Source organism: Lonchura striata, chromosome 6 (assembly GCF_046129695.1).
Source record: "Lonchura striata isolate bLonStr1 chromosome 6, bLonStr1.mat, whole genome shotgun sequence".
Taxonomy (NCBI): domain Eukaryota; kingdom Metazoa; phylum Chordata; class Aves; order Passeriformes; family Estrildidae; genus Lonchura; species Lonchura striata.
In genome coordinates this window covers 58342682-58451137 of record NC_134608.1, presented here as the reverse complement: position 1 = coordinate 58451137, position 108456 = coordinate 58342682, and the positions used below count along the sequence as shown (strand labels likewise).

Genomic DNA, 108456 nt, shown 5'->3' with positions numbered 1-108456 from the left:
CATTAAAGGGTGGCAAATGGACGACATGTGCTGTGCTCTTCTGTGGCACCGCCTCTAACAACTGCTGGCTGATGTTATTGGTGAGGAGGAGAGCTGAGCTATTAAAAACCTAATTTATGTCTCTTTCTTCAGCGTGTGACTCAAACCAGTTTTGCAATCAGTTACAGGTTAACTAGCCAGGGTTAGGCAGGGTGGGGCCTGCAGCAGATTGCAAAACTGGTTTATTCAATCCACAGGGTGAGAAAACATCCTTAAAAATAGGCATTCTAGGAGAAGACCAGATACCTTGCTGTCACTTATGTCCCATGTCACAGGCAGAAAGGCAGAGGGGCAGAGCTGCAGGCTGGTTCTACCTGTACAGCTTCACGTGGATGTGGGATGTGCCACAGGGTTGGTGCATCCAAAACCTTTCCTTCGGTGTTAAACGAGGAAGGTGCAATACAGAAACACGGGTGGAAAAACATAAATTGCACCAAAAGTCTCTTGCATATGTGTTAAAATATGTGACAGGTAGTTTCAGAATCTTGCACCCTCTCTTGCTATCAAGGCAGCTCTTTTTATTATTTCCAGACAATACAACTGTAGGCATTGTACAACACTCTCAGAGAAAAGATGAAGTATATGATTTACTTTTCTTTATGCAGCCAATAACATCATTGTCCTTGGGAGTTTTTCCAGCCCATGACCTTAGAAAAGTCCTCAGAAACTGAGAACCCTGCTTTCATTTACATTAGTGGGCCTTTTGTGTTGCTCCAGCAATGTAAAAACGTCCTAAATTTTAAGTTAAAAATGTACTTTAGCCAATTTCACAGGTATCACGGCGTATTCGGAGTTGGATAGGACTCACAAGGATCATTGAGTCCGAGTTTTAAGTGTAATATTGTCACAGCACTGAACATTTGTGGTGGTGAGACACCAGAACAGGCTGGTGGCTCAGAGGGGCTTCCTTCACAGGAAGTTTTTGGGAAGTTGGGTGTGTGTGTGCCAGGATGGTCTGGGAGCATTTGATCCCATTCCAGTGCAGGGCTAGACTGAGTGATTTTCTGAAATCCCTCATAGCTGTGCAGTTCTAAACATTTCTGGTTTCCTAAGAGAAGATTTCTTTGTGTGTCACTCAATGTGGTCTGGTTCTATCACCAGAACATTGCTCTGTATTTTTGTAAAGGCTATCAGCTTACCCACTGTAGTAGTGACAATTAAAAACTGCATTCCTGAAATTGGCCCATTTCCTAACAACATACCAAAGAAAATACACAGAAAAGGTATCACACTTCATTTAATTAAGATTGTTTTTTATGTGTTTGCTACAGTGTAAACATATTTTCACTTCTTGCTCCCCAAAACTGTCCAGCCCAGCTGAGTTGTGAGTTGTGATCCTAAGGACATCCCACTATTGTGCTTTTTAAAAATGTAATTAAAGATTCCTCCTTTCATCTATGGATTCCCCAAAACTGTTTGAAGTCCTGCTCTGTCTGCAGAGATCTTTTACCCTGAAGATGTCACTTTTAAAATGACATCTTTGGTTCTGAGCACAAAAGCCCCCGTTTGTTCCACAGTAATATCTGTGGGAAGGCACCTTCACAATGCTGCTTAGTGAGACTCCAGATATAAGTGCTTTAACATCCAGAATGAAATCAGTGCTCAGGCTGAGTGATAATCCACTGCTCTCCTGTCCCTTGCCCATGGAAGTGAGCAGTTTTAAACCAAAGTGTCCTCATGCTGCCCCACAGACGAGGCAGGAGAATATCCTCACTGGAACCTACAGAGCAGGGGAGAGCCAGGGGAGTAATCTGGCTTGGGAACTCCTTCACTGTCATCCCACAGAGCTGTTCTGCAGGGTAACCAACCCATGCTGTGCTCTGGGTTGCAATATCTCTTCAGAGCCAGTGCAGCCCAGCTCCCAAATTTCCACAATGAAAAAGAAACTTCAGCTTGTGTAGACATTACTGTCAGCATTTGGAAGTCTCTTATTCCAGCTGGAGGCATCAGTTCCAGGGGAATCAGACTAGAGCTGGCATTTCCCTGCCCTGGAAGGGAAGTGGAGCAGCCCTTGGTCAGAGCTGCACTCTGGGTGACTGCAGTCATGAGGTTCTGCAGTCCATAACTTTGCACTGTGCATTTCCTCCCTAAGGAGGCACAGGCTGGTTTGTTGAAATCACACACAAATAGCTCTCAGTGCATTTCTTGGCGGCAGGTATTGGGAAAAAAAAACCTCAGATCATTGTGAAACGCTCTGGTGGAACCTGCAGAAATGTGGGCTTTATTCCTGGCTGTGGGACCAGCTGAAGGGTTGACTTCAAAGGAATATTTTAACCTGTTTGTGTTCCAATTCCCCTCGGCTGTGGAAGAGGCACACCCACCTGCTCTGTGCTCCTTCTGGGAGCAAGTTTGGCCAAGGCTAGTGTGACCTCCCACCCTGTCCCCTGGGCAGCTTCAGCTCCAGTGGCAGCCAGGACAAGACCTTTACTAGCACCCTTATCCACAAAACAAACACACATTTTTATTGTTGTTACCACTGCAGCAGGTTGACAGAAATCCCATAAAGCCTGAGGTTGTAAAAAAATAATAAAAACATTTAAGGTTACAAAAAAGTTACTTTGGTGCCAAGTGCCAGGTTGGCACAGCCTGAAGTGACCCATCACAAACACTGACACTGCTCCTGCTCCCTCCACTCCTGGAGAGGCTTGGGCCACTCTGCACAGACCCCTTGGTCCTGACACCACCTCAGCTCACCCTTTCCCAGGGAAATCCCCAGCCAAACCTTCCTCCACTCAAATCAGGCTAATTCAGTAGCTCTACACGTGGCTCTGGGCTGTGCTGCCCAATTGCAATTCAGAAATTGCACTCGATGAGGCAGAAGATACTTGGCCAACACCTCATCCTCTGTGCCCTCTGCACCCTCTGCACATCAATGGAGGTATTTGATCATGCAATGGAAGCCAAGCTTCTAATTTTTAAACTGTTGTTCTGCAAGTCATCATTAACTGTGATCTGCAGTTATGTCTCATCTTGGAATGTTCTATCACAGCATGAGAAGTATTATGAAAGTTAGCATTTTTCTAGGGCAGTAAAATCTGCCTTTTAGAAAATCTATGATGAATATTTATGAAAAAAATAGATAAAGTTTAGTTTATTTTACTTTTTACGACTCCTCTGGATGGCAGGACAGCTGTATTGGCTGCATAACATATTTTTTTAGAGTTAGAAATATATAGCCATCTGTTCAGCTCGTAACATTGTGTTAATAGGTATCTCAAATTTCAACTCAAGAAATAAACATTTTAATAAATAACGTAACAGCAAGAAACTTGGGTTAACTGATGGAGACCTAGCTGTAGTAGTAGTGCATCTGTTTGAAATATTCAGGAACAAAGTACTTGGCTAAATGGGATCTTTAGCTAAAAAACATTTAAAAAACTGCATTTTCTTGAAGCTTGTGACTGAAATTTTAAAAAAGACCTGGCAAAAAGATTTCCAGGTTTGTATTGGATACATTTTAGAGAGATGAGAGACCTTTAGTAACCACTTACTCACCCAAGCTTCATAAACTTCTCCTATGGTCTTGGTGGGCCAGGGATGAGCCTTTAGGAAACTTCAGACCCGGATTTGGATTTCAGGGCCCTAACTTCAGAGGAAGAAAAAAGCCCTTGCAAAATACATGAGTTGAGAGCAGCATTAAATCAGTCCCAAAATTGTGCAGCCCCTGTAGGACAAAATCCTGCTGAGGCTGTCTCAGTGAGGGCAGCAGTCAGCTCTGAGTTTGTTCTGAGAGGTGAATTAGCACTGGTGACTGCACTGGGAAATCTTGCACAGGCAAGCATGAAACAACAAAGTAAAGGTGTGTTTGGGGCTTTTTCTCTTTCAAAAGGCTCCTTTTGCTGCGTGGCAAAACGAAGTGCAAAGGAGCTGTAACTCCAGGTCTTTGGTTGCCAAGATGAAGAAAATGTCATTCTCAAGCAGATGGTGCTGCTGATGCAGAAGGTCAGAGACTTGGAAATTCATTTAAACAACCCAAACCAAAAGCAAGGGAACGGTAGAGACGGCCCATTATTATCTTTGAATATTAAAAAGAGGGTTGAGGAAGCACAGCAGAAAATGGAAGCCAGTTTATCCTTAGATTAGCTGCAGAAAATGCATTTGACTTCCTTAATAAGAACTCGAGGGAATCGTAAGCCACCAAAATAAATCCTGGTCAGATCCTTGGACTGACAGGCACAGATCTCACCTGAGTATGGGGAACCACAGAGGACACAGCATCACCATAATGAATGGTCTTCACACCATGTTTCATTGCAGGGATGCATTCCACTTCCCCACCAACCACCTGGCTGCTGGAGGGGGCTGAGTGCCCTGGCTGATGCTCTTCCTGGCCCAACCTTTAATTTTAGGACTGGAAAGAATACAGAACAGTTGACTTCTTCTTCTGCCATCCCCAGACAGCTTCCAACTCCAGCTCAGCAGACTGGTGAATTCCAGTCCTTTGTGGCTAGCCCAGGTCAGATGTGACACTGGAGAAGTTACAAGAATATGGCTTTATGATTTCATAAAGTACCTTCACAGGAACTAATTAGGGGGTAAGTTTTTAACGGAGAAACCACCAAGTTATGAATGAACTGTCAGTTGCTGTGCCAAGTAGCTTGCATCAGCAATTACAGTCCTAAATGTTCTGGGTAAAAGCACACTTAATGGGACCCTTTCACAGGCTGTGCAGTCTCTGTCACAGGAACAATTTAGCAGTTCCTTTGTCTGTGCCAGCCACAGAAGGGCCTGGAAGATCTGTGATCTCTATTCAACTTCTGTGACATAAATTTGCACCCATCTTTGCTATTCATTAACCACTTCCCTCCCCTCCCCCAGCTTCTTAGCTCTTATGCCTGGGGAGAAAATGTGATTCAAACATATTTTGGAACAGCAAGATCTCCCTGGGTTTGCAGAGAGCCTAATAAGATCCTTGTGAATATAAACTGCCCTATTCACATTGATTAGTACCTTCACGGGTCTCACAACCACAGAACTGCTAATTTTTCAGCAATATATCAAAATTGATTGAATTTTTCATGTGGGCTTTCCCAGAGACACAGGACTTTACGCTTTGTTTCTCTACTCTGCTGCAATCTCCCAGCAGCAGCTTCCATTTCAGTGGTTCTCCTGGAAGCAGGGATCTGTGGGATCGTGGTCCATCACTCCCACTCCCTCCATTCAGTCAGGGAAAAAAAAAATTATCTTCCATTTTTATCTGTTCCTTATGAAGAATCACATTAAAAAAAAAAAAAATTCATCTTAAGGTTTCCCAAGTAAGGAACTGGCTGTTGGTACAGTACTTCTTATGTGTTAGTATACAAGTACTTCCAGATTATGATTAAAATATTATGAGCTGCTTTTATGAGAGCTGAAGTCATGTAAGGAGAATTATATAGGCTATTGCAACCTTCCTATCAACTGCAACTTTGCTTCAGGCTACTGTTTATGCTTTCAGAAAATACTGGAGATATCCAAGGTCTAAGGCAGCAGAAAAAAGGAAAAAGAGACAAGCATCTGTCATGCTACATGGAAAATGAATCCTTCTGGCAACTGCTGCCCAGCCCTAGATTAATATGGATTTACAATTAACATCATCAGTGAATCAAGCAGCGTTGTAATTGTTTTTGCAGCTATTCCAAAACTTTCTTCTGCACAGACATAACCTAATTCTAACTTAGTGAGACAGAACAGCTTGACACATTTGTTATCTAAAGACCACTTCAGCCAAAGAACATAATGAAAAAGCATGGGAACTTGACTCAGAAGCAAAGGCTCTTCTTTAATATTGGTTCTAAAAATAAAAAAGCCTCTCCCCCTTACAACTCTCATTATTTTTGATTCTTGAAGGTCTAATTTTGCCCCAAGGACTGCTTCAAAAAATACATTCTCTTTGATAGGATTGCTTAATACTGCTCAGTCAAGTGGGATTAGAGCCTTCTGAGGAAGAGAACATATTTCTTATTCATTTTCTTGACTAATTAGTAAAGATTACTTTGGGAAACCTTAGCTGTAGATATATCACTCACCTCTTCTTCACAGCAGGGATTAACAAGCAGTGGGCTCTTGCCCAGGAGCAGTGCCAGGCAGATCTGTGACACCAGAGCCTCGTGGAGCTGGGGCTGGGGCTGCAATCCTCCTGTAGCAGCCACAAAGGGTGAATAACCAAGCACAGCCCCTCTGGAGTCCTGCCTCCAACCAGTCTGCAGGGAGAGCTGTGTGGATTCTCATCTTATGCACCAGCTCAGGGTAAGAAATATCCCTGTGACCACTGTTCTGGAAGTAAATCGACACAAAGATGAGCTGGAAAGAGCAGACACGATGGCAGAATCAGTTTAATGTCCTTTCTTCTCCGTGCCATGGCTGGACACACCTCCTTTGTGAGAATTAATCATATTCCTCCAAATTTCTTCCCTTGACTAAAAGCTTCTTTCCCTAAACTCAGTGAATTTGTGCAGTCACACAAAGTAAATAAAAAGAATGTGCCTGAGTTTGTTCAGCCATGAAGTCTAAGAAGCAAACAAGGATCTTTGTGTGGTGCTGGGTTTTCACTGTGTATTACACCATCAATACAGTCAGGTACTGACACTTGGAATCATTTCTGATAAGGCTGAGACAAGACAAAATCAGACCCAGGGGTCTGAGGCTACAGTTCTCATTAAATCAAAAGCAGGATTGTTGTCAACATTTATGCTAAATCATGATTCAGACCTTAAAAATCCTTGATGATCCTTACATTTGTGATATTTTATTTTATTTTATATACCCGATGGTGGTTTAGAGTTCTATACATGGGTCCAAGAATAAGACCTGGCCATTGCATTTCCTAAAGTTGATTTGCTGGAGTGTTTTTGTAATCCAGTAGGTAAGACTGTCATGGTGTGAAGCAGAAAAACAGGCTTTAGGAAAAAGCATGAGACAAAGCTGAAATGAATTTCCCAGCATGAGGAGAAAGGGGTTTTTCCTGTTCCTCAGCACCACTGCCCACCAGCTGGGCTGGGACAGCAAACAGCCACCTCAGATGTTTGGTTGAGCCACAGGGCTACACAAGGTCTCCTGACTTCTTTGGAAGGCTGGAGCTCCAAAATTTATTCTCTGGCTTTCTGGTCTAACTGTGGATGTCAGGCAGATGCTCAGAATTAAGAATACAACACAGATCCTGCAAGAGGCATTAATATTTTTTTTTTTTTCTGAGAGAGGAAAACATTCTAGAACAAAATTCCCACGCTTTGTGGTACAGTTTCACTCTGAATTTCAGAAGAAAGAAGGATTTCTTCCTTTGCCTAAGTGTCTGGTCATTAGAAACACACTGATAAGTGTTGGGGTTTTTTTGTTTGTTTGTTTTTGGTTTTTTTTTTTTTTTTTTTTTTTTTTTTTGTGTAGAGCCATATGCACCCATCTAGGTAATGACAGGATAACATGCTGGGAATTGCCACTTCCTCATGCCCAAAGAGCATTTTTCACTTGCTGGCAGAGGTCAATAGATGCCAAAAAAAAAAAAAAAAAAAAAAAAATCCATTCTTAAAGCACTGCCACACTGCCAGAGCTTCTACTTTGACAAGAGGGGTTGGGTCTATTACAGCAGGTGATGAAATCCATTTCTCTTCACTTGACAAAATGGGATCTGATGATAGGATTTAACTGCTTGTTTCTCTTTCTTGAACTTACATCCTAAAAAAAATGGTTTCTCAGTTTGACAGCATTAGTGATATTAATTCTGCCTGACAGTATTTTGGGACTTTTGGAAAGACCCCTCAACTAGAACTGAGCTGTAACAAATCCTCTTTTTCCCTAAATGCAGCAGAATGTGTTGTGTTGCTCTGTCCACCAACTGCAGACATGATTTTTCAACAGCTCCAGGGATTGATGTAACACAGCTGTGAGCATGAAGCTTCTGGGAAGCACAAAAGGACCTCTGGGACTCTGCAAGCCTCCCTGACACTTCCAGAGAGGGCTTGGATATCCAGATTTCTCTCTCAGGATGAAAAGCCACCACATCACGCAGCAAGGAATCTGTGAAGTGCTTCCAAGCCTGCAAGATTGCAGTGCAGCATTTTACCTTCCCCAGAAAATCAGAGGGAGTCTGAAGAGGCTGTGACGTTCCCCACCTCGCACAGCCCCCTGAATATCAGGCTGGCCCAGAGGTCCAAGGCTGTGAAGGGAGGAATATCAGGAGATGGCAAAGATTTCCAAAAGAGGCTCTTACCTCAAAATACGTTTGTTATAAATGAGAATTTATTCAGCCAGATTAAAAATAAAAAATAATTTTATTAGCGGTTAAATTTATCTAGCCAGCCACAAGGAAAGAACAGAGTCAGGAGTCAGCCTCAGCAGAGGTTTTCCTCTATGCCCACAAAACTCCATCCTGGCCCAAGCAGTTTTTATAGGGAAAATTCCACTTGAGGCCAAGATTTCAGCAATCAGTCTTTTCTTCTATTCAGAGTCCATAGGTTAATAAGATTTTCTTTTTTGATGATGAGGAGGAATAATTCAGTGTCTGGAGTAGGTGAATCCCTGATGAGATTTACGGGAAGGCTGCATTCACATGGATCTGTCTGAGGATTTCCATGATATCCATCTTGGGCTGTTTATGTGATGATCAACACCTGGAGTCCCATGGCCAGCACCTGGAGTCCAGCCACGGCCCAACTCCTGGCCAAGCCACATCCTTTTACTTGTAAATCAGTTTTCAATATACACCCAGTCTCCCCTGCAAAGGTGGGAGGGAACTAATACAACGGGCATAATCTAACAAGTATCCAATATTACATATTTCATACAAGGAATGGTGCGAATTATATTTACTACACATAACATGTTGGTTCAGCTCTCTTTATCCTGTGATGTCCAAGGGGAGAGCAGGGCAAAAGAGGATGAACAGGAAATGTCAGGGGTCTATACAGACTTTGGACAGGGTGGGCTTCCCTGGCTCTCCACCAACCCCATTGGGGCAGGAAGGAGGGGTCCAGGGTTATCTTGATCAGAGTCACAGGGTCCCGGGGAAGGTGAAATAGAGTGCCCATTGAAATGAACAGGGTCTGTACCTTTATTAATGTTCAGCTCTTTATTAAAAAGTCAGCTTGGCAGAGGGCTCATCATGGAGCTCGCCCCCACTGTTGTAGCTTTCCTGGTAGCCAAAGGGTGAGAAGGCTGCAGGGTCTGTCCCTGGAGTCTGTGCAGGGTCTGTCCCTGGAGTCTCCGTGCAGGGTTTGTCCCTGGAGTTTCTGTGCAGGGTCTGTCCCTGGAGTCTCTTTGCAGGGTCTGTCCCTGGAGTCTCCGTGGCACACTGGTAGCCAGAGGTGAAGAGGTGTCCACTCTGTATCTGAAGTCCCGATCAGCAGAGCGTCCTCTCTCCTTTCCTCCTGGCACACTGGTAGCCGCAGGGTGGGGGGATGTGCAGAGCCTGCTGCCAAGGTCCAGCAGCAGCTATCCCTCTCCTTCCCTCCTGGTAACAGCAGGAAGAGTGTCTGTTTTCCTTGTGCCTGCTTCCCACAGCCCAGTCCAGTCTGGTCCTCTGCAGGTTATGGTGACAGGTCAAACACAGACTAGGGATGGGGTTCCCTTTTCCCCAACCAGCACACCCATCCAGCCCCCTCCACTGTGCCCATCTTTTCCATTTAGGGGTGTTTTCATCCCCAAAACCCCCTCCCATGATTCCACTGGATTATTTTGCATCCCGGTCCTAGTGTGGGTGGGGGTGTAGGTGATTCCCAGGAGCAATTAGCTGATTAACATTTCAATGTCAGTACTTAGTTTGAGCCAAGTGTCCCAGCCAGGCTGTTTTGTTCATAACACCCATGAGCTCACTGTAACAAGGCTGCTGTGCAAAGCCTTCACTGACACATCTGCACAGAGCAAAAGAGCATCCAGCAGGGCGGATGCAGGAGATGCCAGAGCTCAGGGTGTGTGCTGCCCCTGCAGGAGCCAGCAGCAGTCGGAACAGGCACCTCTGGCTCTGCTTGGTTACACACTCCCCGTGGATGCTGTGAGTGGCTCCAGGTTTGCTGCTGGGGAGCACAAGTGGCATCTCTGGAGCTACTCCTGAGCTCTGCACCAAAGAGGGGCAGCCTCTCCTCCTGACAAGCACCTCCTTGTCACTGTGAGGCTGCTGGTCCCTGTTTGGATGAACCAGGCTGGCAGGAGCGAGGCTGGAGCAGGAGGAAAGGGCAAGGTTTTTGCTGAATATCCTGTGCAACTCACAAGGAGCCAAATGCTAGATGTGGCTGTTCAAAGGGGGCTGTGAACAAACCAAAGCCTAGTTCTTCAGTGATATTTGGGCAGCCAATTCCTACCTGTACTGGCAGGATTCAGATTTAATTACACCAGTGACCACCACAGTCCTACTGCTTCAAGCTCCTGCTTGACTCCACCTTGAAGGCAGACATGAGGGAATGCTTGACACTGCATATCTGAAAAGTCCAAGTAAATTAGCCATGGTCTGGATGGAAACATGGTGGCAGAATAATGAAAGGAAATTATTTTATTGCTAGAGACATGGGTCAATACCTAAATTTCAGTATGTACTTCATTTCAGAAGTCATAAGCAGCCATAGAACAACTAAACCAATCAAAACCTTTTCAAAATGTTTCACTGATAATAATGTACCTGTCTGGTTCTTTGCTACAACCAGAAACAGATGTAAATAAGAATAGTAGTATGATGAATTGTTAATACAAAATGAAGTTAAAACAGTAATTAAACCCAAATCTCTATATAGCCATGTACATTTGGTTATTAATCTTGCTGGGACAACATTCTGGCTAGGAGTCAGTTAAACTTTCGTATTTTGAATCTGATCTTGTCTTGTCATGAAACGAATTTGAAAATTCTGTAGGTGGTATCTATTTAAAAACTTCCAGTCTGAAGCACATGGTTAGCACAGGACAAATGTTCCACACTGATATGCGTGAAAGATTTTGCCTCAAAAGATTTTCTTTAAATCAGAACACTTTAATAAGCACAGGTTCTCTATCCCCACATTGGTAAGCAGGTCCTGTGGTCAGGTATAGCCCTCTGGGCAGTTTCATAGGAAAATGGTTCATGTGCATCACAACAAATTGGAAATTTGTCACGCCTTTGGAAAAAGCAGCTCTGCCATGGTGTGCTCTGAACCACAGGCAGGCCTCAAATGGTCTCCAGATGCCAAGTCACCAGTTCAGATACCCCATCTGTCCCAATGGCTACTGCATGTCTTCAGAAATTTGGGCACGTTAAAAAAAAAGGATTTTTTTGGTGCCTCTCTTTTCCCTCTCACCCTCCTCCACCAACATCACCTCCTTTAAGATGTTATGCTTCCAAATGGCTTTGGGGGCAGCTTTTGCAAAGAAGTCCCACTTTGGATGCTGTTCTGACTCACCACAGTAATAGTTTTTTCTTGTCCTCACCCTGTAGTGTGCACTTCTAATTTTGCAATATAAAATCCATATAAATCCGTAATACAACTCTTCTGCAGTGAATAAAATTACTTCACAAACTGTTTTGGCTGTTGATTTTAATACCAAAAAAAAAGGTGCCTCATCTAGAGAGGAAGCAGAAACTTGCCACAAAGCTTGGTGTGTTCGACAGCCTCGTCACCACAGCTCTATGCTTGCTTTTGAATAGGTTTATTATCCACATCCTTCCTTCTAAATCTGGATATTGCATTTGTTACGCAAAAAAAGAGAATGAGTTTAACTGCTCGAGACAGGGAGTGCTGAGACAGCTGAGTCCCAGCATATGTTAACAGTCCAACTGCCCTCATTTAAAGAGATATTCAGACCTCTAATAAAATGTGAGTTTTTAAAGGTTTCTTCGCCTAAAGCACACGTAACTACCATGTACCATTGCCATCTAGTGGAAAGGTAAGTAAGGACACAGGTTTTCTTCATTTATAGCTACCCGTGATGATCTCTGAGGATTATTTTAGTTAATTTGGAAAACCTCTAGGAAGTGTATTGTTGGAGTCCACACGTCTCAGTGCCTGCCCAGCTCCCAGGGAAATCAATGCCTTACCATTTTTCGTATTTTTTTGGTATGATAAAGAGAAGTGTTTGAAAGAGGGTTTTTTTTCTGAAACATGGAAAACTTCCTTTGTTTTCTTATCTTTGATTAAAAGTAACATGAAATACCTTAACAGAAATACATCATGTTAGTGGATACCCAGGGTCGATGAGGATGTATTTCAGAGACAATTGCTATGACAGGGGAGGTGGTGGAACAGCAGAAATAGAAATAACACTGCAGTAATGCAGCTTCACCTTGCCTTGTCTAAAAGAATGAAATTAATGCTGCTTTTTGCCATTCAAAGCGTATGGAAGTTTGGGGAAGGCTGGCAGATTATGCAGTAAATTGAGGAGCTTTTATAGAAAAACTCTAGTCAGGCTGGAAGACTTATTTCTTGTAGCCATTTGTTTAATGACTTTACATCTGCTGTAACATTCAGAGAAGTCAGCAGAGCTCAAGTGTTTGACAGCTGCTCTTAGAGAACCCAAGGAGGGTTCTTTGCTCCTCTTCCTCACAGTCTTTAGATAAGGATGAGAAATGTTACACAGACACACTGGAAAGCCTCAAAGGCAAAATACACGATATCTAGTTTTACTAGATCCTTATCATTTACAGTTCACCCTAAAACTCCCACACATTTGTTTCTTAATGTCCCTCATGCTCCGTTAAACCTCACTACAGCAATGTTCCCATAGGAATGTGGCCACTTGCCAGACTCTCTCATGAACATTTCATTAATCTTCTTGGCTCTCATACAAACTACAAAACATTATTTGTTAGTAATTTAACTGTTTTGCTCCCAAATGTGCCAGAAATGTGATCTTTGCTATGCTTTCATTCAAGAATACACAAGGATAATTATAGAGTAAATGAAAAGAGGTTTTTTTACATTGAGCAAGACACAGCGCCAAGAAAGGTGAACTGAGATTACATCTCGTTTCTGGAATTAATTCTCATGCTATCCTAGGTGCCAAATCACTCTCCAATGTTAAGATCTAACTGAAACTTAGCAAAGTCTATGTTTAGATACAGTTTTATTTCATTACATTACACAAATATCTCTGACTTCTTTGAATAATTCAGATCACACCATATAATCTCCTTATTTCAGAGGATAATTTAACAGAAAATATAATTTCTGTTTTCCATAAGTCTGGCCTGACCCATGCCCAGTGGTGTTGAGAAAAGACAATTGCTGGCTTTGCAGTAAGGAGGAAGAGTCTTGGAAAGCCTGCAAAGCTTTCAAAGCACACATGACTTGCTAAAGAGATGGAAAGCCATTTAAAGGAGCTTCATCTTCTGCAGAGTGGGGGAATCTATTCTAGAAATGAAAATATGCAACTTTTATTTCATAAAATGTGAAACTTCAGAATGGGATCTGTGGATAAAGCCTCAGGTGCATATGACACGGTTAGGAAAGAAGTTAAGTTTTATCACTCAGTTCTTGTGGGCTTAAAACCCAACAGTATCACACAGACACAAATGCAACTCAGCTTCAAGTGAGAAGTGTAACATCTGAATTTCCTAAGTTCCATTACCTTCACATGTGTAGAATCCATAGAGTTTGAGGGGTTTTTTTGTTTTGGTTTTTTTTTTAACTAACTTATAAGAAATACAGTTAGTGCCTCAAATCTCATGTTTACTTTTTAACAAGGGGACTGTTTTCAACAATGTGAATCCATGGCAGTGAACACAAAGAAATGTGCATCAGCAATAGAGAGGTGAAGAGTAAAGACTGAATTAAAGCTACAGCCATTCAAATGGACAAGAACAGAGAATTAAAGGGATAGGGATGAACAACAGCACTTTTATAGATCTGTTTTCTCTTCTGCATTCTGTAAGTGCACACAGGACACCAAAACATTTGGGAGGTATCCAAGCTCAGGCTCTTTTGAGGTTTTCCCAGCACATTTTGGATTTAATATTGCTCTGGAGTGTAATGGGCAGAGACATAGAGCCACACTCTTTATGGTGAGCGGGCACTAAACTTCAGTCTGTGAGAGCAGACACGTATTTGACCAATGTCCACATCCTGTCTGCTGGCTCAGAATTTGGGTATTTTTCTTAAAACAATCCTTAGGAGAAAAGAAGAAGGTACTACAAATTATGTTGCAGGATGTGCTGGGTTGTGGCAAGACGGGATTGACACAGTTCTTTCAATCCTACTTTTAAAATTATGGCAGGAGAATGAGTGAGAGATTGTCCTGAGTGTGTCCATAGAACATGAGAGGCTGATGTTAGAAATAAGAAGCTCTATCAGCTGTTACATGCAGCCAGATGAGCCTTTCATGTGGCCTGGAGAAAAGAAAGAGGAATGGCATGGTGTTTAAGAAGAGTTTGGAAAGAATGGGGGTTTGGTGAAACACGGGCATGATCAGCTGCATGGTTTTGATTGTTTGGCTGTTGAGTTCAGTAGCTGCCTCACCAGGAAGAAGGGACAGCTAGAAAATGAGGTAGGTGGTAAGGAACCAACAGATGAAGGGGGGCTGGGGAGCTGAGAATTTTTGAAGGGTTACAGAGAGTCAGTCAATCAGGAAATAACCAGTGGCACCCAGGAAATAACCTGTGGCTCTTAGATGGTGATGGGATAGCTGCTGCAGCTCTCCTAGCACGGGGCTGAGAGCACTCATCTGCAGCACTGCAAGGGTTAAAAGAGACAAGTCCATGTGGTTTCTGCCTGTGGGACAAGCCCACTTGTAACCTGCCACTTGGAATGAGCATTCCCAGTTTAGCTTTCAAGCAGTGGCAAAGCCCAGCCAGAGCAGGGAGATGCCCAACACAATTTAGGCAAAGCTGTGCTGCTGTACACTCTGAAAGCTGCAGGACTAGGAGTCAATGGAGTATAACTGACCTTATTTCTTAGTTTGATTTCATAACTAAAAACAACTCCAGGGAGCCCTGAGCACAGAGTCTTGCTCAACCCACACCATAATTGGACAAGCTGATTGAACTAGCTGGTTGGCTAAAATTGTGTTCTGATTAAATTGTAAGACCTTTTCTCCAAATGGCAAAGCTCTCCTCCCTGTAATTCCTGAGAGATCTATCCGAGAATTACAATCTAAAGAAGAGGGTGCACAGTGTCAGGCAGCCTCTGATGTTCCCCTCAGCAAGTTATAAATAAATATAGAATACTTACAGTGCTCTGTACTAGAGGAAGCCAAGATCAAGGCCAAGTGTCACAGTCCTCCCTGAAAATAATTGCAGCATGCAATATAATCCCACATGCTCTAGCAATATGTAGTCTAAATAGAAATGAACAGCATAGAAGTGGATTGTGGGTGGTGGAATTGTACCAAACCTTGGGAATTTTATGTTAATTAAAAAATGCTGATTAATATAGAATGGTGAGTTTTAATAAGTCAGTAATAAAAGAGAAATTGTGTTTAAATAACAGGTGTGTCTTGATTCCTTGAAACAAATCTTGTGATTTTTAATTGGGGGAATTCACTTATTAGAAAATTTTGTCTGGCTTAAGAGAACAGTTTTCTGTTGGTGTTTCATTCTCCGTGCCAGAGGTCTGCCTGGGTAACTGAGCCATTGGGAAAGAAGTGTAAGAAGCAGTAGAAGTTTATGGTCTTGACACCAAAATTACTGGGTGGGGTTGTGTCACACTAGAGGATGGAACAGAAGGTCGCAAGACTTCTGGGGTTACAGTGTTGAAGACCCAGCAGCACAAGATAGCTCAGCTTAAATTCCTGTAAGTGCTCAGAAACCAAATTACAGGTTTGCTGAGAAATATTTTAATGAAGGTGCTGGGGCTGTTGTGCCCAGCAAGATCCATCCTTTCTCACATCAGGGTACAAATGCTTTTTCCCCTTCTGGTGGCACAACTAAACATTCCTTAAGTACAAAGTGAAGGAGAGCCCTGGAGCTTTTCCATTTCTGAGCACACATAGCAACAGGGACATCCTGAGGTTTGATGCAGATTTTCTTGTACAGATATCCCCAGAGGAGGGAGATGTGACTCTGGGAAATTTGCCCATTACTGTCAAACCATTACATCATTCTCTGCACCCTAGTGTAGATCTACAATGATTTATAGATTATATAAAGAAGCTCTGTCCAACAGAGGGACATTACTACAAGCATAAAAAAGGAACCTAGACAGGTGGTTTGGTATATCCAACTTCAACCAATGATGGCATAAGAAATCCACTGTAGCAAAGGAAAAATGAAAAGCAATGGATAGTAACAGAGATGGAATTTCAGAAGGTAATGCTCAAAACTTCCAGCTGAGGAATACACACATCCCTGAAATGCAGCACAAGTGTTTAAAGTATCTGGATAAATCTGTGCCCTAAATCTGCCTCCTATCACCTGGGTAACTTTCTACTGGGACTGGGAAGTGCAGAAGCTAACAATTCACTGCCACACTACCTTGTCTGGCATGGGAGGACAGTGTTCCCTCCAAGACAGAAAAATCTCTGGGTCTGGACATGGAGCTCTGGCTAAATGAAGCCCAGTCTGCTACGTGCCTTTAATTTCCTTGCCTTGATGAAAGCCTTAATGTCACCACTTAGGCAAGGAGAGGGTGAGTTAGGGCTTTATCAGGACTAACTGGCAGCAGGCAGAGCTGAGGGCAGATCCCCATTAAGTGCTCTAAGACACTGGAATTAAACTGTGGGACTGCAAAATCTGGGAAGTAGTGGTCCACACGCAAGTTTTCATTTCAGAGCTCCTCAAACTAAGCCTCTTTTAAAACCTGACCTTTTTTTTTAAAAAACCTTAAAAAAACCTTGCAAAAACATGGGAGTTTTCATTTCAGAGCTCCTCAAACTAAGCCTCTTTTAAAACCTGACCTTTTCCCTCCAGCTCTCCTCTTCATCCTCCAGGTAACCTGGGCCCTGCCAGAGCAGAAACCTAACTTATTACTCAGCAGACAGCTGGTGGCACACAGAGCCCACTCCTGATTAATTTATCAGTCTGGGTTAGTTTATGCCCAGCTGGCCCATCCTTCTCGTGTTATATGAGCTGCAAACTCTAAAGTGATCACAGAACACACATTCCTTTCTCTTTTCCCTTCAGCCTCTTTGCATTTATTCTGTGCTTGTTTCTTTAGATGCTCAGTAGAGCCATCCCACCCCACCACAATCTCTGAGTGCCTGCTTCCCATTTGCATTCAGAATCCCTGAAGTGCCACGAGGAAAGTTTAGTGATAAGTAAGATTCACGCTTTGATTAGAGAGGGGTGTTTTTATTTCTCTGGTTTTGTTTTGATTCTTTTGAACTTGTGCAAAAATTATTAGTATAACTTCTGTTTTGATATTACGCTAAGTAGTGGCTCAGATTAACCTCCCTGCAATTTAAATTTCAGCAGTTTATTAGATTTTAATATTGATTTATAAAGAGAAGGCACAATGACCCAATTAAGAAATACTGATAAGGATACTGACCAAATCTTTACATTTTATCTTAAAAAAGAAAGAAAGGAAAAAATCTCAGGCAGCAAAATTTTGAAAATCCCAACAGGAAGTGCCACCTAAAGACTGTACTTCTACTGAAATTCTAACCACCATAATCTGAATCAAGACTGGCAATATTTTCCCAGTGTACTAAAATTCTGAATTTTTTTTTTTTGTTTCTTACAGTTTGCAAGGCAAACAATCCAAGCAGATTAATTACAATACCATAACAGTCTGTCAAATACAGCAGTCCTGTCACTTACCTTTCAGGCTAATGCAGGAATAATTAGGAATACAGGAATAATTTTTTTTTGTAGCATTATCTTATAAAAATTCACATGTAAGTTTAGCACAATCCATAAAAATGTGTTGTACACTTCAGCTAATCTAGTATCTTTCATTTCTAAGGAGGATTTGGGTGGAGGCCAAGTTAATTAAAACCAGAATAGAAATGGGTTCTATTCACATGAGTCACATACCTCTGACTCACAATAGAGTCTGTGCAGCTAATGGGTTAATTTGTCCTGATAACAGAAAAAAATAAGCTGGAGGTTATGACTGTTTGGAGTGAGTGCTGGTTTCAGACAGTAGATGTACAAGGTTTTTATGCCATTGAGAACACAGACCTGCTCTAATGATGTCCTTTCCGTCTATTCAAGTGCTGTAACAAACAGCTCAGAAAGATCTGAAGCTACAGAAGGCTCAGAAATGCAGGACTGACGCCTTCAAAGCTCTATTATTGTAACAACATGCACATGGAAGTGTTTAAGTTACTGTCACAGAAAGTCTCATGCAAGCAGCTTGTACTGCTGGCAACAGGCCCTGAAGAACTTCAAGGGGAAGGATTCCTCCTCCAGACACCTGGGAAATCCACAAATTTACTTACCTCAGTGGTCCAGTGCTGAGCACCCACATCTCCACCACAGAAACGTGGAAATCTTCTAAGCTAACATCCTAGCTCCTCTGGTCCCTTGCCCTGGGGACTGGCAGCCACACCAGCCTCACTGGTCACTTTTTAGCTCCTGGTTTTACACCACAACTTAAAGGCAGAAAGGGGCACTCAGTCCCTAATCCACACCTATCATTCCTGTCATGTGCACAGCCCTTCTCCTCCTGCACTCCTGCAGGACTGTGAGCCTTTCAAGACAAGTACTTTATCCTAGCATCACCATTCATGTATTCAGTGTATTATTATATATTATGCATTCCTGGCAGAGGAGAGAAAGTAGAAGCTCAGCAGGAACCTCACAGTGAAACAGAGGCAGGACAGAGGTCAGCCTGTTTTCTCTTCAAAATGTGTTTGGGAATTTTAACACCTTTTGATTGACTGAAATACAGGAGCAGGCCTTAGAGGAGGCCCAGAAGGCAGGTTCTTCCCCCAAATCCTTTTTCACCTTTTCAACAGCTTAATCACCAGCTAGGCTCCCTCTTGTCTCCTTCTGTCTCAGTTGATGTGGAGTTACTCTACACACCGAGTTCAGCTTAGGCATCAACAGTGCCCCTGCAACAATAGTAAAAACACTATTTCCAAGTATTTCACCTTCATTTCATACTGCAGGATTCTAAAAAGGAGGAGGAATAACTTCCATGGCTGCAGAAGGGTATTAAAGCCACATCTTTTGCTTTCTGCATGAACAGCAATGAAAAGCTTGAGGTAGCCAGACCATGACCTTTGTGTTGTACTGCAATGTTTGCAGAAGAGCAAGTCTACTTGTTCTTCGGGACAAAAACCACAAAATTCAGGACAAAAGCTCCAGGTGCCTATGGTGGGGGTTAAGAATGTGGATCCTAAGCAAGCAGAATTGCTTCTATCCAGCCCTGAGTAACAGACTGGGATTGAAGAACTGGCATTAAAACTCACCCTCTCTTTAGTGTTCCCTGTTGATTAGGCAGCTCTGCTTGGTGGTTTCAGCTTTACAAGGAGACCTAAAGATCAAACACCTGCTTCTGGATCCCAGCCAGTAATTCAGTGGCTATAAATGTCGATCTGGAGCACTTTAGATGCCTATATTTTGGACTGGTTCCAAGCTCGGGAAGCTCCTGCATTGAAGGGTCGCAACAAAAACAAGTTTATAAAAAAAAAAAGATCTCAAAAATCTTCCTAAAAGCAATTATTTTCTGACACGGACAATACAATTTCAATGTTCTGCTAACATTTTGTTAGATTCAAAATTAACAAAATTGCTCTGAAGAAAATTACATTATATCCATCTGGGATATCCCCACTGAAGTGCTCAGCACCACGAAGTTAAAAGTAAAGGTGTTCTTTGCTATTTTGAGTCAAAGACAGCATTTCCCTGACCTGCTGCTGTTAATCATTTCAAACATATGTTTACATGATTGCTTTTGCCAACCCCCGTTCAGCTGTCACCAGCCCCCACAGAATATAATAATAAACACCTTGCACACCCACAAAGGGGTTACTGGAAAAGAGTTGGGTGCATGGAGAGGTCTGGAAGTTTCAAGAACACAAAACACGCAGTTTCCCTAATTTTTTGTCAGAAACTCATCCCTTGACCCAACAACAACATGCACTGTTGATTTTCAGGTGCAAATTTTATTGTGGATCATAACAAAAGGTTTCAGGAAAAGCACAGAAAAAAACAATCAGCAAAAGTGTGTCTTTTACTTACAGAGTACATATATTCTGTGAAAACTACTAACTCTGCAGTTTAAGGCAATGCAGTTAACTTAAACGAATAATTATTTTTTAATACCTGTTTAGCAAATATTGAAAATCTTATTTTTTCTCAGTTAGTTGGATATTGAAATTGAGGACCAAATGTTTCAATGACTCTATTACTGTTGTAGAGTGCATGGCATTATTCTTAGACAGAAAAGAAAATCTTGTTCTTGCATAAACAAAGTCACACAAAATATTTTCAGAATACTTAAAATTAGCCCTCGTCAATGTTGCATGACTCAAAACCTCTTTGAAAAATCTGTGGATACTGAGGTACGCCGAATTTTAAAATTTTGGTGATGCTATCTCAAGTTTTCACGTGGCAAATCAAAATAAAGTATCTTCATGCAAGCTATTTGTAACTTTATACAAAGGATTTCTTCAGTCTGTAATTGTACTTTGACTGTAAAGAGAAAGCTCACACTAATTCCTACAATAAAATGACAGAAGTCTACTATAGGTAACAGTGTAAAAATCTTGCAAGAGGTCTTCAAGGCACTGTTTTCTCTTTGGATGTTTGGCCATTAATGAAGGTTGTTTGAGAGGAAGACAAGAATAACAAAAACTAGACCTAAGGCTGGCATCTAGTACACTAAATATCACATATATCTTTATCTAATGAAATAAACTTCTAAAAGCCATTCTGCTTTACAACACTATGGCTTGCAGTAAGGTGTCTGCTAAAATAACCTGAAAGATTAATTTAAAACAGAATAAAAAGTATGAACAAAAGCCAACCAAGTACCTCAATCATCATGGTCATGGTCATGATGCTTGAATGCAACCTTTTCCCAGCACTGCAACACTCTGTAAGACAGAGGCTCAGGTGATTTCCTGCCACTTGCTCCTCAATTCACTGCAGTAGACTGGGACCTTATCCAGCTCCTGCTGGTCCACTTGAATTCCTGAGCTATGGAGCAGCAAGGGCTGCTGGCCCCTGTAACATGGAGCTACTCCTGACCAGGAAATGTAAAAAACTGCATATTCTGCAGTCAGAACATTTAATTGGAAACTTGGTTCGTTTGGATGCCATCAGAAATACAGAGCAATCCAATTCTGGACTTTATGTGTCTTGGGTAAAATTATGCAAAGGCTCCTTTTCACAGGACTCATTCTTTATGGCACATAACAGCCAGTCAGCTGAGAAAGAAATTGAAAGGAGCTGACCTCAAGATACTAGGATTTTAGGTAAGTATTTTGACAACACCTTGTTGACACACTATGAAAAATCTGTACCTCCTCTTAAAAAAAAAACAAAACCCAAACAATAAGTTTTGTGTCATTGAAAAAGCATGCCAGGATCCATCAAGAGGGAAAGGATGCCCATCTCCAGCCACAGAAGAAACCCAGATACCATATTGCTGGATGCAATGGGTGAATCAGAAGTCACAAGAGGGCTGTGGTGGATCCACAATGCCCCAGTAGCAAGCAAACCTGCTTGTTTGCTACTCAAGGCAGGCCAAGAATTGGCCACTTTTTGGTGGGCTCAGCTGCCTGTGGGCCTTCGTGTGCCATAGCACAACAGACAGGCACACTGGTCTGGTGGGTGGGATCCCAGCAGCACCACGAGATCCTAGGCAGGGCCTTGGATTTCCTCTGCTGGCCTTTAGGATCCAAAGTCTCAGCCTCGAGACCCCAGGATCCCTCTGGGACCACCAGAGGAACTGGCCTCTCCAGGTGGCTGCTCATGTCTTACACGAGCTAAATCCATCCATTCAGGTCTACTTAATTATGTTAAGTAATTATAAACAAACCTGGGATTGACTAAAATTTAAACAACTTCTAGCTTGATATAAACAGAAAAGAGAATTCCTCTTCCAGCATTAGGTCAGGGTGCACTGCAATGTATCAAGAATAAAAGAAACATAGGTGGGGCAAAATTTGGCCCAATAACTTTTCCCTTCCCTTCCCTACACCAACTGCTGAAAAGCAAGCTGTCTGCAGTAGCATTCTATATTTCTCTTATGCTCAGAAACAAAGCAATAAATATTAGATATAATCTCTATATTAGATTTTGTATTTATCTGATAGCTATTTAAATCTACACTGTCAAAAATATAAGCAGTGATCACTCCTACATGGCAGCATATACTATTTGTATGTAAGTATTAAAACTATCACATGGATCTATATTTACACAGGACACTTCTGTTTATATAGCAGATTTTAGTTCACATAAATTCTTACCATAGGATAGATAATTGTGGAAAGGTTGGATATTGTTTAAATACTTCTAGGGTTCTGCATAATTGCATTTCAGCATGAGGATTTAATAATTCTGTGTCAGTTTCATGTTTTATAAGGATGGAAATGGAGTCCGACAGATAAATTTCCAATAATGTTATACCAATATAGCACAAGAAGTACATGTCCAGGCAAATAAAGCAGTTTCACTGTTCACTTTACCCATATAAATCTCCTCTTTAAAGAAAGTGCACTCCTGAAAAAAAAGGCTGTCAAAATCTTTCAGCACTGTTGAAATGTAAAAGTGTTGCAGCTGAGCATGGTCTGAAGAAAAAACATCATTCATTTTTTAATTAGCTGTTACAATTACCACTAGGTGTGCAAATGAAAAACTTGCATATTAAACATTAAAATAAGCTGAAATTGTTGCTAATGTATACATGAGAAGTTCTGTCTCAGTTTGCTCAAAAAATGTTTGGTTATTTCCTATTGTTTAGCTTCTCAGATACTAAAGATATAATGAAAATGCTTATTTTCATTGAGGTCAAAATGTCCAGCTATTTCTCCCTGTAAAGGGGAAATAACTGCTGTTTTCTGTACCTCTAATTTCAGAAACTCAGTTAAAAACACACAGGTAAAAAAATATTTTAATAAAGATATTTAGAGTGCTTATTACAATCAGGTAATTTCTGAGATCAGAGAACATCCAGGTATTGTCCTTTGAATTGAATACTGACTTTCCCTTGAAAAAGTTCATATTATTTCTCAGAAAAATACTTTCATAGCCCCCCAGCAGAAGTCAGTATCACCTTATTGCTAAACATCAGCTGGTGTTTAGCAAAGACAGGAAATAATTGCTGGAGTTCCCTCTGTACTAATGTTATACTGGAAAGCTCTACATAAAAAAAAACCCAAAAAAATGAACAAACAAAAAAAACAACAACAACAAAAAGAAATGGAAAATGGAAAACTATGTAATGCCTTACATCATGAGCAACATCCAGCTGTTACTGAGTGTCCTTGCCAGCTCTGCCTTTCTCCTGATGATGATTCAAGAACTGACAGATCGCTTTTCCTTCCTCTGACCTCAGCCAGTTCTGCTGCAATTGATGGCTGTTAACAAGGCTCCTTCCTGCACTAAGCACTCCCAACATTTCTGAAGAGTTATCAAGGAATTTCAGTCTGAGGAATTCTCTTCCTGACTGTGCAAACCAGGATCTCAAGAATTTACGGTTGCAATGGAACATTTTGTTTTAGAAGTGCTCTGGGCAGCCTCTACCAGCTTCCTCTGGAAGCACAACTGGTTCTTGGTACCAGTCTAAGGGAAGAATCAACTCCCACTTCCCTTTGGTGTCTTTGTTAAAGCCAAAACCAAACAGATAACATCTCAACTGGTGGTCATTAAATTAAAAAAAATTTTGTAGCCATGTAAAATCACCAAGGAACTTTACACTCTAATGGAATCTTTGCAGATGGAAGTAGTTTTGGCCATTTCTAGAAAATGAATCTTATTTTTTGTGTTGAACATTATGCAGCAACATACATTCATCATAAAATCAACCAAAGGGACAATTCTAAATTCTATTTAGCAATCAATCTAAACTTGCAATCTGATAATCCTCTGATTAAACTGCCAAAATAAAAACAAGCCGTTCTTCTACTTTCTAAAATTATATAATAATACAAATATTATCAAAAAGTTGTATTACACAGGTGTGTCTTCCTGAAAACTGTTCTTTGCAAAAAAGATCTCTTGAACAGAAACAAGTGACAAGCTGCAAAGTGTGGCTCTGTGGAATGCTGAAAATTGTTATTTGCAAAAAAGATCTCTTTCTTGAACAAAAACAAGTGACAAGCTGCAAAGTGTGGGTCTGTGGAGTGCTCAGTAGCACATACTGAAGCAGAGTATCACAGCATAGTAAATCTGAAGGAATGAGTAGCCACTTCAGCTTGTACACATAAAATTAAAGCCTAATAATAGCACTGGAACTACATATTCAGAGGTTATGTTTCTCCTTCTTAGCTGTCATGTGAACAAGTGTATTTAACTGCACATTCCTCACTATTAGAATGGAACTGTCTTATCATGGATAGAAAATACTCTTCCCTTTCCCAGATTAAAAAAAAAGAAATATATAAAAATAATTAAGTACTCAGTACAGAATATTACTGTGATTGTCTCCAAAGGCTGATTTGAATTAAACTTTCTAAATTTTTTTTTTCATTGTTGCTTCACCTATTAAAAACAATGAGAAGACAACCAAGACATGAATTTTCCCAAAATATACCCAGATACTATCCCCTAAACCCATTTTTCTCTATAAGTTATATTAGTTTTAAATCTACTGTGAAAATAGTAGTGTCAGAATAATCAACAAATAACCAAAAATTCTCCAGATAAATGGTTTTGTTCCTTTTAGGATAGAGATGCAGAGGAACACCAATGAAAGATATGCTAGTTATGATGTTTTCTTTGTTAACACTCCTTTGTGACCCAAATCAATTCTTCACTCCACATTCCTGTATTTGGAAAACAGATTGTACAGTACTCTCAGTGTAGACTTCAAGTCACAATTTACAATATCTAGAAAAAAGACAGGAAAGACAAATTAGTAACTACATTAGCTCCAAATGTTTTCCCACTCTCTACTCCTTTCCCTTGCTCGCATTAATAACCATGAACATTAGGTCACAAGGATAGCAAAAAAGAGTAAAAATATCAATAATACAGAGTTTTCAAACTGGCAACTCAAAACTTGGTGTTTTAGCCACTTCTAGTTAGGGTTACAAATAGCTACTGCTGCTGCTGCTGAAATGTAGCCAAGCTCAGATGCTCCTCAGTCTAAGTGTGCCCAGGATTATACATACTTATGACTTCATCTTCAGACAGATGTGGCTGAAAAGTAATGATTTTGAAAGAAAGTCATCAGGCAGTAACCAATGGAACCTTCCTCTTTTGTAAGAATGGTAGGACTTGGCACATTCTGGGTTGCAACATCCTTCACGAGGCCTAATTTCAGCAACATAGCCAGAGGCAAGTCTAAATTTCCCAGAGAATCTAAGGAAGCTAGGTGTACAAGTGCCCCTTGAACAAACATCTGAAAATTCTTTGAGTTAGCTGACATCCATGGCTGAATCAGTCCTCAGAAACTCAACAACTAAAGTAAAGGATTTATATGAAACAAAAAACTAATGAATACCTTATGTTTCAAAGAGCAGTTCTTGAGAAAGTCAATGTTATTTCACAAGAAATCTATAAAACAAACTGACAAGTACTACTGCAGCAGTAGTGCTTTAGTCAATCTCAAAGAGAGATTCAGAATTGCCCTCAGCAAGAGCAGAGTGGAATTAGAATTGTCCTATCTCTTTCTGCTGAGTGCATAGGAACTCAAATTTCTCCTACCTGTGGCTCTTGGAATTGGCCAAAACCTCCAAGTAAGCCCAGTAAATAGTGTATTGTAGTCATCAGAGTTTGAAGTTTCTCATGGATTGTGAAGGGGTCACACTTTAAATAATTAATCCAATCAAACCTATGCATGGTGTCCTAAAGTGTGCCAACTAAAGATGTTGAATTTTCATCCATGGACAAAGAGTGGAAACACTCAAGGCCAGATTTTATGCCAGGCCTGTGCACGGTCATATAACCAGAGCCAGCATGGGTTTGTGCCTCTTCATAAATCAGATGAAAAATGCTTGGTATAAAATGAAGAGGAAATGCCACAAGCTGCAGGAAGGGTGCATTGCTCCCACAACATCCCACTGCAATCTGTAATACTGTTTGCAAGCAACATTGGAAGTTTCCTCTTTCAGGCCAGCAGCAAGGTGCAGGATTATTTTCTTTCCAAATATAGAACTTCTGTTATTAAAGAAGTAACTTTGCTAGGTCTTTACAAACACACCACCACAAAAAGATACCACCACCAGCACAAAAGAATTCCACAGAAGGGCTCAAAGTAAAAGAAGCACGCTGCCAGATAAAGATGGGTTATTTCCATTGCTCCATGGGTTTGATTAACACATGTAACATTTTACTGGTTGCAAGTTTCTAAAAGAGAAACTTGAGTTTGGTTTTGATGTACACATTGCAAGGAGCTCTGAAAAAGCTCAAACTATAAATGAATTTGTTATAGATTCAGCAAATTAATGTTCCAGCTATTTTTAAAGTAAAAGGTCACAGAAAGCTTTTTAAGACCTTTTCGATTATATTGCAAATAACCCAAATAAACTGTTGACCCCATAAAAATCATTGTTTTTTATACTCATTTATTTAACTGCATTCTTTTTTTTTTCCACTAAATATGTTTTTCATATTCTAAAGCACTTTTCAGCATATTTTTTCCTCAAGAACCTCAAAGAAACAGTGTAGGAATTCAAAGAGTATTTAGTGTACACATTTAGGGTAAGATCCCTTTCAATACCCTTTTGCTCACTGGAAATTTTAAGTACAGGCATTGTGCCCAATGTAACAACACATAAAACAGATGTGTTTTTCCATTCACTTTGGGCAGGAAGTTTCATATTAAGCATTTCAATAATTGCACAAGAAATGTCTTATATATGCTGAAATATCCTTATGGCTTGATTTATACTGGAAAAATTAGCTGTCCCCTAGAGCAATAAATACCTGAAAAATTAAATGCCATAAGAATTTTAAACCATCCATGGGGAGTAAGGGATCACAGATACTCTGTGTTTTACTTGGATCCCTCGATTTCACTGTTTCCCCAGTCTCCCTTTGACTATTTCAGACATAAAGGCTTGTGATACACTCACCAGTGGTACAGTGCGCATGACTGTGGATGAGAGTTCCAGCAATCAAAAGAAGTAAGAAAACCAAGCTGGGTAGGTCCAGATTTAATGCACAGGCTCAATCCTGAGATGCATTGTTTTGTGTGTCTGTGTGTGTGTGTGTCTCTGTGGCTGCTATAACCTGGGAGTTGGGAGGGATGGAAAAATCCCTGAATAGAGCAGAACCTGATTCAGCAACGAGTGCCTGAATCTCCTGGGAGTCTGGCTGTTAGAAGCAACACTTCTGACATGAGCTTTTGTCAACTCCTCAGGGAATGACAATCCAATATTGTGGCAGGAAAAGACTGCGAGCACCATGGAATATAAATCTGAAATTGGTCTTGAAAAGACACAGCTATGTTGATTATTGTGGCAGGTAACCAGCAGGAGACCAGATATCATTCCTGGTGGGAAGAGGGGAGGAGAAGCTGTATGCCCAGCTCCTGCATGGTAAGAAGTGGCAACTTCTCACAGGAGGAGCTCCAAAAACACCCATTTACCTGGTGAATCAAGAGCTCTGTCTCCAGCCTGAAAAGCTGCATTTAAACACTGTATGTGTATGAATGGAGTGGAAATCCCAATGCTCCTGAAGTCAGCAGCAAAACGTTTATCTTCCCTGAAGCATATTCTACTGCCAGTCCCCAGCTCTACATCTAATTTAAATATGCATGATTAGGTCCTGCATTCAAAGGCATGTACGTGAACATTTGAAATTCTTCTTCCACAACATCTCCTTCTTTTGTGAAAATCTTATTAATTACTGGAATACTCAAGGTTAATGTGAACATGTTAGATGGAGGAAAATGGAGCAATTGGAACTATTCACATCTGCCAGTAACACCAATCACAACTGTGTGCTCTTTCTTTCAGGAAATACTGGAGTATTACTGCATATGTTTGGCCAATGAAGAAAGGAAGCATTGCAACCTTTGAAAAAGTGCATTTAAAATACAGAGTTCCTTGAGCACTACAAAATGTACCTTGCCTTTTGCTGCTGGATTAACTTAACCTTCATTTAGCCACACCATAACCTTGTAAGATCTGGAGCCAACACAAATTTTTAAGGAGATACAAGAAAGGTAGAATAGGTACCTTCTGGTCTTGGCTTTGGCTTTTCCAATCCACCATCCTGCATTAGCTCAAATGCAAAGGATACATTGACAACCTGGCAATACAACAGAGGCAGTCACTCTTGTGAACTCTGAGCAGTGCAAATGGTCAAGGCAAGATATATTTAAAGCTGCAGACCCAGATATTCAGAAGGAAAAAACAGTTAGGGCTCTGTATCTGGTCTTTGGAATCCAGATAATCTGTTGCTTTGTTGTTTCTGGGTGATGATGGTTGCAGAAAGATAAAGGTAATTGAAACTTAACATGAACTAGCACAACGTTCACTAAAATTATTTACAAGTAAGCACAGACCACCTCCTACCAGTTCAAAAATTGGAACATGATGGCCCCTGAAGTGCTCTTGTCTTGAACAGACAGATGAATTGCCTGGATAGCTACAGACACTAATGTAATGTTGGTCTTAAATTGACACATTGCACATATATGCCTTTGTGTTTCCAAAACCCATTAAACCTTTCCAATGTTAAATTCTTGGATTTTGGACACACAGAAAAAATCAATTCTATCATCAGTGTAATTCTATATATGTTAATGAACAGTAGGTCTCGTTCAATGACAGCACCACACAATGGCTGCCAAAATCTGTTAATATTTGCTAACCACGTCATCATTAATATAATTTTCCCTTTTATTCCAGCTAAGTATTAATACTGATTTTTTTTAATACTTGGAAATGGTTAGCAGTACGGTCCTTTCTTGATTTCAGCTATTAGCATCAAACTTCTGCAGAAAAGTTTGTGTTATCCTTCTACAACTAGACATGTTTGTTTTCAACAGGAAAATGAAATCTAGTTACCTTTTGTTCAAAACTATCAGGAGTCAAGAAAAAGCTGTGCAGGGGAACAAAATAGCCTTCCAGGAGACCCATTAGCAGGACTAAGTACACTCCATCTGCAAACTGTGAAAAAAAAAAAAAAAAAACGTTTCTCAGCACATTTTCTGAAAAACAGCTCACTGCTTCTCTTTTTGAACAATGGAACAGGATTGCCCAGAGAAGTGGGCACCCACCCTGGAACTGACCAAGGCTGGATGGGGCTCTGAGCAACCTGGTCTGGTGGAGGTGTCTCTGCAGGAGGGATGGAACTGGATGATCCTGAAGGTCCCTTCTAACCCAAACTATTCCATGTTTCTGTGGTTTTATCACAGGCCTATGGGTCTATCAACCCATCACCTTCCTGAGGCAGGTGATTATCTTTCAACTGATGGAAACACAACCTCTCATTTCAGGGAATGCTGTTTCAGATAAATGCTTAAGGAGTTTCTAGGTACTTTTGCCCCAAGGTAAACAATGCAATGAGCAGAAATAAGGAATGCCCTTTTGAAAGCCTTTACACACAATTTCCATCTAAATCTTAATTTTACCCTTAATAAATCTCTATCTGCTTGGTAGGTGTGCAAATAAAGCAGAGATTCTTAATAACATGAATCAAGACATAAAATAAAGCCTGACCTGAAGACCCCTGGGGTTTTTCGATAGTGCAGATCCCATCCCTTCCTGCCTGACCCTGTAATTTTCTTATGATAACTGCTGCAATTGTTCACATGGGGAGGTATTAATACAGCAGGATTAAGCTTTTCTTTTACCTTCTTTTCAGCCAATTTAGCAGCTGAGAACAAGACAGAAGAGCATGCAGCACATTATTTCTGTGGTGCAATCAAGCCTGCAGCCCAGCTGTACAGCTGCCTGCACACTTGAGTAGCTTTGCTCTTGAGAATCCCCGAATTTCCCCCTGAATAGAAGCATTGTGATCCCATGTGGCTGCGTGCTTTTGCAAAGGTAGGCAGGAAATCACTGCTCAGCCTGGCACCGGAGCAAACCAAGGGCACACAATTCCTTCCTGGCCAAAACAAGCAGGTCCTCCTTACAGGACTTGGCAGCACCCAGAAGGTAGCATTTGGTAATTAATTTTTATGCTAATGGAAGTACAAAATTGTTTTAGATGCTTAATTGGTGAGGGTCTTCTCTGTACAAAACGTATTTAGAAATGAAGGGTTTCCTGCTGAAATAACATCTTAGAGCTCATTCAATAATAATTTAGTGAAATTTCTGGATAAAGCTGAGGGTACAGTGCATAACATAGTGCAACTACTTCTCCCCTTTAAGGCTGTAAAATCCTACCTGCGTGTCCAGTTCAGTCACCTCCAAATTCAGTTTATTCAGATGCTTGTTCACAAAGGTTATGAGAGTCTGAAATACAAGAACAGTGCAATGAAGGTCTATTCAGAAGGGCAGCAGTTTAACACCAGCAGTATGAACTCCACTCAGAAGAGAATCTGCATGAGTGAAGAGATTGCAGAACAATCTCCACATTTTGAAATTGAAATGTGACATTAAAAATTGTTTTAAAAATATTTTTTTACAAGAAAGAAAAACAGAAATAAAATGAATGAAATATATATATAAGAAATACACTGTTAAAACACAGAAAACCCCCAAATTTTTAGCACACTATGGGGAAGTCAGTAATTGGACTCCACTCAAATCTGACAGCAGCCAAAATACTGCAGGGTCAGACCTCTGGCATCTGTAAACTGGATATCTTGTTGGCATCAGTACAGTCAATGTACCAGTTGGGTTCTACTCAACACACACTTTGTGAGAACTTTTCTGATGGAAACTTTGATAAGTATATGTTGTTCCATGTTCCAAAGTTAAGTTCATGCTGCTAAACATTAAATAAAAAGTAACCTTATAATCATGTCTTTGTGTAACTAAGCATAAAGCTTAATTGTATTTAATGTATGCAAAGCATGCCAGTTATACATTATATCCACACACACCACATCCACACCATCTAATACATGCAAGCATGCACATGAACACATTAGGTATCTTAAAAATAAAAACCTTCCAACCTTTTTCACTACATTGAGCTTGTCTGGGGCATGGTCAAATAAAGTATCGAATGCATCTCTTTCTGAAAAACATTCAGTGCCGTTAATATACTGAGCAGCAGTTGTTCCAGTGCAGAATAAACACTTACTGAGACACACATTCATTTGAGACAACACAGTCAACAAAATGGTTCAATATAGTCTCTATATTCCAAGTACCAAATAGTTTGCATACTTCTCTCTTGCTGCAAGCTGCTATTAACTTATTCTCTATTAGTCACAAAAAAGCATCATTTTCAGGTAAGATTTGGATCACCTGAAGATCCTGTTTCTCAAAAATAAGCAAAGAATAGCATCTTTATGCATGAGATCTTAAACAGCCACATAGAGACAGCCAAGTAACCAAATCATTTTTCTGCAGAAGAACATGAGTTTACATTTGTCTCTACATCTACAGAGGAAGGTTTTCCCCAAAGGCCACTGACTGCACTATTAAACATCTCAAGCAGGTTTATGATTATACATCTGCAATACAGTCCTCTGTATAGATGTTTTGGGCCATTCTCAGATACAATTTAGGGCACTTCCAGCAGGACAGCCAACCTAAGGTAGCATGACTGGAGTGCTACTGCAGTCACCTTCTTGAAGAAAAATATGTAAAAAGGCACCAGAGCCTTTTAAAAAAAAATTAAAAAAAAAACAACAACAACAACAAAAAAAAACCCACCAAAAACAAAAACCCAAAACCAAAAGCTAGAGTAGATCCAAAGGCATTTGTAGAAGGCAGACTTTGCACCAGGACTCAGGTGAGTGTTCTCTACTGACCAGCCTCAGTCCTGGCAGTGAGACACATGAGGCACAGGACCTTGCATGGCATGCAGGTCTGCTGAAGAATGACTCAACATTTTTAAAGTAGCTAGTGGATCTAGAATATCAGCATTCACCAGCTGGCTCATGATAGGACACCGTTTGACATTATGCTGGGAACTCAGGATCATTAATACCACTGCAGTAATGTTCTGGAGGTTAAACCACAAAGCATTATGCAAATTAACATGTGCTGAAAAGCAATGAAATGTGTTTTAAAAGATGGTCAGAGTTATTTCAATGTGTTTTTTTTCCCTTTTGTTAACTGCCACAATAGCCTGTGGCGCATATTTGCCAGAATAACTTGAAATCCTCTCCTTTCTTGCCACTTGATCAAAGTGACCATGCACTGGGAACTCATGTACCTTCTGGCTGCCTCAAGAAAAGAGACAATAATCAAATGAACTTACCATGCCTTCCTGATAATGCCCTGTGGGGAAAAAAAAAAAAAAGGAAAAGAACAAAACAGTTACATATAATTCACTTGCAAATATTGTGCTGCAACAAAACCCAGCATACATGGTAAGGTCTTCAGCTTGGTGAATTATGGAGTAGATCCATGGAATTAGGAGAATTTTGTGAATAACTTCACCAAGTTACTCCAGGGTTAGTTTGGAGTCTATCAGTATAATATCTCTTGTCTTCACCAAGTCTCACAGGAGGCCAGATCTCATATTCCCTACTTTGAACCAAATCAGCACACCTTGCCTGAGTAAAGAAGGCTTTTCCATGTTGATTTTGTGAAAACTTTTCCCTCTTCTTTGAAGATGTGTCTACCACATCAACCACAATAGAAATCCAGCCCAATCAAGGCTTGGGATGGGTTCTTAATGACTACAGGATTTTGCTCCAATTGATCCTTCATATTAACTATCACACATAAATCCATACATATTAATAATAAATCAGCAGTGCATTCTCTCCATTCAATTAGAAATCTGGATATTCTACTACTGTTCCGTTTTGGTTTGGAATAGCTTTTTTGTTACGAAATGTTCAGTGAGATGGCACATGCAAGGCTTACTACCATCATTTTACACACCTAAAGTCCTGCTTCTAGTTCCCTACCTCTCTATTTCCTCTCTCTTTTGTATTTTTGGATGCTTGTTTGCAGCTCTTGAAAAGTCTAAAATACAGTCACTGGCTGATGCATCATCTTCCCTGGAACCCCAATACTGAAAGCTAAATATCAGCAAATGTTTGAATTTCTGAGACACATCTGTGTTCAATTACTGAACTGCTGGCAAATGTAGTGTTGACATACTCAGTGTTACCAGTTATTTCCTCTTGGATTTGTCGAGACTGGAGGATTCCTTCTCGTTTCTGAAAAAAGGAAAAAAGCGACATTTCTCTCAGTAAACTTTAATGCACAGGGTACAGTAAAAACTTGTGATCCACAAACGTAATTAGATAAGAAACCTGCAGAATAAGAACTTTTCTTATACAAAATTTCAGTAATGTGTTAGTTTACCTTGCAAGTATTTCAGAGAACTCTTTTATACATTAACAAGAAACCTGAAACTCCACCTGTAGAAGGAAGTATTTATTTTCCTTTCTCCATTGTTCTTAATTCACTTTTCTTTTAAAGGCCTCAATTCAGCGAGACATTTGAAACACCCAAACACATATGTAAGTATTTTAGTGGAGATATGTCTAGGTGAGCTGACTTAAGCCCTGTATTTCAATAAACAGCTTGGCAGATAGTGCCCATGCTTCTCTTTTGCAAAAATCTTACTCCCAGGCTATTTGTTCTTTTTTTCCCCTGATCAAGCTCTGGTTTTTTTGTTTTGTTTTTGCCTCAGTGTTTCCTTTCTCTGCAGAAAAAGAGCTCTATTGCCTTCTGACAGAAACCAAAATGGAGCTTCCATTCACACTCCTGTCCTGGTCCAGCAGTGACTCTGATGTTTCTCAGATGGGAGCAGTCTTTGTGATGTCTGTCAATTATTGATTATTCTTGGTATTACCAAAAATTTGCAGTACACAGAGAAAAGTCGGGCAAATGCTTACAATTCCATTTCAAGTCTAGACATTAGGCAATTACTCATGATTCTTCACTCCCTGTCATACAAGGAAATGAGAAAAATAGATTTATGCTGGTCCTAGACTCATCTGCTATGTGGAAAAGAGAAAAGGAGAAAAACCTTTTAGAAAATCCTTCATGGCATGTGAATTGGGGCTGCTGCTTTTCCCTTCCTTGGAGAAGACAACACATCCCTACCTGAGGCAGTCCTCAGTGTGTGATGTGCTGAGGACTGATCCAGCCTTGCCTATTCCTTCCATACTGCATTACTAAATACAATTATTGATACATTTTTCCTTCTACACTGTATTACTAAAATATATAAAGAAATATATTTATTTCTGCAAGAAAAGTTGCACATGGCCCTCTAGGTCACTCCAGACTGGCACTTGGAGTAATGTGAACTGATGACAGTTTCAGGGGGTTTCTGTGATATTTTTCAAAGTCCAGTTTCCAAATATCTTGCACACAGTGAAAAATGCATTCAGGCAGGACCTTGGAGTACTTAAAAGACAGAGGGGAGTCCAGGGTGTTAGATACTGGAAGAGAGGGCACAGACCAGCTGCAGAGGCATTGCCTATCACACGCCTTCAAAGTCTGAAGAAGAATGACATAATTTAGGGCTACCTCCACTTCCAGCTTGTGCAGACTGCACTCAGTGCTGTCTCCAGTACTAACTGAAGTAACTCCCAGTTACAATCTAGCTCATGCTAGCACAACTTGGAATTCCATCTGTTTGGTATTTTTGTTTATTTTTTCCCTTTGCTGCAGGGTGAAAGGAAACTTTTATTTCCTCCTCACGATGACTCTGACATGCCACTGATGCCTTATGCAGCAAGAACCCTGCTGCTCTCATCTCCCACAGGGGCTGAGCACCAAAGCAATACCATCTGTATTTTTCAGTGATCAGACTGGGAATATGGAAGCAGAAAAAGGTTTCTAATGCTGTACACCTTCTCTCTGCAAGAACACAAAAACTGCCTGAAATATATTCCAGCACTGATAGTAAAAATATTTCATTTTTTGATAAACTGCAGCAAATATATTACAATCAAAAAATCTGCACCCTAATCTTGTTGTTGATAATAACAACAAAAACCCCAAACCAAAATGATCCCAAGCCCTTGTTTTGTGTCTGGCACCTGACCACTAACACTGATGGGATTTCCACATTGCCCAAATACAACGTGCATCCCCTGGACACTTATTTGATCAGCACATGTCAAGACAGATTTTCCTATACTTCTGATTTGTAAAAAGACTGGTGAATTCCCAATGGAATTAATTTTAAAACACTTGTTTAAGCACCTTCTCTAAAGGCTGCTTCTCATAATCTCCTGCTCTTTAAAAACTCTTCATCTCAAAATTGACCCTAACACTGATGACACCTATTGTGAGGTTTGTCTTATACTAGACAATGAATGACACAATATTCCTGAAAATACAGAGAGGTGCTACTGAGAGACAATCCAGCACGTCCCTTAAAGGCAACAGTGGGTAAAATTGAAACAACAAACTATAAAAATCAACATCAACCATTTGAAAGTCCCTTTAGAAAAGAGGCATGAATTAAGATTCTCCACTAAAAAGAAAAGCTGGACATGCATTCCAGTGATGAGAGAAGACCTTAATGAACAGGCTTGGCATTTTCTCCCCTCACAGCTGAAAAGACTTCACAGAAGTCCCTGAAGATATTCCTAATCACTTCCCATTTAAAATTGGCAACTCCCTAGAACAGAAAAAAAAAAAAAAATCTGAAACTGGGGTAGTACCTCTGTAAATAGAAAAGATCTCTTCTTATCTCCTTTTGTGTCAGCATTTTTATGTAACTGAGGGCCAACTGCTTCATTTCCCCTGCAAAGTCCCAGTCTGAAAATCTTACCATTATTTGGATGGCTTTTTGCCTGTCTTGTTACAACTCATTTCACCTGGAGGACCATGTTTTATAATTGCCCCACCAAAGTAGGTGGGAATTATTCTGGAGGTGCAGAATTATTCTGGAGCTTGAAAGAACAAATACATTTGTCAGAGATCCAGAGAAGACTTCATTGGAACCTGGAGACAGTGCTGCTCTAAACTATTTCAGACTTTCCCAGGTAGTGGAACCAATGATCTCTGATGAGGGTTGTGATTTACACACTCATCTAGTTTCAATAATTTCCTAGCTTTGCCTAAGTGTAGTTTATACACCCCAGAACATGCTGAAGCCATTCTGGCTGCTCTGCCAATGCATTCTTACACTCTCCGATTTCCATCTCTTGGACACAAACAATCTGTCATCTAACCATTTGTGGATGGTAAAAATACATAATTTTTAAGAAGAGGCAAAATGATGACAAGACCCAGCTCTCCAAAAAAGCTCTCCCTCATTTCAGTAGATACAATCAAACAAAGCCCGGGCTTTGTTCAAAGTTATTTATTCTACTGTTATGGCAGGAAAAGAAAATAATAGAGTAGCTACAAAAGGTCCAACTATCACATTTTTTCCTAAATCAGCTTAAACCCAGATTTCATATCACTCTCATTGCTAACAGCTTTTGTACAAAACAGCCAAAGGAAACAAGCTTTCATAAGAAATAGGCTGATTACCTTTGGACATGAGCACATTTTTTGTTTCACAAATATGTTTTTTTTCTATTTCAATAAACTACATCCAGCCAACACAGCAACCCTTGCATTTTATGTTGCTTCTATGCCTAACAAAATCATGAAATGAATTAAGGAAGTACTTCATAAAAGTACTTTGCTCTTTTATTTCTGTCTCTCCTGTTCTCTTTATCAAACCACACACAGCAGAATTTTAAAACAGCTACTGCATGGTCTGTTCAGCTTCTCTAGGCTTGATCTTTCTTTACAGAATGCATGAGCATTTATAACATGAGGTGTGCAAGTTGACCACTAAATTAGGCATTGGGATCTGCTGATGGTTGAGTAAAACCATAGTGAGTTCAAAGGGTACATGATGCATGACAGAGAATCAGTCCCACAGGATATCAAAGATTTAAAAAATAAAACTCTCACCCACCATAAAATAAAAATGAGAAATGTCTCAAACAATTACTGGAAATATATGGTCCTCACCCTCTGTTAATAGGAATCAGCACAGCTCTGGAGGTTCACTGACTGGCTTTCACCAAGGTCAGGGTCTGAAGGACAAAATCTCCTTCAACATTACTTGGGTATTCTTCTGGTGCAACTGCTTCCACTGCAAACCACTGACGCCTGAGCTGCAGCTGTGTAACTAAGAGTGAGCCAGATTCTCCCACTACTTATTGTTTTAAATTGGCTTATCTGTACTGACTTCAGTGGATTTGCTGTTGAACTACATTAGCCTGTTTAACAAGAGGACAATTATGCCAACTGATTTCAACTGGAATTTTATCTGGAGGTATGGAATGACAGCAGAGGTTATGGTTCTTTCTTAAAGGATTGTAATATTGTTCTCATTTAGCTTTTCATCATAAAGATGCCCTGCTCACTGTACCCCAGATTTCTTACACTGGTTTTGGTGTAACTTTGAGATAAACCAGTATAAATAATACATTTATAATAGCCAAAGGAACTAGGTTTCTTTGAAGTCTTAGACACCTAAGTGCAGATTCCCAGGGATTCTCCTTCATCATCTGTAGAGAAACCCATGAAGCAGAATCTGAGTCAATGAGTCACTACCAGACATTGGTGACATATTTACCAGAGACTCTCCTTCAGATTTCTCCCTAAGTTACAAAACTTGTCCTATTTGAATTCTAGAAGAGAGAATGTTTACTTTCTCAGATCTGTCTTGTAGGTTTTCAGCCACACAAAACTTGAGCAATAATTCTTTCAACCAGTTACTTCAGGGTAACATCAGTTAAAAGACATAAATAAAGACAGTTGCAGGGTGAAAAATAAAGGCAAAGTTAATTGGAGACAAAGAAAAGCAGATTAAATGGGAAGAAGACAAACAAGATAGAGAAAGCACAAGTTCAGCTGAAAGAAAAATGATGAACAGAAAAACGTGAAGAGTTTGAATGGATGAGTCTCTAATAAGGAGACTGACAAAAGATTTAGTTGATGGGGATTTTTTTGCATGCTTTTGAGAAAACCAACACTGTAATCAGACTCAATTAGCATGCACAGAGCTGAAAAAGAAGTTAGTCACCTAACATAAATGTGAATGTAATAAACAGTGACAATTCATCATTCAGTGCCAAGAATGATCTGAATCTCTACACAAGTGAGAAGAGTGTCAAAAAATGGGGAAAATAATAATTTTAGCAATCACTCTGCGTGATGAACACATTCCAACAATAATAATGTTTCATATATTTTTTTACTGTCACAGTCTGGCCACTTCACAGTCAAAGTAAGAGATTGTGAGGCACAGCTCAATCTGGGAAGGCACTCGTGCCTTTTTTGGTTGCAGCAGGGAAGATGCACATGTATTCCATGTCAGCCAGAGACACACGTGTGCCTGCCCAGGCAGAAACTCCAGATGCATTTTTCAAGAAACCCCTCAATCAACTTCCAAGAGCTGTTTAAGGCCCCTCTTACCTGCACAACAACCACCTGAATGGACACGTGGTCAGGGAGTCGGATTGGTGCTCGAAAATACTGAGATAATGCAACCAGAAGGTGAAGTATCGCTACGAGACTTTTAGCATGAACAGCTGAAAAAGATATTAAAAGCACAAGTTACAAACTGCAAAGTAACTAGGGCACAGGTTTTTACTTCTGCTTAGGATGTAGGGATTATGGGATACTTTCCTCTTGCCACCTGGAGCCAGGGGCTCTGTCACTGGCTGTAGTGGTCTCCTGCAAGATGCGTCAGCACCAACGCACTACTCTTTACAACATCTGAGTGCCATAGGCTCATGGAGATGGAAATCTAAAGTTAATCCAAAAGCCAGATTTTATGTACAACAGTTTAAGTGCTGTCTCTGCATTCTCCTTGCCTCTCTTTTATTCCTTTTATTTCAATAAGGATTTATGGACTATCAGAAAGATATTTTTGTACTCATAACATGCACTTTTTCATTTTTAAGTGTCACAATGTCTGCAGGATGATAAATGAGCCTGTTTTGGCACAAGCCTTAAGCAATAACTTATTAAACTCAATGACTCAAACATTCCTCATGAAGCTGTTCTAGTTCTGCTATTGAAGCTTTTTTGCAGCGGGTTTCATATATGGGTAGTTAACACTAACACAACTTACAAGATATCAAAAGCCAAACTGTAGGAAATCCTTGATCAAGTATCAAACCATTGGCATGCATGTGGATAATTTCCAATCCTTATTATTGCCTTTCTTCTTCTTCTAATTTGTTTTTGCATTCATCAAAGTAGTCTTCCTAAAAGATCTTTGACACTGCCATGCACTTAGGTTTTTTGTACTTGAACTAATCATTAAGTGCTACCTTACTGCACTGCTGAAACACAACCAGATTCACTAAAATATCCTTCTTCATAATCTTACAGTGCAAGTCTCAGCTATGCCATGGAGATAAACATTCATATAAAATGTGGCATTGCTGGCAAATGCTGCTGGAGTGCCCATGGTCAGGGATGAGGTGCTTTAGCAGAACACTACAAAGATGTCTGTCTGCCTACCACTGGTGTGTACTACAGCTGGACACAGCTGCTGCTCTCTATTTCTACTCCAGCTCTAAAACACATATAAAACATTAAATTTAAACTAGGAGTTAAATTGTCAGGCCACTCCAAACACCCCACCTCCAGCTGCATAACAGAGAATGAAAGAAAACTCAGGGCAGGTTGAAAAAAGAAAGGGGATAAAAAATTCAGCAGGACCACAGAAAGGGGAAAGTCAAATTGCCAAATGTTCACTCTTCCTCCCTTGAGAAATTTCTCTCCTTCTAACTAACTTGTTGTGAATGGAACAGGATACAAAACTGCTCAGCACAAGACAGGTACAGGAGACAGGGAAAATGTGACATACTGGTGAAAGTATTCACCAGCATGAAATTATTCTGAAAACCAAACTTAAAACAGATTAACAGGCCTAATTTTCTAAAACTGATAACCCACTTTCTGCAACATATATCCACTGAAGTGTCTTGTGTTGGGCCACTGAAGACATTTCTATTAGATACTGCTATGTTCACTCTTAATACAATAGACCAGGAAGGACGCAGAATTAGTCTTGATTAGAGTTTTGTAACCAAAACTAGTGGTTCAGACTTTGCCTGAAATGATCAGAAATATTATTCATATCTGTGTTGCAAATTTCACACAGAGTTCTAGGACCTAAATCTCCTTATGTCCATCTACTGCATTTCTGCAGGTACTTGCCTGTTTCAACAAACCAATTTAGCAACACAAAACTTAAGCTGGCATGCACATGGACTTCAGAGCAAAGCCACCACACTTGGACAGACTCTGAGAAGACACCTAACTGAAACAGAAAAGCACCAGCAAAGAGGACAGAGTGGCACATCTGGAAGTGCCCTTCAGAGCAGTTCCTACCATAAATCCCAGGTTTCAGCCATCCATTACCATTGGATATTTCAGAACCCCAGATGACACCTACGACCTCCCAGCTGTCAACACATGAGAACAGTATAGCAAACACGAAACTTACAGTCAACATTCCACTTAATGCTTCTTGGAGGGAGTTTAAGGGTTTCATTGATCTTTTCAAGCACTGTCTGTAGCTTCTGTTTCTGAGCAATTTCGGACTGAGTAACTTCTGCAACATTAAGCTTCTCACTTTCAAGCTTCTCTGAAGTGATAGAAGAAAAAATGGAGGAAAAAAAATTGTCAGCTCCATGAAGAACACAAAGACATTCCATACACCCAGAGGTACATTCAGGAGACATCAGACTTCCTAATTTTATATCTAAGTTTTTTTCCAGAGCCACTTTCCCTCCACACTTCTGAGCTCTTAAAGTTCACATTCTGCCTTTAGTTACACACTGACAAGGAGAAGGCCAAGTATTGCTCTATGCCACACCACTGGCTAACAAATGTTTCCTGCAAGTCCCTTTAGGAAGCACCAGACTTGGAGATAAGGCCCATTATTTCTATTGCTTCTGGATGAAGTTTATTCTGCATGCAAGTGGCTTGTACAGCAGACCATCAAACCTAGGAAACAGACACCAACTTCATTTCATCAGTCTCAGCCTCCCAGCTTCTACCTCAGAGGCAGGAGATAAAAATTTTACTTGGCCTAGTAGTGATAAAACCAAAGTGATTCTGTATTCATAGAGGCAGAGGATGCATCAAAGAAAGGCAAACAAGTTTTCATGAAAACAACTAAAACCTCTGGCAATTTCCCTCCATGAAACCACAGCCATTTTCTGCACTGAAAATTTGCAGTAGATGTTAAAATACTTTGTGAATTGGTTTGTTACAATTAGTACAGTTGCTATGTATACACGTTTTATTGTTTACCCTTAAAGAGTAAGCAAAGAAAATATAGCAACTCCCTGGTGACAACACCAGAAACAAAATGCTTGGTCACTTACCAATTTAGTTCTACAAAAGAGTATCTTGTTAAGATTTATCTTATTTGGTAAGAGCTGATCTTGTTCCCATCAAAGCCAACTGAGTATCTTCCCAAAGTGGGTGAGCCTAAACTACCAGCCTAAAATAGCACTATTTATTAATCCTGCCTAAGAGACTGCTAACTCCTAATCCTGCCTAAGAGACCACTACCTCCTAATCCAGCTGCCTCCCAATCCTGAGAGCTGCTATCTCCATAAGATTCTTGCACCTCCTCAGAAATTAGTTTGTGCAAAGTCTCACCACAAGACTGAAGATCTAGTAAGCAGAGACCTGATCCACAAGGTATTAAGTGTAGTAGAAAAGATTCCTCTGCAGTCAATAAATGCTAGATCATTGTATGCATGTTTAGAGTCAGGCTGTGCCCAATACACATTTTTTGAATTATGGGTGAAGTCACTGGAGGACTGCCCATGACAATCCAATTGCTCAGTCTGGGCATATCCAGTCCATCACAATATATTCAACAGCTTAACCATTCATAGAAGGGAATAGTCTGTGAAGTCTTTATTAGAAATGCTCACATGATGTTTCAAGATTCATTTAGGATACTGGAAAGAAATTTACTGGAGACTTTATGAGCTGTAATAACTAAGAAAATGGCTTTCAAGCCAACAGTGTAAAAAGCACATGCCAACTTTGCATTAGCAGCTTCTTTTCTCTATCTGTTTCTCAGCTGAAGTTCAGATTGCAATCCACTGGGCACCATTACCTCAGTCATGTTAAAAGCCAGACATCAAACCAGAAAGAAATTCCAACTTTCCAGAGGAACCTTGCGATGAAGAAACTGCAGCATGGAACGAGCAGAGATTAAAAACATCCACCATGGTACTGAGAATGCCCTTGCCTTCAAACTTACTTTCCACTTGTAACATGGTGAAGTTTGTGCAGCCCATATGCAGATAATAAATTTAATTGGAGTGAATACTGTTGCCAAGACAAGAGCCCTTCCTCTGCAGCACTCCAGGCAGGCTTTGTGCTGTTCTCATCAGCTGCAGAGCACCACACGTTGCACTGCAGCCACAAGGGCTGTGCATACAGCCCAATGCTCAGGGGTCTCATAACACAATGCTATTTTTATATCACTTAGTGGCATAAATGTAAGATGATACTGAGGCTCCTGAGCAGGAACAAGAGATCTACTTCTTGACAAAGTGCCTCAACACTGTGCACGTGTGTTTTTTCTTACCAAATAATTTCTGCAATACTTGTCCATCATACAGGTCTTCAGCCAAGTCTTTCACAATAATCCTCTCTCCTACCAACACATCATTAATCCAGTCAATTAATACCTATGTGGGAAACACAAATTTGGCAGTATTATACACTATTCATTTCCAATTTAAACCACATGTCATTTTTCTTAGCAGAAATACCAAAGCTGCAGTGGCTCAAAATACATACCTTCAGGAGCAAACAGGAAAGACTCAGGAAGGAGTCATCTGAGGTGGCTGTGCCAATGCACCACAAGGTCTAGACAAACACTAATTAATGCAGTATCTTCTAGATTGAAATTTTTCCCTTGCTTTCAGTAGCATTTTAACATCTTATTGTGAAGCAAAAGGTGCTGAAGTTGATTTTAATGAAGCATCCTGCTAAATTTCTAGCCCCAAGAATCACAAAGACAAGGGAAAATCAGTGTGATCTTTGACTGGGGGTGGGATGGGACAGAGACTCTGGACTCAGGATTTTAATAGAAACTTTTAAGTCTCCCTGTGCCACAACTAGAGAAAGATACTGTTACAAATGACCTCCCCATTTCACTGGGATGTACACATGTGGTTCCAACTAATTAATATCTAACTAGTGCTTTCAAGTGTTCAAGTGAAAGAGGCAGGGCTGGCATTAAAAATCAGTTCCACTTTCCTGACAGGGTTTACATGCTTTAATTACCTTCATTAGCTCTTGTAATTTTGGGTCATTTCTTGAATTTGGATCCACCATTGTTCGGACTTCATTTTCCTCTGGAAGGTTTAAGAGAAAAACATTAGAAACTATCCAAGGCACAACACTTCATTTTACATCAAGTTTTCACACTGAGATGTAAAATTTTTGTCTATTACCTAGCATAGTGTCCTCGGGGTCTAGTTCAAATGGAATGGGACTGAGAGGTAAGTTAATGGCATTTATTCCTTCTTCCTGTAATTCAGACACTAGGAAATAGAAAAAGAAAAGGTTGGTCAAATTTCAACTTAATTTTACTTACTATTTCACTCTTACTAAAAGTAGCATTAATTGTCTTAATTTCTCTATAAGAACATGACTCTACTGCATGTAATTACAGCAATAAAGTAAAGCTAACAAAAATGGGAGGCCCAGCCAACAAACCTTTATTTGTATGAGTACATTTTTCATAGATAATGGTGCTGGAACCAACACAATTACCTCAAATCTTTTCCAGGATGAGGCCTCTTGGCCTCAAATTTTTAAAAGGCTCACTTGCATGTTAATGGTCCTGACATTTTAACACTAATGAACCATTTCAGCTGAGGGAGATGGTTACTGCTCTCAGTATGTCACCATGGCTCTGGAGATGCTTCAAGTTTAGCTCCTCTAGCTGGTCTGGCTGTGTAGCCACCCGCCCAGGAGTCACCAGCTGAGGAACTATTCCAGACTCAAGGAGCAGCTGCAGCACACAGCACATTCTGCTGTCCAGGATGCTGATGGGGCAGACCTGCACTGGAGCAGGCTGCGGGATGCTTCTGGCCTGTGTTCTTGGCCTTTCTTCAGCAGATATCACAGCAGCAAGACACGGTGTAGGATGACGAACCCTCAGAAGGGTTGCCTTAGTGCGGAGTCGAGGTTGAAAAACAACTTCCCCAGGAATGGGGAAGTAATCCAAGACCCCACAGTTTGGAGATGCCAGCAGTTGTCAGGAAATATGGACAAGGTCTTATTCAGACAGCCAAAGTCCCCAAATTCTGCAAAAATCTATGTTCTTGAGAAGAAAAGACCAGAAAGATCCAGAGAAGTGGTGCAAAGGGAAGCCTGTCACTTGTTCTGTGCCCAGTACAAGCCAGAGCAACTTCGCTCATTCCTCTGGGTGACCCAAACTTTAATAGGTTGCAAAGACAAAACCCTTCCAAAACTGCCCAAATATGCCTCCCTAACAGAGGGCAAGAAATACCAACAAGCCAGCTCACAATCCTGTGCTGTACAAGAACTCCCAGCACTGAGCAGGGAGGGAACCAGAGCGGGGATCACACAAATTTGCTTTGTGAACAAGAAATCAGTGCAAAGCTGATTTACCAAACCAGGAGAGGGGCTCACTGTCATATCCATGATCAGGAAGTAATGCTGCATCGACCACTTAATTTCCAGTGCACACACCTTCAACAGAACTGGTCCTTATCTCATTGTGCCAGTCAGAGTTTAAACTTAAATAACTTAATCCAACAATCCTACATATGGCCTAAAGATTCAGGCATTATCCACAGCTTCTGACATTGTACTGAAATTTCTGACTTATGTGCAAGATTCACCATCCAACAATTCAAATGCACTAGCTGATGCTTTCCTCAGTTTATTCTGAAAATTATAGAGACAATTTGGCTTTTAAGCAAACAGAGAACTACTCTAAAGATCTTTTGCCTCTGCCCTCATGGCTGCCTCATAAGCTAGCTTTACTTCCCTGGTGCAGTAAGTATAGCTAAATTCTCATGAACATTGTGATCATCAGTCAGTTGGTGCAATAATAGGACTTAGAAATTTCCAAATATTTTCTATGCTTCATGAAATGTTTTGTGGTCTGCCAGATGAAATGTTTCTGTGCATGCTTCAAGCATCTCTGTAGCTGTATTCAAACATCTATGTAAGACTCACAGCAATAATGGCTGCTAGAATGTTTATAACTTCTAAGGGTACAAAAATAACTGAAAAATTCACTACCTTCAACACTGAACCCATAACTTCACTCCACACACTCATCCTGCTTATGTATCTGTAACATACAAATAGTGAGCAGCTCTAAAGAGTTATAAACTGATGCTGACAATAATAGTTCCCTTGATTGCTGCATATTCTCATAGTCTCTAAAACTGATGGCTGAAAGCAATGGACCAAATTAATCCCTCATGTAACTCCACTGAGTTCTGAGGAGTTACAGCAAGGATGAAGTTGGTCTAGTATGTACAATCTCAGGAACTGCTTGCACATTAAATAATGGCAATTGTTGAAACTGCTAGCACTCCTTAGAGAAAATCACTCTTGGTTTCTTGGTTTCATTAACCTCTTTGATTTTTGGGGGTTTTTTTTGGTTCAAAATGGTTATGGGCAAATGTCAGTGGGTAGAAAACTTCCCTGTGGAGGTCCTTCTGCTCTGAAATGTTTAGCTCATGGAGGACTTCACACCAAGCTTCCTAGGCAGAAAATGTGGGATTTTGTCACATCAGTCCCAAGGAGGAGCATAGTAAATAAAATCTAATCAAGCCAAGTGCCTCCACTGAACTCTCCTGGCCCAAAGGGCTGGATGCTCTGCTTGAGTGAGACACACTGGAGAAAGCAGTCAGCTCATTTTCCAAGTGAAGGACAGTAGTGAAAGCTTTTGGTTCCTCTCTCCAGGGAGCAGCTCGCTGGCAGAGCTTGTTGACAATTCTCTAGGGAGACTGAGTGGACCTTTCAAGGTTGAAGGTTATGTAAGGAATTTTTACAAGGCCCTGTACTGAACTTTGCCATACCTGTCCTCTAACGTGCACAACATTCTACCTTTAATAAAGTGACCTCCATCATTTTCTCAGAGAAAATAAGAGAAAGCAAACAAACCCCTGCCACATCTTTGCATGAAAAGTGAACATAAAATACAAATAAGACAATAATAAATATACAAGGGGAACTAAAACATTAACGTGTTCTAGAATGCAAGTGTTATATTTACTGCACAGCAGGGGCTAAGCTCTGCCTTCTGTACACAGCTGTAAGCACAGACAATTTGCACACCTGCCAGAACCATTTGCAGAACCTACCCACCACACCTCCAGATGATCCACAGATCCCAGATGGACCCAGTTTTTAGAGAGGACAGCTCCACCTCAGCCATGCTTACTGCAGTGGACAACCCATGCCCCGGGCTGGTATTAGTCTCATAACAAAGGCTCCTCCTGCCCTCCTGTCCCCCACAAGCAAAAAACATGATGGAGAAACCCTGAGACTGACAGCATCTTTTACATTTTTTTTCCCCCCAATACTGAAGAGCAAAGATTTAACTGCAGATTACTAATATTACTAAATGGAGCAGGTAAGCACATGCATTATATCAAGCTGTATGTAAACTGAGAGAAAATGTCTTATGTAGTATAGCCTCACTTTCTAAGACTTTCTATCAAAAAAATACCATGACAAATCACTGCTATACACTTAGGTGTTTATAGAGCAACCACAAATATGTGATTGAGGCTAAGAGTTTGCATACCACAGTTTCAGTAGAGGAGTCCATTTTTCAGCTGCTTTTCATTAATTTGTTTTAATTAATTTTCATGGAAATCACTTCAACAACTTAGTATTTTAATAAAAAGAAAGAACACAGTATTGGGGCAATTTTTGCAGCAGCAGAAATTAACATAACATAATCCAATTTCTTTAAATACTTTGAGGAGTGGCTTTGGAGCATCATTAAGAGCTGCACTCCAAGCCTTACAGTGCAAGGCAGCAGGAAGGGAGGAGGGGATGGGATGTACCTGCAGCAGCTCATCTCTGCACTGGGAGCTGTGGCAGTTCCTGTGAAGGACAGCATCCAGGGCTGTGTGCTGGGCACAGGGCATGCTTGGCCACTGGACAAGGGCAGCAATTAGAGCTGAGACCCCTTTGTGTTCTCACCCTCTGCTGTGACCCAGATCCAGCCCAGTTCATCAGCTACCACGGGGCTTATGCTCATCGTGCTGGCATTGGGAAGATTAGGGACTACATCTCTTTGGGCATGGCAGCAAAATCCAGTCCTTCAGGGATTTTTTTTTTCAGTCACCATGCTGAGTGGAACTGGGGGAATGCGCTTTTAAAGCAAGACCCTGAAAAGCAACAGCTACATCCAGGCCAGACAAATCTCTGTGCGTTGGCAATGTGAAAGTCCCAGTTTTAACTCTGCATGAGGGAATGGACATTTCTGCTCAGACTTCTGATTCAGCTCCACGTGCCAAATTTCTTATGATGTAATCAAGTGCAACTCCACTGCTATCAGCTGTCAACAGACTTCCTCCCACCATGCCAGCACCAAATTTGGCCCCAGAGCCGGGGAGCCCCTGTATCAACAGCAACTACAGCAGCTATTTTAAGCTGGATGGAATTCTTACTGTTTTAGATGCTCTAGGATTACGAGGTCATAAACCTATGCTATCAAACCCAGGCGTGTGCTCCGAGGCAGAGCCTGCCCTGGATGTGTGCATCCAGCTGCCATTGGAGCTGCACATCTGAGAGCGCAGCGCTGCCCATACGGTTCACATTGCCTTAATCCCTTCAGTACATGCAGCCTGTTGCTCCACATTGTATTTATTAGACAGTTTCATTTGGGTTTTTTACTCATTTATTTTGTGTGCTTGAAGGCTTTTTGCTGCCCTATTTAGTATTCAGGGCTTGGAGTTATTCTGATTTGAATGAAACACATCTCATTATTTAACTGAGCTCAGCAATGCCACATCACCCAGTGTGGTTTAGATGTATTTTATATCCATCAGAAGAATCATGAAACAAATACAACAAGATGCAGAGTAAAACAGCCTCTCCTCTGAGTGCTGCAGCCATGTCTTCCCCATGTAACTGTTCCATACTTACAAAATTAAAACTAGTGAAGTGCTATGACAGGAATGGATGAATCCTGAAACTGTGCAATTAACTAGAACCAAACCATTTTAGAGGAGCCCAATGCCACACTGCTTCTAACCCCAATCTTTCAAATCCAAGAAGTTTAGATAGATCCATATACACCTACAGACATATATACACACATAACATTTCTGCAGGTCCTCAATTTTCTTTCTTTCTCTAGCATAAGAGTTTTACATTCAAGCTCCTCAGCATTTTTAAGGTTTCACATACATTGAGTTGGGGTTTTTTTGGTTTTTTTTGGGTTTTTTTTGTTTTTTTTTTTTTTGGTTTTTTTTTTTTTTTTTTTTTGTTTTTTTTTTTTTTTGCTTTGTTTTGGTTTGGTTATTGTTTTGGGGGTTTCTTTGTGGGTTTTTTTTGGTTTGGTTTTGGGTTTTTTTTGTGGAAGCTGAGATTTGCGGACATTCATATGACTCCAAGAGTTGAAGCTTTCTATAAGAAAATAAAAATCTCTCTGATATTTTAAACTGCTACAGTAGGCAGCAGCTTTACATGTCATGTCTCTATCTTAAGCTATTTTTTCCTGGAACAAGCACCATTTGGAAGGCTAGCTGCAGACATCATATTGTCAGAATAACCCTAGATATTTGCATGTATGCCCACATTCAAATATGCTATGCTACATACATTTAGACATGTAGCCAGAAATTACAGCCAGTTTAGAAAAATGCTGATTTTCAGCACGATATGCCTTCACTGTTCTTCTATAAGACAAACACTCAATTATAGCTGAGCCAAATTTAGATGAATCAGGTTTTGGTTTCACATTCCCTTTATTGGGTGTAAATTTCTGGTAAAGGCCCATGACCTCGATGGTTTGCTTTTGTAACCATTCGTGCACAACAGCAGCTTTAATTTTTCTACTGCCTGGATAGCCTGAATGCAGACTTGAGTGTAAATGACTGTATCCACACAGATCTCAGTGGATTTGTGCTGATTTATACCAGCTCACTGGCTCAGCATGACTCCTGTTCCCTCTCACATACTCCAGTTCTATAAACTGATATAATTCCAGGGGGGTAATTCTGGATGTATAATGGTAAACGAGTAAACTGACCAAAATTACTTAAGACAGCTATAAAATGGGAGAAAAAAAGAAAACAAAAACATGTTCAGAAAGTCATAATTCAGGCTTCTACAGAATTATACTATTTAGTCAAGCAAACTTACATAATTATTTTCTGGGCCATCTATCCACAATGTTAATTTCTAGTACCTGTGCATGTGCATCCAATACATCCACAAAGGGAAAAGAAAGTATTAATCTAAAATAGTACTGCCTAATTTTCTGGAATACATAATTCATTAAACATGGATTCTGGCAGCTCAACTTTAACTCTGAAACAAAAGAAATCCACACAAAAGACAATAAATCTGCATTACACATGGTATTAAAATGATCCAATGGATTTATAGATGTTTACAAGTTTGCAGAGTGTGACACAGCGTCCACCAGAAATTTGATATTCACAGCACAAAACATCATAAACATATGTCTGCAACTACAAAAGGGCCTTTTTATGTGGGGATCATTGTTAAAATTGTCTTCAGAACATAAACCTTAAGTTGTAAATGCTACTCCCCATTTATTCTCCAAGACATAACAAATGAGGGAAGAAAAGCAGAGATATGTTTGTAATTGAAAATGTTTCTCAGGAAATGATCTGTACAGGAACATCATTCTCATTCCATTAACTGCTGACTCCAAGCCAACCATTTGTAGAAGTAAATAAATATGCAAACTGGCTGACAACAATGTGCCTGCCTTTAATGTTTCTGCATTAGTACTCAGCCTCCAAAAAAGAATCTATTTTCTTTTCTCATTTCTCCATTAAACCAAACATGGCATGCACACAAAAGGAATAGGAGTAATGCTGTTCACAATAAAAGATGGGAGAAATGCAATGATTTGATTTTCATGTATGCAAAACAAATTAAATGCCTTTTGCCTTGAACTTTCTCTGAAGTCCAAAACCACAGTTCAAGTACTTTGGCGATTAGTTTGCTGTTCCTTTCTTTTTTTTGCAATTGGCAGGGAAAATACCTCTCCACAGACAGACAGATGTCTGGTTTGGGTAGGTAAAAAACAACAAATCAGGAAGCAAACTCAGCCCTTTTTCAAAAGAGTACATGTGATTCTCTTTTGCCAGCTTCATTAAGCCTTCCATGCTTTCTCATTTCATTTGGGATGAAGGTTCTTTCTCAGAATTTCCTTCTAGTTTCTAAGAGGTAACAAGCAGTGAAGTGCCAAGCTAACACAGATGCCAATCATTCCATTCATTCCTTCTGCACATCCTCTCAATACAGTCTTTTAAAATACCTAAGCAGTCTCTGCAGACATTTTGAAAATCCTGTCACCCTACAGGAGGTGTTTAAAACCCTTCTGAAAAATCCCAAAAGGCAATTTGGGGAACAAATAGAGACAAGAGTTCAGTTGATGCTGGTTCCTATTCCCACTGAAGAACAAACCATGCATATGAGAAATGAGGAGACCATTCCAAGTTCTTATCAAAATGTGCTGTGTGGGATCTGATCCCAAAACAAACTCCAAGGAGCCTCAGATACTTTGGTAGGGTGTTTGTGCAACAGGCACATACAGGTTGTTAGCTGGTCTGCATGTAGTGTCCCTACATGCAAAATACTTTATTGAAACAAATCCTTTGACAGCAAAGTACTTTATAGAAACAAATCCTCTGACAGCTGAGATTTCCTATTTACTGAGGTATGTACTGAGAGATCTCTGAACCAATTTACTGAGGGATCTCAGCAAACACAGAGTACTCGGGGCCATACAGGGAAGAAGGGAAAGCATTTGTATCCTCCTCACTGACATTTTGATATTTATCAAGTCACAACAAATCTACAGGTAGCAATACCCAGAAGAGAGGCAGACAGAACTCTTGGTGCAAGCAGAGGCAATTGTCTTCTTACATGCTCACCAGCTTGCTGCAACAATTTTTTCCAAACATTGTGGAGTGGAGAAGCAGATTTTACAGGGCTGACTCGCCTCATTTTGTGAATCACTAACCAACCAAGAGCAGCTATTCCAACATCAACAAGAAGCACTCATGCAGAGAAGACAAAACCAAGGATCTGTTCCAAGAAGTCTTTCCCAGCTCAACAAGTTCTAGCTATTCCTAAGAGAAAACCCAAAAATAACTCTCAGGAATGTGAGGGCACATTAGTAGCAAGCTGAGGATTTCCTGAATTTCTTGCTCTTTTCTTCTTGTGTATATAAGCCTTGTTTCTGAAGGAGAAAAAGTTAGGAGAGACCCACTGCATCTCAGTAATCTAGATGAGTGCTTTTTCTTGAAAGAAATAGAAAAATGACTACTTTTACTGGAAAGTTACAGCTCCTTCTCAGAGACTACAAATTGGTTTATGTGTCACACATTGGCCCCATTTTTAAACTGCAGTTACTAGAACTACTTGTGTTTTGAGATAAGCATCTCATAATCTTCAAAGAAAGACGCTGTGACTAAGGATTAAAAGATTTTTAATAAGTGGCCAAGCATTTCTACATCCCAGAAGGAAAAAAACCCCAAAAACAAACAAACAAACAAACAAAAAATGTTAGTATCTTATGAGAGCTTCTCATGCTTCAAGATTTCTTTACTATCAAAATCAACCAGGATGAGGTTTGGGGTCTACACCAAGGCTGGAGAAACAGCAAACACAACAAAGATGGGATAAGAGTCACCTCAAGAAATTAAAATAATAATGAATACAAATATGTAGATATATTACTTATTTGCATAACTGGCAGTTTGCAGTCCATTTTTTGCTGCCTTCTGTGTCAATCCTGAGTATCTAACCATGGTTCTCAGATTCAGGAGCAGAACCGACTTGCAACATCTAATTCTGTTTTTCCCCTTGACTTAAAATTGATTTTCAATTTCTTGCCATGTTTAATATTTGTGCCTAACACACAGAGATGGTTTCTTAAAATACCTGCAGTATGTCCTAGGGAATTGGAGTTTGTAGTCAAGGATAGAATCAGGATCTAATTTGGAATTGGGATCTAAAGACAGGCCTTCAACATGGTAAAAAGAGGCTGTGGCTTTGGCTGGATCAACAGAAACCCAGCTACATTCTGAAAGAAAAAGGGGTGGATTTGGTAAAAGGCTGCAAATAAAACTTTAAAATGGAAGAAATATATTTTCGAGCATCCTAAAAACTAAACTGCCCTTCAGGGTTCTCTTGGCCAATGTTGAGGTTAACGTGCATTTGACAGCAGAAAAGCTTCAGGTTTTGATGCTACAGCAAGGCCCTGAGAAAAGGGAAAATTCCTTATTTCATATGAGTGTGCATTATCAAGCTGCACACTCATACGTATGGAGCCCCTCTGCTTTTGCCAGCCATACAGTACTAAGGGCTAGCTCAGAGATGAGAAAAGATGTATCAGGGCTGTCTGTAGAAATCCCTGGCTGCAGGGAGGACTTTGGTCAGCTGGCATAAATCACAGTGTGGTGTGATCAATAGTGTAGCTGTGCTATCCTCCTAAAACACACTTACACAAACGTGCAAGACGATGATGATGCAAGACAGGACTTTGGTAGCACAAACTAGAAATTGTGTTTGGCTTAGGAAAGCAGACTTTGTTCTCAATTTGCACAGGAAATAAATCAACACTTCCCAGCCTAGGTTTTCAAATCCCTTAATCAGAATTAATTCATTTAACAGAAGAAAACAGCAGTATCCTCATTCTGCAGCATAGAAAAAAAACCACAATTCTAGTTTAAAGAATACATCTACATGTTTCCTTTCTGGAGACAAATTGCACTTGTAAAATGGACACCTGGCACTTAAAATACAGCTTTAAAAGCTCATCTGTAATGTACATTAGCCTGACAGAGCAGCCAGAATACCTGTACCTTTTGTTTTCCAAACCCCTGTCATGGCAAAGAAAACACCCTTTTTTCCACATAAACCAGTAATGATTTTCATCCAGCCCTATGGCTTGCCCTTCCTGGGCCCTGCCTGGTACCCTCTGTGCATTCCTAATTTTGCTTATTTCCTTACAAAATCAAACAGCTGCTCCATCTTGCACATGCCCTGTCTAAAACAAATCACCTGACTGAGCTGTTCATCTGATTGAGGTGTTTCTCTGAAGACCAGCATGGTAAGGGTAAAGCCCCAGCTCTGAACTGCACATGCCCTGCCACTGTCTCTTCCAAGAGATCTCAAACACGCTGGAATTTTGGAGCAGCACTTGCTGGCACCTGTCAAGAGCTGTCAGACAAGAGAAACATCCCTGTGTGAACTTCTACCTGCTAAATGCATTTCCTGAGTTGCTGTCATTGCCAATGTATCAATTTCATCATGAGGAACAATAACATCAACAGTACCTGTGGATGTATTTCCCATCTTACTAAACCTGCAACTCAATCATCAACATAAATAACCTGAAATGGGTTTTACTCTATGGCACTAACTCATTTAGAGTTTCCCCAAATAATCTGCAGCCTTTGGCTTTGATGTTGTGAGTTTGTGTTATTATTCCTCTTAGAAAGTGCAGAAAGCACCATGAAGTTTTCATTTTAATAATCATGAATATTAAAACTTACTGATTGCATAACACATTTGAAAATTGCTATCCCAAGCATGCTTTTGACTACAAATGACAACTTGCCCTGAGTGGGAATTCAGCTGATAAAAATCACTATTTTCACACTAGAGCCAGTGTTACCCAAAGACTGCAGTTGTACCAAAATGAAGCTAATAGAAACATATAATCTTATGAAACATCACAGGACAAAACAGCTAATTCTATTTAATACTGCAGAAATACTTCCATGGAATAACATTAACTATTAAAACACTGCTGTATTTTCTTCTTCTTGTACCCATTAAGAACAAAGTCTGACAGGAGTAAGAAGAAAATAAACTCTCATTCTTACCTTCAAAATATTACAAACCAAAAATAACTACCATTGCAAAAATACAGGGTCAGAAAGCAATAACCAGAAAAGCAAAATGAGTCAGTCTGGGCTCTTACCTTTAGGGCAAAATGCTCCACAGCCCATGGTAGGGTCGCTGGGCCACCCTCATAGTGCATCCCAGGGGAATTGCAGCCCTTGAGGTGTTTGAAGCCCCTGGCAGGGCCCTGCACTGCTGCTCTTCAGAGGAGCTGGTTTAGCTTTCCAGCCTGTTTTCCACCAGAATGGTCCAAGCACATCCCAACTCCTGGCTCAGAGCATCGCTTCAGAGCAAGCGACTGACTGCCTATATAATTTAATATGATGCCACATGAGACTCATAGACCATCTGCAAAAGAAACTAAATCTGCTTTTTGCAGCTTGGTGAGTTGTGCTCTGAAGGCTGGGATGCAGTTTTGGTTGTGTGCTTTTGTTATCAGTCATACAACTAAACAAAGTGCTCAAAGGGCAAGTGCAAAACACATGTTTTTAGCAATCCCAGTCTGTTTCTGTTCTGGGTAACTTGTACCTTTTCCTCTTGTAACTGAATAAAGTCACAGGTCCCCTCAAAGCACAGGAAGTCTATGCATAAATACTGCAACATCGGATGGGAAATTTATTTTTCTTTTTTTTTTCTTTTTTTTTTTTTTGTTGTTGTTTTGGTTTGTTTTTTTGTTTGTTTTTGTTGTTGTGAAAGGAAGTCTGATCAACAGGAGTTACTTGAATCCTGTTGTCTGAATTGAGATGCAGCTATGATATTACCAAATATTACCAAATTCAGATCCTGATCACAGCATTCTTTTCTCTACAAATACTTCCCTACTGAAATAATTAGCAACACTCACATGGAACAAGGACTAAGCCCTGAAACAGGCAAAAGCATATAAAAAGCTAAAAAGCAGAGGAAAGGAGAGGTATGAGCCATCAAAAAAAAAATAAACTACTGGTAAGAAATAAACCAGTTTTATGGTCTATCAGCTCTTCCAAAGGGGGACAGTAATGAAAACGTCATCTAAAGCAATTACTTACTTGGGCTAAAAATGAAATTCCTATGAAATTTTCTACAGACTAAAACTTTTCAGAAGCTATAAAATGTCTAAGTGCTTGTTTCAACTCCGAGTAGGAGGAGGGAAGTGACACATCCCTGGCTCATTTCTAAGTCAGGGAAAGTAGTTACCTTTCTAATTTCCAATGGAACTCCATTTAAAATACCTGTGCCAAAAGACAAGTATGGAGAATGGAGTGGTATTTACTGTTTAGGGTTATTCAGCTGTGCTACACAACATTCATCCCCCAGGTTTCATATCAGATGTGACTCCTTGCAGGAAAAGTCTCAGAGCTCTCATCAGTGTTCTGACATCACATTCTTTGCCAGTTCTTCTAAGGAGTCACACAGATAACACACTGGTCTGCAGCTTTTGGGTGACTCCTAAAAGCAGCTTTTCCCTGCCAACATTTCTATTTCATGCTGCACTCACAAGTAGTAATGGGGGTCCCCATTCTGACTCCTGGAGTCCCACTGCCTTCCGGCACTGAAAATCTGCATTGCTGGACTGCTGAATAACAGCATTCAATTACAGACTACACTGAGATGGCAGTTCTCTACCAAGCTTTCCTTTTCTTAATTTCTGAATAGAATCGTAAGTGTCCCACATACTTTATTATGGCAATCCTGTTTGGGACACAAGTACAGCTAAAGGAAAACAATGCTTCACTTGAAATATCAAGAAGGATGCTGAAAATTATTATATATTAAGAAAATTCATTAAGTCTGAAGTCACAGCTACCTGCATCATCAATTCAATCTATTTTATAAATGATTATTTACATCTGTTCATAAAGTGGTATTTTTTTGGCATGCACAAAAGTAGCTATTTTACAAGAAATAGTAAATTAAATTTGTTTCTTTTACACTGAGTTTTTATACCTATAGAAGCAAACAAAAGATCATGCCTAGGTAATAGGTGAGGTTAGAGCAGAGTAAGAAAGCTGCAAATTACCTAAAGCAGCGCTCTTTTCTCAGACGGTGTAACAGGGCAAGAAATTGAAAACTTCAGCAGGTCTGAAGTGCACAGCCTGGGGACCCCGTAGAGGAATTTCTACTCCTTCTCTCTGCAATTCATTTTCACTTGCCACAAAGATAAACTCAAGCAGGACTTGATTTCTAATTCATGTAATATGACAACAACAACACCACCTTTCAAAAAGCCTGCGCATTTCTCCCTTCCCTTAGCAGAGATCACTGCAGGGAGAAAATCCAGCACATTGCTAACATGCTTGGGGTCTAGAGTTTCCCAAACTCTTCCTAAGGGCTCATTTTCAACCGTGCAATTTTCAGCTTTGTAAAAACAGAAATATAGCTAGGGAGGACTAAAGTCTTATTCAAGCCGTTTTGGCCATCAATACAGGAAACAATTCAAAGGCAACATGACACTGATAGCTTAATTTGTGAAAATGGATAAATACTGGATCTGCCACATAGCACATTAACCCATGTAACAAATAAATACAGAAATAGCACTGCAATACTTGGTTAAAAGGTTTTGGTTCACAGAGGAGGAAATTCAATTAAAGCATGTAATGTCAATTACTGTCATTTGTAATTTTATTTTGCTTCCCTAGAAACAGTACAGATGCAGGATTCTAAAGTTACCTGCATGTTTGATGCAAATAGGATAAAATTATCTAGGTTCTGAGAAAATCCAGATAGTAGTAGGGAAAAAGCCCACAGTTTTACCTAACCTCACTTGTAGATCTTCTTCAGAGTGCTGGCCACATGAGAACTGACAAGCCTTCAATTTAAACACGTAAGCCAACAACCCAGACCTGAAACAGGACTTTTATGTTTCAAAAACGATGTTAAGTCATCAGAAGGGCTGGGAGGAGAGCAACTGCTTAATTCTCAGCTACTGCAAATGGGCACAGCCTTACTAAAGCCAACAGAAGATAGCAGAAGAGAATTTGCCTTACTGTTTATATTGATTGATTCCAATTGGAAAATTACAGGGTCAGGTCCTTAATGCTTCTGTCTCCCTCACTCTGCTCTGTGTAAAAGTGACAGAGACTAAAACCCACGTGGAATACTCCAAGCATCCCACCAGCACAGAAACAAACATTGCCAAATCTCATCAGTCCCTTTTCCCTCCTGCCACGGGAAATGCGCTGCAGCACCAGCACCCAGGTCTGCTTTCACTTCAACAGCTTTGCAGCAGCAGAGCTCAGTGCTGCACAGAAGCATCCTACCCACAGCATATTCTGCTGAAGTCAGGAAATAATAAAAAAAAAAAAATAATTAAAGTTACTGTTGGTGAAATAAATGCCAAACATCTTTCTACCTTGCAAACTACAATATGAGGTACACCAGAACTAGCAGAAAATCTGATGTAAAGACCTCCAAGCCATTTTCCTTTAGGCATCACCACTTCTAAATATGGAAGCATCTTGCCTTTGAAAACCCATACTTTCCTCAACAGTGTAATGCTACAGTAAAAGGATGACTAGAATTATAGGAAAGAGCTAACAAAAGAAATACTAAATCAATCAGATGCTTTCTTATGCCTCTAAATGATACACATAAATCGTGTCTATCAGGTTCCCCCAGGCTATTTCAGGAGCAAGCAGAACACAAAATGATGCAGATTCATTACAAAAAGTCTAAATCTAATCTACCTGAATTTAAAATGCCAGGAATAATGTAAATGGAAGAAAAGATGACAGACCTTGCATGTTATACATAAGCAGAAACGAGAGTCATATAAACTGCGAGTCACACAAAGTGCTCATTTACCAAGAAATTACAGGTGAAATCCCTGGCAGTACCAACATCTATTGGTGTAACTGCAGTGAGGAAAGAAGTGTCCCCAAACTGCCTTTGTGCCTTCCTTGCCCTCCAGAGGACGACATGAGCCTGGCATGTGAAGCTTCAGGGGTGGCACTGAGGGTATGGGTGACATTTAACCTCCCCTCTCCACTCTCCAGGGCTAAAATCCAAAGGTGAAGAATTCCAGCACAGGCTGTATGATGCAAAGGGAGAAGGTAGATACCAGAGTTATATTTTTAGAAATAAATTAAAATTGTGTCCTTCCCAAATAATACATGAATGCTGACAAAAGTCATTTAAAAGGGTCAATCCCAGCTAGATCTAGGCTGCAAATGCAAGAAAATTAGACTCTTGAAAAATAAAATACTACTGATGTGACACAGTTCACCTATAATATAACTGACATGGCAAAAAATACATTGACAAGAACCTGAGGAACTCCAGCTCTTACTCTTACTTGCAATGCACCTTGCAAGGTCCAAATGTTACTCAACACAGGCAGGCCCATTGCCTTTTTCCCTTAACTCACAGGAGAAAGAAAAGGATGTTATACCTACAAATACACACACTTTTTTATGCCTCATATCATAAACAACATCTTTACTACAATACATGCACATGAAATTGGATAATTTGGAACACTCAATAATACAGCCTCTCTCTCTTAACAGGCCAGGATCATTCCCTGCCATTCAGTTAAGACACATTCAGGTCTAAAACCTTCACCTGGTGCCAGACTTCTTGACTGCCCATGTGCTGACATTTTAAACTGAATGCAGGAATAACTCTCCTCTCATTTTCTTAGCTATGCTGGATCAAAATCTAAACATCAGCAACGCTACTGAAAATACAAAACCAACCTCAGAGTCAACAGAATCTCAGCAGCATAAATGCAGTATTGCAGATCAGACCTAAATCATAACTCCTGCTGATTTCTCTTGTGACACAAAATAAATAGGCAACACAATTGATGACCCAACAGTTTACTCAGTTCTATGACATTATTTCTCAAGTGGAAAAAGTACTGACTTTCAGGGATGCACTAAGCTGGCTCAAAGTTTGTGCCAGAGCAAGAGGAAAAAACCCTCGATTTATAGACCTGCACATTAACAAGTGCCTCTTTCTTGTTACTCTCTCTCTGCCTTCCATTTAGAGTTCATGTTACTGGAGTTGGATTTCCTCTAGGCCTGGGCGCTAATGTTCAGTGCCTGCATTACAACCCCAGTTCCACTGGAGATTCCATTTCCAGAGTCCTGCCAAGCTGGCAATACGGTTCCTGAGAGACTCCTTTGCCTGACATGCAGTAAGCTATTTATTGACACACCACTGTTCCCATTCAGTTCTGCACCTAAGCACTGAACTGGATAGCAGTTCCATATGTTGGATCCGTTACACTTAGCTGGAAAATTATATTACTTTGGGTAAATAAAAAGCTAAGAGCAGCAGGGAAAATATCATAAAAATGCAGCCGAATTTGTTTCATCCTGCCTCCATCAGCAAATTTGGTCTATGACCTCTGCGTATGAGTCATGCAAGTGCTTTAAAACTTGCAGTGATTTATATTTTCAGGATAGGAAGTTCAAGGCTTATATTTCTACTCCCCTACCATACATTATTATTCGTTATACACGATTTCTTGATAATTATCTATCTAAAATATACAGGCATCTTTTTTTCCTACTTCGTGGTGCACATTAACCAAAACCATTCATCTCAATAACCAGTCTCTGGGTTCTTGGCAGAGTAGAGCTGAATGTGTAGGTTATTCCTGGAACCATACTAGGCTGATGTTCTCATCATAGTTTTAGTCATGGAAACAGGCTTCCACCAAGACAGGCATTGTTTGTTAAAAAGGAAATTCCCAGCTTATCTGTGAGAAACGAGGAGTAATAGGGTACACCAGTTTAAAATGTAATATTTGCATAGGGCTGTTCATTGGAAGGCTTTAGTCTAATCTACAAATTCTTTGCAGCTCTGTCTCTTCAGCACTTGCCTCTGTAGGATATTTCAAGACAGCAAATGCAAAGTGTCTCACTCATCAGAGTCTGGGGAGTTTGTGTGACACCAGTGTTTATCCTCTTTGCTCTCTTGGGCTGGTCCTGCCCAGACAATGAAAACCTTTTCATCTCATCTCTCTAGAGTACTAACAGAGATCAATAATTCTGCTTTATCAAATGGAAAATCTCTGGGGTCTTGTGAATCATGTGCTGGCAGCTTTATTTAGATGGAAATCTGTGTTCATCCCTGGGAAGCCTTGTTTTATAAAACGATTTTCTGTAACATTTGGACTTCAGTTATCTTTCAAATAATTTCTAGGCTGAATGAGTTAAAACACAGGTGAAGTTTCCCTGCTGAATGATCAGCTCAAGCACAAAACCTGACCTGACAGATCTGGATCAGTTTTAGAAGTCGGCTGCAAAATGTTACATCAGTGAGCAAGTTAATCCTAACGCAGGACCTGAAAGCTTCTGTTTTTCTTCAAATGTTTCCATTTTCATTAGTACTTCAGGGCATGTCAGGCGAATCCTGTCCTTTGTTACTTGTGCAGCCCGCTTGCAATTAAGCTAACAAGTCTGCTGTAGTACAGGATGGTGTCCAAACCCTTTTCATAGCTGTGGTAGCTCAGGAAGAAGAAAGCAAACCCTTAATTTGTCACTGAGGTAAGCATTTATCGACTGTGGGCACAAAGGAAGGTCAACACATCTCTGCTGTTTCAGAACTACAATGGCACTTTAAGCCTCCTGATACCACTTTGATGCAGACAATGGCCATTATCACTATTTCATGAATATGAGAACAGACACAAAGGAAAAAAAAAATATAATTTGCATGCAGCCTCAGAGAAGAAAAGGATTAGTGCTCAGAGGCTGCTGGCTCCCAGACACAGGCTCAGACCCCTTCAGCTCAGTTCCCCACATCCATCACTCTCACCCACTGTCCTGATTCACGCTGGTCACCTCCTCTGCGCTGCTCTCACCTTGTCCATCTCCCCTTCCAAGGTTTGTTATCCCCTTTCCAACCTCCCATTCTGCTGCTGCCCCTGCTCCCCACGGCTTCCCCCTTCTGCACCTACAGCTGCAGGCATGGAGCCAGAGCTGTCACGTCCAAGTGATCTTGTTCTCCAGATCCCATCAGGAGCAGCATCAGATAGGTCAATGATGAAAAGCAGTGTCCCATGTTGTCAATCTAATTTATCAAATTTTGAATGCAGGTATTAAAAATATGAAAATTGACTGTCTCTCATCCCACTTAGCGGCACCTTAGACTGATCATTTGAACTTTGCCTTAGAAATCTGTTCCCAGAGTTAACTGCTCATTTTACATTACATCCTAGAATGAGTATTTTTCACCATCATCTCCAGCCCTCTCTGCTCCCTGTAAAACATTTCTTCCTGTCAATTTCTGAAAAGTCTTTTAACAATATTAGGAAGAGAATCTGGTAGTCTGTGCTTCTAGAAACCAGTGTAGGCAGAACCAAATTTACGCTGGTCACCTCCTCTGCACTGCTCTCACCTTGTCCATCTCCCCTTCCAAGGTTTGTTATCCTAAGCACTGCATAGGCAAAAAAAAAAAAAAAAAACTTCCTGGCTCAATCAAAGCTTAGTTCAAGAAAGGGAAGATGCCTTTAATAGTCAGAGGAATCTAACACCTTGTGAAAGAGGCAGCCAAGCTGTGCTGAAGAGCAAAGAGGAGACTGTCAGTGGCTGGCCCCTCGCACAGCAGACCTGTGGGTTTATGGGTTTATAGGATTACAGCTCTCTCTGCACCAGCAGGGCAGGGAGAGGCCAGGCCAGAGCTGTGCCCCGCCACAGCAGCACCTGCATGCAAATGCAGCAGCATCAGCCCAGGGGCTCCAAAGGGAGCCACTTGCCATAAGTAAATGCACTTTGACAGCAGCTCCTAATAAGAGGAAGGAAATGAGGGAGAGAAAGAAAAGTGATAGGAGACAAAAGGACTTTATAAAACAGGACTTTATTGCTTTCATTTGCAGCATTTTCCCTTTGTTCTGTCGAGCCTTCCAATTCCAGATATTGCACAAAAAAGATACCTGTCTAAAAAAGTTTATTTCAATCTCAAACTGACTTGTAAGATGCTTCACTAATTCAACAGCCCATTATCAGGAGTAACAATGAGCTACCTCTAATTAATTTGGTGCAGCCTTTGCTTCTGATACCAATCAAATCAATATTAATGGGGAGTCTGTGCTCTCTCATTACAGCACAAAAAGGGTACCAATCTTCTCATGAAGATTTTTGGACCATAAACTGTGTTTGAGGTCAGCGTAGCTGGCTTCTTCCCACACCCTTTTTTTCAACCAGGATGGAAAAAAATATATAATGATGTGCTATTTAGTACCTGGATAAAAATCTACACTCGGGCTGCCTACACCAAAAGACTGAAACCAGTTCAATATGAAGAAATCTCAGTCTAAGAAAATAAAGATTTTAGTAGCTCGCACAGCTCAAATTAAACACTTAAATAGGTAACACTAGATATTTCTCATGCTGCCTCACATTTCTCTATTTATTTTTATCTGCAGGATCAGGCGTGTTAGAGAGGGAGGCCTGGTAAGAATTGCCTCAGCCATCATTCTTGGTTACTTACATCTGTGGTCAATTTTCCACACTTTCTTCCATAAAAGGTAAACGAGGCACTGTACTTGCAACAGGATAATCTAAACAATATGAACAATGTTACTGTTGAAGACCATCTGGCTCATCAAGCACAGCTCCAGACTTTTAACTCCTTGAATAAAGTGTGGAACCCCGCAGTGGCTTTTTTTCTATCCAAAATTCATTTTTAAAATGGTAAATGTTGAGGTCCTGGAGGCACCAGGGATTCAGACAGGGAGAAAATTCAGTTTCTGGTTTACATCCTTTTTGTATCTTATGTATGTTGCAATCCAGACTACATACAAACACTCAGACATCAAATTTTTCTATAAAAAAAGCCCTCCACGGGCTTCTGGAACTGGTATGTGTGGGGTTGGCGTTTCAGAGGGGAGACAAGAGGGTTAAGTATTTCATAATTCACTTCAACTTAATGGCCTGATTCTGCCACTTCTTTAAAGGTAATAAAAGTCAAAGAAGGGTCACCAGGAATTAGAGGAAAACAGCAGGGAGGGATAAGGGCGAATTCGACCAAAGAGGACTTTTGCTAATTGTACACACAATTCCTTATCTGTAGATAAATTACCAAGTGGCTGCTCTCTGGGAGAAGAATGTGAAAGCAGCGTAGGAACAAAATAACCTGGAAGAGGGCGAGCCAGCAGGGAGAACACAGCGATCCCCAAAGTCCAAAGAGCAGAGGAAGCACTGGAGCTAGTCCTCCGGAGGCCAGCCCATGGCTCTGTGCCTCAGTTTCCCCAGCCAGCCACTCCCAGGGGAGCAGTGCCAGGGCTCACCTCGGCTCTGGAATACAGAACGGCTTACAGCACAGCAGACACACAGGAGTTAAATATTCTTACGCTTCCAAAAGGCCACGGGCTCCAAGACATGCTTGTTTTTAAACTGAGCAACAGAAAGAATTAGATTTTGTCGTGGGTCTCTGTTGGGTTTTTGCTCAGCTCCCTGATTTCTCAATTCTGTGATTTCCCCATGCACGGAGCGGGTTAAAAAAGCCCCTAAGCGTTGGCTGTAACAGGGCAGGGCTTTGGTCCTCAGGAGGGTTGTTATCCTCCAAAAAAGTTTTAATGGCATTATAAAAACCAAACCAAAACAAAACAATAAAAACATCCAAGACAAAACCAAAAACCCACAGCCAACTGGTTGTTGAAATACTTCAATGCCTTTTATTTAATTTCTAAACATATTTTTGGAAAGGAAAGCACAGAAAATGAATTAGACCATAGCTGGATTTTTTCTGTAAACACAAAAAATAATTTTCATATTCCGTGGTTGCTTGCTTTAAATTCTGCATCTTGCTTTAACTAGAAACATCAGCCTATCTGGTTTCTAGGTAGAGCACACTCGGGGCTGAACCTTTCCCTACAGTAAGTTCTTCCAGCCACTCCCAAAAACATGTGCCCACAAACCTTTTTCAAAGTCTACTCTAATTTAGATCTAATTTTCATTGAAGCTAATATAGCATAAGCCCACTGCAATATGTACTGACATACATATGCTGAATTCTTGGCTTACTAAATTATTTTAAGATGCAAGTAGGACTTTTAAAAATTATTTTTAAAGAACTTGTATTTAATATATGCTCATGACTCATCAATTGAAAAGAAAAAGCAATGTTACAGTAAGCAAGATCAGGCAGTTTTATGATTAATGGGGTCAAAAAGTTAGAATTCATGTTCAAAACTTTGGTTACTCACACTGAAACAATTAACTCTATCTGTCGAGCATCAGGCCCCAAAAAACAATGCAAAATTTCATAAAGAAGCAAAACTATGTTACCAAACACTTCTTTTGGTGTGTGCTTCTTCCCTTCAAAAACAGAGCAACAGATTTCACCCGTTTATCAAGAAATTCTTTGGGTGTAACTCATCCAAAACAAATCTGGTTTTGAAGCATGAGATGTTAGAGTTAGATGTTAGACTTGCCCTAATGGCTGTTTTTTTACTGAAAAAGCATCCTGGTTTCTGCTGCCCCAACTGAAAGTCCCTTTCCTCCTACTTGAGCTAATATTAGGATTTGAAAAATGAAAACAGAAGTCCTTTAGTTAACAAGGAATCTGCTGCTGAAACCTCCCATGCATTCATGACAACACCGGTTACAAAAGCTCCTGCCACTCGTATCGTAGCTCAGAGAAAAATTATTCCTTTAAATTTCTTTTGCTGCTAACTCGACTGAGTGCTCATGATAGTGAGCATCAAATGCACTGTAAGCAGCTCCTGGATTTTAATTAAGAGCATTCCACAGGAATAATGCTAACACGTGCTGAGTGATAAACATATAAGCACTAATACTGTTCTGTAAAGCCTTAAATTACACGCTCCACTGCGCTGGATTTCAATCCTAGAAGACACTGGCACCAATTGCTGGGATTACAACTTTCAATTAAACCTAGAACTAAATTACTGGATTTCAAACCATTTCTTTAATCCACACCTGTCTGCTAAGCCTTTTACCACATTCACACTTAATAACCCTTAAAATTTTTCATCGAAAAAGCTCAAAGGTTCTTCCAAATTAAATCCCTGTCACTGCTCCACTTCACACATCTAGAAACTGAAGCACACAATAATTAAATATCCCAAACTAATGCAGGAACCTGTGCCATGGCCACTGCTTTTGAAAGAGGCACCTTGCTCCAAACTTGTTGATCAATCTCACTCCCACATGATCATCATCTTTTCTGCAAGTATTCACGTGGCCTTATGGTAAATTATGCCAGGAAAGAGCTTCAGATTAAAACTGAGGGGTAAAAGGAATTATATGCATGTAAAAGAACACAGATAACTCTGTAGTCATTATTTATGAGGCACCTCTAGGTGGGCACCTTTCTAGACTTGGCAACAGAATGCTATATTGACTCAGCACAATGAAAGTCTACAGTTGCCTTTGAAAACCTCAGTCATGTTCCCATCTAATTGAAAAGAGATAAAAGAAGAAAACAAAACCAAATTTTTTTTTTCCTCCTGATTCAGGAGACTGTTCTCTATTTGAAAAAGTAGTTAATTGCTTTTCAAAATAATGCTAAGGTTACTCAGACTAAATCTCATCAAGAAGCATTTAGCCAACATATGAATTTCATGTAACAAAATACTCAGATTTTCTTAAAACCTCATGCCTGTACTCTTGTCCACACCACGGCTGAAGAGCTGCATGGATGCTGTTCATGGTGAAAAACTATGACACTGGGAGAACTTTGCACCTGCATTTCCACACCTGGAGTGTTGTACCCAGCTCTGGGCCACAAAGGTGCTTAGTGATCTGGAGCATCTCTCATGAGGGTAAGACCCAAAGTCCCAAAGCTCTGGTGCACTCAGAGATTCTCCAAATCAGAAATGTTGAGAATAATTTAAGAACTAGAGAACAGAAGCACAGAACAGGACAAAGAATCTGCTCAGCCATGCATACCCTCTATTACTCTCTATATGCACAGACATCAAATAACTAATTCAAATTAAAGAAATCTAAGCCACATGCATATGCACAAACACCTCATTCCTTTCCTTAACTCCTACTAGATTCATTTAGTAGCCTGGTAAAAAGTAGTCTGTTGAACAAATATGCTCTGGGCATAAGATCTGTCACAAGTCAAAATTATTGAGAATGATTCTGTCTTTCACCTAATGTTCGATATATTTCTTTAGGTATACTGAAATCCTTTGTACACACCAGGAAGGAAATGGCCTGAATATTTTGAGGAGTGTGAAGCTAACATGTATCTATACTTCTGAGGAAAAAAAATGAGCCTCTCCTTTTTTGGTTGTCATTACGAAGTAGGTAGTTGTTTCCTGCAGACGAAATCCCTGAAACTGCACATTCTAGTCTGTACTCTGTAGTAACTGCTTTGAAACAAAAATGAAAATTCTTGGGTTGCAGCTTCTTGTGCAAAGGTTTCTGTGTCAGTAACAACAATGTAGGTAGCACTTTTAAAGCCTGATGAACTAGAAGACAAGGAGGACTCTGGTAAACACAAAATCCCTTACAGTGCCTGGGTAAAACAACTGAAGAAAGCTGCTGCAGCTGCTTGTACTGTCTCTAGGTTTTGGCATTCATTATTTAAGTTCAGTGGAAACTGTTCAGCCTTGAAGTAGACTGACTCATGCACTTTAACTTCCAATTTCCTGCAAACAATCCATTAGTTTTTGGCAAGTTTCATACTGCACAGTACTTCCCTGAAAAGGGCAGCTCCAAAACTCTTCTGATTTCAGCAGCATTTTTTTCAGTTTAATGAAAGTAGAATTTGAACTTGTGCCCTTACAATACTGAGTGTGATCCTCACCTGAACACAGGTTAAGTCTGACACACTTATCAGAGGTAGATGAATGACTTTGCTCAGAAAGGTTCTCTTCAAATGTACTTGTTGGGACCAATCCTACAGGGCTGTACTATATGGGTATTTCTCAGAGTTTAGATATGTACTGTTAAGTTTTACCTGACAAGGAAAGCAAAAGAAATATTTTAAAACTACCCACACCTCTCCCAGAAGTGCACTACCTACTCTTACACTTCTCCGCTTTTCTAACAGCTGAAATGAGCTACTTGATAAGTAAATGCTAATTCTGTCATTTGCAGCAACAATGGTTTTAGAATTTACCATTCCTTTTGTCCCCAAGTAATATCTGAAATATGTCAGTAACTCAGAATGGAAAATAACTGGTATCTCCATCACCATCAGTTGGTAACTGTATATAGATGTGGTCTAGTAAGCAGGGACTAGTAAAATAATTCTTCCATCCCTAGGATGCAAATTTAAAAATGAGAAGAGAGATGAAAGCATCAACATAAATACGTGTGCATACAGCTTTCAAAGTACTCAGTGGGACTTCAAATCTCCAGTTTAGCTGACACAGTAGAAGAGCTTTCCACATTAATTTTTTTTTTTTTTTTTTTTTTTTTTTTTTTTTTTTTTTTTTTTGTTCTGTGCACCTTGCAGAGTGTGGTGCTGGAATCTTACATTTATCCACATCCTAAAAAAGCTACAGTAAACAACACAAATTTTCTCACCTCAGCATATCAAATCTCCATCTACACAAGGCAATCATAAATAGGTTGCACAGTTCCATAGTTTTAATGTTAATTCAGATCCTTAGCCTTCTCTCTTGGGACTGTCAGCAAGCATAATTTAATAACTGAGATGTGAAAATTCTCCACTCTTTTTAAGAACTGACCCCATCTCATCCAAGGGATTTCACTTCAGTGATACAACCATCAAATGGGCAGTGGCCATTATGGGAAAATCCATATGCAACAATCCAGGCAAGGTGGTCTAGTAGCAAAAAAGTTTACCAAATGTAGAAGCAAGCTCTAGAATGTTTTGAAAGGTTTGTTTTTATGTATTTAAAAATACATTGTGACTACTAGTGGATTGTACATATTGTGGGAACTTAATTGGCTGTAGCTGTGGAACTTAAGCACCTAGATCTGCTATGCTATTTGGGTGTTCAAAAGACACCTACCAGCTCTACAGGTACCTTCATTCCAGCTGGGAAAATCCAACAGGTATTTAATTCCCTACTGCTGTACATGAACACAGGCATAAACCTGACTCAAACAGCAGGTGCTAATTTCCCAGCTTCCCTTCCCAAGCTAGACTGTGCACAGATATTTTCCACTGTAAATAAGATACACAAAGATGGCAGACTAAAGTTGCATTAATTATTACTTACTGCTGAGGGTACACTGTTTTCTGCAGAATTATGTGATGTTTCATAGGAACTTTAAGTTTTTATTATTTCTTGGTATGTTCCCTTCCCCTTCCTTTCCTCCCTTTCTGTTTTTTTTTTTTTTTTTAATAGATTCTCATTTCCCCACTTTTAAAAATGTGCAATTTCTTGCAGCTTTCCTTAAGGCTGTCTGATAGACCCATTCCCTCTTTGCACTACATTTCCAAGGCTTAGAAGAGAATGGGCCTGATTTAGTCCTCAAGCTCTACCTACTCTGACACGATTCCTGTATGCACCTCTTCGAGCCATGAATGGTTTCTTAACTTGCATCCTTGACTTGTCTCCTTGGATGCTCATTGTTAGGTGGGGAATTAAGTGGTTTGTCAGACTGATCCCAAGTGCTTAGCATCTGAACAGTGAAGTTTTACTCCACTGAGTAAGAAAACATTTCCCAGAACATAATCTCTCCAGCCATGATAACTGCCTACACACAACTCTACTTCCCTGACAAAAGAATAAAACTTACAGGCGTTCTTATCTCCCTGGGATTTATTACTGGAACTGGAGACTGATGGTTTGAACTAGGGAAGCAAATGAAGCAGAGCTGGTAGGCCAGTCATCCAGGGGTTAAGCTAATTTGTTAGTGCCCTTGCTGTTTCTTGCTGTCAGCCACAGTGCATCCACTCTTTAAATTCTGAAAAGAACACCGACCTTTAATCTGTGGTATTAGTTCCTTTGACAAAATGGAAGATTATGTCTTTCTCCCACAAGCCTTCATGCGAAGCTTAGCCAGCTTCCATCTGGTCTGGCTAATTAAATGTAAGTTAACATTAAGTTAAGAGCCAGCTCCAGCCCACAGTCCTTCTATTCTGCAACGACAGATTTATTAATTGCCTGAACTATTTGAGTATTTAATACCAGTTTTTGATTACTTCTGTTTTCTTTGCTCTCTCATGAAAACAGGGAAATGTTTTTGAAGACATGTTTGCATCATTTCAGTTCAGAAACACAAAACACCAAGATGTGCTAGTAAGATTCCGAGCAGCCATAAAACACTGTCAGGTTTTTTTCTTCCGTAGTTGAAGTGTTAATAAAGTCCCATCACAACAGTGTGAAGGATCTGCCTATGATGCACAAGATGTGGAATGGCTGGAGCTGTACACTTTGAGCTGGCCCTGACCCACAATCTGGCCCTACATGTACTAAAACTACAGCCAGTTGTTGTATTCCTTATTCAGTCAAAACTTTCTTTGGCCCTAATAGGCACTCTGTCTGAATGAAGAACAAAGGGATTACATCTAATATGGGGCGCTAATAATTAGAATCATGCCCACAGCTAACTTTTGATAAAATTAATTTGTAAAAATGAAAATAGAAAGAATTTACAAAGTCAAAAGGGTGCTTTGCACTGTTTTAACATTAACTCTATGTAAGTCTGGTACCTAATCTATTTCACTGTATTTAACATTAGATGTTAGAGAAGAAAACTATATACTTCAAGACTTTTAAAATAAATAATACAGCGAAGTTAGATTTATAAAATTTTTTTAACACCTGATATTACTTTGAGAAAGACTGTTATTAAGTTAAACATCTTAAACCTCTTAAAACCAAGACTTCCTTCTTTGGGATAGAGTCAAAAAATCATATTAAGAAATGTTATTTCTTCATATATCTATTAAATAGAATTCCTGCTGCTACTGTATGTAAAGCATATTTAAAAATTCAAACCAGAGGAAATGCCTACCTAGTTCACATATAAAAACCAACAAACCAACAAAAGAAACCAAACCACTTAAAAGTTCAGTTTCACATAAAAATCTAAACTGTATCAGAACACACATCAGAAACTCTAAAAACCAACAAAAACTGTGAATGGCACAAAGCTGCCTAATGGAGCAAGACTAAACACAGAAATGAAGAGACCACTGCTTCCTCCCACTTCTTTGCCTGCAGAAGAGCACAAGTAAATCAATTCACCTTTTCTGCCTCAGTTGCCCAAGGAGATGGTGCAGGGAGAACAAACATTTTTCCTTTTCTGATCTCACCTTAAAATTCACAGGTGTTTCAGTCAGACAAAGATATTCTGTGTAAGGGCAGACTGTTAGCAGCTAATATTATGTCAGAAAAAGCAATGGACATACAATTTGCTTCTAAGAGACTCTGAAAACAAAAATGTTATTTTACAGAGTGCAAGACCAACAACAGACACAATGCATTTCTGATTGTTTATAATATGGGGTTTTCTTATCAGCTTATCCTGCTCTCTCATGTATCAATTAAATTATAATGACCTTTTTTGCAAAAAAACCCAAACAACCCAAACCAAAAACTCCAAACCCCTTCTCATTAATCTTTCATTCTCTGTCCTATCGTCTGCCTTGCTTACTTTATATTTGTGTTCTCACTGTTGAAACGTGGATGAAAAATCAAACCCTACAATTCTAATAAAAGATTTGTAGGGGATGGGTATGTTTATTTACAGTGCTGTAGACACATGTTGGGACTCATTGCCCTTTAATGGATATGTGTATCTTTGAGAACTCTTGATCTTTTTATTACCCTTACTAATTTCTCTATGTATAGAATCCTACAATAGGTTAATGCATATTTATTTTGCTGATTCACATTATACTTACAGCTAGTTACACTTGTACTCAGTTTTTGTTAGAAAGTACAGGAAGAACTCTTGGGTCACTCTGCCTTGTTTGTTTTAAGGTCTAAGGAGTTTTTCTTATCTCTTATCTTTTAGTGTGGAAATTTGCATTCTTCTTCTTTAGCTGGGGTAGTTTTGCTAGGGCTGCAGTCACTAGACTAAACAGCATATTTAGTAAGCTCAAAGTGGCACATTTCACTTAAATCTAAATGGATTTCTACCTTGTTAAATTTTTACTCCATCTCATTGTGTACACCAACCCTGTTTATTTCCACAGCTTACCCTGGGAATGCTGTTCTGCACAGAATTGTTACCTTTTACTCAGGCAAAAGGAGAATGTCTGATAAAATCCACTGAGGGAACTCCTTTCAAAAACGAAATACAAGACCCCAAATGCAATCTGAATGTACTGGTCTGACTCTAAGGCTGGACATGGCTTTCTGCTAAAGGCCATAAGGATTCAGTTCATTTTCAGAATAGCGGATGTGCACGCAGAATCTGCTGAGCTCCATTCTGACCCAGCCGATTCCTCTGGACTCATTCCTGGCACTCGGGCTGCTCACACCAGCTTTCAGCTGGAGCCACCTTGTGCCCTACACAGCACCTGCACCCTCCGGTCTGCTGGGGAAAAGCTGCATGCTGGCATCTTCTGCATCAAACAACTCCTAAAAAACATTTATTCGGATTCTTCACAAACCATTTCATTTGGGAGGAACCATATCAAATCCGTTAAAGATGATTTATTTGTGGGTAACTATTTCAAGTCAGTTAAAAATAACAAGATAATAAAGCTGCAAATCAACTGGATGCTGATTATATTTTTTTCCAATTCAACCCACCACTGCAGTAAGTTATGCAAGACACTAAGTCACTTGGAACACTCGTGGAATAATCAGGAATACCACCACTATTTTCTAGTTTATTACGTGTCCTCATGTATGATTGAGAATTTTAACAAAGCTGTGACAAGAATGCAAGACTATGAGCTGCTCTGCTGCGAGTTTTACTTTGCAGTCAAACAGCAGAGTCTCTTCCCCTGCAGTGATGAATTTGAGTGCACAGCATCAGAATGTTTAGAAGTGCTGCAATTCAAATTTGGCCTCTAGCCATAAAATTCTAATGCAGCTTTCAAACACGCCTAAAGTCAGAGTTGAGTTTTTTTGGTCTCATTACAACATAGGGATCGCATGAATCAAATAGGTCTGGACAAACTTCCAGAGGCTACTGGGGCAAATTCTGACCTGGGGCCAAATCTACCATATTCCTGTTCTTTTATTCTGACAGGATCAATATCAAATGTGTTGAGGATATGAGGGTACTGAGCCAATAGATACCTCCTTTCCTTCTCAAAGCAAGAGTGATGTTCTTTATTCCAAGTGGGTAAGACAGATGTGATCGCACCTTCTAATAAAATTAATACTTATCATTTAAACACATGAGACCTGACATTTCTTCTTAAACCTGAAAGCATCGGCCACAAAAACCCCCAAATAAACCACAAAATCCAAACCCCTGAACTACACAGTTACAACAAAAACTGTTCTGACCTTTTACCATTCTTCTTCTTCATGCACTCTGACGACAAGTTAGGCATATCATCTTTTGAATTCAGCTCTGCAATACATTATACTGCATTTACTCTGAGCACTCTGACATTATCATTATCTTCTTTTGTGCCCAACAGCAACTGCAGCTCCTGTAATGCCATTATTGTAATTAAGAACAATCTGAACCATTGACAGCATTGCCTCGTTTGCTCTAGAATCCCCTGTGCATTAGTGTTCTTCTAAACCAATATTTCACTATTAATAGTTTGCTACTTTAGAACTGCCTACGGTTAAAAAAAAAAAAAAAAAAAAAAATTAGGCCTCATCCTAACTCGGTGGCCGAAGAAAAAGCCTGCTAAGAAAAAAAAAATAAATGAAAGGCTCTGCACTGGCAAACTGTTACCCTTTTCTTTACATGTGTTGAAAATGGATTCACACCCTGCCAACCTATTCAGGCTGTTACCCAGGTGAGGAAGCTTATTTTGGCTTGCTTCAAAAGGACCACCTGTACAGACACAAAAGAAAACATATCTTCTCCCACTAAATGTACCCAAAGTCTAAACTCTAAATGTACTCTGCCTAAGGTCTCCCTTTCATTAATCCAGCTCACACAGTTGGATAAGTAGGGCACGACAATTTAGGCATTCTTGTCTGGGAAATTCTGACCTTAGCTCCCAGCCCTGCAGCACACGTGCTCTGCAGGCTGCCTGCACCCTGTCCATGTGTTTGCTGAGGTGATACCTGCCTGTCCCTGGGCCAGGAAGGTGCTCAGCCACAGCCCTGTAATCATCTAACACCCAGCCTTCCACTACTGCAATTCCAGGGAAACCATGAAGCATGGGCTAAAAAGCAGGTGCAATGGCAAGAGAGCACTGCCACATTAACATGCACTTCTTAGAACCCAGAAAGCCCAGAAATGTCATCAGAAGCATCTTCAATTTTCCCTCTGCAGTAAATGAGAAGCTGGAATGCTAAATTCTACCAGAAAAGAACCCCGCAATCATTACCTGCATGCTGTCTGAAAAGGGACCATTGCTGGTAATGTGGAGTTTTAGGTATTTTTAGTAGATGTGAATGTGGGAAAGCACTGGGTGAAAATAATCAAAGAAACATGGCTTGTGGAAAAGAGCTGGTAACTCCCAAGGAGATTAGATAGATGTGGTGGCACACTTTTTCTTCTTGTGAACACATATTCCACTAAAAAATTATCAATCTTATGTCAAATGAATATTCAGGAAATTATAATGTTTAGGTTACATCTGGATTTTTTTATTCTTTCAAAGCTTTTGCAGTGTGAGATTGTATTTTTATGTCTGGGAAATCACTACTGGGCTGGAGCTGCTTCTCTCCCCACCACACCCTTCAGTCTCTGTCCAGAGCTTCTGATGGAGAACAGTGCTCACTGACAATTGTTGCACCCCTCTCCTCCTCAAGTCCCTTTTCCCAAGCGGGATTTCATAGGTTTCACTATGAATAAAGGCTAATATCACCCACCACTGGGTCAGTGCCACAGACTGCTCTACCACTCCCCTGGAAGGGCAAAGAACAGGAGTAGCTCTATGCTCTCTAATTTTGTATTAAATCCACATATATGATCAGAACATTTCATAGCACTACATGTAATTACTTCCCATGGACTACTACAAAACTGAAAGGAAACCAGAGCATTTGGGAGACTGTAGAGCCTTGTTATTTCATCCTGCAATTCTTTGATATTTTGAGCAAGATCACTGCTTGATGAACAGTGGCACAGTCTAGAGCCAGGTGCAGGATTTGGGTGAACAGATGGTGGCTAATCTTCCTAATACAGCTCTGCCAGCACAACTCACTCTTGACCAGTCACATCCCTGGGTTTTTTCTGGCCCTTGGTTTTCTCTGGCCTGAGCACAGCTTTCCAAGTGGTAGTTGCAGAGTAGACTAAAGATTCACAAAAGGCTATTGATCTGATTCTTGCTTTTGGTCCAATACATCCTTTGTTTGTATTTCAGTTTGGTCACTAAAGTGAATTAACTCTCTGGGGCACTCAACACACATACACACCCAATTCCAACAGGGACAAGGGTATTCAAGCCAAATAACGTCAGCTATTAGTAAGTATTAGCACACCAAGCAGAAAATGCATGATGATACATGTGGAGAGCAAGCCTTGCTACTCAGTGCTCCATCTGCAGCCACACACACAAGAGCAGCACAGGAACTACCAGGAGCATCACAGGAACTACCCACAGAACACACAGAGAGCAAGCTATGCCTTCAGCCCCAGCCCAGCTCCTCATTTGGAAGAGCTGCAAGTGAAAATGTGAAGCACTATACAATAGCCTGCCTTGCAGCTCATCCTCTCTCAAGTAAAATGGCATTACACTGCTTCCAGCACAGCTCTGACTGCACCACCTGCAGTGGCAACTGGCCTTTCAGGATGTCTTCTTTTGGGGTTGGCTGCAGTTTAGCTGATAAAACAGCTTATTGTTAGGGATACAACAACAACTGTATTTGACTAGGAACTGGTGTGGGGAGGAAAAGGAACAGGACAGAAGCAGCAGGTGGAAATACAAGATGATTTTAGGTACACCTCAACCACTAAAGATTTTCTAAAGTTTCACTTCACAAAGAACTGTGTCCCTGCAACTGCTGACTTCACCCACAGCAACAACAGCATTCTGCTCAAAAAGACTGCAGAACTCTGGATTAAGTTATTAGGAAGCACTTGATCTTGGATACAGTGACATAACAAACTGGACTGTCCTTATCTTAATCTCCGTGAGAAAGGCAGAAGCCAAGCATTAAACTATTTGCTCTGCAGGGAAGACATCATTTAATGGTTGTGAAAGGCAATAAAGAAAGAGAATAAAAATTAGCATACATCCCAGAGATTCTGTCCAAGGGAGACTTCCAGAAGCACAGACCTGTACTTACTGGAAGCTGCCTTTAAGGTGAGGGGTTTCAGGAGATACAAAGCCCACAAGCAGTAATCAAATCCAGTGAGAACTTTTCTCTCTGCCAGTCTTGGCCTCTAGGTCTTCTCTTACCTTCAGGGCAGATTCCTTTAAATGCTACAGGAAACATCAGAGTTCTAAAACTCCAGATTCTCTTGACAGCTCACTCACTCCACTGAGGACGAAAACTTTATCCTCAGTTAAGTACCTCATATTTATTCCACAGCATTACTTGATTATATCCATCTTCACTCTGCAAACTATATATATGGTTTTATGAGTATGATCTAAGGGAATGCATGTTTTAAATCTGGAGATGTAAAGGAAAAATTAGCACTGAAACAAAAGTGCATCAATCTGAGCGGAGTGCATCATCCCTAACTGTTTCTGTTGTGTTGGGTTTCTTTTCCATGTCTCCATCCTGTAATCTGAAAGCACTGGAGGCTCTTCAACAAATTGTTCAATGTATGCTTATTTTTAGCTGAAACCTCAGCTCAGATGATGAAGGAATTATTTAAATAGGAAAAAGGAGATAAAAGGCATACTTCTGCAGCAGCTGACCATGTAATTTAGGCTACTTTTGCAAGTCAAATGTGAAGATTGAGTTCAGTGGCTCCGCTGCCCTCATGCAGGTAGTCAGAGAATGTAGAATTCATGGCTGGTTTGGGTCAGAATAGGAGATCAAAGCCCAGTGCCCTGGTACCTGGCAGAAATGCCTTCTTTACAATACTAACAGGGAAGGGCAAACCAACAGAATTTGGTATAAGCTTCACAACAGCTTCATAATCCTAACAGATGTCACAACAGACATTTTACAATTTCACAAGATGTCTCTGATGACCTACGTGATTCACATGTGGGCCACTGGAGATATGCAAGATCCACACAGACTCACTTTTAGCCCCCATTGCTTTCAAAAAACATTTCAGGCATTCAAAATACCTCATAGGACTAAGTTTCAGAAAATAATCATGCACAGCCTGGCTCTATGTTCCCTCACTGCATGCAGGACTCCTCCTGCCTGCAGTGAGCCACCATCGTGGGCTCCTTTGCCTCCTCTCTGGCTCACAAGAGGTTGGCACTGCTGTGCTTTGTTAATCTCAACACTGCCAGCACAATCCTGTACCTGTGTGATCGAACCCCTCTGCACCTGCTAGGAGGCACTCACATAAAGCAGGCATGCACACACTCAGCATAACTCTGGATATACACTCAATAATCTGCCTGGCAAAAAAGCTGGCACCTGGGACTCACATGTTCCTGCAGATTTGAGTTGTATATGAGACACACGAACCGAGCATAACCAGACTGGGCCCTGCACAAATATCTGACTGAAATAAGGAATAATTTAAGAATAATTTTAGGATTATCTTTTACTTTTGAGATTCAGAAACACTTTCACAATATTTTTATGTCTTTCTCTGAACCAGCTGGAGCCAGAGGCTATTAAAAAAGGGGGATGAAGAAAGCTCCAGGTGGGCGGAGCCCGGCTGGACAGATGCTGAACAGCCCAAAGCAGCAGGGCCAAGCTGCCACCCACACTCATCCCCAGAAGCTGCATCTCCAGCCCAAGCAACAGGAGGATGCTCAGCTTTCAGAGGCAATGCTCTTCCTTTCTGTTGGAACTCAGAATGTCCCTCAGACATTTCTGGATGTTCCGCGTCCAGGTCAGAAGCATTTTAGACCCTGGCAGGCAGCTGGAAACAGCTGTGATTTTGGGTTTGAACCATGGAATGATTTACCAACCTTGCAGGAAGAGCAAGAAGTCACAAAAGTTTAGATATTAGAGTAGAAGTAGTCACAAAGTAAAGGGAAAAATTTTTGAGTGCTGTATGGGGGGGGGTTTGGTTTTGTACATGGGGGTCAGAGGTTTTAAGATGGAGGGATTCAAGCCTGCCCCATCCTCCCTCTTTCTCCTTCCTTACCTCCATGGTCTTAGGAATGTTAGCACTCACAGATTAGTTTAGAGTAGGAAAGCACCATTTAATATAAGTAATGGACATTAGAGAAAACCTATAACACGTAATGTATCATATAAAAGATAGCACCAGCCCTGGGCGGGGGGAGAGAAAAAAAAGATAAGAGACAAAAAAGATGTCAAAGTGTGTGTGTGCCTTTGCCTGGCCCACTGAGCAGACCGCAGCAGCTCCAAAAGACAATCTTTTAAATTAACTTAAAATAAACTACTTTAAGACCAAACAACAAGAAACTACTGAGCCTTTCTTTAAAAACACAAGTTAAAAGAGAGATTTTTCCACCACACGGAGCCACCCCAAACTAAAGATTGCTCCAACACTTTCCACCAAGCAATCCCTTCCACCACCACAGCACAGGTCTCCCCAGATATGCCCTGATGATTTGGTTTCAAAGCACACCAACAACACCAAGGTGCTGTCCTCCTGGGGGGTTTCTCTCCTACCACCTCAAGCAGTGAAGTGACAACAAACAAAGCATGTGGACCTCCTCTCTATTCTTCTGTTTAATCTTCCCCAGCACTGGAGTATTTTATCTACTTAAGAGAACTTGCTCCAAGGCAGTAATTCCTTCAGTGGCCATGCTAACAGGTTTTGCCCAGCATCACCAGGGGCACGGAAATGTGTGGCACAAAATGCAGGGCAAAGATTCTGAGCACATTCCAGTTCCTGTGCAGTGAGTTTGCTGGAGAAACATGTTCATGTCAGACAGCAAAAGCAGCTGCTCAGCCACTCTGATGGCACTAGAAGGCCTAGGGGTGATGTAGTGATATTTACAGTGAAAGGCAGAATGTGAGAAGCATTGATAAGAGTGACAATAAAGCCTTCCTCACATCTTCCTTTTCACAGGAGACACCACATGCCATCCTCTGAACACCAGCATGACATTAGTACCCAGTGGTTCATTTTCATCATTCATGCCATACATTAGCAAATATGATGATAGGACACAGATCAGTTCCTTCCAGCTCTCGCTTTTAAACATAGCATCAGGGAAGAGCAGAGAAAAAGAAAAGCCTGTGCACTGCAGAGTGTTTCAGCCAGCCTAGAATCTCTCACACAAACATCTACTGACACAAAAACAGCCAGCTTGAACCCGTGAATTTGGTGGAGAGCAATTGTACGGGCTCAGTCAGTTTTCCAATTGATGTGACATTTGCAATTGCTGTGCAGTAAGTTGCAGAAACAAGTCCAAAGAAAATTAGTCTATAGAAATCTAGCAGAACACTTCTACACCAAGAAATAAATTTATTTCCATTGGAAAAGGCCCTGAGCAAGACCAAGGCATGATCTTTCTGCCAGTGAGCCACACAGCAAAGCGTTTTACTCATGGATTGCAGAAAGAAAAACATTTTACATAAACACCTTAAAAGCTTTCATCAGCCTACATTTACTCTTACTTTGTAATCTTAGATTTTTCCGATTCCATTTTATTCCATAAAATACATAATGTAAAGATTAAGAAAGTTAAGGCTATTATCAAAATCCACCAGAACTTACAATATTTTACACTGTTAACATACTCTTCCCTGAGGCACACAGAGAGGAGCACTGCCTACTGTGACCTCACATACCAAAATTAAATCATAATAAGACAAACACAAAAAGAAGAAATATTATAAGTGGAGGACAGCAGAAAATTCATTCTTTCTTCTGCCCATCAACCCCAAATAAACCAGGCAGAAGAGCAGTCAAATTACTGAAATTGATGTCACATCAATTGGAAAACTGACTGAGCCCGTACAATTGCTCTCCACCAAATTCATGGGTTCAAGCTGTCTGTTTCCCATCTGCTCCTCTGCAATTTAAGCAATTCTGAACTTCACTCTCTGTACCCAAATGTGTCACAGATTTATCAGCACGTCAGCAGCCAATTCTTTACATTCTCCACTAAGGTGAGCTATTAGGGGGAGGAAATTTTCTGTGTTTATAATTGCCAGGCCAGGAAAATTCGAGGACAATCACACATGACCTTACTAAATCCACCATGAAAAATTCATTAGATAACACAATCACCCCTCCCCATCTTTTTAAAAAAAGGCCATTTTGTTATCTTCTTACATGCGTTTAAAGACATGTTTAGTACACAGTACAGAATACTATAGCAAGCTTACAAAAAATCTAATTTGTGGGGTTTTTTTCTGCTCATATGATGAGCTCCATCGTGTATCTGAACTCCTGATAGATAAGGACTGGGATGCCTGACTAGCATTTATGGGATAGCCAGTCTTTAAATGCCTTTCAGCAATGAAGGGGACAGAACCTTATTAAAAACCACTAATAACTTTTGCATACTGCAGTTCAGTTTGCAGACAGGCTGTCAAGTATTCCAGTCCTTGTTCACAATTCTCTCAGTGCCTAAAAAAGCTAATTTAATTAATTCCAAACATCCTTAAAAATTTGTAATTTTGCTACCTCAACAGAATGTATGCTCCATTTAAAGATGTAGCTGCAGATGCTCTCACAGGGAAGACCACAGTACAATGTTCTCATCCTTGAATTACACCACTGGTGATGAGATGCTGTAAATGAAAACCAGACTACGGCTCTACGTGACAGACAACAACATAAACAAATCTGAGCTCCAACCTCCAGATTTTATCAAGTATTCTCTAATATTTAATGGCAATGTATTTGCCATATTAACATATGTCTTATGGTATGACTAATCCGTGCTTACATCATGTGTGATATCTCAAGTATTTCAGGTTACTCTCTTTCTTTTGGTCAATAACTTGTGCTCTGATATTAGAGAATTCATTTCACTCGTCTAGACTACCCTCACCTCTTCCACTGGTGGACCTCCACCATTGCCAAGAACTTTGAAATGCATAAGCAAATGTTTGCTGTATATTTTATATATATATTTATGCATATAAATTAATGTCAATACAGAAACTGCATTTTATGTTGTATCATAAACTATTTTACACCTAAAACTACATAAACTTTACTCTTTTCATAAATAATCTGCGTTACTCTTCATCATAAAGTCACTTCAGAGCCTAAAAGATTTTCATTTGGTGAAGCATTTTGGCTCTGTTGTTGCAATATACAAAAATGTAGTTCTGACAATGATCAAAACACCTGTTGATGACAAAAATACAAAACTCACAGATGTGTAATTGTGTATCGCCTACAACAGTTAACTACACATACAGCAGAGATGGTACTAAAGTGCAACCAGCATAGTCCCTACAAAAGACAAAACATTTTTGCATTATTAAAAACCACCAGTTCTTAGACCTTGTGGTAAAACAGTGAAGGAAATCAATATGCTTCTGTGCTCTGTGTAACAGCAGAATTTACACCAACTGAAAGACATGCAAATTTTCAGTTGTCCCTCATTTATCCTGAGTTATTCTGAACATTTTCCTATACATCCTGCGCATAAGCAGTTGAATAACCACTTGCACTTCTATGACCAAGACCCACCTCCATAGGAAACCTACCACAGTTTGGTTAAAACAGGAAAAAAACACCAAAACTCAGATCCTAGACGAACACGCAATCTGACCTCTGAAATTCCTAGCTAGGCTTCAAAAACACCTGGAGCCCTACAAAAACAATAAGCACAACTTACGATGGAAGCTACGTGGGCCACAGCCAGCAAGAACAATGCTTATTAATAGTTTGCAAACTTGTATTTCTTTTTAGTAGAGAAAAATTAGGAACTAAGAAAGAGGACAGGCTTCACAGTAAGGCTGAAGCCACCTGAATGTGTTAAAACCCATAAATCAATAAACAGAAAGATAAGATAGCATACTATCAATTTCACCTCTATATACGCTTCTACCAAAGAAATGTCAAAAATATACAGGCAAGTAAAAAGGATACTAAGGTGAAATTAATACAATACATTTTCGTCCATCAGCAAATAACAGTCCTTACAAAGTTAATAAAAAAAACCCCAGCTCTCTAATCCAGTTATTTTTAGATAGACCTTAGAAAATTGGGAAACGCAAAAGACAAGGACAATTCAGTTTCCAAATTTCAAAAGCATAGACCATGATAATGAAATGGCAGGTGCAGGTTTTAATCAATACATGTAATGCATTAATAAGAAGTATGATTTCACAGAAGACATCTTTTTGTAAGATTACAAGATAGTGGATAAAAGCAATTGCTGCCTCTGAAGGTTTGCTGGAGATTTCTGACTTCAGGTATCTGTCACTAAGGAAAAAAGTATTTAATAGTAAAAACAGTACTAACGACAATATAATGGACATACTCAAACTGCCACAAATAGGCTTAAAGGTCTCTATAAACATACCTACAACATGGACTCATCAAGGAAGATTTTTGCTAGCTCAGTGCTGCTGATAGTCATAAATACTCTAACAGGATAATTTTTAAAAATAGGTAATTGAGTTGTAATTCTTTACTATTTCATCAACATCTGGTCCATCTGAAATGACCAGAAAAAGACAAATAATGTGAGCACAATCGTGCAACATGGATTTAATCGAAAAGCAAGACTGCACATCACAGAAACATGACGTGATAGTTAAGAGAATGAGGAGCTGTACGCTCCCAAGTTATGTCATTCTCGTCCACAGCCCTGGCGCTTCTCCAAAACACTCTGTGTCTGGCTTCAGTGCCCATGTGCACACGAGGAGCAAGGGGTGCTGAGCCTCACACCCTTCTTCACGCTGGCAAGCAATGAATTTTGCTAGAAAGCCTGTTTTGAAGCGACTGTTATGTTGTCTCTATTTGCATCATATTTAAATCAAGTTCAGCTGTCAAAACGATGGGTGAGCAAGGTTAAATTCCAATTCTGTCTCTCTCACGGGGTTTCATATAGGAAAATTCAGCGGGGGGGCGGGTATTAATTCACAAGTACGGACAAAGAACCGGACTGTTGTATATGCTGAGTCCTGTAAAGGTTCGCTGTGGCCAGGCAAGCCTTTTGCTCAGCACAGGGATCCCTGCATTGCCCGCGAGCGCTGCTATGGATCCCCACCAGCGGCGTGCATCACACAGAGCGCCGTGCGCTGACCACACCGCGTTACACAGGGCTCAGCACACAAATCCTGCCCAGGGAAAACCCATCCCCGGGCGCCCCCAGGGAAAACCCATCCCCGGGCGCTCCCAGGGAAAACCCATCCCCGGGCGCTCCCAGGGAAAACCCATCCCCGGGCGCTCCCAGGGAAAACCCATCCCCGGGCGCTCCCAGGGAAAACCCATCCCCGGGCGCTCCCAGGCCTGCGGGGCCCGCCGGCCGCCCGGCCCGCTGCGGGCAGCGCTCCTTCCTTCCTTCATTCCTTCCTTCCCCGGCCGGGCCCGCACACAGACACTGGACACAGACTCGGAGCGGCCCCGGGAGCGGCCCCGGGAGCGGCCCCGGGAGCGGCCCCGGGAGCGGCCCCGGGAGCGGCCCCGGGAGCGGCCCCGGGAGCGGCCCCGGGAGCGGCCCCGGGAGCGGCCCCGGGAGCGGCCCCGGGAGCGGCCCCGGGAGCGGCGGGGCCGGGGCGGCTCCTCCCTCGCCTGCCCACCGCGCTCCGCACGTCCTTCCCCGCCAGCCCCTTCCTCCCGCTCCCCAGAGCTTTTCCTCTCCCCCTGTCTCCTCCCCCCCCACAGCAAGGTAACTCCCAGGAAACGTGCAAGCCCGTCGTTAATTTTTACCTTCTTTCGCTTTTTTCCTCCTGGCCAGCGTGCCGCCGAGCTTGCCCAGGAAGGAGTCATCCTTCTTTCTGGAGGGGGGCGATTTGGGGGTGGGGGACTTGGGGGACGAAGGGGATTTCTGCGGGGAGGTGGCCATGCTGGGCCAGCCGCCGGCGCTGGGGACGGAGCGGGCGGCTCCGAGGCCGCGGTGCCGTGGGAGGCTGCTCCCGGCTCTGAACGGAAGCGGAATTATTTCAAGCATTTGAGGCAGCTCCTGCTCCGCTCTCCCGGCTCTCCCGCTCCTTCCCTCCCTCCGCCCGCCCTCCCTCCCGCCGGGGAGGGCCCGCTCGCCTCGCCCGGCTGCCGGTGGCCGCGGGCGGTGCGGGAGCCGCGCTGCGCTCCCCGCCGCGGCTCGCTCGCTGTGCGGGGGCCCGGCGCCTCGCCCCCCGCTCCATCCTCCACCCCTGGGCTGGGTGGGTGAGTGGCCCGGCTGGGTGCCGGGTAGCGTGCCGAAAGGGAAAGGTGGATACGGACACCGTGCCGCTCATCCTCGGCTACCCCAAGGGGAAGGGCCGGAAGGATGGAGTCGCAGCTACGTTCTGTGCTCAGCACCCACAGAAAAATGGAATCGCGGTCCGGGTTGGAAGGGGTCTTAAAGAAAATCTAGTTTCCAACACAGTGCCATAGGCAGGGACACCTACAATTAGACTTGATTGTTCAAAGTTCCATTTAACCCGGCCTTGAATGCTTCCAGGGATGGAATAGCCAAAGCTTCTCTGGAGAGCTTGTTCCAGAGCCTCACCACCCTCCCTCCCAACAAAGAGATTTTTCTTAATATCTTGTCTAAACATCTTCACTTCTTCAGCTTAAGACTATTTCTTCGTTTTCTGTCACTACCTGCCTGGGGCAAGCACATTTATCTCCCTCTCAGGATTTTCATAGAGGTGCACAGAGAGAAATGAAAGAGAAAACAATTTCTGTTCCTTGTTTTTCCTATGTGGAATGTGTGTGGAGAATTGTTTACCTGGGGTGAGTGCTTGGTTGGATTCAGGTGAGGATTGTTTGAGCCTGATGGCCAATCCAACCCACCTGGGGCTGGGCTCTCAGAGAGGGTCATGAGTTGTGTTAAGAGTCAGAGAAAGTAGTATGTAGTTTTAGTATCCTCCTTTTATATAGTATATTGATGTATTTTAGCATAGTTATAATAAAGAAATAATTCAGCCTTCAGAACTGAGTCAGACATCGTCATTTCTTCCCATTGGGTTCTCCTGCATTTACAATACCTGCCCTTGCAAGAAATCCCTCTCCAGCTGTCCTGTAACCCCCCCTTTAGGTACAGGAAGGCTGCTAGGTCTCCTTGAAGCATTCTCCAGGCTGAACAACCCCAACTTTCTCAACCTGTGTTCATGGGAGAGGTGTTCCAGCCCTCTAAGCACCTTGGTAGCCTCCTCTAGACATGCTCCATCAAGCTCATCTCTCTTGTGTTGGAGGCGCCAGACCTGGACACACAAAAGAACTTATGAAGTAATAAAATGTCACTGAATAGTTTCCTGCAAATTCAAGCTTACTACATACATTTCAGTCTGGATAACATTTTGGAAAGCTCTTCTGCCTGCAGTCTTCAGCTGTGTCTGTGGTGAGAAGCTGTGGGCATCATCATATCCACTCCCACAAAACAAAACAACTGTTGTAGTCAGACCAGTATAAAAAGCCTGTGGAAGGAAAGGTGACTTAACATGATAGATTGCCTATACCAACCCTGCTTTGATTTGCAGATGAGCAGCTTATGGGAGGTTTAAAACAGATAATTTGCTGTGACTGGTTCAGGAGGCATCCAGGAGTGGAACAGCATTAATGTCATCTGGATGCACTACTTTCACTTACCACTTAATCACTTGATTAACAATTCAGGCAAAAAGCCACACACACTTCATGCAAATATCTAGCTATCCATTAGGCATAATAAGTGAAATGAAATTACCATGAGGATATTTCTAAATCAGCTAATAATTGTTGTGTTTTTATGAGCTGGTAACATTGGTTAGCTGATGAGGGGCAGACATCAATCTCTGTTTATTGCATGCAGTTAGTATGTGCCCTGGAAAAAAACTCTATTCATCCATCCTGCCATCAGTTATCAGCAGGAATGAGCCCAAGCCTTAGCACAATCCTTTCCTTACATTTTCTCTCTGGTTCTAGCACCAGTTATTGTCTCAGGCCTCTTGTCTATGAATTTCAGCCTGAATTTCACACATTATTCTCCTTATACAGAAGTCCTGCTTATACAGTGTATGTATCATTTTTAAGAACATAATAAAAGCTTCAAAAGGAGAAATACACACAGTAAGCACTTGTAAAAATATGTCTGTAAATCTGTGACATTTACAAACAGAGCAGTGACCCAGCTGAATCTCCATTTGGAGCCAAATGACTATACATGGATGTCAATACAGGATTTTGTGGCCACAGCAGAAGAGGGAACATTTTGGTAAGCACAAGTACCCCTGTGTTTGTGGTAAATAGAGAAGGAACAAGCCAGATACTTCATAAAGAGCCTGTGCAGTACAGGGTAGTCAGAATTCAATATGCACTTGCCAAGTCCCTCACAAAACTCTTAAGAAGGCACAGAATCTTTCCTATTTCTCAACACTGAGTATATGTAAATTAATGATAAATACAGTATTACTTCTTTAATAGCCTCATGAACTATGGGAGCTTGACATCACAAGGGGAAAAAAATGAAATGAAACAATGTGTTTAAGATTAACTTTATCACATCAGGAAACTTAAATACTGTGTGCTTTAAGTAAGATGCTAAAGCAACAGCCAGACCCTAAGTTTACAGTTTTGATTTTGGGATTTCTTGCAGGATTTATGTGCAGTTCATTGTGTGTAACATTACTGCAGTATTTTTCCAGTTGTGATATTTCACTTTGAGGATAATTACAACATTTTCCCCCTGTATCTTACATTTAGAATTACATAGGCTACCTTTTTTTTTTTTTTTTTCTTGTTATGTGGGAATATATATTAACGTATAGCCTTAAATTAATGTTGCATTCATCACAAAAAGTTTTATAGATATACACAAGATCTAAGTTATGGCCTTAAATTAATATTGCATTCATCACAAAAGGCTTTATAGGTATTCTCGAGGTCTGAGTTATGGCAGCTGTGGGGATGGAGTTTGCTCTGCTCTATATTTGACAATAGAATACTTCCAGGATCATGCTCCACGAGCCCAGCACAGAACACAGCAGTGAGCAGGCTGCTGCTCAGGCTGGCCCTGCTGCACCTGGCATAGAGAAATGTGAAGCAGACCATGACAGCTCTCACCACACTCCCTGTCAGCGCCTTGTTTAGCCAGATAAGCCAAACATTACATCAAATTAATTGTATCCTGCTCACATATGTACTTTTGCCAGGCAATAAAAGGTGGCTATGTCCCCTCCCCTCCACCCTTCAAATAATTCTTACTCACCTGCGTATCTGTCCATGCACAGCTGTTTTTTATTTCTTTTAATATGAGACTCAGAATGCTCAGGAGCAGAGTTTTACTTTCCAATGAAACAGAAAAGCAAGGTGTATAATATCCAAACCACGGGCTTGGCTAGCAAGAAAGAGCAGCCAGTATGGTTAAAACTGTGCAATAAATCATCCACTTGCCTTAGAGTATTCCCCTAACATTTTTCTCTGCTCCAGCCTTTTGACCATTCAGTCATTTAAAGAACAGAAGTGGAATTCTTAAAAGTGATTTATCAACTTGCTGCTACTGCTGTGATTGCCTACAGGAACACCCTTTGCTGACTTTCAGGAAGAGGAGAACTAGAGCAAAGTCTACACATTTTATTTTCCTAAGCACTTGTGCTGGCCTGCCAGCCCTGTGTGGTGAATTGCTGAATGTGCCCACCCCTCCCTGACTAATAGTTAATAGCACAGTAAAGGAGCCTGCTGAGCAGAGAAGCTGTTTTAGAACATTAGAACAGCAGAAAGCATCGTATTAAGGATAAAAGGGCTCCAAATTTTCATTGCCAGCATCACCTAAAACTCACACTTGAGGATAAATTTCTTTCCAGCTCACAAAGTTAAGGTTTGGACATATTCATATGCTGGAATTTAAAGCACAGCTATGATTTCTACTCTAACTTCTTTGGTAAAAGAATATTCTGTTTAAATAATATAACAAAATAAGATGGTTTTCTAAAAGTAATAGAGTATTTCCAAATAGATTCTTAAAACATACAATGAAGTTTTGTTGTACATCAGGGAGCAAAACAGATAGACTAAGATGTGATAAAGAAAAATGTACATGAAAGATTAAAGATAACATGTTGTATACAGCTACAGAAATAAATGATTTGAAAGCTTCAGAGGAAAGAAAGTGGGTTTAAAACTTTTTGGTAAAATGGCAATGTCATCCTGGTATTCACATGTTTTGGTACCATGAGGTTACATCAATTAATTACTTACAAAAACTGGGCCAAGCATACTTGCATTTACAACTGTCCTTCTTGAGACAGTTTTAGGAAAAAAATCAGTATTATGATTTTTTTTTTCTTAATAAGCTTCAGTTGTACCCTTCGTTTGGGCCTGTAGTTATGTACAGGTGTGTTATGTGAATATTCCAGCAAGCACAATACCAGCATGCAGAGCCATCAGGTCTCTTCACAGTTCATTAGAAACAACAGAAGAAACCACAATTTTTCTCATAAATATCGGGCAAAGAGATCTGGGTGAAGTCCAGCAAATACCTTGCCCATCATTAAGTATTTGGCAGGAATCAAGCTCCTGAGATGACTGAAAGAACAGGATTTGCAACCACAGCAAACCCATTGTGCTAAACAATGCCAAAAATTGCAGTCCATGCAAAGCCCAGCAGGGACAGCTCTAGATCTTAACAGCAGCAAAGTCTCCAATCTGCTGTGCCACATCCTGTTCCTTGCTCAAGCAAGGAAGAAAACAGTCTATCTTTCTGGAAATGACTTCTAAACTAATGTGAAAATCTTAGTTGAGATCAGACGTGCATTGGGCTACAAAGCAGAAGTTTCAAAGCACAAGATCTCTAAACTTGTTTCCTATGGTCAAACACACTGAAAATCAGTGAGGTGTCCCTTTACCTTGGAGGCAAATCGATTGGTCTTGATTGAAATGGTGATTCACAAAATTGTTTCCCCAAGCTTTTTATAAAATCATAGAATTGTTTAAGTTTGAACAGACCTTTAAGATCAAGTCCAGCCATTAACCCATTACTGCCAAATCCACACTGAACCACATCCCTAAGCACCAAATGAGTTTCTTTAGTCCTGTGGTCTTTCGAAGAGGGCACAGGAGGATGTGTGCAGGCACTGGGATTAGAAGAGCCTCAGTAAATTCCTGTGGTGGCACTTCTATTCTGCTCCTGGGACAGAAAAGTCCACAAGATGGAAAGGAAAGGACATGACAGTGAAAGGAAAATCACAGCTCAAAGATGCCAGAAATGACATTGACCTCCGAAGAGAAGCAGTTGTCCGTCTGTCCTGTGAGGAGGAGAGACATATCAGTCAGTCCAGAGTGACTGAGCATTGGGGACAGTTGTGCTGGCCCCAGTCTTGCTTATCCTCTTCTCTCCTCTGGGCAGCACATTGTCTTGCTCAGTAAGACTCCCCACTGCCAGAAAGCAATAAAATAACATGACCTGATAGAGGTAAAGTTAGTGGTATTTGAAAATCAACAATTAATTGGCAATTAAGGTTTTGATCACCATTTTATCGACAATTTTCCTCTGCATCTTCAAGGAGCTATTATAATTTGTGTGTCAAGCCCAAGAGAACCAGCTGGTGAATCCCTGTGTGAGCATGTGGGGAAGCTGTTGGTCTCCTGGGGTTTGTAATCTCTTCTGTTAGAGATGCCCCCTAACCTCCCAGTGTCATTATTGCTGAACTACAAAAGGAATCTGTGCACTGCAAGATGCTGTGATTTACTTACCAGTGCCTGAGTTCAGAATTTAATTTCTCAGCTAAGGATCTGTCCTCATCACACATTATTGCGCTGTAGTTGTCAGTGGAAAGAAATTTCTATGGAAATGATGTGGGGACTTCATGAGCGAGACAGAATTTTATTCTTTCAAATAGATAATTTCTCACAACCAGCCCATTTAGACACACTCAGTACATTCCAGCACATCACATTATACCCCAAAATAACAGTGCCATGAACTTACAAATGAATAAATCTATTATAAATTAGTAAGCCAAGTTACAGAAAAGACTGAGCAGCAAGAAAACTGATAACCAAACCAGTGTTTAAATACATTTCTAGTAGAAGCCAACCATATGAAATTGACCTGGGAAAAGTGCACATAGCTTCTCCTTTTTTTAACCCCCTTCTCTACTCTACACAAAGACCTGCTTTAAATGACTTTTTTTTTTTTTTTTTTTTTTAAATGATTTTTCTAAATCACTTGCACGGTTTATTTTTGGATCTAATCATGTGAGGTACTGAATATCAGGCAGGACAGCAGTAGCCTGACAGGTTTTTCCACCCAAGAGCAGACAGCTTTGGCTGGAACATGTGTAACAACCACAGGGCATGAAGAAAAGTCTTCCTCTAGCAAAGAATATTTTATGTATACATATATATATATGGCTTTGATATCCATAAAGTTCTGATGGCCTTCAGCTTCTGTAGACTCTGATACTCTCAGGAATGCAAATCTTTGAAGCTCAAGGGAAGGCACCCTTTGAAGTTTGGTTTTATAGCTGAACAGGTATCTGCTGTAAAAATGAAATCTCAGGGCTTTTTTGCAGCAACACTAATATGAATGGACTTCTTAGTTGTAATAGTGAGGTGAAAAAAAACCAATCTTTGATATAATTGGAGATTCTTGCAGAATTCTCCTCCTGTGTAAAGCTCTAAGAATTTTGCTTTGAAACTTTTAAAAATACTGTGAAATCATGACTTTCACAGAAAACTATGACATTGCCTAGACTGTCTTTTTCTACAGGACTGCATGAGGCAGGACTGGGGACAGTGATAAAACCCAGAAATTTTCTCCGCAAAAGTGGAAATACCAGCAGATTTCAACAGAGAAAATTAAAATATTTATTGCTGCTCTGTCTCTTCTACTTTGTGTCAGCCTTAAGCAATAGAGTTAGTTTAGTCAGTCACTGCAATCCATCTTAGTAAAAACATCATCTGAAGATCAGGTATGCTTAGCCTATGAATGAGAGGGGGGAAAAATGTCTAGTGGTTATTTTGGAACATGTTTAAGGATTTCTTCCATGTCTTTTCACTGTGATGGAAGACAAATTATATTTTAAAGCCCTAAATGCTGTGTTTTAAGAGTATCCCTTCAAGTTATGGTCACTGAGAACATTGTTTAAAATCTTAATTCATATTTTATTGCTAATTATGTACCAAATCTATAAAGCTGTCTACTCTACAGTGAACAGTTTGGCTATACATGGCTGTTAGAAATACACATTTTTCAATCAAAATCAGAGACAATATCCAAACTGTAAAATGTAACCAGAAGTTCCTACCTTCTCTAAACAGTCTAATAAATAGATATAAATAAATATTGCAGAGCAATAGTATAAAGCTTGTACCAACAGAGGTATAATATTTATCTGTGGCCAATAGCAAAAACTTGCTTTTACCTTTAGAAAGGGTATTTAAAATTTCTTGCAATACAGAAGGGAAAAAAAAACCCCCCAAAAAACCCAAAAACAAAGCAACCCTGAAGATAACTCAAAAATTATTGTGAGAAGATCCAGTGTGTCTGTTACTTTACCAGTACTCAAGAAGAGGTTTTTCAATTTAAAGCTTTTTTTTAACAGGAATGCTTCTATCTTTGGCTGTACCACAGGCAGATGCTGTAAATTAGCACCATTCAAAAAATAATGAGAACATCAAATCTTCTCAGAGCATGAGGTAAAATGATATTCAAAAAACAGTCCTTCAGTTTCCCCTTGTTTTTTCCAGTTTGAAAATCTAGTGCATCACACATACAAGTTGGGAATATTACCAAATTTAAATTGCAGATAATCCCAGATTTAAGATGTTACTTAATTTAGGAGAATTTCTGCATGCTTTTTTTGCCAATATCTACACATGCATGTACAAAAAGTATAGATGGTCCCTTTAAGCAAAAAATATGCATAAATTCTCAAGCAGCAATATAAATTTAATTTAAATACACTCACAATATTTTCTATCAAATATTGATATTAAAAACTCAACATTTTTTGCAGTACTTTTAAGGGATGATTGTCAGGGAGGTCTTTAACTGCTATACCGTGTATCACACCCAACAATATAATTTGTGATGTCTTTCATGAAAAAATTGTAAAGTATGCCCTAGTAAAGTCTGCCCTATTGTCCAATTGAATCTGAATTACTATTTTTAAATTATCTTTTATCTTAAAGACCTTAATCTCTGATATACAGAAAGTTTTTTGTGCATGTAACAGCTGTAAGGATAGTCACACCTTTGATAATCCCTTACCATTTTGCAAAATGCAGAGATTTAATATTGCTTTGACTTCTTGTTCAAAAATACACAGTGCAATAAAACTTATAAATACCTGAAAGATTAATTTCTGACATTGCATTTACAGTAGTTTTAGTAAGTGCTTATATGTAGTTATTAGTCAAACGACTCTTCCTCCACCAGAAATAAAGACTAACCCTATTTTTATGAGATGCTTGTTTTCTGACTTTTCTATAGTTGACCATGGCTTGGCTGTGCCAAAATATTAACAAAGCCACACAGAGATTCAGACAAACAGATGGAAAGTAAGGCTGTCTCAGAAATGCTAAATGATGTCATCATGTTCCTCAGAAACCCTACTCTCAGCATTAAAATAAAATTCCGAGAGAATAATGGAGCTCTGATTTCCCTTTCACAGACCCTGTCAGACAGGCACATTCAGTCCAAATCTGTATCCCAGTGATCCTTTGAGCTGACAGTGAAATGCCTGTCTCTGGTACAAGCAAAAGACCTGCTTTTGATAACAAAATGATGTGCTTCCCAAATAAGTTGATTTTAAATTTGAATTCCTTCATTTTCCAGAAGAGTGTGTCTCCGTGATAGGGAATACTGCTGAAAGGATGTTTATTTGCATGTGGCTGTTTAAATCCTGCTTAGCTGATAACCTGTAGATAATATAGGGCTTTCGAGGTGCTGGTCTTCTGCTCTTTCTTTCACTCTCTGCTCTTCTAAGGCACACACGAGTCTGTCCCTTTCTTCAACCACTTTCATCATCTCAGTAAAAATTTCAGCCTCCTCGTTCAGATCCTTCTCATCTTTAAGGCTGTCTAAAAGGTCACAAAAAATAGCTTAAGAACCAGATCACTGTTCGCATTTTAACTGTTAGTGCACAGCTTGAATTAACATTATCATCAATGACAAATGTAGTCAATAGCAGTTAGTATTGTTAAAATTACAGTTCAGGGAAATTTTCTCCTAGATTTGGGCCATTTGAAGTTGACCATTAGGGTTCCTAGGGTCTAGAGTAGTTCTTGTACAAAATTTAGACTTGAAGAGATAGGAAAAGTGCTACTAAATTATAGAAGCAATTAAGCTGTAGTTTAAATTGAGTTTATAAAGTAAAAATCTCAACATGAAACATAGTACCTGTAAGAAAATGAAAAGCATGTTTCAGCAAATGTACTGAAAACTGCCGTCACTTGCAATCCACATGCCTGGAACACAACAGGATATTTTGGGGTACTCAGTGCTATGGAACCACTCTTCTCCCTGCATTGCTCGTCCCCACGCTCCTTTTCAAATCCCAAATGAAAAGACAAGCCCAAGCTGTAATCCCAAGTACCTCAAAGCAGTCCCCAAATACTGTGGTAACCAGCAATGCTGCATAAGAGCAGACAACTTCTGCTTAGGTGACTGAAGAAGTTACTTTCCTTTGCTGTCCAGCATCAGCTGGACATTGCTGCCTGGAGAGCCAATTAGTGTAATTACACCTGCAGTGCTTCCAACCCAGCTAGCTCAGTGTAGAACTGGGCAGGTTGGTTCAGCTGTCTTCACCAGGAGTCAGTTGAGAAGATCTCACGTTTTGCTGGCTGAGCTGTGCTCAGAGGGAGCACAGGAGCCTCAGCCACCCTGGTTCTTTTTGGGGGAAACAGGGTTGGCACAGCCTGTCCCTGTAAGCTGGAGCACACTGTCCCCTTTGACTTACCATCAATGGCCATTTTCTCTCTCAGCTTTTGTTCCAGCCTGCTTTGGTGGTCCTCCAATTCTAGCTCTCGGGCTCTGGGTGCAGCAAAAAGGATGTTAAAGAAGCAGCTTTTTTCAATGAAGAGATATTTCAACATTATTTCAATTACAAGATTCTGTGTTTTGTTTATCCAGCATTTTCTCCTCATGGTCTGCCAAAGCTAAAAGGTTTACCTGTGTGAGCAGCTCCAGGAGTACCACTGCCACCTTTTACATTATGTATGGGGTTAAACTCCCCCATACACAGCATTGCTTAAAGCTTTGTACCATCTGTGCTTCGCTGGTGGCACCCACATTGTAATTCTGCATAAGGCTGAACCCACACATGAAGGGCCTCACCAGACCCTCTGCACAGGAGCAGGTCCTGGGGCAAAGGAATGAACACATGAACACATCCAGACAGCAACAGTTTGTGTCCTGCAGTACTAAAAGCAGCCCACTGTTGCCTTTTTAACTCACAGACAGCGTGAGAAGAAAGCAATGACAAAGAGAGGGGCAAGAAAGGTTTGGCCCCAGCAGCACCAGCACAGCTGGGGAGAAACTGGGGTGCAGCTGGAGCCCAGGGCTGGGCTGAGTGATATGGAAATGATAAATGGCAGTGGGCAGCCTGCACAGGTGGGAAACCCAGGGGTGAGTGAGGAGTGCTGTCACCTTCCCACATTGCCCACAAGTGGTGGAGAAAATAGCTGAAAATAGCTACTAAAATAGTAGTGGAGAGAACAGCATCTTGAGTGTGATTGCAGGGAGGCAAGGAAAGGGAGTTACAGCTAACATTGCTTCCATCAGCCACAACAGTGGCATCTGAGGTGGCTTTTATTTGCTCCTTCTGTTGGTGTATCTGCTTCATGGCTGTAGTGAATTTCTAGGTCTTTTTTTTTCCTATGTCAAATAAAGAGTGATTAATTTGTCAGACTGTTTTTCTTCCTGAGAGGAGGTGCTCATTAGACCCACATTATGTGAAGGAGAGCATCTCTATGCCACATTGGTTGAGTAAAATACAGAATTGAAATGTTTGAACCACTGCAAGAGGGAAGGATGAGGAGGCCTCAGCTGCAAAGCTATGTTCAAAACAGGCTGTAGCTACTCTGGATTTATTCCTCAGCTGTCTCAAACACAGCACACAGGAAGGTACTGAGGTGTATTGTGAGTTGTGAGTACATTTTTTCCCTCTCCCCTCCCCATCTTTAATACTTATACTTGTTCTTACTTACATAATCAGGAGCTTAGACTCATAACGCATTAATTTATTCTTCTCCACGACCAGCTCAAACCATTCATATAGCATCTGATTTTCATCCTTTGTGCCTGAATCTGTGTGAAATAGGAGACTTCAGTGTGCTTCACCAACTTTCTTCCAATACTTTTGCCAACTAAGTTCTCCTCCAGTAGTCCTCCTGTGTAAGCCTACATGACTTCAAATGGAGATGGTTTTGCTGTGTGCAAAACTATACTTACCCCAGTAATGACTGAGTACAGCAGGTATGACATTTTTATCTGGTTTTGGTTGACAGTTGTGGCTTATTGCAGCTAAAGATGCACTGGATTTTATAACACTTTTGTCCTAAAGTTTTTCCTTTCAAATAATCACATTGACTTTATTGGGCACTATTTCTGTCTCTTAGCTCTGCCTTTGATAAGACAGTTTCTTTGTTGAAACTGGGCCTCAGAGCTGAACTGTGTCTAAGTGGATATTCCATTAACACCATCAGCCTTCAGGATGCACACACTGGCAAGTAACAACTTAATCCCTGCTTCCAGTGGACATCAGACACACCACCAAATCCTCTGCAAACTTCCCTCCACTTGTCAACTGGCCTCTAAACCTGCATCTGCTTTGAATGACAAATCTATGATAACTGGGTGGTTTTATAACACTTTGGGCCAGGACATCTGATGAATAGCCTTTCTCCCAAAGAGCTCACAGCTTGACTCTGTCTTGCTGAAGAAAAGGGTGGATCTCTTTCACCAGGTAAGGGTAAGGACTTTTACTCTCCTAAAATACCATCTGCACAAAACTCTTTGGCAATGAAGAACCCCTGGGTGTTTTCAAACGGCGAGTCAGAGCACATATGTATTTCTTTTCCTTGCTGTTCTTTTTAACATCCTCATGACTTCACATTTTGCATTCATTTTTTCATGAAACAAAGCCACTCCACCTCCCTTCGATGCAGAATTACAGCAACACTGATGGCACTGCCAACACACCTCCCACATCTGTTCTGTGGGAACAGAACAGATTCCTGCCTGCTGCCACGAAACAGTGATCACTTGTAGGAGACAAATATCTTACACTACTCCAGGCTGAGGCTACAACCCGAGCAACACACTGGCACCTTCAGAAGCATAAAGCCAACAGCCAGCCTGTGCTCCTGCCCCAGCCCATGGTATCTGCACTCCTCACCACACATGGAAGCAGAGATAGCCAGATACAGGGTGAAGAAAAAGGAGTACTGCCAGCAGGCAGGGAAACAAGCTCTCTCCTCCTCAGTCTTTACATCACAATGCTAGATAACCAAGAGTAAAATCCCCACAAACCAGCCTGGATGTTTTCTGTAGATGGAAGCTTACACGATTTCTTCTACTTTAAGAGGAACTGCGCCTCTATTTTATATGACTGAAAGCACTGAAACTGAACTCAAAAGGTCTCCAGTTAAAACTCCAGAGACACCAATTACAAGAGTATCATTAAACTAGATGGCCAAGGGGAGAGACAGCCAGAGCCCTGGGCAGTTCAGCAGTGTTCCTGATGCCGTCCTGTTGTCATTTTTAAATGTGCTTCAACAAGTTACCTTCTTGTCTCCACAGCTTCAGCTGCCCCTCACTCAGAGCCAGGGTTTGGACTCCACGCTAAAGCAGCAGCTCAAAGCCCACCTTCTTGGGCATCACCCAATGAAGCCCTTTAGCCACCTGCCTAAGCCAAGGGGAATTGCTGGGTGTCTGGGATCACCAGCCCCTTTGCATGCCTTCACCAGACACCACCATCCCAGGGAACCCAGGGCACCTCCTGCCAGCATCAGAGGAGTTACCAAGGACAGGAGTCACGCTGGCATGGGGGCAGGTCTACAGTTGTCATCAGGACTTGACCCCAGCTGGAAATTACCATGAAACAGGAGGATAAACAGTGGGAGAAGGCAGAGCAATCTCTCTTCAATTCCTGCCTGATTCCATTAGAACTTGGCAGTAATGGATGTGTTCCTGTGGGATCTTCCAGGTCAGCAAGTGGTGATAAAGAGTATTTCCAGAGTGAGTGCAGGAGTGCTCCTTGCTGGAACATGCCAGTTTCTCACCCATCCAATTCAGGGATGCAGTATTAGTATTCAGAACCTTAGGTCTTTGAACACCACCATAGGAAACGGCGGCATCATCAAAATTTGATCTATTTTACTGTCAGTAAAAACACTGCAATTGCTGTTATGCATAAGTGCAGCACAGACACAAAAGTTTACTGTTCCGTTTGCCTTGTTTCCTTGCTTAGGCAGAAATATTCTTTCTTTTAAACTTCCCCCTTTACACTTTAAAAACTCTGTATCTCTAATAAAAGACTGTGTATTGTAGGTTGATTGAGGTAAGCAAAGATAATGCACTTTGCAAAAAAAAAAAATTCATTTTCATAAAATCCACAAAAAGATGAAACAAAAGTAGCCCTTGTTTTGCCTCCTCCTCCATCCCACAGAATGCCCCCTAAGTGCTCCCACTGGCATTTTTTCCCTGAGCTTTTCAAATGTTTGTTACTAGCAATGTTAATACTTATTTACGTCTGATGGAGTGCTTGATGCCTTCCAAGAACAGAACAAACCAAAGAAGCATTTTGGATGATGCATTTTGACAGATCTTTTTTATAGGCCAGAGGGAAAACAGTTTGTGAGTTTGTTTTGTGAGCCATGTTGGCTTTTCTCTACAGCTTTGCTAAAGCAAACCTTTCCTCCTGCTTTACCCGAGTCTACTCTAACTGAGATCCATTTGTAAGTCAGACATTCTTCTAATTACATCATAGGTATTTCTATTTACATCATTTTTGAGGGAATTGTATAGGCTGTGAAGGAGTATTTACTGAACACTCTTCTCAAAACCTGAACCTTCTCTTCTCCAGACTGATGCTTCACTGTCACTTCTTACAGTCATCACACAGTAATGGGATCCTGGCCAGTTTGCACCTTTTTAGGTACAGTTAAACCTCATATTCCTTATTTCTACAGGCTTGCAACTGATTTCTTTCGACTCTTTTGAAAATTCTGAGACACCTCGGATGTGTTTTTTGTGAAATCAAAAATTAGCTACAACATGTGCAGATATTTATTCACTTTCCAAAGCATGGAGACATTTCCTAATGTTCTCTCAATGTAGGTTTTCTTCTTTACCATCATTGTTCATGACTTGTTTAGTCAACTGAGACCTTATGCTAATTTCAGTGGAAAACATGTTTTGAGATTTTTATTTCTGTATTTTCTTGTAGGCAGAAGCTCACCATAAGCCTTCACAAATGTCAGTGGAAAACAAAGCAACGGTACATCAATGATTTATTATTTGGTATTTTGAAGCAGAATAAAGGAAATAACGAGCATGAAAAATTATTCATAGGACTGATATTATTTCTTCTCATTTTTTGGGAGTGTTTTTTGGGAGTTTGTGGTTTTTTTTCCTAATGCATGAATTATTGTCACTACAATTACGAGATCATCAAAACCTCATTTTGCTCATCAGTCTTCATGGCAGTTGTTTCGCACCCACGCATGTTCTCTTCTAATTCAGTTGAGGAGCTAATGAATAACTCCCCCTAACAAAGAGGCCATTCATCCCAGGCTTACAGAATTATTAGAGGAGAATTGCGTAAATGTCACTGAAAACTGGTGTTTGCAGGCCTGCCTCTAAATCTGGTTATTCACAACCTTTGTAGCTCAATATTATTGCTGAACTGTGATCGTTTTCTAATTACCTTAATAATACCTATTAAATCACTTGAATTGCATAAGCGCAGACCTGCTTAAATACAACTTAACCTAATAAACACTGGTCATTCATTAAAAAATAATGCTCATTATTTTTAGGAAGCTTGAACAGAATATTAAACTCACCAAATCCTGCATCATTACACATATGTTATTATGAGCAACAAAGCACTCACATTTTGTCTGGGAAGCTCATGGTTTTGTGCTTTTGCACCAGAAGAGTTATTGAGAGACAGTAACATCCTACGTTTCAGTATCTGCCCTATTTGTAACGGGCCACCTACACACAAACAATCAACAGGGAGAAAAAAAACAGTACTTTCACCTTAATGAGGGCAATCCAATTACCAGGGATGGTAAGAGAATGAGAAGCATCGATCTCTTGGCAGGCAGCCTTCCTTAGCAAATGCGATTGTCAAAACAGCAACAACAAGAAGTGGCTCTAGGCCATTTATCCTGGTATTCCGTGTCTATCCCAAGAGCTAGAAGCTTCTCATCCCTCTATATTTACAAAAAACAACCACCTTTATTCAAATCAGAAGAAAAAATCTAACTCTCTAAATTCTAACAGCCTTTTTAGCAGACTTCCTCACAGGTAGTAAGGGGGGTGCTGTTTGATAAAGGATTATGATTTCATTTAAGAAAAATAGATGATAAATTTTTAAATAAAATTTGGACTAGACTAAGACGATCAATTCTAGGAAATCAGTTAATAAATACAAAAGGTTGGGTGAATGCCCTCTTGGTGAACTGATTAGTGCAGTGTCAGGATAGGGGTGAAAGCTGCTATGAAGTACAGCATTAAATAGGCCAGCGTGGAGGGGTTGGACTGGATTGCCTGGTTAAGACAACAACAAGATCAGGTGCCAAAACATATCTGGGTTTTCCATGTTGTGCAACTGCCTATCAGGAAAACACGAGGGTCACTTTTCTGAAGTGGAGGTAAATAAAGACACATTTGCATTCAGTCTGTCAGTCCCTTCAGCACAGACCCACAGCCCCCTCTGAAGTCCCTTATGGGCATGGTTGACACGCCCAGCCCCATTCTGAGCCTGGCAGGAGCGCCCGGGGGCCCTGAACCTCTGCTTCACCCCGTGTGTGCTGGGGAGCAGTGCCAGGGGCAGGATCCCACAGCCCTGGGTGCTTGGGAGTGTTGGCTCAGGTGAGGGAAACCTTGCTTCTAGCTGGGGCCAGGGGACACCCCTGTCATTGCCTGCCCCTGGGGGAAAAGCTGGGCTCTGTGTGTGTGCCTGCAGGCTGCTGTTGCTATAGCATGGCCACTGGCTCTAATCATATTAATGGCATTTCACACTCCAGGAAAGTCATTAAAGACTCCGTTACTAGGCATGGGCTGCTGCTGGCTTGGTAACTGAGATACAGCTCCTGGAAACCTCACTGGTTCCCTCCACAAGATGAAATTAAGCTCAGGATTTTTAAATTAAAAAAAAAAAAAAAAAAAGGAGAGGGGGGCAGAGTTGGGGTAAATGCAAATTCATGTTCAATAGCATCGTCAATAATTCCAAATCTGTGATAACCAAGAGAAAATTTAAAGCATTTGATGTAAAGGTGCTTGAGCTAACAGAGTTTGAGAAAAAGGTTTATCAATAATTTTTGTCCTTCCAGTTATTGTTCCTTTTCAGACTTTGCACCAAACTATTTCCATGACAACCATTAAACCTTCTGCTTTGGAACAGGTTAAAAATCCCACCACTAAACAAGCAAACTGCTTTGTGTACCTGCTTCTCCTCTTAGTTCTCTCTCCAGTTCGACACCAAAAATCTCCAAAGTTCTTTGTCTTTCCTCCAGTTCTTCCAGCTGGCGCTGGATTGCCTGAAAAAATGTAATGATAGAAAAGCTACAGACAAAAAAATTCCGAGACAAAAGATGGTCTCAGTGCTTAGAGAAACAGCTTGGAAAGGTCTCAGAGGAGTCATGGCTCTTGCCAACTCTTTGAGTGTACCAGGCACCTAAACAATTTAAATGTGCCACTGGGTATCTGTCACAATTTTATGTTAGTATCACAGGCACCAAAATAACCTCAGTTTTTTCTGAGTTTTAGCTCTCCCACTGTAAAAAAGAAATCATAACATTTCTGTGTCTCACAACATGTAAAAAATCAATACTTTCATATTCGGAGACATATTCCGAGATATTACATTAGTAAAGCTCATATAAATAGGGAAGGTTTACAGCTGGAAAGCTCTGCTAGCTATTTGATGGTCCATGGGATTTTGTTTGGTTTGCTTTCATATTTCACCAGCTTTTTACCCAGAAAGAAAAGGGTCTAGTAGATGTGACAATTCAGTGGCACTTCAGGAAGGATTTCTACATCCATTGTCCATTCCCTTTGAAATAAAACTTTTAGAGGTGTGGGGGGGATAAAAAGCATGAAACACCTTAAAAGGTTGAAATGTCAAAGACAGATGCTCAGCAGTTCACATTTCAGGCTGTATTAGGGCATTCCAAGCCAAGCCCTCAGCAACAGCCTAACAATTACGAAAGATGATTCAAAAAGTTTGGACTTCATTGTCTCCACAAAGCATTAAAACAAGAGTAGTCACAAAATATTACCTGGAGATAATTTACAATTCTCAGATAAAAAACTAAGACACAGCTTCTCTTTCCATGTATTAAATATGGTACATCTGAGATCAAATTGTGCAGAAGTGCATTTACAAATCTTAAACTGCAATTGGAAATAATAGCACATCAGTAGAGTCCAGAGCTTTCCTAGCATTTTCTGAATAGCAGGGCCTGTATAAAATGAAGTGACTTTCCATCATTAAGGGAAAAAATGATTCACTTTCGTTGTTGTAGCAAGGAGAGAACAAAAGCCATCACTGTATTTTTGTATCCTCCTGTAATGCACAGAGGTAATGGCTGAGTTTCTTACATTCTACGGAGTTGATGCTATTTCCCCTTTCGTTCCCTCTTCAGTTCCCTTCTCTTATTGCCAGTCACTATTCCCTCTTGCTCTTCATGCACATTTGCAAAATTATGATGGTAATTATGATGATCTGACACGGGTTTGTCCCCCAGAGAGATGCAGGGCCCTGCCACACACACCTTCCTGCTGCTGCTGGCTGGGGGTTTGCAGCACAGAGGGCAGTGAGCCACACTGAGGAGTGAGGGGAGGTGCAGGGCCCGTTTTGGGTACCCCCATCCTCACGAGTCACTCTTGGGAGACAAAGGGGACATCTGCGAGCTACATTTTCACCTGTGCTTTGTGAAGCCTCTTCAGCTCCTCTTGTTTAATCAGCTGCTTTGTCTCCTTCTCCAGCTTCCTTCTCTTTCTGAAAGCCCTTTTTGCCTATAAAAGACACAGAGGGAAAGAAAAAGGCAATCAAAGCATAAATATGCCATTGCAGCTTTCCTCAAAGCTCCCCCAGAAACACACTGAGGTTGGGACTGACCCCTGGGGACAGTCTGACCCCATCCCCTGCCCAGAGCAGGGTGAGCTGCTGCAGGCTGCTGGGGCAAAAGGGAAACAGCCCTGTAGGAACATTTACATGCATTACAAGCTCCTAAGGCAACCCTAAGTGAGCATTGATAAAACATTTCCAAATCACAAAGCTGCCTGTATACAACATCCCACTATACATGGTCATACACAGGCTGGAGAAAACACCAGTTTAAGGAAATTTTACCCATTTCCATTGCTATAGCTATAAAGTGGTAAATTCACATCATGGGATACTACTTGAAGCCCTATGAAACATTCCCTAATGCATTTCTGAGCTGCATTACAGAGATTTTTGCTTTTCCCCAGGGCACTTGTTGCAGCACATGCTGCAGGGCTGGGCAGGGAATCACCTGCCATTTCTCCACCTTCCCTTTGACCCAAGCTGTCCTGAAGTGCTTCAAGGCTGTGGTTAGGGCAGGCATTTTTGAGGAGGCAGGATATATGAGCACCATAGACTGGACAAAATTTAAAAAAATTAACCAACCAGGAAGTCCCTAATTTTTTTCCCACCAAGTTTTGCCAGATACAAATGTTGGCACTGGCAAAATAGCAGCCAGAACTGGCATGAAAAGGGATGGTAGAAGGCAGCTGAAAGGAGCACACCAAGTGGGGAATGTGCATCAGAACTGAATCACTGCTAATGCCCATGTGCAACAGCTGATCCTTCTTCCCATTTCTGGCAGCTTTCTTGGAGCTCTGCCTTCTCCCTGCCTGGTCCTTCCCTCCCCATGACTGCCTAAACTGCTGGGGGCCACTTCTATCCAGTTTGCACCCATGTCTCCCTCCTTTTCTCTATTTTATTTGAACCTTTTTTAATTCACCGTAACATTATTCTACTACAGATTTATCCTGTAACAGGAAAGATGAATGAAGAATCCTGCTATCTCAGCACATCCTGACACAGAGCCACTGGGGACATGTGTTGCCACACATCGCTGTGCTTTGGCTCTTTTTCCATTCAAAGTCCCACTTGGCTTTCATATCTTTCAGTCTTTTTCAGTAGTTTGCTTTCCTTCCTCTTCCCTCCACCCCCCAAAGGCAGCAAATTAAAAGGCCGCCTCATACTATTAATTACATTTGCTGATATTCTGCACAGGAAAGAGATAAACACATTTCTGATGAGCTGTTCAGACAACAAAAGCTGTGTTTCCTCACGTCAGAGCTGGGTGTGGAACGTTCAGGGTGCTGCAGCCCCCTGCCTCCTGCTCCTGCAGTCAGCCCTTTTGGGGTACAGGGCCTAGGGGTGACTTTATCCTAACCAGCACAAGTGTGTGAGCCACAGAATGCTTTTCTGCAGCACTTCTCACATGAGTCTGTATTCCCCCAGAGGAAATCTGCATCTGTTTATTTTTTTCAATAGTTTGCTTGTTGGGCTACATATTAGTGCCACTTAAGAATCAGCTTCAAAGCAGTTTCAGTGAAACATTTCTGTTTGTCAGATTAAGGCCTCCTCTGTCAGCACTGGTATAACCAGGGGAAATTAAAAGTCCAAAGAGGTAAAAGAAATGTTGATGTTCATCTGTCTTAATGCATTTTCTCTCCATGACATGCAACCTCCAACGTTCCACTTCCCACTTCGAGGAATTGCTGCGTGTTTTAGATCAAAATCATATGATGAATTTTAAGTACAACCCAACTAAGGAAATACCTTTCTATTTCCAACTCAAGATTACCTTGTGTGTTAATGAAGGCTTGGATTCAAATTCCTCATCAGAGGATGAAGTAGAATACTCAATGGCTTGTTTTCTGATAGGTAGGTATTCATATCCTAAAACACAATAACAAAACGGTCAATGAAGCAAAAAATTCTGTTCTTTAACTTAAACAGACACTTTGCACCTGCCCTGACTTCTAATCAGCAGCACCTAGACAATTTGGAAATTCAGCTGACAACACTAATTAAATTTTTGATCCTTGTCAAAAACTGTCTGGCTATATATTTTATTATATTTTTTTCTAGGTACTACAAACAAATAAATTAATTCCTTGAGCACCCTGCATGTAGCACGCTGTTCTGAATGCACTCAACATTCATTAAAATGTATATCTGAAGTTAGCCATGTTACCCAAATGATTGTATAAGGCTCACTATACAGTGTAATTGAATGCACAAAGTCTGAGCCAGCTCTTAAACAAATTACCCTTATGTGGCTTGTAGCATCTGGCACCCATTTTTACTACATGACATCTGCTCAGTGTAAAATAGTTGGCGTCAGAATGTCTGGTCATATAAAAAAATCACAAATGTAATCAGAAGCAAATGGACTAAGAGAACAAGGCTTTATCACACGGCCTCATGCAACATAAATATTACATTAATTATGTCTAAACAAATGTCACTTATTTTTCTGCTTTAGGAATATTATCACATCATAGGGCTGTTGATTAAAATGCCGTAAGAAGTCAGGAAAATCTGTACATCACAACAATACACTCCATAAGGAAAACTCAAAGTCTGCCTTTGGAAGAAACATGCTTTCAGAATTATAAATTAAATTACATTTAATTGCAGCAATTTTATCATGCCTGTTTCTCCAGCATCTTGTTTCAACTGGGTGTAAATATTTGAATTTCTTCTTAATTTGTCTAATGTGTAGCTTCATTCTCTTTAATTCAGAAAATAAAACCACTTTTGGAACATCTGTGTCTGTGCTTCAACCTGCTACAGGGTTAATGATTAACAGCTGGGCATCTTGGAAATGTACATTATTTAAAGCTAACAGGGCTAGTTTTTCTTTGTATCTACAAGGCAACAGTTGGCTTTCTAGGTGTATTCAGATTAAAATCTCCTCCCCTTCTCCCAGTGAAGATGTTTCTTCTTTGCCTTGCTCTGGGTCCCAGGACTGAAGTAGGACTTTTGCCTTCAGCCCTAATTTAAACTCAGGATCCATGAAATGTGTCCATCTGAGACAGTAAAGCAATAGAAGCAAATCCAAGTAATTTGAGGCAGAAATTCTGATTTATTTTTTCCATCAATCTCAGTTTTAGAAGCACCCAAGAACTTTAGAAGTCCTTGTGCTGCAAGCTCAGAGGGCTCAGTGGAGCAGACTTGGGTCCTGCCATCCTTTTTGGGATGCAGGTCTTGCTCATCTTTCCAGCCCTTCCCAGGTGTGGGGAGCATCAGCCACTGCTTCTTTTAATGAGGAAACTCCCCACCTTGCTTTTCCCTGTGCAGCCAAAAGTTTGCAGTAACTACCCTGCAGTCAGGCCAGCAGAGAAATCAAATTCCACTGTATGCAGAGGGCAAACCTTGCAGCCGGGCAGGGCTGGAAACATGAGGAGTTACACACTCCCTTTCTTCTCTCAGCTGTTCTGGGAATAAGAGAGAGCTCCCTTGGTCCTCCCCTTTGGTTGATATCAATAATTTAGGAAGCGTTACAAGGTCTGGAGGAGAAGCAGCCTGCTCCAGCACAATAAGACAAAGAAACAACAAGAAACCCCAAACCAACACCCAAAAAACCCCTCAAACCAAACAGGGTGGGATAGACAGAACTTAGCCAACAGCTGTGAGAATTTTGACAAAACAAACATAACAATGTTCAAACTTAGGGACTTTACTGAGTCATTAAAATCTGAAATTTAGAACTGCAATACTGAAGTTAGATGATAATAATTTGCCTCCAAATATGCCAAGCCTTAAAGCTTGACCTGCTGCAGAACTGGTCTCAAAAATGTAGGTTCTTTTCCAAATAGTCACTCAAGTCTTCTTGACTTGGGCTTTCACTTCCCAGGCATCTCATTTCTTCAGATTTGGAGTTATTTATGACATATTTCTTATTTCCCAAATACTCTAGCATCTCCCTCATATCCAAATTAGCATATGTTGTACTAGAGCTTTCCCCCCACCATGGGACAAGACCTCAGATAAAAGTGCAATGCTTTTGAGAACATCTCCCTTATCATGAACATCCAAGGTACTCATTTTCCCAGGAAACCCGAGGTCCTCTGAAAAACAAGGGAGGTGTGACATGAAGAGGCTGGTAAGGTGATCCCTTGTGTTAAATGTGGGAGCACTACTGATTGTCCTGGAGATTCCCAGGGAAAACCCACCACTGGTGTCAATCTGCCTGTCACAGCTCCCTTCCCTTTCTTCCCTGGGGTGTTTTTGTGCCATGTGGTTACTGCAGCCTAAATACACAGAATGTCTTGGAGCAGGAACTGTTTTGATAACACAATGCTGTATTATTCTGTTGGCTTCCTCCCTAGCTGTCCAAGATTGCATATTTTTTGTAAAGTCATGGGATTAATCCTGACCACTTTAAGAGCTTCAGTGTTTTACAAAAGAAAGAGATAAAGTTACACTATCTCCTGGGACACTGGTGTCCAAAATGAGATGGAAGCTAGTAGAAAATGGAAAGAATTGTCAGGAGAAATCCAGAATGACCAGCAGAAAGAGAGGACTTTCCTATTTGGTTTCACATCTCTGCTTCTCCATAGGTTTCTCATGTGGTCTTATGCATGTAATTAATTTTCTGATGCCTGAGCTCCCCTTCTAAAATACAAAATCGGTGCAAAAGCAGTGTCCTTGCTGAGCAGAACACTGCAAACACACAGACTTTCTGGGGCACAACAACGGGAACCTGAAACATTTGCAAGCAATCCCTTCCCAGTCTGAGGGTGCACAGAATCAGCAGAGTCCAGAGCATGTTAAATTTTCTCATCAGCTGAATTGGTTATACTGCTTAAAGTATCTATAATTAACATGGCACTTTGGCAATTTTTGAATTTCAAAAGGTCAAGTAGGCTTAGGAGAGAACAGTTAGCCATCTGATTGAACAATTTTATTGATCAGTTTTGTGGGGGGAGTTTTACTGCAGGTTGGAACACAAAGGAAGCATCAGAGGACAAAGGCCTTAAAGATATTTTTGTAGTAAATCAAAAATCTGGAATAGCACTTAGGAAGTCCAGCATGGTTATTTGTGGACAGTTGAATATTCTACAGGCAAACTTTGGATTTATTTTTTTTTAAACCAGCCTCTGTATGAAAAGTTTGCATGAACCCCCATTAATTCAGTGAGCTTTGTCTAGGTCTCACACAAGTAGTCTGTGCAGCTGGATTCTGCACAGCCCCAAATTTCCAAGTGTCTCTGAGGACGAGCTCTTATGAAACAGAGGAGAAGTGTTAGGCAGAAAGCCTTGAAATCAGGCTGGACACCAGGAACTGGAATGAGCCATATGGAAAGTGGCACTGCAGGTGCAGGTTTGAGCCACAGGCAATCTGCTGCTAAGAATCTTCCTTTTTGTGAAGATTGCTTCTTCATGCTGAGCTTCAGCTGGGGGCTGAGCACATGGCAGGAAGGGACGGGATGACAGAACATATTAAATATCAGAAGCCTTTTCTAAGTATTTGGTTACTCCCCAGGGATTTTCTCTGTGATGAGCTGGCCCAGGTTCATCTCAAGCCCATGGACACCCATGCTCACTCTCTGGATTCACAAGCCACCGAGGGAGAAAACACCAGTGCAATGCAATACCAACCATACCTGCACAGCAAGTTTGACCCCAAACAGGATAGGAAAGCCCTACTGTAAAGAGCAAAGAGGAGTATTAGGAGACTCATTAAATTGGCTTCTGAAAGGGGCTGGGAGTATTTTTTTCCTTAATGAAATTTTTAGTAAATTTCAAGAGAGGAAAAATAATTACAAGAAGTGTGGGCTAAAGCTTGTCATCACTTCATTACTAAAGTTTGTCAAGCCTGGGCCTCTAATAAGTGCCTGTATGAGACAGAAATACCATTTCGGAGAGTCAAACATGATTCAGCTCTTTACTAGTTTTACTATATATAGATTCATTCAAATATGACTGTTTTAAAAACTTCAGAAAGCTACAATGTTGAAACATTGAACAGATTACTGGGCAAATGACTAGATTAGAGCTTCAGTTTCCTTTTTTTTCTAAACAGACTTTGCATGATCTGTATTCAATAACTGTAAAAATTCAATAATTTCTCTTCTGGCTTGCACAGCAGAGGAATGCAACATGTTACACCAACATGTTATTTCGAAATATTTTCAGCATAAATAAAGTATAGCATGATTCAAACTTGCAAGAGCCTTTCCCATTTCGGTATAAGCACAACATACCAATTACTGCAATGCATTTAGTTAAGAGCAAGTCAGGTTGGCTTAGCTGATGGGCAGTGATGAGGTACAGACTCTGAATGAGGTACAGACACATTTAAGAACACAGTGAGATGTGTGAACCAGCAACTCTCTGTGACTTCAGTTCTGTCCTCAACATCTTCTGGCTCAATGGGAATGCCTGGTTTTGTGAGTTGTTGGATAAAGGATGCTCCAAGGATAAATTTAGGAGTGAGATCAGGAGTTATTCTATCAGTTTTGATGAGCTCCAGATCAAGTGGCTTACATACTGTATCTTTCTCACAGTTTGTGGCAGTTCTGAAGCAGAAGGGATGCTAAAGGATCTGGCATCTCCCTGGGAACATTTCAGTGACTTTGCATTCTACATACAGGTTTTATTGCTGAGGCACAGCAGCGATTTTGGGGTTACAGTTTGGGTGGCAATTTCATAAAGCAAGAGACAAACAGGTGTGTTGACAAAATTCAATAGGTTATTTAGTTAAATATCTGAGACTTTCTGCACTGGGAAGATGCACCACAGAGAAAGGTGGGTGCAGCTCTCATGCCTCATATTTCACATCTGAATCTTTGCTGCACTTAATTCTTTCTGAGCTTATGATCACTCAGATTGCTCTTGGTCTGGCATCAATATTTCTTGGACTTGTCTGCAGTTTTAATACTAACTTTGCTTTTGCAGGCAAACAAGAAAATTGATGCCTTTTAATCACTGCCCAGATAGACTCACAATAGGTCAGAGAAGGTCAATAAGGTGCTCTCTCCTCTCAAATTGAACAAC

General features: G+C 40.7%; 1 protein-coding gene and 1 non-coding gene across 4 annotated transcripts; both read right to left on the bottom strand.

Moving 5' to 3' along the window:
• Positions 1-19943: 19943 nt before the first annotated feature.
• PARVA (parvin alpha) lies at positions 19944-86470 on the bottom strand. Of its 3 annotated transcripts, none has more exons than XM_077784384.1 (13): positions 86440-86470; positions 43476-43565; positions 43306-43376; positions 42602-42704; positions 40490-40630; positions 38443-38558; positions 33154-33212; positions 32300-32319; positions 31044-31105; positions 30307-30375; positions 28984-29085; positions 28150-28222; positions 19944-24853 (listed from the first exon to the last, which is right to left on the bottom strand). In XM_077784384.1, exons 1-13 carry the CDS (start codon positions 86453-86455, stop codon positions 24777-24779), a joined length of 999 nt encoding a protein of 332 aa, XP_077640510.1. In that variant the 5' UTR covers positions 86456-86470; the 3' UTR covers positions 19944-24776. The 3 variants fall into 3 exon arrangements, with proteins under 3 accessions (XP_077640510.1, XP_021383211.1, XP_021383212.1); XM_021527536.3 differs by lacking the exon at positions 86440-86470 and adding an exon at positions 82980-83217; XM_021527537.2 differs by lacking the exon at positions 86440-86470 and adding an exon at positions 54221-54531.
• A 13378-nt stretch (positions 86471-99848) lies between these two features.
• LOC110469123 (uncharacterized) lies at positions 99849-103350 on the bottom strand. The gene is made up of 3 exons (XR_013340113.1): positions 103254-103350; positions 101335-101427; positions 99849-99947 (listed from the first exon to the last, which is right to left on the bottom strand). It is a non-coding gene; the product is annotated as an uncharacterized LOC110469123 (transcript).
• Between the last annotated feature and the right edge of the window lie 5106 nt (positions 103351-108456).

What these genes read in the sequence shown, in the direction of transcription:
- PARVA (XM_021527536.3), bottom strand. Translation starts at nt 83,115, where the DNA reads ATGGCCACCTCCCCGCAGAAATCCCCTTCGTCCCCCAAGTCCCCCACC. An exon ending in GGCATTATCAGGAAGGCATG is followed by an intron (nt 31,106 to 32,299) that starts GTAAGTTCATTT and finishes AATGTTTTTCAG; the next exon opens with AAAGAGATGCATTCGATACT. An exon ending in TGACTGAACTGGACACGCAG is followed by an intron (nt 29,086 to 30,306) that starts GTAGGATTTTAC and finishes TTTTTTTCACAG; the next exon opens with TTTGCAGATGGAGTGTACTT.